At 47.6% G+C, this 121,896-nt stretch overlaps 5 protein-coding genes across 15 annotated transcripts; 2 read left to right on the forward strand and 3 right to left on the reverse strand.

The window, feature by feature from the left end:
- Positions 1-22,632: 22,632 nt before the first annotated feature.
- Positions 22,633-33,919, forward strand: LOC118830863 (zinc finger protein 260-like). Its single transcript, XM_036737907.1, has 7 exons — positions 22,633-22,718; positions 24,182-24,277; positions 30,366-31,360; positions 31,583-32,143; positions 32,564-32,714; positions 32,853-33,007; positions 33,587-33,919. The coding sequence occupies exons 1-7, from the start codon at positions 22,685-22,687 to the stop codon at positions 33,917-33,919; spliced, it is 2,325 nt and encodes a 774-aa protein (XP_036593802.1). The 5' UTR covers positions 22,633-22,684.
- A 28,506-nt stretch (positions 33,920-62,425) lies between these two features.
- On the reverse strand, positions 62,426-77,235 carry LOC118842962 (zinc finger protein 300-like). The gene is made up of 5 exons (XM_036750314.1): positions 77,034-77,235; positions 75,718-75,950; positions 71,350-71,476; positions 69,797-69,892; positions 62,426-64,605 (listed from the first exon to the last, which is right to left on the reverse strand). Exons 2-5 carry the CDS (start codon positions 75,748-75,750, stop codon positions 64,244-64,246), a joined length of 618 nt encoding a protein of 205 aa, XP_036606209.1. The 5' UTR covers positions 75,751-75,950; positions 77,034-77,235; the 3' UTR covers positions 62,426-64,243.
- Positions 77,236-83,280: 6,045 nt separating this feature from the next.
- On the forward strand, positions 83,281-88,162 carry DERL3 (derlin 3). 8 transcript variants are annotated; one of them, XR_005010354.1, is made up of 9 exons: positions 83,281-83,422; positions 83,654-83,719; positions 83,834-83,907; positions 84,067-84,160; positions 84,682-84,877; positions 85,127-85,217; positions 85,318-85,438; positions 86,783-86,864; positions 87,439-88,162. XR_005010354.1 is itself a non-coding variant. In XM_036758327.1 (8 exons), exons 1-7 carry the CDS (start codon positions 83,330-83,332, stop codon positions 85,409-85,411), a joined length of 708 nt encoding a protein of 235 aa, XP_036614222.1. In that variant the 5' UTR covers positions 83,281-83,329; the 3' UTR covers positions 85,412-85,438; positions 87,439-88,162. The 8 variants fall into 8 exon arrangements, 4 of the variants coding, with proteins under 4 accessions (XP_036614222.1, XP_036614223.1, XP_036614224.1 ...); XR_005010360.1 differs by lacking the exon at positions 86,783-86,864 and having other exon boundaries at positions 87,439-87,550; positions 87,655-88,162; XR_005010366.1 differs by lacking the exon at positions 86,783-86,864 and having other exon boundaries at positions 87,439-87,550; positions 87,803-88,162.
- On the reverse strand, positions 87,606-100,515 carry SMARCB1 (SWI/SNF related, matrix associated, actin dependent regulator of chromatin, subfamily b, member 1). 2 transcript variants are annotated; one of them, XM_036758325.1, is made up of 9 exons: positions 100,215-100,515; positions 98,346-98,457; positions 97,604-97,733; positions 96,790-96,927; positions 95,050-95,177; positions 92,503-92,669; positions 91,723-91,913; positions 88,157-88,288; positions 87,606-87,867 (listed from the first exon to the last, which is right to left on the reverse strand). In XM_036758325.1, the coding sequence occupies exons 1-9, from the start codon at positions 100,305-100,307 to the stop codon at positions 87,828-87,830; spliced, it is 1,131 nt and encodes a 376-aa protein (XP_036614220.1). In that variant the 5' UTR covers positions 100,308-100,515; the 3' UTR covers positions 87,606-87,827. The 2 variants fall into 2 exon arrangements, with proteins under 2 accessions (XP_036614220.1, XP_036614219.1); XM_036758324.1 differs by having other exon boundaries at positions 98,319-98,457; positions 100,215-100,435.
- Positions 100,516-101,071: 556 nt separating this feature from the next.
- On the reverse strand, positions 101,072-110,619 carry MMP11 (matrix metallopeptidase 11). Of its 3 annotated transcripts, none has more exons than XM_036736972.1 (8): positions 110,442-110,619; positions 107,284-107,504; positions 106,339-106,482; positions 105,696-105,829; positions 105,225-105,520; positions 104,924-105,128; positions 103,093-103,350; positions 101,072-102,842 (listed from the first exon to the last, which is right to left on the reverse strand). In XM_036736972.1, the coding sequence occupies exons 1-8, from the start codon at positions 110,562-110,564 to the stop codon at positions 102,697-102,699; spliced, it is 1,527 nt and encodes a 508-aa protein (XP_036592867.1). In that variant the 5' UTR covers positions 110,565-110,619; the 3' UTR covers positions 101,072-102,696. The 3 variants fall into 3 exon arrangements, with proteins under 3 accessions (XP_036592867.1, XP_036592876.1, XP_036592882.1); XM_036736981.1 differs by having other exon boundaries at positions 102,696-102,842; positions 103,093-103,205; positions 110,442-110,584; XM_036736987.1 differs by lacking the exon at positions 101,072-102,842 and adding an exon at positions 103,804-103,948 and having other exon boundaries at positions 103,269-103,350; positions 110,442-110,584.
- Positions 110,620-121,896: the final 11,277 nt, after the last annotated feature.

The following is a 121,896-nucleotide window of genomic DNA, read 5'->3' on the forward strand; positions in this document are numbered from 1 at the left end:
AATGTCTTCCTTTTGAGTCCATTATTTAATTGGCCTGTTAAGCTCCTAGTGGGCAGCTGGGTGGCCTAGTGAAGAGAGTCCTAGGCCAAAAACTCTTGCAGAGTTCAGATGGGGCCTCAGGTACTTCCTAGCTGTGTGACCCGGCCCAAGTCACCCAACCTTGTTTGCCTCAGCTTTCTCATTTATAAAATGAGCTGGAGAAGGAAATGCAAATCATTCCAGTGTCCTTGCCAAGACAACCCCAAATGGGATCGGAAAGGAATGGACATGGCCAAAGCTACTGAACAACAAGCTCCCAGTCCTTGGAAGGCAGGGCTTGTGAAGGAGAGGTCCTGACCTGGGGTCAGATTGGAGGAAAGGTCTCATGCTGGGGCCTCTGAGGCTGGGCACTGGGGTCCTCTTGGGACTAGGAGGAGCCTCCCTAAGTGTGCCGAGTGGAAGCAGGAGCTGAGATCACTCTGCCTTCCCTGGAGGCGAGATCCTTCTGCCTTTTTCCCAAGAGCTGGGATCTCTCAGCCTTCCAGAAGCCAGTTCTGTGGGTGCAGGTCCCAGGTATGCCTGAGACAGGGTACTACAAAGGTCCTGGCCTCTGCTGGCTGCTTTTGCCACTGGGTCTCATCCTCCTCATCTGACCTTGTGGTAAGTGTCCTCCAGCTCCACCAGGACCATGCCTCTCTCATGGCCTGACTTCTGTTGGAACTCCCTGCCCCTAACTCTTTTCCAGACTCCAGATCATTTACAAATGTCTGGGTCACCCTCCCCAGATAGACTATTGGGTCACACTTTCCCCAACGTTAGTCTTGCCAGTAGGGACCCAGAATTCTTATTTTCAGCCTTCCCATTACGACACACATGTCCTGTCCATCTATGGCACCTGTAAGGAACCCCCAGTTGTCCCTGGCCTGATGACTTCACCTTGGACACAGTTACCAAAACTCTGTCCTGGTCCTCCTTGTGTGTGCCTGGGGTTCTGGGGCTGGTTCACTGTCAAATCCGAGGCTTGTGGCTCCCTGTCTTCCGTTTCTCTTTAGGGATTGCAAGCCTAAGCTTTCCCAGAGGATCCCAACAGTCCTCTCCAGATCCTAGTTAGACCCCAGGACACAGTCATCCTGCTTTTCCAGACTCTGTGTCCCTCTGCAGCCCTTCTGTCACTCCAGTATCCCTGATCTCCCTCCATGGACTGTTAGATTGTCTTGCCTCCCAGACCCCACCCCTGCTCCCCTTCCCCAGAACTCCTGGTTCTGGGCTTTATCTCAGGGGGCTTTATCTCAGCCTGGATTTTGTCTCCCAACCTCAGGCTTCATCTGGTCGTTCCCTAGTGGGTCCATTCAGGAGTCGAGTCTTCCCCCTCTTCAACCTTCCCTAACTTCCCTCTCTCCTAGATCAAGAAGTCAGTCTGTTGTCTAGTTAATGTGTCCATATGTTGGGGAGAGGACGAGTTGGAGGGAGAGCTCTGACTCATGAGTCATTGAGGCTATCACTGGTCTCACTCCACCTGGCATCCCAAACCACTGCTGCCTCTTGGGTCTCCATTGTTCATTTTTCTTCCCCTAAGAGGACCAAAGACCTGAAGAGGATGATATCCTGACTTGCAAGTGAATTGGATTTAAGTGGGGCAGAACTGTACAAAATCATCAGCTTCAGCATCTCCCACCATCCAGTAGCAAGATATAGGTGAGGACAACTGGCGATGGCCCCAAAGGCAGTGGGATACCTTGGTGTATCAACAATCCAGCTAGCAGCTTCTGTGGGGGTGTAAGATCCACCAACAACCAGCACCCAGAAAGCTGCCAACACAGGTCCTTTTGATCTGCTTCACTTAAGGAAAGCAACGTTAAGGGGTTAACAATCTTATTTAATCCACCATACAAATGTCATTTGCTTAGTTCAGGGGAAAAAACCAGCACCCTGAATTGCAGACGAAATACAATTCAACATCTGAGTGTACAGACGGGGAGCTCATAAAGGCTGGCCCAGAGCCACATGCCACTCCTGCTATGGCTCAGAGCTCTGAGGGTGAATGCTGGGAGAAGGCTTGGAGAAGTTCCCCACCCCCAATATCACATCAGATACAAATCAATGGCTTCCAATTGTCTCTGTGCTGAGAAAAACAAAAACATCCCACTTTATCTGCCCCATTCAAACAAAGGCCAGAATCATCAAAGGTCAACAGCAAAAAGTCCCACCTTAATTACTATTGCACTTGGTCTGTTCCAGGTCTCAGTTTGTCTGAGGCAATACCCATTCAGAGACTGAAGGCCAGGTAAGAATTGAGGCTAAAGATTTGCCTTCTCAAAAGAATCAATCTGGAAGGGGAAGACCCTCAGGGTTTCTGAGTAAAACAGAAAAAAAATTGCCATTTATACTCACTCTGAATCATCAACACCCAAACTGAGTAAGTGAGGCTTGGGCCAGACCTGTTAATGGCCAGTCAGTGAGAGCCAGAGTGGTTTGGGTGTGATGGCATCGTCATGTAGCTCCTTTTTAGTCCCAGGTGGCTTTAACAAAGCCTGGCTTGTCAGAGCTGGATGCCAAGAAATCGTAAATGAAGGGTACACGAGATGACAGTTAATTGTCCCAGTTTAAAAAATATCATACATAAGTAGGGAAGAAAAAAATCTTGTTGCCAAATCCAAGATATCTTGGGAGGTCTAAGCCATGGAAATATGCATTCCTTTGGACAGAACCCCGCCACGTGAGGGTATGACTCCTGTGGACCGGGAAGTTTGGTTCAAAGAGGCAAACAGGCTGGGTGGGATGTAAATTCATGTTGTGTATTCCCTTGAGCTAGCCAACACATATGTACATGGAATCAGAGCTTTCATTCTGACTGATTTAGGCAAAATGAGGAAGACCTAGATCTTCTTAGAGCAATCCCGACTCAGGCTGTCTGTGTCACTCAAAAAGTACAGCTTCCATAGGTTTTTAACCATAGCATGGGAAAGGAAGTTGCTTAGTCGAATAGATTGTAAATACAATAAGACAAGAGAATTGACAAATTGTCAGTTGAAACTACAGCCCCAGGATGTCTGTGTTCCCCTACATAGCATATGTCCACAGGATGCCAAGATAAGGAAAGTCCCACTATCCAAGTCAGTGACACAAACAAGAAGAATGCTCCTGCTCAGCCTCATCTGACCCTATAGTTGCTGACACAGGAAGGGGCATTTTTAGTTCACTCAGAGAGCAAAACAAAGCATGTCTGGTTGATTAGTTCTGGCTTTGGCCCTAACTGGGGTTGAAATGATCTTAAGTGATTATCATGTCCTGCTTTTGTTCAAAAGTAAGCTGAAGGCACCACGTGTAGACCAAGGAAGGTATGGAAAAACCTCACTCTTCCTCAGAGAATGGGAAGAGAAGTTCTAATAACCCTTCATTTGTTGACCACAGAGATGTACCCATCTCTGCTTCAGTAGTGGGTCCCAGAGATGGAGCGGAAATAGCCATGGACAGCATGACTTTGTTTTATGATATCATGGAACATATGTGGGTCAAAGTTCACCCTAGTCAGGCCCCCCTAGTAAGATAAGAGCAAGGATGGCCCACCAGGATGAATCGCAATTTCATAGTTACACTGGGTGAGGTCAAGGTTCCCTACAGGGGTTCCAGTGGAGTGGTTTGATAAGTAGCAGAAAGCAGCAGGAGTGACTGTGGAGGCCCAGGCTTCCTTTGCAAAGACAGGGCCCTGAGAACTATTGAAATCTAGGTGCATTCAGGTTTTTCCCAACCACTTCCAGAAGTGGGGAGCGGTGAGGAGCAGGTCGAATTCTTTCTCAGACAGAGCCTGGTCCACCTTGTGAATCACAAGCAGCCTTTCAGGATTTCCTTTTTCAGAGAATGTTAGGCCCTCAGTGGGTTCACCTTGGAAAATTAACTCAATGGACCCCCAGTTAGAGGCAAAGATAGGTTGTACTGAAGTGCGTCCCAGGGGGTTAATGCGCAACGAGCAGTTGGACAGGTTAAATAGCCTGACTGCCTCCTGGCCCAGCTTCCACATAGGGTGAGTGGGGAGACGGGAGAAGGAGTGGCTCTTCCCCTGTGGTTGGACATCTCCAGAGGTAGGCAGCCAATGCAAGGCAGTTGCAAACAAGCAGAAGGAGCAGGCTGCAAGGGGGATGAAGACGGGGTGAGTGAGGAGAGTAATGGGAACCAGTCTTGGGTGTATAAGGGGCTCATGTGGGGAGGGAGCTTTGCTTCCTGCAGGCCTGGTCTGGACTCTTGGGAAAGCTGTCTTACCTGATATCTTTTTCAGGTCCCTTTCAAACCAGAGGGCAAGGTCTCCTAAGGGCTCAGATGTCCACTCGGGAATCTTGAGATGTCACAGATGGATGCAGGAGTCCACATCACAAATTGGTAGCTATGGGAGCAGTCAGATAGACCTGACACGGGCTCCCAGAAGACATATAGGTTGATAATTGAGAGGAAACAGCACAACATAAGTCCTTGGCTAAAGGCACATAGGAATGGTTCAGTTTCCCTGCAATGCAGGCCTGGGTTCAAACAATACAAGTTTTTCTCACAATTCACAACATTGCATAATGACATTAAGCCAGGTACAGATTAAACTACTTAGATGGCTCACAATAGACTAGTTTCAAGAAGGGAGATTTACATGTCACCAAAATGGCCAAGAAAACTTAAACACCAACCATAGAAATCAATGCAACATTATTACCGATGCCAACCAACATCAAGTCTCCTTGTATCCCAATAACGCATTCCCCATGTCCTTTCAAGCAGCACGTTTTGAGTCCCAGATGTCTCGTGTAGTTATCTGGTCCCTAGACAGGCTTTCTTGGACAATAGGTTTTATTCTCAGGATAGTCTAAAAGGGAGATGTGCTTCTGTGAACCTTTCTTTACTTCTTCATTTTCCTTGCCTTACGGCCATAGCTAACATCTTCAGTACCAAATTGCACATTAGTGGTGATAATGGACAATGTCGCTTCACCCCGATCTTACTGGAAAGGCTGCTGGTTTATCCCCATTGTGGACAATGCTGCTCTTGGTTTTTGTTATTATTTGGTCATTTATGCTTACAGTTTTCCTAATGTAAAACGAGCCCTGCGTTCCAGGTATGGATCCAGCCTGGTCATACTTGTGATCTCTGTGATGTATTGCTGTAATCTCCTTGCTAATGTTGGATTTAAAAAGTGTATACATGGTGTAGAGCCGACTGGTGGAGAGACTGTTCTCTTGGTGGTGTTAGGCCAAAATTAACAAAAGCAGCAGAGGATCAGTCCATATACTTTGTTGTGTCTCAGAGGCTGCATTGAGTGCACAATCATTTGTGCCGTGGAAAGGAGTTGAAACCCAAAATGGAAATGGAGATCTCTAATTGTTTAGCCATAAAATGGACAAAAGACATTGGACACCATCTCATGGGGGTACATGGGTCAAATCAGAGTGTTTTAAGGATTAGAGGGAAATGATTTTATCTGTGGTTATATGGAAAGAGTCATCAGTGTGGGAGAGAGTAAAAACTGGTGAAAAAAAAGGTGATGGTAGAGGAGGAATATACGGAGGGAGATGAGGGGGCAGAGTAAGATCATTGGCACATGGAAGGGGATTTTCTTTAGCAAGCAGAAGGCTAATCTTTCCATGTGATATGGGGGTCAAAAAGGAGAAGAAGACATCGGATTTATGTGAGATGAGGAGGATAAGAAAGTCCTTGATAAATGACTAGTTTTTCTGAGTGGTTGGGAGGGGAGAGGTAGCAAGCCATGATGGAGGGTTGGGGATGAATGAAAAGATTTGGAAGAGATCCTGTGGGGAGCAGCACAGGGAGTCAGTGAGGGAGATGGCAAAGGATTGCCCTTCCCCAGTGAGGGCCCAGCTGAGATTACATAGCCTAAATTGGAGGTGGATCTGGCAGACTGGTTTCATGATTTTCTCTCTGTACATTTAGCAGCACCTGAGGAGGAGAGATGGCTGCTCCCTTATTCAGGAGTCTTCCAAGGCTAAACCTTGCATAAATCATCAGCCCAAATCCCTTTCATAATCTCTGTGGCTAATCTCTGTCCCCATTCTTGGAGAATCATTGGCCAGGTTCATGTAGGTGAGACCCAGAGGTGTCCTATAGCAGGAGACCCTTCAGGAGCCTAGAAAGAAGCCTCTGTAATTTTCAATATTGGTTCTGGTCTGATTCAGTCAGGGTTAGAACCTGACTCCGGGGACTACTTGGAGGAGATGGAGTACAAGAAAGGGACAGAAACTGGGCTGAGGCCTGAATGTGCATTCAGCAACTAGGGGAGAGACCAGAATGCAGGGAGTAAAATTAGAGGCTGGGACTGCTATCAGCCCTGCCCCAGGCAGGCAATCAATGAACACAGATTAAATGCTTTCTCTTATAGGCAATGTGCTAAGCCATGAGGTTACAAAGGAAGGCAAAAGACAGTGTCAGCTGTCACAGCTCAGGAATCTAGTTTACAAACTAATGCTGATACAAGGGAAAGTGAGTGTTTTGGACTGGAAATACATTTAGTTCCACAAGGACATAGGAGAATAAAGCCAGTGACAAGAATACAGGTTTAAGAAGGAGGGCAGAGGGGCAGCGAGGTGGCATAGTGAGTAGAGCACCAGTCCTGGAGTCAACAGGACCTGAGTTCAAATCCAGCCTCAGACACTTGACACATTTACTAGCTGTGTGACCTTGTCAAGTCACTTAACCCCAATTGCCCTTCCTTCCCCCTTCAAAAAAAAAGGAAAGGAAAAGAAAAAGAAAAGAGCAGAATTGGGGAGGAAACAGTCAAAATCAAATGAAAGTGTTAGCTAGCATTTATACAGCAGCTACTATGTGTCCTGCACTGTATAAATCTTGTCTCTTTTTGTGCTCGTAAGAGTCGTGGGAATAGATGCTATAAATATGCCCATTTAGCAGATAAAAAATCTGATGCAGACAGAGGTCTTCTGACTTCCCTAGGGTCACCCAACTGGCGAGTTTCTGAGGTGGCATTGGAACTCAGGTCTTCCTGATTCAAGGCTCAGCATTCTGTCCACTGCACCACCACTCGTATTCTCATTTTTTAAACACAATATGTTTAAAGTGCTCACTCATGGATGAGGTGCGAAACGGAAGGTGACCTTGACAAGCTCCTTCCACGCCTTAGAAATCCAATTTTTTAAACTCTCTAAGCACTCACAAGTCTTTGCTAATTACTGTTTTAAAATTGTGTTTCCCTATGGGCTCTTGGCGAGTACTGCATTAAATGACAAATATGGTCGAAGGTCAGTTGCAAGTATTGATTCGTTGTTTTTATTAAATTAGTGTTTCTATACAAAACAAACTTTGGAAGGATAGGATTTCCTCAGACATGACTTTGTTATTTCTACCACTGGTAAAGTGGCTACACATTCACTGAAAGTACTGCATGACTGATCCATGTTGCCAACCAAGACAATTGAGAAGCCGCCAGATAGAAGAAGAGTGACATGAATAGAGCAGAAGTTGAAATAAGAAAACAACCTTAGGGTTAGTGGCATTTTAAGGTCTGTTTTTGTAGCACTTTTGTGGTGGTCTGTGATGGTTTCATGATGGACTCTACTGTGCATGCCTGGTGATGATGGTTTTCCGATAGCCTGCTCTCACTGCTGCAAGAGTACAAACCCAAGTGAGATCTTGATCTGGTGATTTCAAGTTTGACGAGATATGGTTACAAGGTAGAACAAGAAGGAGAGAACTCCTCCAGTGCAGTGATATACAGCCACCGAGGGTCTTTAGATGCCAGTGACCATTTGCACTTGAATGTGTAACCTTCCTGGAAATTTGGAAACAATTTGATGTGAAGTTGAGAAACTAAAAGAACCTGTTGTACTTGGCCAGAAGCAATCAGAGTTTGAGGTATTCACTGCACGATCCCCAAAAGCTATGTATTCCTGATCATGATACTTTGGAATCACTGCAAAACTACACCTGTTAAGGTGGAAACATGCACATACTTCTTGTCTGACTAGATAAATACCTTTGTAAGCAAATTGGACAATTATTTACTGCTTACGGTGCCACTGACAAATTTTTATCTCAAAATCCTTGGACAATCTCCTCCATCTTTCAAGGGGTTTGTGAATATTTACAGGGGAAGGGGTGCAAGAAGACCAGTAGTGAGACATGCCATCCAATTCTGTACCAAAGGGTGATACACTCCAATTCCTGTATCAGAAACATATTTCAGACCTGGGCAATGCCATGAACTTTTTTTAGATATTGTGTTTTATGAAAGGCTTTTAATTTTGTTTTAGTGAGCAGAACCGTTTAAAGATAATCTTTAAAAAGAAATAAGTAATATCTGTCTCAAGAAATGGATGAGTCAGAACAAAACCCCTCATGCCTCAACTAAATACAGAAAAGTGTTAGTATTCTGTATGTGAACTCAGATAATCTATCAGAAAAAGTAAGATTCAATGTGATCCCCAGGGAGCTTAGGTTATGGTTACTGGTAGAATAGATCATGAAATAATTTGAATTTTTAGTACATGTGCTCCAAATGGCATCGTATCTATGAAGCAATGATTGAAAGTGCTGAGAGTGAAAGAGAAAGAGACAGAGAAGATCCAATCTAAGGGTTTGGATTCTAGTCCCAACTGCTGGGATTTGTGTCAAGTCACTCAGCCATTCTGAGCTCCTGATCTGAGCTGTGAATGTGATGAGAATGATGGCCCTGCCTGTGTCACAATGTTGTTGTGAGATCCACTGTCAGTTCATGCATGAAGCTCTTTGGAAAATCAGTCATCTTTGGGATGTGAGCTAAGGGCATTTTAAAATGACTGTTTCTTCCCTTTTGAGATGTTTGTCTTTACCTGGGAAATACAGAGTAACTGAGATTTTGTTCTGCCTATGGACTAAAGGGGATAGAAATATGTATGTTTGTAAGTATAGTGTCTGTTTTAGGGTTGGTTTGGTTTTTTTTTTTTTTAAGACAGAGACAGCCGCCTGTAAATGAAGGAAGCTGCTACAGAGCTAAGCCTTTCTGTGGCAGAAACTCCCAAGCAAAGATTCATGAGTGATGGTCCCTCTGCCTTCAATTGGAGAGAAGTCTGCAAAACACCTGAGCGTATCCAAACTGGAGAGAAACTGTATGAGTGTAATCTATGTAGAAAGACTTTTACATGTAAGCACAGTCCTGTTATGCATAGAAGAATCCTCCATGGAGAAAAATCTTATGAATGTAATCAATGTGAGAAGGCTTTTAGAGAGAAGGGATGTCTTATTGCACATCAGAGACTCCACACTGGAGAGAAACCTCATGAATATACTCAGTGTGGATAGGCTTTTAAACAGAAGTCCCCTTTTACTGAACATCAGAGAATCCACACTGGAGAGAGACCTTATGAATGTGCTTACTGGGACGTGCCTTTCTCTCGAACATGAAGGTCACAGGGGAAGGTGAAATTATATGTCTGAATATAACAGAAAGATGAGATAAGGAAAAAAATCCCTGCCGACCTTCCAGGTTGCACAACCAGAAAAGGAGGCAATTGTCGGATAAAGTGCAGAACTATGAGAAAGAATACATTTGGATGTTTTCATAACAAGGAAAAGACTTTGCGTCAATCTTTTGTCAACTGGCGAACAATCTTTGGTGAAGAGAAGAAATCAGATTTGTTTGATGAAGGATATTAGAACTGGAGCAGTTGAGGGGAATGTTGTGTTCTCCCACAGCCACCAGCATGCTTGTATTCAGAGTCAATCCAGGCCACTGCAGGTGAGAGTCAAGAAACTTCTCATTAAGTTGAGATCATTTCTGCCTCCTCACTGGGAAAGACCACAACGAGTAGCAGGAAATGGGGCAGCAATCACATTTTAAGAAGGCACAGAGACACGCTCTGAAGAATGTGGAGCGACAGAGTGGGAGAGGGCAGAGCTCTCAGCCTGGGAATGGGATGGGGAAGGGAGGCAGAATGAGGAAGAGAAGGGAGGGGGAGAAGCAGAAAACATCTGTCCCCCAACCATGGCTCAGACTTGGGATCCCTAGGCAGCTTGGCCTGGGGATGGTTGGGGATGCAGTGGATGACCTTGGCATCTTCCATGTCTGCCCAAGCTCCAAGTCCACCACAGAGCCTGCTTCAGCCACCTTCAGGGCTGTTGGTATAATCTGTTCTTATCTGCCCATTTCTGGGTGGGAGGGCATAGTTCTTCTGCTTGGGGTTGGCACTCCCTCGCTCACCCATAGGTTTGTGGACTTTCAGTAACCCTCAAACTGGCTTAGCCAGAGGCAGTTTAGCAAGGGTGGCTGCTAGGCATGCTGCAGCTTCTTGGGGCCACAGGGGAGAGTTGAGTGAGAGGTGGACACCCAAGAAGTGTGAAAAGGGCTCAGCCAGGAGTGTTGGTAAGTAAAATGGGCTCCTTAGCACTTAGTTCAACCAAATGCCCTTGAATAGTTTGGCTTTTGTTTGCTTTGAGTAATTCAGTGTATTTCATTGAGTCTTACTAAGTGCTAAGCCTCAGGCTCTAACCCCTATTAGGTGTTAAGCTAACCTATGTGGATGTGAACCTCCCAGGGTCCTAAGGGGAGGGGCTAACTCAAGAGCCAATCATAGCAGCCTAAGTTCTGGTCATTCAGATGACGTTTGATGACATCTGAAGCCCTATAAGAAGAGAGGACAGGGCCATTTGTGCAGGGCTCTCACTCGAGATGGTGTTGATGGGGAGACTCTGGGAAGCTGCAGCTAAGGGCCCTCCAGCTTGTAACCTGGATGCTGAGACTTTGTTAAACTCTGGTAACTGTGTATTGGGATTTGAATCAGACAAGGTCTGTCTGTTGATGTTTGTACTTTGTTTGTATTTGCTCTGAAGTTCAGTGTGCTGGCTTTTTCCCCTGAAGTAAGCGAATGATATTTGTATGCAGGGTTAAAGTAAGCTTGTCATCCCCTTTAACCTAGCTTTCCTTATTAAAGCAGATCAAAAGAACCTGTGCTTTTGCAGCCTGCTGGTAGCGTTCTTATTGTTGGTGTTGTGTTGGTCTTCCACCCCCACAGCAGCTGCTAGCTGGATAGTGGAAACACCAGGTCTCCCACCAGAGGAGCTAGTCCTCTTTGAACAGCCACATACCTGGAAAGCAAGAGGGGTGGGGCTAAAGACACCCTAGCAAGAGGGAGAGAACATTCCCAGCATGGGGGACAGGCATTGGAAAGGCAAAGTCAGGAGATCAGGTCTAGGTCAAACATGAGCCAGGAGAACCCGGATCCTGGGTCAGAGATCAGGAGGAGGAAGAACAGAGGAGTGAGATGTAAGAAGACTGGAAAGGGGGTGGGGCTGGTTATATGTACCTATTGTGTGCCACGCACCTTGTACATTCTGCTTCCAGGCTTCTCGGGGTCCTTGTTAGTGACATTCTGAATAAGGCATACAGAAGCACACATGAACAAAGAAACAAATACACGTGCACACACACTCACAAATATTTAATCAAAGGAATCAAAATTAGGGCACTTTAGGGAATTTTGTGTTCTCCCACAGGCCACCTACATGCATGTATTCAGACTGTGTCCAGGCCACGTCATGTGACAGTCAAGAAACTTCTCATTAATTTGAGATCATGGCTGCCTCCTGATGTTGGTGACCCAACGATCATGATGATGCGTCAGGGATTCCCCTGATGGACTTGAGGCAGAGCAGAACCATCATATGAACAAAGCAGCTGCTCCTAGGCTGGCAAGAGGCCTTGCAGTCTCTATCTGCAAAGCCTCCCATGGTTGTAGCTGCTCTGCCAGCCTGGAAAGGAAAGCTAAGGGAAGTCAGTTCCATATCAGAGGCATCTGGGCTGCTTGTCACCTGCACTGTACAAATCAATGAAGGGCTCTGGTCGTGATGACAGCACATTCATCAGAGTGATGCTTTTATGTTTTTTTAAATAATTTTTAATTATAATAAGTATTATGATAATTTTCATCATCAGTAATCATTCTATCAGATAAAGATCAATTCTTTCTTAGAAATAAGCTTCTAAACAATACCACCTCCTTGACTACTGAGTCACAATTGGATAGCCTTCTTTTAGCAAGTTCTTCTCCCAGACCTGATAAGATTTAATAATCTTTTCAATAGAGAGGGTCCCCAAGACCCAGTTAAGGCCCCAGAGGACTACCCAGAAAAGGGGAATTCACAAGGTCTTCTGTACTTTTCCCAAATAGTAATTTATCATTATTTGCTTTAAAACAAAGCATGCCCAATTAAATACTTGAGTTGTTAAGCATTGTTACCCACTGTGGAATAACTTAATTCAGTATTTCTCAATAAAAGTTAATTGGGTAAGAGTATAGTTGCATCACCCTCTAGAACTTACTTTTTTATTAGCAACATGCCATGCACAGTGCTTTCCCCAAAGTCCCAAAGAAGAAGGAATAGATGATAATGTGCATTTCAAATATGACATAGACTTTTTGACAGTCAAATGACATTGATTCAGTTGAATGTGTTTCCAAATTATGCTCCACATAAAATCACTTTATGCATCTACCGATTTACCACTGTGGAATAATTGCATTCATTGACCAGTGTAGCAGACTTGAGGTCCAATTTCACTTGTATTTCTTATGCTGACATTTCTAAATAGATCACCCTCATGAAATTTCATGCATAATTTAATTTGCATTCAGATCTGTCCTACCTTTTACAGGGTCAAATATCACAATTATCCTAATGGCAACACGCATGTAACTTTTTTTTGAGGGGGCAATGCAGGGCAATTGGGGTTAAGTGACTTCCCAAGGTCACAGAGCTAGTAAATGGGTCCAGTGTCTGAGGCTGGATTTGAACCCAGGTCCTCCTGACTCCAGGGGCAGTGCTCTATTCACTGAGCCACCTAGCTGCCCCTCACACTGTAACTTTAAATGGTACCACATAGTTTGGGACAAACTCAGTCCCATGAAATGTGGATTAAACTTATAAATGGTACGATGCAGAATTGCCTAAGAGTCATTTTCTGTCAGCACTTTCAATAATGGAGCCCATTGATTTCAGTTAGGGGCTGCCCAAGTTTTATCCTGGCTGTCTTTCAGCAATAAGGAGGAGGGTCCGAGGTTTAAAGCGGGAGGGGTAAGGGAGATGGTGGAGGGATAGGAGAGGCAGAGTTTTTGACGATGCCCAGGTTGGGGGTAGTGGCCTGTTCTTTTGATCTGCTTTACTAAGGAAAACAACGTTAAGGAGTTAACAATCTTACTTTAATCCATCACACACATATAAACTCACTTAGTTCAGGGGAAAAAGCCAGCACCCTGACCTGCAGAGTAAATACAAACAAATTACATACATACATTATAAACAGACCAAATGCAATTCATAGTTACCTAGAAACCATCAACGTCTGGGTTGGTGAGCCAGGGAGCTCATAATTACGGATGTCCCAAAGCCATCTGCCACTCCACCTGTGACTCAGAACCCCAAGGAAATTGTTCTCTCTTTTTATATACTCTTTTGTCTTCATCAAATGTTATCTGAGTGACCAGAACTTAGGCTCCTACTATTGGCTCTGGTCTTAGCAACTCCCCTTAGGACCCTGAGAGATTCATGTCCACATAAGCTTAGCACCTAGTAATTACGAGTTTGGGCCTGAGGCTTTGCATCTAGTAAGGCTCAAAGATACTTAACTAATTTATCATTGAAAACAGTATAAAAGTCCCAACTTAATTGATATTACATGGCTCAATTGAAATTAAAACCCCCGGATGGGGTTTGGAGGCGTGGGAGGAGTCTGTGCAGGAAGAAGTCTACAGTTTTCAGATAGAAGATCTAATAATTTTATGTACCAGAAAAAAAAAATTTTTTCAGAAGGTGAGCTGTTGGCTGAGAAGACTGAATCCAGGGGGCTGAGGTGATGAGAAAGAACATTGCAAGCATAGGAGGCTGCCATTGGAAGGACACAGTTTCAGAAGATGGAGGTTCTTGACCAAGGATGAGGCAGGAGGCCAGTGGCCCTGGGTCAGAGAGTAAGTGGAGAGGACTGAAGTATAAGAAGATGGGAAAGGGGGTTGGGACATTCCTTGTGATGGAGGGTAGGACTTGGGGAAGAGAGGCAGGCAGGGTCCTGAGGTCCTGAGGACCCAGTGAGCCATTGGAAAAAAGGGCTGAACCTGGGGTTCAGAGACTAGACAGGATTGGGTTCTTTAGCACTTGGAGGACCCATCCTCAGTAGGCTGGCTATAAACAGGAAACCTGGGAGCTGAGATCACTCTGCCTTCTGGAAGCCAGCTCTTCAGGAACAGATCCCAGGTTGGTCTGGGCCAGGATCCTACAAGGTGCCAGATTCCTCCTGGCTCCCCTTCCTTTGGGCCTCATTTCCCTCTTCTTACATCTTGCTGACCAGTCTCCATGGATGTCAGGAACATGCCTCTCTCCTAGGCCTAGCTACTGCCTGGGGACACTGTCCCTGAAACTTGACCAGACTCCCAACCACAACCCAATGCCCCAGGACACCCACCTTGACTTATCAGTGGCTCCCACTGTCTCAATCTTCAGACTTCTACTATAGGACCCCAGGTGTGTTCAACCCCTCCCAGCTCAAGGTAAGAGGTTCCCTTGTCCTGTCTTCATCCCAGGCCTCCTGTGAATGAATAGCTTATGAAAGAGGGGCAGGGTTACAAGGCACACCTTGCTCTTTGTGTATTCACTGGGAAAGGCTACAATGAGGAACAAGAAATGGGGCAGCAATCACCCTTTTCTGAATTTATCAATCGATTTTGAGTTTTCACCATTCACTTCCATAAGTTTTAAATTACCCTGCTCCCTCCCCGGTCCCGCCCAAAGACAGAGTGCAGTGTGATATAACTACTTGTACATTTCTATTAAATACATTTTCACATTAGTCATGTTGCACAGAAGAATTATAATGAATGGAAGAGAATGATGGTGTCCTTGGGTGCTTGTGCTTGAACCCCAATTCTATCATTTCTCCTCAGCCTCTGCTTAGGTGCCTGTGCCTGGACCCCAATTCCAAAATCACATTGAGTTCTAAAAATCACATCTAGCTTCAAAAAGTGGCCCTAGCAGTCCCTGTCCAGTTCAAGGGCAGCATGCCTTAGCAAAACACCTCTCTCCTCCTGATACTGCAGCCAGCTGCACCTATAGAATTTTATCGGTCCAACTCCCTGTGTAGTGCTAATTGGCTGTGCACTGGGACATAACAATATTTACTACTTACTGACCTTACTCATATGTATCCTAGACGTGGTCAAATGTATACTCCCTTACATCCATCTGGTCGAGCAAGACATTTGATGGAAGCCATCTGGATATTTCTAGTCAGCCCTGACCAATCGTTGACATAGTGATGTTTCACGGTCAAAACCACACTCCCAGATAGCTCCCCCTTGGGCTGTTTCCCAGTGAACTCTGGGTAAGATACCTGCCCAGTAGAAATGTAAAGTGCATGTTCCTTTAAGAACCGACCACCTCTTAAGCACTCCCTAATCCCACCCCAAAACACCTAATTGACTTGTTTCATCTCCACACCTCCTATTTAAACTTTCCCTGTGCCCTTGTAAGATTGCAGGTTCCCTAAGAACTCTTGCCCCCTGTAAAGCATAAGAAGTCTTTGTCACCTTGACTTAAAGAATGTTTGAGATCGTGAATTCATTCCAGATGGCCCCAACTCTCTGCAGTACTGGGTTCTTTGAGGGGCACTCCCCCTCAACGACCCCATCTGGGAACTGCAGTCTTGGAGTTCCTTAACCTCACCTCCCTCAACAAGACCATGAGAAAGAAAAAGTAAACAAAAAAGAAAAGAGTCTGCTTCTCTCTCTATTGAGATTCCATAATGCAGGTTAGGCACTGGAGCTCCCCCCTTCTGGATCAGGATCTGTGAGGATCCCTCCAGGTTCCAACACTCCCTATGTGCCCATTTCCCTTACCCAGAAGTTGCCACATGGTTGTTGACCAGGAGTTAACTCTGGCCAGTCAGAGCCAGTTTGCTGAGGCCTATAACTTTGGGGTTTGTGAGCTCCTTCCATGCATTGCAGTTACAACAATTTGGCTAGCAGCTGCTGTGGGGGTGAAAGACCAATGCAAGCCCAACATCAAGGACACTGCCAGCACAGGTTCTTTGATCTGCTTTACTGAGGAAAGTAATGTTAGGGGGTTAACAATCTTATTTCAATCCAACATATAAATATCATTCACTTAGTTCAGGGGAAAGAGCCAGCACCCTGAACTTCAGAGCAAACACAACCAAATTACAAACATCAACAGACAGACCTCATCTGATTCAAATCTCACTGCGCAGTTACCAGGGTTTAACAAAGTCCCATCATCTGGGTTTACAAGCTGGGGGGCTCTTAACAGCTGACCAGAGTCTCCTCCAGTCAAACACCACTCTTCCAATGAGTGAGAACCCCTGCAAGTAGGTCTGTTCTCTCTTTTTATACAGTCCAAAGACGTCATCAAACGTCATCTGAGTGACCAGAACTTTGGCTCCTACTGTTGGCTTTGGTCCAAGCAACTCCCTTTAGGACTCTGAGGGGTTCACACCCTCATTGGGCTTAGCACCTAGTAATTAGGGGTTTGGGCCTGGGGCTTTGCACCTAGTAAGTCTCAATCAAAGACACTTAATTAATTTATCATTCTAAAAGAGTTTTTACAAGGTCCCAACTTAATTGGTATGACAATTGTTCACTGGTCAAGCTTTGTATCTTATCTCAGCAAATTTTGAGTAGGTTGGGGCCTTATGGCCCCAACTGTGTGGAAACTGAATTTTACAGCATTGTCCACCTGGCACTGGCCAGTTGGTCCCCAGGGGGGCAGCTACCACTGCTTACAGAATGTTGCTCACCCTTGGTTCTCGATACAAGGAGGGCAGAGCACCAGGTGGAGGGGCAGCTCTGATGGGTCTCATCCCACCTGGGATCCCAAAGCCCCCTGTGCCACTTGGGTCTCCATTAGAAGGATGGGGAGGGGAGGCAGACAGAAGAGAAGGAGGGAAATAGTCTTCCTGTTCAGACCATCTTCATTTCCAAGCATGACACCCCTTCTGTGGGTCGGTGTATCACTTTCAGGTACTCTGATGCTAGTTCAATCCTGCCAGTCTTTCTGCTCAGGAGGAGGAGGGAAGGAGGAGGGGAGGAGGTGGAGACACTGGAGAGGAGGAGCTCTCAGAGATGGGCAGCCTGGTGGGTGGTGGCCCAGGTGGAGTTTGGGTGGAGGTCTGAGTGGAGATTGGAGGCCTGGGAGGAGTTTGGGGCTGAGGATGCAATCCTAGCACTGGAGAAGTCAATCCTTGTGATGGAGGGCAAGAGAGGCAGTCTGGGTCTAGCCCTGGGAGTGAATGGAGGAAAGAGCCCCGCCCTCCTGGGGGCCTCAGGGGCTGGACAGGGCGGTGCTATTGGAAAAAGGAAGACCTTCCCAGAGTGGGCAGGACAAGAAGCAGGAAGTCTTTGAGTCCAGACTGCTCTGGCTTCCGTCCACCTCAAATCTCTTCTTTCTTCACCTAGATCTGGGATTGCTCCACCGTCTGGACGCCAGCTCTGTGTTTGCAGGTCCCTGGGAGGTCTGAGTCGCAGCACTTCCCATCCCCCCATTTCCTGGTTCTGGTGGCTGCCCGGGCAATTCTGTCTCCTTCTCCTCCTCTGACCTCATGGTGAGTGTCCGCCAGGTCTGCCAGGAGCACACCTTCCTCCCCAGCCTGGCTGCTGGATGAGCTCCCTGCCCCTAGATCTTTTCCACGTACCCCAATCACTCCCTAAATTCCTGGCTCACCTTCCTCAGATTTATCACTGGATAACACTTTTCCAGACTTCAGACTTTGCCTCTAGGGTTGTGTTGCCTCCCAGACCTCACTCCTCCTCCCCTTCCCCAGGTCTCCTGCTCCCCTGCCTCAGGCCCCCTGCCAGGGGGCTTCATGAGAGACTAGATTTTGTCTCCCAGCCTCAGGCTTTCTAGGATCATTCCCTGGTGGCTCCATTCAAGAGCCCTCTCCCTCCTCAACCTTCTTTAGCTTCCCTCATAGATCCAGGAGTCAGTCTGTAGTCTATATAATATGTATGTGAGTCAGGGAGAGGGGATGTAGGGAGGGCAGAGGACAACTTCGAGGGAGGGATCTGACTGAGGTGTCCTTGATGAACCGAATGGGGTCCCAAGCCCCCTCTGCCTCTGGGGTATCTGTGGTAGAATGGGGGGAGGGGAGGGAAGAGAAGGAATAAGAAGGGGAAGAAGCAGTCTTACGGTTCGGGCCTTCTTCATTTCCAGCCTGACCCTCCCTGCTTCCTGCCTCCCTCTGTAGGGTGGAGTCTCTCACCTGAGGGCAGGGCCAGGGCCTTTGTGACTCCTGTGGGGCCTCACCCTGTAAATCCCCTTAGGCCAGCCTGCTGCCTGGGAAGAGAAGAGCAAGACCTCTCCCCCTCTGGGATCCTTCTCCCTGCCCAGCTCAGTCTGCAGAGGACCAAGGCCTGGCCCCAGCAGGGAGCCTGGAGCCAGAGGGAACGGCCCCTAGGAGCAGCAGCCCTCCTCTCCAGGTGAGTGCAGTCTGTGCACAGACATCAGCCAATGAGGCCATTGCCACAGACATAGAGGATGGTCTGTGGAGCCCTAAGTGTGGTCCTCGTGGAGCATTTCTTTACAAAAACAGGCATGCAATTGATTCAGGCAGTAACAACAGTGCCCCCTCTCACCTTCAAAGGCCCCTCCCCCTCACTTACTCTTCTGTGCTCTTCTCTTTTTGAGACCACAGAGGTGACCTCCATCCTCATTCTCCTTGACCTCTCTCCAGCCTCTGACCCTGGTGATCACTCTTTCCTCCATGATACTCTCTTCTCCCTGGCCTTTTAGGACCCCACTCTCTCCTGGTTTTCCTCTGACCTATCTGACTACTTGTCTCTCTTTTCTGGATCTTCCTGAGATCAAACCCTCTGACCATAGGTGTCCTTGGTCCCCTTCCCTTTTCCCTCTATAGTACTTTCCTTGGTGATTTCATCAGCTGCCATCCATGTCATCACTATCTCTGTGCTGATGGTTCTCAAAGGGACCCTTCCTGCCTCAGTCTCTCTGCTGACCTGCAGTCTTGTATGTCTAATTTCTTAAGAGATATCTCAAACTGCGTGACCAATAGACGTCTGAAATTCAATGTATCATAAAGAGAGCTTCTAATTTTTACCCCAGACATTTACACACACACACACACACACACACCTATGCACATACACACACAAAAACTCTCACAAAACCACACACTCCTGTTTCCCTATTCCCGCATTTAAGTTGGAGGCCTATTCTGGGGCCCTTCTATTGGAATCCATATGCCTCTGTGACTTGTACAAAGTATGCATTAATACATTGCTTATTCTTAGACCTGGTATTTGGGGACTGACTAGATGAATATACTAAAAGCATTACAATAATCATTACCCCTTATAAAATCCTAATGAACTGACTAATACTGTTTGAGTAGGGGTCCTCAATGAATGGTTTCTCTATATTCTCAAACCTGGCCAACCTCTCCTTTATATAGCCCATCAGTAGGCCTCTTACTCCTCCTCTTGACTCTTGTTCTACCAAGTTTCTGTAATTCTCCCTGGGTGAATTTTCTGATGAAATAGCTCAAGCAAATCCCAGGTTAATTGAATATTGCTTTTATTTTTAAACAATGAAGGAACCCCCCCCCCCTCTCCCCCCACTCCATCATTCTTGTTCACTCGTGTTCAGGACTTTATAAACTGTTTGGGATTTTTCTTGACAAAGATACTGGAGTGGTTTGCCTTTTCCTTCTCCAGTTCCTTTTGCAAATGAGGAAAGTGAGGCAAGCAGGGTTCAGTGACTTGTCCAGGGTCACACAGCTGGTAATTTCTTGGGCCAAATTTGAACTTATGAAGATGGTATCTTCCTGATGCCAAGCCCAGTGCTCTGTCCACTCTGCCATCTAGCTTGCCCTTCTCCATCATAGTTACTTTTATTTCTAGGTAATTAATTTTATAATTAAGGAATGTACATCATAGACAAATGAAAGCACTCAGAAAGGAAAGGCATGAGCTGTCTTGGCTATGACACATCATCTGTGGAGCACCCTGCAGCCCTCAGTGTAACAACACTGTCTGTTCCAGTGAATAGGTCTTTAGAATCCTCTTCCAGATCAGACTTTATTTCAGCCATTCAGGAAACAAAGTAGATCTTTTCTTTAACTTTGTTCTCTCTCAAGTGATCACATTAAATGCTTTCCCCCAGAATGCCATGCAACTGCCAGCTTCACACAGACTTTTCACTGAATTTTCTTTAGAACATATCACTTATTAACCAGAAATTATTAAGGAAAAGTGCCCTTTCAGTTCTAGAACAAGAGGGAAAGCAGAATAGAAAAACTTCTGCTGTTCACCACCTGAAAGAGATGCCAAGAGGAAAACTTACATGAATGTCATAGCCAAGTTTCAAAACCCCCAGGGTAAGGAGAAAATCTTGTAAACAACAAGAAAAATAAAGCATTTCAATAAAGTGGAAATCTAGTTAGGATTTCCCCAGAACTGGCAGATTCCACTCTCAAAGACTGAAGGCTTGGGGACATTAGATTTCAAAGAACAAAGGAGCTATGGTTGCACTCAAGAATAACTTACCCCGCAAAGTGAGTATGATCCTGAAAGGGAAAAAAATGACTGTTTGATGAATTGAGAGACTGTCAGGTTTGGAACAAGAAGAGCAAAACTCATTGGAAAATTTGATATAAAATATCCAGAAGAAATATCAGGAAATCATTAAAGCCTGATTATTAGGCCCCCATGAAGGTCAAACTGTTTTAGTATCATTTATATACGAAAAAGTTATCAGTATTCTTATAACTGTCATCATTCCTGAGGTAGTTTGAAAGACAGGTGGTGGCTGAGTTCTGTATGATGGGGTGATGATAAAAAACAAACCTGTGTAGGGAAAGTCAAAAGGGAAGAATGATACTGGAGAAAGGGAGAGTGAAAAAAGACCTTATAGAGAGGAAGCAAGTAGGGGTGGCAGGCTGCTAAGATTGGAACTAAGGTTCTCATCTGGGTTGAAAAAGAAGCATCATGTACATGGGAAAGGGTGTACAAGTCTTCTGAACATGTAGAGAGGTGAGAAAATTGGGGAACAGGATGGGGGAGGGACATTTCAGAGGGGTGTGTGGACTGGGATTTAGGAGGGTCAGGGAGAGGTGGGGGACTTTTGGAAATCTTGTGGGCTGAAATTGGGGGGAAGGAAATGGGTGACTCTTGGAGGTTTGGGGGAATTGGGGGGTAGGAAAGTGGGGGGAGAAGATAAAGTAAAGCAATAGGGTAAAAAGAGAGGGCAGAAAAGAAAATCATGAGTAAAAATGAGATGGAAAGAAATTCTCAGACAGCAATTGTGACTTTGAATGTGATTGAGATGTTGACAGCAACTTGCTTTGTGGTGACAAAGACCTGGAAAGTGCAGGGATCCCCATCATTACTGGAAAGGCTGAATGGGTTGTGGTGTGTGGTTGTGATGGAATGCTACTGTGCTGTAAGAAAGGATGAGCTCAGTGGTCTTAGAATGGCCTGGAAAGACTTGCACAAAGTGTCTACGAGCAAAGTGAGCAGAACCAAGAGAACATTGTATACAGTGACAGCAATATTGTGTTCAGAAGAGTTTGAGCACGAGTCGTTTTGACTATTCTAAGAACACAAATGAAAAATAAAAGGCGTGTAAAGAGTTTTGCTATCTGTATCCAGAGAAAGAACTGACAAACGGTGGTATGTATGGAATAATGTTCCATGTATATATGTGTGTGTGTGTGCATACACATTGTACCATCTCTAGGGTTGGGGTAAGGGCAGAGAGAAAGAAAAGAATTTTCCACGATAATTTTTGTACATTTCAAGGAATACCAAGTCATACATGGGAGATTTGCAGTTTTGTGAGCAATCATCTTTTTTATTGTACTCTTACAGAAATGCTTCTTCTGTTCCCTGAATTTTAAATAAATTTTTAAAAAAGGGGAAAATTGTGTTCCTCATGCTAAGGAGCTCACATTCTTGTGGAAGAGATAAAATGGAAATTATTTTGTTCATATAAGGTTTATTTGTTATATAAAATGTTGTCATACATTCATGTGCATGTGTGTTGATAGTCATATGTATATACATATAATATATTAATTTGGTCTGCGGTTTTCTTTCCTCTCATCCACAAGTTCTCTGCTTTGGTCTCTGTGTCCTTTGGATTTAAGTGAATCTTCCTACATCTCCATTCAACATGAAATGAAATAAATTCTACAGCTTACCATGGATATCCATATAAGAGATGAAAAAAAATAGTGTTTTAAAAAAATAATAAATCACATGTCAGTTCTGATGAGGAAGATATTACCCATCACCCCTCTCATGTTCCCCCACACATCCACCTTCTTCACTGATCAAACACAAACTCTCTCCCTGATTCCACAGGAAGATGCATTTCAGAAGAAAATATTCCTCAGTTTTATTCTAACTGATCATGGAAAATGCTTTTCTCAAAACTCAGTTGGGCTCTTAATGACTGTGGTTTTAGAAGTTGACTCTGATTCTCATAAAGGGTCTGACTTTTCAGCAAATTCCTTCTCTGGGCTTCAGTTTTGTTCTGTAAATTTAATGAGGGTTGGATTATTTAAATGTGAAGTTTCCTTCAGCTCTACATTCCATGACATTTAATGATTTAGGGATTGGTGACATTCAAGGATGTGGCTGTGGACTTCACCCAGGAGGAGTGGGGCCTCTTGGACCATCCTCAGAAGGAGTTGTACAAGGGGGTCATGCTGGAGAATGCCCAGAACCTGCTCTCCCTAGGTAAGGACACTTCCTCTAGTAATGCTGAGTCTGCACTCAAAGGAATATCTTCATCCCCTGGTGTGCAGGGTTTGGAGTACTGATCAGTTATTAGAGAGAGAAAAGCATTGGTCTCCTGTCCTGCTGCCTGGAGTTTCCTATAGAAAGTCTGTGCATTGTGTGACAGGAAGCTGAGGGTTTCCTTGTTGCTCCTGAAGCTGTCTCTCACCTCTTCTAGGCAGCTTCAAATTAGTGTGGAAGAATCTCAGACCTAGAACTAATGTCAGGGGATCATTTGGCCTAACCCCTACCTGGCCATGAAATCTGTCTGCCAAGGCTCTGAAAGCTGCTCAGGAGGCTTTTCCTTACAAGCCTGTCCTCTCTGGGATGGGTCTGGGATCTGGAATATTCTTCTTTTTAACAGCGGCGTTTTGTAGCTCCCAATTTCTACTCATCCCGTCGTATAGTGAGTTCGTCTTTAATCTTCCTTCCCATTGCCCTGAAATTCCAGCACAGATGGTAGGAAAGGAAAGGAAGGGAAGAAGCATTTATCCTCACTTAGTATTTGCCAGGTGCTGGGCCTGGGGCTTTCTTTACAATATTATGTCACTTTATCCTCACAATTGGGTGATACTATTCTCCCCATTTGACAGTTGTGGAAACTGAGGCACATGGAGTTTATGTGACTTGTCCTGTGGCACACAGCTAAGTAACTGTCTGAGGCTATATTCAGACCCTGGCATGCCTCACTCTAGGCCCTAGGGCTGTCTCCACAGCACCATCAGCTGCCTCTAATTTCTAGAGAATGGAAAGTGTGCAATGAGTCCATCCTTCTATGAAGAAGGTGCACCAAGACCAGATTTTCTGACCCCATCCTGGTTCCCTGATCTTCTCCCCAAAGCTCACAACAGAAATGGTATCAGACTACCCTCCAGGAGGCCTGGGAACCACCCTGGGGTCCTTGTTTACATGACCCTGGCATTGCCAGGAATAAGAGACTGGCCTAGAAATAGAATTTGGACCGACTAGGGTTTCTTGAGTGTGCCAACAGGAGACTCTCACCTGAAGAGGCAAAGATGCCCCAAATGAGCAGTACACAAGGCTTCTACAGGTTTCAGGGAGTGAGGAACAGGGGAGGGGTACAGTGCAGAAGGTGGGTGGTCAAGGATCCTCCTTCTGGCGCTTGAGGCTGGTCTTGCATAATAAGCCTTTGTAGCCTGCGTTGGATTTAGGAGTTTCTATGAGAATGGGACTCGACAGGATGGGGGCAGAGGTTTGGCTCTTTCTCACAGCAGGTTGTACAAAAGGATAATGGGGCACACCCTGCTTTGGGTTACCTGCATTGTAATCACTAATGGGTGAGAACAGGCTCGTGTGTGTAAATCTCACAGTGGAGCAGCTCTGGGTCTGAACACCTTTCCCTAAAGAGAACTAAAGGCCAAGTTTGTCTCCGTGCTCATCTCTATCTGACTCCCCATGCCCAGGGCTGCCAGTTCCCAGAGAAGACATGATCTCTTCCTTTGAGCAAAGGGAAGGCCCATGGATGCTGGAGCAAGAAAGCCTGAGGAGCTGCTGTCCAGGTGAGTGAGTGAAGGCAGATATATGAGAGGTGGGATTACAAGAGGCTGCTCTTAGTTCTCGTGGTGAAGCAAGTGGTAGATCTGGGGGAGTGAGGCCTGACTTGGAATTCCTTTTTCAGATATTTCTCAGCAGCAGCTTCATGGGTCAGTTACTGGACCACTGAGTCTCAGTTTCTCCAACAATAATAAGAGGGGTTTGGACTCCATGACCTTTCACCTTCCTTCCAGGGATAAATATATGATCCAAAAAAAGTCATTGTTTGGAATTTGGGGGCATGGAATTCTCCTGAGAGTAGTAAAGGGGATTAGGTTTTCTTCTATGAGCTCTTTCCTAGACCTTTTTTATGTCAACCAACTTCTTAAGTGCCTGCTCTGTTCCAGACCCTCTACAAAGGACTGAGTACATAAATCAATGCAAGAAATGTCCCCTTCTCCCATGGAGCTTACAGTCTGGTGCGGCAGAGAGCCTGCCAACAACTGTGTAGAAACCCACTATAGACAGGAGAAATGGGAGCTAGTCAAGAGAGGGAGGACCCTGAATTTAAGGGAAAGGCTTATGGGGGAGTTGGGCTCTAGCTGGGGTCAGGGAAGCCAGCAAGAACATTCTAAGCAACAGGGATGGCAAGAAAACCCCACAATGTCCGAGGGGGGAATCACATGTTCCCAGAACAGGAAGGAGGCCCAAACAAATGGGTTATAACATATATGGAGGAAGGCAGGGTGGGAGAAAGAAGACTGGAAATGCAAGTGAGGAATAGGAAATGAAGTGTTTCATAGCCCTAGACAGGGTTTTATATGTCATATTTTGCTGCAGAGCCACTGGAGGCTGTTGAATACATCATGACGTGGTCAGGTGAGGGCTGAAGGAAGATCAACTTGATAACTGGATGGAGGATTAGACTGGACTGAGGGGAGAATTGAGGCAGCTGGACCAACCAGCAGGCTGTGACACACTGTGAGGGATGGGGTGACAGGGGTCTGAACCAAGGTCATGACAATATGGAGATACAAAGGGGTCTATGGAATGATGTCACAAAGGTGGAATCAAGAGGACTCTACAAGGGATTGAACATGGGTGTCAGGAGTGTGAGTGTGTGTTCCAACAATCTGGCTAGCAGCTTCTGTGGGGGTGTAAGATCCACCCACAGGCAGCACCCAGAAAGCTGCCAACAGCACAGGTTCTTTTGATCTGCTTAACTAAGGAAAGCAAGGTGAAAGGGTTGACAAGCTTACTTTAATTCAGTATACAAATATCATTCACTTAGTTCAGAGGAAAAATCCAGCACCCTTAACTGCAGAACAAAATACAAACAAATTACAAACATCAACAGACAGACCTTGTCTGATTCAAATCCCAATACATCCTTACCAGAGTCCAACAAAGTCTCAGCATCAAGGTTTACAACCTGGTGGGCTCTTTAGCTATAGCTTCCCAGAGTCTCCTCATCAACACCATCTCAGGAGCCCTGCACAAATGGCTCTGTCTTCTCTTCTTATAGGGCCTCAGAAGTCATCAAACATCATGTGAATGACCAGAGCTTAGGCTCTGGTGATTGGTTCTTGAATAAGCCCCTCCCCTTAAGACCCTGGGAGGTTCACATCCATATAGATTAGATTAACACCTAATAGGGCATGGCTCTGGAGTTAGCACCTCCCCTTAGCCAGCCCTACCTTGGGCCCCACCCCAGTCACCAATGCACACCTACATAGGTTCCACACCTAATTGGGGTTTGGGCCTGGGGCTTAACCACTAGTAAGGCTAATGAAATACCCTGAATTACTCAAAGGAATCAAAAGCCAAACTCTTCAAGGGTACTAAGGGCTAAGGCGCCCATTTTGTTTAGCAACACAGTATGTGGGAGTTGATGTGGAGGACATGACATTCTATTTCTGAGCCTGGTCCGTTGGGAGGATGCCTTGGATAGCATTAGGAATGGAAGAAGATGGGAGGGTTGGAGGAAAATGACTGAGTTTCCTTTTGGATACGGTAGAACGAGAACCAGTGAGAGTAATGTTGCTAAAGTCTAGGGAGGGGAAGATCAGAAAGAACGGAGAGACTGAGAGTGTGGAAGCCTGCAGAGAAATCAAGAAGGATTAGGATTAAGAAATGGCGACTGGATTTTAGCAATTTTAGATTATTGGTAACTTTGGGAGATGTGTTTCAATTGAACAATACATTTCAGAGGTAGGTAGCTTCCAGAAAGTTGCATTTCTTTCTCTCTTTTTTGCTATTATAAATACCCAAATTAGGTATAAAGGACAAATGAAGAAAGACGGTACACATAGACAGAGAAAGAACTGATAGATAGAAATATGTCTAGAGTAATTTTACACAGATATACATATTTGTGTCTAAAAGTGACCATATCTTGGGTGGTGTCCAAGGTATAAAAAAAGAAAAGAGAGTTCCAAAGAAAGCCAGGGAAAGGAGTTGGAGACACAGAATGGAAATGGAGGTCACTAACTGCTTAGCCATAAAATGGACAAAAGATATTGGACACCATCTCATGGGGGTACATGGGTCACATAAGAGAGTTTTAAGGATTAGAGAGAAATGATTTTATTTGTGGTTTTACGGAAAGAGTCATCAGTGTGGGAGAGAGTGAAAATTGGTGACAAAAAAGGAGATCTTAGAGGAGGAATATATGGAGGGAGATGAGGGGGCAGAGTAGGATCATTGGCACACGGAAGGGGATTTTCTTTAGCAAGCAGAAGAATAATCTTTCCATGTGATATGGGGAGTCAAAAAGGAGAAGAAAACATCTGATTAATGTGAGATGAGGAGGATAAGAAAGTCCTTGATAAATGACTAGTTTTTTTGAGTGGTTGGGGGGGTGCGGAGTGGTAGCAAGCCATGATGGAGGGTTGGGGATGAACGAAGAGACATGGAAAAGCTGCTGTGGTGAGTGGCACAGGGAGTCAGTCAGGGAGATGGCAAAGGATGGCCCTTCCCCAGTGAGGGCGCAGCTGAGGTTACATAGCCTAAATTGGTGGTGAATCTGCAGCCTGGTTTCATGATTTTCTCTCTGTACATTAGCAGCACCTGAGGAGGAGAGATGACTGCTCCCTTATTCAGGAGTCTTCCAAGGCTAAACTTTGCATAAATCATCATGCCAAATCCCTTTCCTAATCTCTATGACTAATCTCTGTCCCCATTCTTGGAGAATCATTGACCAGGTTCATGTAGGTGAGCACCACATCAGTTGAGGGAGCTGGGCGTTAGAGACCGAGAGGCGTCCTATAGCAGGAGACCCTTCAGCAGCCTAGAAAGAAGACTCTGTAATTTTCAATATTGGCTCCGGTCTGATTAGGCAGGGTTATAACCTGACTAAGGGAACTACTTGGAGGTGATGGAGTACAAGAAAGGGACAGAAACTGGGCTGAGGCCTGAATATGCATTCAGCAACTAGGGGAGAGAACAGAGTGCAGGGAGTAAAAGTAGAGGCTGGGACTGTTATTAGCCCTGGCCCCAGGCAGACAATCAATGAACACAGATTAAATGCTTTCTCTTTTAGGCACTATGCTAAACCATGAGGTTACAAAGGAAGGCAAAAGGCAGTGTCTGTTGTCACAGAGCTCAGAATCTAGTTTACAAACTAATGCTGATACAAGGGAAAGTGAGTGTTTTGGAATGGAAATACATTTAGTTCCCCAAGGACATAGGAGAGTAAAGCCAGTGACAAGAATACAGGTTTAAGAAGGAGGGCAGAGGGGCAGCTAGGTGGCATAGTGAGTAGAGCACCAGCCCTGGAGTCAGGAGGACCTGAGTTCAAATCCAGCCTCAGACACTTGACACATTTACTAGCTGGGAGACCTTAGCAAGTCACTTAACCCCAATTGCCCTGCCTTTGCCCCTTCAAAAAAAAAGAAAAAGAAAAAGGAAAGAGCAGAATTGGGGAGGAAACAGTCAAAATCAAATGAAAGTGTTAGCTAGCATTTATACAGCAGCTACTATGTGTCCTGCACTGTATAAATCTTGTCTCTTTTTGTGCTTATAAGAGTCGTGGGAATAGATGCTATAATTATGCCCATTTGGCCGAGAAAAAATCTGATGCAGACAGAGGTCTTCTGACTTCCCTAGGGTCACCCAACTGGCGAGTTTCTGAGGTGGCATTGGAACTCAGGTCTTCCTGATTCAAGGCCCAGCATTCTGTCTACTGTACTACCATTTATATTTTCATTTTTTAAACATTATATGCTGAAAATGCTCACTCATGGATGAGATGCGAAATGGAAGGTGACTTTGACAAGCTCCCTCCAAGGCCTTGGAAATTCATTTTTTTAACTCTCACCACTCACAAGGAATTGCTAATTAGTATGTTAAAATTTTGTTTCCCTATGGGCTCTTGGCAAGTACTGCATTAAATGACAAATATGGTCGAAGGTCAGTTGCAAGTATTGCTTAGTAAATTAGTGTTTATATACAAAACAAACTTTGGAAGGATAGGATTTCCTCAGACATGACTCTGTTATTTCTACCACTGGTAAAGTGGCTACACATTCACTGAAATGAATGACCTATGTTGCTAACCAAGTCCATTGAGAAGCTGCCAGATAGAAGAAGAGTGACATGAATAGAGCAGAAGTTCAAATTAGAAAATAACCTTTGGCTTAGTGGCATTTTAAGGTCTGTTTTTGTAGCACTTTTGTGGTGGTCCGTGATGGTTTCGTGGTGGACTCTACTGTGCATGCCTGGTGATGATGGTTTTCCAATAGCCTGCTCTCACTGCTGCAAGAATACAAACCCAAGTGGGATCTTGATCTGATGATTTCAGGTTTGATGAGATGTGGTTACAAGGTAGAACAAGAAGGAGAGAACTCCTCCAGTGCAGTGATATACAGCCACTGAGGGTCTTTGCATGCCAGTGACCATTGACACATGAATGTGTAACCTTCCTAGAAATTTGGAAACAATTTGATGTCAAGTTGAGAAACTTAAAGTATATTTTGTACTTGTCAAGAAGTAGTCAGAGTTTGAGGTACTCACTGCATGATCCCCAAAAGCCATGTATTCCTGATCATGATAGTTTGGGATCACTGCAGAACTACACCTGTTAAGGTGGAAACATGCACATACTTCTTGTCCAAGTAGATAAATGTCTTTGTAACCAAATTGGACATTTATTTACCACTTAAGGTGCCACTGACAAATTTTTATCTCAAAACCCTTGGACAATCGCCTCCATCTTTCAAGGGGTTTGTGAACATTTAAAGGGGAAGGGGTGCAAGAAGACCAGTAGTGAAACATGCCATCCAATTCTGTACCGTAGGTTGATACACTCCAATTCCTGTATCAGACACATATTTCAGACATGGGCAATGCCATGCATTTTTTTCAAAATTGTGTTTTACGGAAGGCCTTTAAGTTTCTTTTAGTGAGCAGAGCCATTTAAAGATAATCTTTAAAAAGAAATAAGTAATATCTATCTCAAGAAATTGATGAGTCAGAACAAAACTTCTCATGCCTCAGCTAAATACAGAAAAGAGTTGGTATTCTGTATGTGAACTGAGATAATCTATCAGAAAAAATAAGATTCAAAGTGATGCCCAGGTAACTTAGGTTATGATGACTGGTAGAATAGATGAAGAAATAATTTGAATATTTACTACATGTGCTCCAAATGGCATCGCATCTATGAAGAAAGGATTGAAATCGCTGACGGTGAAAGAGTAAGAGAAAGATTGAAAGCGGAGATAATTTGTCAAGTACTGTGGACAGAGCAGACCAATCTCAGGGTTTGGATTCTAGTCCTAACTGCTGGGATTTGTGTCAAATCACTCAGCTGTTCTGAGCTAATGGTGTGGGTCTGAGTTGTGAATGTGATGAGAATGATGGCCCTGCCTGCGTGACAAAGTTTTTGTGAGATCCACTGTCAGTTCATGCATGAAGCTCTTTGGAAAATCAGTCATCTTTGGGATGTGAGCTAAGGGCATTTTAAAATGACCGTTTCTTCCCTTTTGAAATGTTTGTCTTAACCTGGGAAATAGAGAGTAACTGAGATTTTGTTCTGCCTATGGACCAAAGGGGATAGAAATATGTATGTTTGTAAGTATAGTGTCTGTTTTAGTGTTGGTTTTTTTTTTTAAGACGGAGAGATGAGCGTGGAAATGAAGGAAGCTGCTACAGAGCTAAGCCTTTCTGTGGCAGAAACTCCCAAGCAAAGATTCATGAGTGATGGTCCCTCTGCCTTCAATTGGAGAGAAGTCTGCAAAACGCCTGAGAGTATCCAAACTGGAGAGAAACCATATGACTGTAATCAATGTGAGAAGGCTTTTAGAGAGAAGGGATGTCTTATTGCACCTCAGAGAACACACATTGTAGAGAAACCTTATGAATGTAATCAGTGTGGAAAGACTTTTAGAGTGAAGGCTTATCTTATTAAACATCAGAGAACACACACTGGAGAGAAACCTTATGAATGTAATCGATGTGGAAAGACTTTTACATGGAAAATTAGTCTTGTTAAACATAGAAGAATCCACACTGGAGAGAAACCCTATGAATGTAATCAATGTGGAAAAGCTTTTAAATGCAGGGAGAGTCTTATTACACATCAGAGAATCCACAATGGAGAGAAACCTTATGAATGTAGTCAATGTGGAAAGACTTTTACATGGAAAATTAGTCTTGTTAAACATAGAAGAATCCACACTGGAGAGAAACCCTATGAATGTAATCAATGTGGAAAAACTCTTCAATGCAGGGAAAGTCTTATTACACATCAGAGAATCCACACTGGAGAGAAACCTTATGAATGTAATCAATGTGGAAAGGCTTTCAGAGGTAGGAAGTCTCTTGTTAAACATCAGAGATCACACACTGGAGAGAACCCTTATCAGTGTAATGAATGTGGAAAATCTTTTCAAAGCAGGGAAAGTCTTATTACACATCAGAGAATCCACACTGGAGAGAAACCTTATGAATGTAATGAATGTGGAAAGACTTTCAGAGATAGGAAGTCTCTTGGTAAACATCAGAGAACACACACTGGAGAGAAACCTTATGAATGTAATCAATGTGGAAAGACTTTTACATGGAAAATTAATCTTGTTATGCATAGCAGAATCCACACTGGAGAGAAACCTTATGAATGTAATCAATGTGGAAAGACTTTCAGATACAGGAAGTCTGTTGTTGAACATCAGAAGATGCACACTAGAGAGAAACCTTATGAATGTAATCAATGTGGAAAGACTTTCAGATATAGGAAGTCTGTTGTTGAACATCAGAAGATGCACACTGGAGAGAAACCATATGAATGTAATCAATGTGGAAAGACTTTTACTGATAAGTGGAGTCTTGTTAACCATGAAAGAATCCACACTGGAGAGAAACCTTATGAATGTAATCAATGTGGAAAGACTTTTAGAGTGAAGGCTTATCTTATTAAACATCAGAGAACACACACTGGAGAAAAACCTTATGAATGTAGTCAATGTGGAAAGACTTTAACTGATAAGCGGAGTCTTGTTAAACATAGAAGAATCCACACTGGAGAGAAACCTTATGAATGTAATCAATGTGGAAAAGCTTTTAAATGCAGGGAGAGTCTTATTACACATCAGAGAATACATAGTGGAGAGAAACCTTATGAATGTAATCACTGTGGAAAGACTTTTACATGGAAAATTAGTCTTGTTAAACATAGAAGAATCCACACTGGAGAGAACACTTATGAATGTAATCAATGTGGAAAGACTTTCAGATATAGGAAGTCTGTTGTTGGACATCAGAAGATGCACACTGGAGAGAAACTTTATGAATGTAATCAATGTGGAAAGATTTTTACTGATAAGCGGAATCTTGTTAAACATAGAAAAATCCACACTGGAGAGAAACCTTATGAATGTAAGCAATGTGGAAAGGCTTTTATATACAAATATGGTCTTGTTATACATGAAAGAATCCACACTGGAGAGAAACCTTATGAATGTAATCAATGTGGAAAGACTTTTACTGTTAAGCGAAGTCTTGTTAAACATCGAAGAATCCACACTGGAGAGAAACCTTGTGAATGTAAGCAATGTGGAAAGACTTTTATATGCAAATATGGTCTTGTTATACATGAAAGAATCCACACTGGAGAGAAACCTTATAATTGTAAGCAATGTGGAAAGACTTTTACATGGAAATCTGGTCTTGTTAAACATGAAAGAATCCACACCGGAGAGAAACCTTATGAATGTATGCAATGTGGAAAGTGTTTTGCACAGAAAGTCAGTCTTGTTAGCCATGAAAGAATCCACAGTGGAGAGAAACCTCATGAATGCAATCAATGTGGAAAGACTTTCACATGGCAATTTAGTCTTGTTAAACATAGAAGAATCCACACTGGAGAGAAACCTTATGAATGTAATCAATGCGGTAAAGCTTTTAAATGCAGGGAGAGTCTTATTACACATCAGAGAATCCACACTGGAGAGAAACCTTATGAAAGTAATCCATGAGGAAAGAGTTTTACATGGAAATGTGATATTGTTACACATGAAAGAATTCACGCTAGAGAGAAACCATAAGAATGTAGTCAATGTAGAAAGACTTTTACATGTAAGCGCTGTCTTGTTAAACATAGAGCAATTCACACTGGAGGGAACCCTTATGAATGTAATCAATGTGGAAAGACTTTCAGATATAGGAAGTCTGTTGGTGAACATCAGAAGATGCACACTGGAGAGAAACCTTATGAATGTAATCAATGTGGAAAGATTTTTACTGATAAGCGGAATCTTGTTAAACATAGAAAAATCCACACTGGAGAGAAACCTTATGAATGTAAGCAATGTGGAAAGGCTTTTATATACAAATATGGTCTTGTTATACATGAAAGAATCCACACTGGAGAGAAACCTTATGAATGTAATCAATGTGGAAAGACTTTTACTGTTAAGCGAAGTCTTGTTAAACATCGAAGAATCCACACTGGAGAGAAACCTTATGAATGTAAGCAATGTGGAAAGACTTTTATATGCAAATATGGTCTTGTTATACATGAAAGAATCCACACTGGAGAGAAACCTTATAATTGTAAGCAATGCAGAAAAGCTTTTCAATGCAGGGATGGTCTTATTACACATCAGAGAATCCACACTGGAGAGAAACCTTATGAATGTAATCCATGAGGAAAGAGTTTTACATGGAAATGTGATATTGTTACACATGAAAGAATTCACGCTAGAGAGAAACCATAAGAATGTAGTCAATGTAGAAAGACTTTTACATGTAAGCGCTGTCTTGTTAAACATAGAGCAATTCACACTGGATAGAAGCCTTATACATGTAATCAATGTGGAAACCCTTTTGCATTTAAGAATTGCCTTGTGAATCATGGGAGGATCCACACTAGAGAGAAACCTTTTGAATGTACTCAGTGTGGAAAGACTTTTACTCGGAAGGTCTCTCTTATTTTGCATCCAAGAATCCTCACTGGAGAGAAACCTTATAAATATACCCAATATGGAAAAGCTTTTACACAAAAGTCCTCTCTCACTAGACATAAAAGAGTCTACAATGAAGAGAAACCTTATGAATGTACCCAGTGCAGAAAGGCTTTTAAACAGAGGAACCATCTCAACTGGCATCAGAGCATTCACACTGGAGAGAAACCTTATGAATGTGATCATTGTGGTAGAACTTCAGGCTAAATTCAATCCTTGTGTACGTTCAGAGAATTCATGTGAGTTGTAGGACTCTTCTAACTGACCTGAATGAGGAAAGGCATGAAAATGGAGTGCATAGATTCATAGCAGAAAATTCACTCGGGGTACAAGTCATCTATGAACTCCCTATGGGAAGGCTTGCAACCAGAGATCATCTCTTGTCCTCTCATCAGAGGACTTATAATGAAAAGAAACCTCATGAATGTGCTTAGTGGAATGTGCCTTACTCTAGAACATGGAGGTCACAGGTGAAGATGAAATTTTGTGTCTGAATATAAGCAAGAGGGGTGGGACTAAAGACACCCTAGGAAGAGGGAGAGAATGTTCCCAGCATGGGGGACAGTCATTAGAAAGGCAAAGTCAGGAGATAAAGTCTTGGTCAAACATGAGCTAGGAGGACAGTGACCCTGGGTCAGAGAGCAGGAGGAGGAGGAAGAAAGGAGTGAAGTGTAAGAAGACTGGAAAGGGGTTGGAGCTGGTTATATGTACCTGCTATGGGCCAGGCACCTTGTCCATTTTAGCTCATTTGATTCTGCTGCCAGAATTCTCAGGGTCCTTGTTAGTGGCATTCTGAATAAGGCACGTGGAAACACACATGTACACAGAAACAAACACACATGCACACACACTCACAAATGCACACACCTAAACACATGTGTATATGCAAATATAGATTGAGATGTAGATTTTCCCCTCTTGAGGTCTGGGACTGGCCCAGAGACTGGGGTGTGAGAAAGTCCCTTAAGTAGAAAAAGGTAGAGAGAGGTGAATTTTTGAAAAAAGAGTTAAAGTATTAATGTGATGAATGGCCTTTAGTGTTTGCAATAAATCCAAGAAAACAATGTCTTCTTTTTGAGTTCGTTATTTAATTGGCCTGTTAAGCTCCTAGTGGGCAGCTGGGTGGCCTAGTGGAGAGAGTCCTGGGCCTAAAACTCTTGCAGAGTTCAGATGGGACCTCAGGTACTTCCTAGCTGTGTGACCCTGGCCAAGTCACCCAACCTTGTTTGCCTCAGCTTTCTTATTTATAAAATGAGTGGGAGAAGGAAATGCAAATCATTCCAGTGTCCTTGCCAAGAAAATCCCAAATGGAATCAGGAAGGACCGGAGAAGGCCAAAGCTACTGAACAACAAGCTCCGAGTCCTTGGATGAGATTGGAGGAAAGGGCTCACTTCCTGGGGGCCTCTGAGGCTGGTCACTGGGGGGCCTCTTGGGACTAGGAGAAGCCTCCCTAAGTGTGCTGGCTGGAAGCAGGAGCAGAGGTCACTCTGCCTTCCCTGGAGATCAGATCCTTCTGCTTTCTTCCCTAGACCTGGGATCTCTCAGCCTTCCAGAAGCCAGCTCTGTGGGTACAGGTCCCAGCCAGGGTCCTACAAGGTCTTGGCCTCTGCTGGCTGCCTTTGCCACTGGGTCTCATCCTCTTCATCTGACCTTGTGGTAAGTGTCCTCCAGCTCCACCAGGTCCATGCCTGTCTCCTGGCCTGACTTTCTGTTGGAACTCCCTCCCCCTAACTCTTCTCCAGACTCCAGATCATTTACAAATGTCTGAGTCACCCTCCCCAGATGGACTATTGGGTCACATTTTCTCCAACTTTAGTCTTGCCTACAGGGACCCAAAACTCTTATTTTCAGCCTTCCCATTAGGACCCACATGTCCTGTCTCCAGCTCCTGCCTTCAGATGGCCCCTGTAAGGATCCCCCAGTTCTGCCTGCCCTGATGACTCCACCTTGGACACAGTTACCAAAGCTCTCTCCTGGTCCCCCTTATCTGCACCCATGGCTCTGGGGCTGGTTTCCTGTCAATCCCAGGCCTGTGGCTCCCTGTCTCTACTTTCCCTTTAGGGATTCCAAGCCTAAGCTCTACCAGAGGATCCCAACAGTCCTCCCCAGGCCCTAGTTAGACCTCAGGACACAGTCATCCTGCTTCCCCAGGCTCAGAGTCCCCCTGGAGCCCTTCTGTCATTGTCTCTGACCTCCCCCCCATGAGCTATGTTAGATTGTCTTGCCTTCCAGACCCCACCCCTGCTCCCCTTCCCCAGGCTTCCTGCTCCCCTGCCTCAGGTCCCACGCCAGGGGGCTGAACCCAAGTCTGAATTTTGTCTCTCATTCTCAGGCTTCCCCTGATTATGCCCTGGTGGCTCCATTCAAGAGCCCTCCTCCTCCTCAAAATACCCTAGCTTGCCTCCTAGATCAAGAAGTCAATCTGTTGTCTAGATAATGTATGTGTGACTTAAGGAAAAGGAATTCAAGGCAGGTAAAAGACCATTTGGAGGGAGAGCTCTGACTCTCGGGTCATTGAGGCTATGACTGGTCTCACCCCACCTGGGATCCCAAACCCCTTCTGCCTCTTGGGTCTCCATTGTTCATTCTTCTTCCTCTAAAAGGGCTAGTAACATGAGGTAGCTGATGTCTTGATTTGTAAGTGAATTAGATTTGAGTGGGGCAGAACTGTAAAAAGTCATCAGCTTCACCCTCTCTCCCAGAGTCTTTCAGAGTCCAGTGGCAAGACATAGGTCAGGACCACTGGCGATGGCCCTGAAGACAGTGGGAGGCCTTGGGCTTTGTAGCTAAGGTTTCTTGAGGTCTGTTTGAGGCAATACCCATTCAGAGACTAAAGGCCAGGTAAGAAATGAGGCTAAAGATTTGACTTCTCAAAAGAATCAGTCTGGAAGGGAAGACCCTCAGGCCTTCTGACTAGAACAGAAACAATTAGTATTGTGAAGCAGCCAGGGGACTTCCCAAACCTTGAATCCCCCCTCCCCTTAGAAAGGCCTAAAACCTGGATTGGCCAGCCAAGGACCAGGCTCCTGGGAGCAGACACTGTTTTGAGTCAGGGCATCTGTCTTTCCTCATATATGTTATGTTATGTTGTGTTGTGTTATGTTGTATTATTTATGTTATGTTAGTTATGTCACGTCAGGTTTGTTATATCATGTCATGTTAATGAGAGAAAAGACATAGACATCCTGGAACTGTAATTTCAATTGACACTCTGACAATTATTGTATTTACAATCCAGCCTATCAAGAAATTCCTTCCTCATATTATGGTTCAAACCTCTGAAGACTGAGATTTTAGCTGACACGGCCATCCTGGGCCAGGAAGGGAGGGAGTGAGGGAGGAGAGGGAATTGTTCTGAAGACCTCAGGTCCCCACTGTCTGTCCTTTTTTTGGCTCATTTTTGTGATGATCTCCCATGTGCACCTCTATATGCGTGATCCACCAGCTTTGAGAGAAGTAACTGTGCACGTGCAGCCTGCTTTGGTTTGTCCTTCTGAGAACAAAGTCTTTTTAAAAGGTTGACACTATTTACACTCACTCTGAACTGTCAAAACCCAAAGAAGGAATAAGTGAGGCTTGGGCTGGCACCTGTTATTGGCCAGCCAGAGAGCCAGTGATTTGGGTTTAAAGGGATAGTCAAGTAGCTCCATTTGGATCCCAATGGACTTTAACAAAGCCTGCTTTTTCAGAGCTATATTTCAAGAAATCATAAATGAAGATTACGTGAGATGAGTGTTAATTGTCCCAGTTTTTTTTAAATGACAGAATAAATTAGAAGGAAAGAAAAAAATCCAGTTCCCAAAATTCAAGATCTTTGGAGATTTAAGAGATCAAAATTTATGCTCCTTTGGACAGAACTCCCACATGTAATGGTATAACTCCTTGTGACAGAGGAAGGGAGGAAGGGAGGGACAAAGGAAGAAGGGAAGGAAGGAAGTTAAGGTAGAAGAGGGAAGGGAAGAAGAAGAAGGGATGGAGAAAGGAAAGGAAAGATGGAGGGGGAGGGAGGTAACAGTAGCATTGTCCAACTGGAACTGGCCAGTTGGTCCCCTGCCTGGCAGCTACTATTACTTAAAATATGTTGTTCATCCTTGGTTCTCAGTCCAAGGAGGGCAGAGTACCAGTTGGAGGGACAGTGCTTACTCTGGGGCAACTGAGCCTCTGTATTATGAAGGCAGAATTTATGATTTCAAAGAGAATCATATATATGCCTGAAAGGTTCGGAACCACAGGATATAAGGAATTCTCTAGGTAGCAGGCAGAAGAATTAAAGCATGTATTTAAGCTCCACAGTAACAGACCCACGAACCAGCGTCCCCATTTTGATATTTTGATCAAAAGCTTTCAGGCCCAATAAGTCCGCCTCACAAGAGTAACCAGGAGGCCACAGAGAAGCATGATGGTATAAAGCAAAATCATATACATGCTTCCCCTCTACGGTAAGAAGATTACCCACTGGCCTCAAGTCCTTGCTCAGCACTCCTCGGTCCACACATGGGTCAGCTCTGCTACCGCCAGCTCTTGCTTCAGCTTCAGCTGTAGGCATCTCTGGCTCCTACGGAAAGAAGAAAAAGGGCTCTTCAAGCTGTCTTCTCTCCTCTTATAGAGTTTTTGACATCATCAAGCGCCACCTGAATGACCAGGGCCAATTGGTTCTTGAGTTGGCCCCTCCCCCTAGGACCCTGGGATAAGATAAGGGAGACCAGGAGAGTGTTTTGGTAACTGTGTCCAATCCTGGGTAGGCAGGTAGAAAGGTAGGATTCTGGGATCTCCAAAGGAGCTGGATCTGAAGACAAAACAAGGCAATTTTTAACCAGGAGGTTAGAGATTAGGGGACAGTGAGGCAGGACACTTGGGGCCTCATAGGAAGGCTGAAACCCTAGGGGCAAAGTCTGAAGTCTGGAAAAGTGTTATCCAGTGATAAATCTGGGGAAGGTAAGGCAGGAATTTAGGGAGTGATGGGGGTGTCTGGTGTTAAACATGAAAATTTGGTTGAAGGAAACAACAGAGCTAGGTGATAGAAAAATCCATGTTGTTTATTATTTTCCCTTAAAGCATAGCGAAGCTAGCTTACTTGTACGTACAAGGAGTCAGAGCATAGGCTCTGGCTGTCTGAAAAAAGCAATGAGAAAACTTATATACATTATTTTAGCAGACCCAGCAAGCCTGTATGACCTCATTTTTTATGACCCTCATGTATGTTTAACCATGATACAAGAAGAGGATTTTCCTTAATGGAATAGAGTTGTAAAGGATGTTGGCAAAAGTCAGTTGAAACTACAGCCCAGCGTCTCTGTGTCTCATTACATTCCGTAACATAGTATATACCTGTAGAATATTAAGCAAGGTAATCTCTCTTGGGGTTAGGGTAATGTCCTTAATGATCTGGCCCTGTTGACAGAGGTAAGGGTATTGCCTGAACAAACTTTTAGAGAGAACAAAAAAGCCCAGGTCCTGGATCTTCATCCAGTTACTCATTAATTCAGGCTCTGTGTCTGGGTGAGAATTAGAAATGATATAAAATAGTATAATATTTTCCACATTTCCTCCTTTTGGTCAAAGGTAAGCTGAAAGCTTCACCTGAAGACCAATTAAGGTATGGAAAAACCTCTATCTTCCTCAGGGGTGAAGTTCTAAAAATCCTTATCTAGGTGGATTCAGGTTTTTTTTTTTTCTTTCTGTAGTTGGACATCTCCAGAGATGGACATTAATTGTAAACTACTTGTGAACAAGCAGGGGAGCAAGTTGCAAGGGGGATCAGTAGGGAGCATAATGGGGAAACTGGAACACCTAAGTAAAATAAGCTAAAGACACCAAAGGTACAAGTAAACAGTCTTGGGAATGCAACGGACTCAGAAAGGGAAAGAGCAGTTCTTCGTTCAGGTTCTGGTCCCGGCTCTTGGGAAGGTTGCCTGTGTCCGATGCTGTCCCCTTCAGGCTCTTTGAAACCAGAGGGCAAGGTCTCCTATGGGCTCAGATGTCCACTCGGGATCAGGGGCAGATGTGACAGAAGGATCAAGGAGTCCATCCACAAGTTGGCAGCTGTAGAAGTAGTCAGATCTGACAGGAGCTCCCAGAACACGTTAGATAACCAAGAAAACTTAAACATGAACCATACAAAGTAATGCAATCATTATTAACAATGTCGAACATCATAAACTTCCTTGTATCCCAGTAACACAGTACATGTAACATCATAAATTTTTAGTCATGTCATGTCTCTTTGATGGCATTTACAAAATAAACCACAAACCATTCTTAACAAAGCCAAAAAATGTTTCTGTTTTAATTCCAGCAATTAATTGCACAATTGTTATACAAAGTAGCTTTAAATCCCAGTTATATATTTCCAATGTCCATTTAAGGCAGCACATTTTTTTTTCAGATGCCTGATTGTAGTTATCTGGTCCCTAGATAGTAAAAGAGAGTTCTGCTTCTCTGGTTCAGATCTAGAAATTCCCAGATAATACTTACTTAATATAACTTAATATAATACAATCACTTAAATTTGGTTCTCCTTTTTTAAACTTCCGAGTATTTTAGTTCATATATCATCTACTGTTTCTGTCCTTACCTAAATTTCATACCTGGTATAAGAATCCTTTAAAATATAAAGGTCCAACCATAAATTGAACTCATCTTCCTTTTAAAATCATCAGACAGATACTTTACAAAGGAGATATAATTTCACTTGTAACAATACCTTATACAATTTCCTCGTGCAAAAATCTGAATTTAAGATCTTATTACCAAAACACACTTATTAGCTTGAATTTCCATGACTGATAAATTTTGGAGCCAGTCATACACATCTGTATATAATTCTTAGAGGAATCAATTTGATCCTATTGCTTTTTCTCAAAATTTGCTATCCTATTTAATTAGACATTTATCACATTACATCTTTGCCTTATTACTTTGTCTAATCATTTCCTCCTTTTGGAGGATGTTATCTCTATATCCTTCTGATCTTTATTTGGTCATGAACATAGGTTAAAATCGTAAGCTATTCATTCCTGTATCCTATTATAATAACTCAGAGATATTCCAATATTCATCTATTACCTAATAGATTTAGCATTGTGCTTACAAAACTTCTTGAGAATATAAATTTGCTATGAAAGAAACGAGGGACAATTTCATATATCTTAACAGAAAGAAAGAACTTCCTTAGCTCTGTTTGATTCCAGGCACGAGTCATATCTGATAGCCAATCTTACAGTCACCAGGTGCCAAAAGCAGGGCTTAGGAGTAATCAGGTGGGGATTTCCTTTTCAGAAAGGAAATAGCAGAATTGGGAAGTAGAGTCAGGAAGATCCTACCTAGGTTGTGCCCAAGGTCGTCTTCAAGACTTTTTCCCAGGCATAGACATCCACCTTTAAGAATTCTCAGTCTGTAATGCCTGCCATTCCACTACTGGCTTCATGTGACCTATACCTGTAATCAGAGCTTAAAACAATATTAAATTGTAGTCCCATAAAATCTTAAATAGCAAATAAATATCCTTCAGATAGGACTGTCCCAAATTTCATTGAGCTAATAATTATCAAATCAAATCAAGCTGCATAAATTTCTGTCTTCTAAAATACTTTCTCACACTCTCAACTTAACTTAAACCATTTGAAACTAGTATTCCCTTGGGACAGGAGAGGCTTAGCTAACTCCCATTTGTCCCTAAACTTTCTTATCTGCCTTTCCTATTTTCCCTCAACCTTAATTTACCTTTCCAAGTCTTTCAAACCCATTACTCAGCCTTCATTTCAGCCATAAGACAAAACAACTCATAAGTTAGTACTTTCATTGTCATAACTGTGCATACTGGAATCCCATTCCAGCTTCTTAAACACACAAAGACACAAAAAAAAGAAAAAAAATTTGTTTTTCGTGATAACTCATTCTAAAAGAAAGGAACACTTATTAGAGAGATCTGCCATCTCATCTCCCCCTGAGGGTGGGTTCTTTTCCATCAGAAGGCAAGCTTCACTAATAAGAACTGTATCCTGAAGACCCACATCCTCCTCAAAACCCAATCTTATCCTAAAAACGCATCACTTTTGCTGACTTTAAAAAGCCAGGTTTTTTTAGGCTTCTGACCCCTACTGTTCTTTCTTTCAGTAAAAACTCAAATCCCAGTAATTCTTGCCCCTCCCCCTTCCTTCGTAAAGCAAAATAACCTTTAAACATTTGGATTCATTCACAAATTAGTCCATAAACCTCCAGATTAACATACATAAATACATCTTTAGATGATACAGGCTTGAAAATCATACCCCTATATTTTTCAAGGTATTATAACAACTCAATTCTTTGTTATTACAGAATTTCTAGAATCATTTCCCTTTCTTAAAAACAGTTTAAAATTTTTTATCCTGATGTTAAAAGGCATGCTTGCTAAACTTTCCTGAAGACAATTATTTAGAAGGTTTTAAAATGATAGACATCTCCTTCTTTTTCCTTAAAGCAAATTAACCCTTAAACACTGGAATTCATTAACTAAGTTGGTGCCAAATGTCCTCATTCTCAAATATTGCCCAGAATTCCTAGATATTACAAAGTTCCTTAGTCAAAAAGTGTTATAATGGGAGGACACTTAGTTTCTATAAATTACATACCCAATTAAATTTACCTTATCACAATAATAAGGTTTACCAGGACTTTGAAAACTTTTCCCATAGGAATTCCTCTACACAGAAAACCACACAAGATTGATAAGAATTGCTGACTAGATGGTTTCAAAAGTTCTTGTTTCAGTTAATAACCTCAATTTCTTAATTAACTACAATTCTTAATTTAACAACATCCAGCTTATAAGAGGAATTATTTTAATCACTAGTGGTAACATTTTAATTTCTAAGGCCCAATACTCTTAGCATTGTAAAAGATGACCACATTTTTCAATATTGCTGATACATCTGTTTGTCAAATTACACAATTTAGAAATGTAACAGTGCCCTAAACATAATTATGCATTTTAAAACTTGAAACAACCCTTTTATCAATTCAGGTGAACACATTTCTAAATCTCCTTGCGCAGAGAATCTTTCATCTCATCATTTGAAACTATAACTTTTAATCACCAGATATATTCTCATAATAGAAAACAGAAAGTCTGTTCTCACAGAACAGTCTGTTCTCATGGTTAAATATCAGTATTATTAATTATTTACTTGTTATAACCACATATAACAGTTCCAAATTTTATCACATCCCTTTGAAAACCCAATTCACATATATCAAAATCAGATTAAAATTGCTATAATATCATTTCTTACCACACAATGGTCTTCTCAAATTTCACAATCTAAGAGAATTTTGGGAACACAATGCAAGTTTAGAAATACAGAAACAATAATTTTCAGATGACATCTATTGTATTTCCAGGTTACCACATATAGAAATTATTCAGCTTATTACTTTTGGTATTTAAAAACCACTTCAAAAGTTAACAATTACGTTAAATCAGAGAGAGATAATAATAATAATGTTGTATCTATCATATACCAGACTTTATGTTAAGCATCTTACAATCATTATCATTTTGATCCCGTAACAACCATCATTATTATTTTCCCTTTACAAATCAGTAAACAGGTCAAACAGAGATTAAAATACAGTTTTGCAATTGGAACACAGAAGCGTAAAGTTACCTAGGGAAGTTACCTAGAGCAGAAGCTAGTATCCCAGTGGTGACAATTCTGGGAGGCAGAAACTCCAAATCCATAAAGATTTCAATGATTTTCTACCTCACCCTTCCCCCACAACTGCAGAAGTTACTGAGCCTAAAGCGGTTTTGCAGCTGCTAGGGAGAGTGGGCAGAATGCATAGGACCTGGGTGACATTTCCAAGCTTTGCCAAAAAGGATGAGCTACAAAGGTATCCAGGGGGCACAGGACTGTCAGAATACTGTCAGTCTGTGAATTTCTGTCCTTCTCCTCCTTTTGCCAGGTGGGGAAGGATGATTTAAGTTTTCCCTACAGTTCTCCTGCATTTTCTTCTCCTAATCTGATTTGGGAGGAAAGGAGCTTGTTTTAGCTGCTCTAACTTTTACTGCAGCTCTGGCTCTGTCAGAGACAAGACAACAATGGTGAAAGATCTCAATGATTGTAACTCAAGTAAACTTCACCTAAGTGATCAGCATTTGGAGGGTGTTTCAGCAAGAGTGAGCTCCTGGAGGGACTTTACAGTCTCAGGAGTTCTCTCCCAAAATTCCAACTAATCAATTTCCAAACTTTTAATGAATAATCAATCCCAGAATATGCTAAAATGTTTCAGCTCTTTTTTTCTTCAAGTCTAATTGGTCAGACCAGATATTGAAAAAGAAAATAGAGTCTCTGTTTCCCTAACTGCAGCCTTAGAATTCTCTGGCTACCTGCGTTTCAGATTTTACCCGGTATAGACATTTCACAGCACACGCTCTCACACAGACAGTTAACAGACAATCAACAAAACAAATACAGAACAAATACAGACTGAGCTCAGAGTTTAAACAACACAGAATTAGAAGCTTTCATGAGTTAGCTATTAGCACCCCGATGGTCTTTGGGGAAGCCTTGTCATTCCTGATTTTTCTGACTCTCCATATCCTATCCCTTAGGAAGGGGGAAAGGGGAGATGGAGAAGGACTAGGACAGGTAAAGGAAGGCGAGGAGTAAGGATAAAATGCATTTATCCTCCCCATAATCAGAGCCTTCAAGGGAAGGAAGCAGGAATAGGGCAGAAGGCAAAAACAGAGCCGTTAAGGGAAGGGGAAAAGGGGCAGGAAGGGAAGAGAGAGAGGAGGCAACGGTAGCAGAACAGAGTTACCTCCCTCAGGATCAGAGCCTTCCTGGGAGGCAGAAAGGGAGGGAAAAAGCAAAGTGCAGTTTTTCTCCCCAGGACCAGAGCCTCCAAGGGAAGGAAGGGAGGGAGTGGAGGAACGGTTGGACTTCTAATTCTAGTTTTTGACTGATCCATAGTTAATTTTCTAGATGAATCAGTGTTTCCAGGGGATCTATGTGCATTTGACCGCAGATCTGCGTTTTATCACAGATTTGATCCCTGCCCCCAGAGCTAGCTTAAAGGGAATTTCCAGACTTCAACCAATTTTGTGGGAGTTCTTTTTGGAAGCTGGGAATAGAGACAACTTACCCCCACCTTGTCAAGGCCAAAATTCCAGGAAAAATTAATCCTATGGCACCCAAAAGCATTGGCAAGGTTGGGCTGCATTGTCCTGTTTCCATGATTTCCATCCGAAAGTCACGGCACCGTAACTGTTAAACCTGAAAATTTGGTTGAAGGAAACAACAGAGCTAGGTGATAGAAAAATCCATGTTGTTTATTATTTTCCCTTAAAGCATAGCGGTGCTAGCTTACTTGTACGTACAAGGAGTCAGAGCTTAGGCTCTGGCTGTCTGAAAAAAGCAATGAGAAAGCTTATATACGTTATTTTAGCAGAGCTAGCAAGCCTGTATTACCTCATTTTTATGACTCCCATGTATGTTTAACCATGATACAAGAAGAGGATTTTCCTTAATGGAGTAGAGTTGTAAAGGATGTTGACAAAAGTCAGTTGAAACTACAGCCCAGCGTCTCTGTGTCTCATTACATTCCATAACATAGTATATACTTGTAGAATATTAAGCAAGGTAATCTCTCTTGGGGTTAGGGTAATGTCCTTAATGGCTAACAGGTAAGAATGTCTTGTTGACAGAGCTAAGGGTATTTCTTGAGCAAACTTTGAGAGAGAACAAAGAAGCCCAGGTCCTGGATCTTCATCCAGTTACTCATTCATTCAGGCTCTGGGTCTGGTTAGAATTAGAAATGATATAACATGGTATAATATTTTCCACAATGGAAAAGATCTAGGGGCAGGGAGCTCATCCGGCAGCCAGGCTAGAGAGGAAGGTGTGCTCCTGGCAGACCTGGCGGACACTCACCATGAGGTCAGATGTGGAGAAGGAGACCGAATTGCCCGGGCAGCCAGCAGAACCAGGAAATATGGCGGGGCTCTGGCTCAGACTTACAGGGGATCGCTAAGCATAGAGCTGGCGTCCACAAGGCAGAGCTATCTCGGCTCCAAAGGAAGGCAGAGCGATCTCGGCTCAGGGGAAGGCAGAGCGAGCTTGGTTCAGAGGGAAGGCAGAGAGATCTCAGATCTAGGGGAAGAAAAGAGAGATTTGAGATGAAGGTAAAACAGAGCAGTCTCAGCTCAAAGACCTCCAGCTTTTGTCCAGCCCACTCTGGGAGGGTTTTTCCTATTCGAATAGCACCACTCTGTCCAGCCCTCTGAGGTCTAGGAGAGCTGGGTCCTTTCCTCCATTCACACCAAGGGTTATGACTCAGAGACCCCAACCACCTCTCACCCCATCGCACCCCCCCCCCCCAGCCCTGCCCTCCATCTCATCACATGGAATTCCTTCTCCAGTGCTAGGATCCTCTCCTCTGCCTCCAAACTCCACCCGGGACACCACCCACCAGGATGCCCATCACTGAGAGCTCCTCCTCTCCAATGTCTCCACCCCCTCGCCTCTTCCCTCCCTCCCAGACTCACCCCCTCTTCGATCTGAGCAGAAAGCCTGCCAGGGTAAAAGTGTAGCAGCAGACTAAGTCAATGATGGACCGTATACTTTGAGGAGGGGGGCCACAAATAGGCCTTGGGAAAATTGGGATGCTATATACTGTTTGTAACTGTAAATCTAGATTGGATTGGACTGAGTTCTCCCCTGGTAACTATGATGTTTGACCTTCTACAAGGAGACCAGATGTTAAGGCAAAATAGACTTAAAATTGGGCCTTATTAGGAGCTGTAAGAATAAAAGATAATTAGTTCAGACTGACTCGATCTTATTGGGGGTGAGGTCTGTTCAGGGAAGAGGAGTACGTGCTGTATGGGGGCTGCTGAGCCCTTTTCAGGGCTGCTTTCCATCTTTGGTGTCCACCTGGTCCACCTAACTCACCTGTGGCTCCAAGAAGTTGTAGCAAGTGCACTGGCCACACCCCTGTAAACCATCTCAGCAGACGGGAGAAACCAGGTGGAGGTAAACTGAGGGGTCTCAAACCCATCAGTGAGTTATGTGGGTGTCTACCCCAGCCACATGAAGACTTCCCCAGTGCAATGGGTGGATGAGAACAATTTGTTCCAATGGACATTAAGGTGGCTGATGCAGGCTTGGTTAGACATAAAAGATGCCAAGGTCATCCACTGTATGTCCTCTTGATTCCATGTAACATCCATGGAAGAGAGAGTGAGGCCTACGACTTTGTATGGCTCAGCCTCACTTAAATCCAATTTGTGAGTGAGTCAAAAGACATCACCCACACCATTTTATCATTTTTACTTTTCTGTAAGTACTGTGGTGATAGGCAAGTGAGAAACCAGGAGGCCAGGATACACTGGGTGCTATAAGAAGGCACCTGCATGCAGGTGACCCAGGATATCTGGTCATCTTTTCACTGGAATCAGCTGTGGAATTTGGCAGCCACCTGGGTGTCTGAGGAACCTTTTAAGGACCTCACTCCTCACCTTTTGGTGTGATGAAGGGGCCAGAAAAGGTGCCCTAAAAATTGTCTGCTTACCCAACCCTGGCCTGATTACCGTAGCAGGTAGGGATCCCACCCTTCAGTCAAAACATAAAAAACAAAGGTACAAAAACTACAAAGATGATTCCACTCACGTATCAGTGTGTGGAATTTTGACACACTTATGGCAACACAAATTTCAGTAGACCTGAAAGTTGAACAGCTCTTGTTTCAAGAGGATTCAGCAGATATCACAACCAAACAGCAGCCCTGAGCGAAATGAAGCTGGCAAAGGAAGGCCAGTTTGCAGAAGCTGGAGCTGGATACGGGGTTTTCTGAAAATAAGGGGGAAATTCAGTGAACAGGAGCACCATGCAGCTGGTGTAGGTTTGCAATTGATACTAGTCAACAGGCTTGTATGCCCACCAAAGGGAATGAATGACAGGCTCATGACAATGTAATTGCCACTGGCAGGAAAACATCAGGCCACCAGCATCAGTGCCTATGCTCCCACCATGATGAACCTGGAAGAGGTGAAAGAAAAATTTTCAGAAGGCCTGGAGACACTCATCATCAATCTGCCAAAAGAAGACAAGCTGATATAATTCTGGATGACTTTAGTGCTAGAGTAAGCTGAGACTAATGGCAGAGAATCCTGGGGAGTAATGCTGGAAACAGCAACAGCAATGGTCACTTACCATTAAGACTTGTGCATCTCATGACCTTCCCAGCACCAAAACTTTCTTCCTTTTACCTAAACCCAATAAAACTTTGTGGATGCACCCTTGCAGCAAACATTGGCATCTAATACACTCTGTGATTGTAAGGAGAAGAGACAGACAAGATGTGACACTGACAAAGGCGATGTGTGGCACAGAGTGCTGGACCAATCATAGACTGATCATCTCCAAACTACATATTTGCCTCCAACAAAAGCATCAATCTCAGGGCAAAATGACTAGCAGAAGACTTATTGTCAACAGATTAGAGCTCTTCTCTGAGCAGGACCAGTTTGGTGGGAAAGTTGAGCATACACAGAGTTGGTAGCAATTGAACAGAATAGGAGTGGGAAGCTTTCAGAGAAGTGGTGCACAGCACTCCATTTACTCATGTGGATCAGAACAGGAACAAACATCAAGACCGGTTTGATGAAAATGATGGGGAAATTCAGAAGCTGCTAAATGAAAAACAAGATCTCCACAGGGGTTCCCAGAAGGGTACTTCATCCATCTCTAAGAATGCAACATTTGACTCCATCAAAGCAAAGTAAAAGTGGAGCTCAGAGAGATGCAGGATTCTTGGCTCATTCAGAAGGCACAGGAAATTCAGTTTGGCACTTACAGTAACACTATACAATGCTTTCATGATGCCCTGAAGGCTCTTTGTAGGCAAAAGATATATGCTGCAGCTCACCTATTCACTGCCACCTTAATTACTGATAGAGACAGGATCCTGGAGAGATGGGCCAAATGTTTCCATAGTGTTCTCAGGAGACTTTCCTCAATCAGAGGTATCAGTCCTTCTTGAACACATTTTACACCCTTAGGGTGTATGAATCAGAGAATGATAATCTAGGGAAAACAGAAAGAGGAGATGGACAATGAAAAGAGAGAGAGAAATCCCATGTTGGAATGGGAAAGAAAAAGGCATGGAATTCAAAAGCTACTGAACAGGACGAGCTGAATGGGAAGAGAGAAAGAGAAATCTATATGAGAAATTGAGAGGGAAAATAGAAGTAAGAAACGTAGAATGAGATGAAAGCAGGAAAAAGAAGCACATTTGTGGAGAAACTAGAGTTAAAAGATATGGCATCTTCTAAATGGGACCACGAAGGAATATGCCTATTTTTTTGCAACACATGAAACTTCTTTGAAAACCACCAGGGCACAGAGATGCTGCAAACAAATATAAACAGGCAGAAAAAAATCAACATATCCTTTCATTCCATAATGAAATAACGATGATAATTAGTTCAGGGACCACAAGCAAAAAAAATACAAACCCAAATGGTAGAATGGGAAAGTGGCGAATGTTAGAGAAAAGTGGAAAAATTGGGACACAAATACATTGTTGGTGGAATTGTAAAATGATCCAAACATTTTGGAGAGCCATCTGGAATTATGTGGGCATAGCAATACTTGGTCTATTTGTAAACATGATTAAGGAAAAAGGAAAAGAGCATACATGTTCTAAAATGTTTATAGGGGCTCTCTTTGTGTGGGCAAAGAACTGAAAACTTCAGAGATGCCCATCAATTTGGGAATGATTGAAGAAATTGTGGTATATGATTGTGATGGAACACTACTATGCTATAAAAAATAATGACCTCAAGATTTTAGAAAAACATGGGAAGATTTGCATGAGACACTGAAGTGGGAAATGGCAGAACCAAGAGAACATTCTATACAATAACAGAAATATTATTTTAAGAATGACTTTGAGTGAAGAAGTTATTTTGCGTATTACAAAAACCCAAATAAGCTATAAAGGACATATAAAGATAGATGGTATCTGCATCCAGAGAAAAGAACTGATAAATAGAAGTATGTAGGAAATAACTTACATACACACACCTATTTATGCCCAAGGGCAGCCATTTCTAGGGCGGCAGGGTTCGGAGAGGGAAGAATAAAAGAAAAAAACTACATCATAATTTTGTTGTACATTTCAAAGGAATAACAACTTGTGCACGGTGGATTTGCAGTTTCATGTAAATCACGCTTAGGCTTGGAATCCCTAGAGGGAAACTAGAGACAGGGAGCCACATGCCTGGGATCTGACAGGGATCCAGCCCCAGAGCCATGGCTGCAGATAAGGGGGACCAGGAGATACCTTTGGTTACTGCGTCCAAGCCTGGGTAGGCCAGTAGGAAGGCATGATTCTTGGATCTCCAAGGGGGCTGGATCTGAAGGCAAGATAAGGGAATTTCTAACCAGGAGGTTAGAGATTAGGGGTGTCAACCTGAAAGTTGGTTAAAATAGGCAAATAAGCTAGGTGATATGTAAATTCATATTGTTTATTCCCTTAAAGCTAGCGAATACGTACATGTATGGAGCCAGCCAGACAAAATCTGACTACCTGAACAGAAGAATGAGAAGGTTTATACACATTTTTAGAACAGTTGCAACTCAGCATACCTGGGTTACTCAATCTTATGATCCCCATCTATATTTAATAATGACAAAAGAAAAGGATTTTCCTTAATTGAGTAGGTAGTAAATACAATAAGATAAGAGAGTTGACAAAGGGTCCATTGAAATTATGACCCAGTGTTTCTGTGTTTAATTTACCATTGTTAACCCTGAAAATTTGGTTGAAAGAAACAACAGGGCTAGGTGATACGAAAATCCATGTTGTTTATTATTTTCCCTGAAAGCATCGCTTGGCTATCTTACTTGTATGTAAGAGGAGTCAGAGCATAAGCTCTGACTGTCTGAAGAAAGGAATGAGAAAACTTATATATGTTATTTTAGCAGACCCAGCACGCCAGTGTTACCTCATTTTTTATGACCTCCATGTATGTTTAACCATGATACAAGAGGAGGATTTTCCTTAATGGAATAGGGTTGTAAAGAATGTTGACAAAGGTCAGTTAATATTAAGCGAGGTAGTCTCTCTTGGGATTAGGGTCTCATCCTTTAATGACTAACAGGGGTGATAATGTCCTTAGGTCAGTCTGATCTAGCCTTGTTGACAGTGGTAAGGGTATTTCCTGAGCAAACTCTAGAGAACAAAGAAGCCCAGGTCCTGGATCTTCATCCAGTTACTCATTAATTCAGGCTCTGGGTCTAGTTGAAATTTAAAATGATGTAAAATAATATAATATTTTCCACATTTCCTCCTTTTGGTCAAAGGCAAACTGGAAGCTTCACCTGAAGACCAATTAAGGTATGGAAAAACCTCTATCTTCCTCAAGGGTAAAGTTCTAAAAATCCTTATCTAGGTGGATTCTGGTTTTTTTTTCTTTCTGTGGTTGGACATCCCCAGAGATTGACAGTAATTATAAACTAATTGTAAACAAGCAGAGGGAGTAAGTTGCACTGGGTATCAGGGTAGGGAACATAATGGGGAAACTAGAATAGCTAAGTAAAATAAGCTAAAGACACCAAAGGTACAGTTAAACAGTCTTGGGAATGCAAAGGACTCAGAAAGGGAGCTGTCCTTTGTACAGGTTCTGGTCCAGAGTCTTGGAAAGGTTGCCTGCATCTGATGCTGTCTCCTTCAGGCTCCTTTGAAACCAGAGGGCAAGGTTATGGGCTCAGATGTCCACTTGGGATCAGGGGCAATCCTCAGATGTGACAGAAGGATCAAAGAGTCCATATCCACAAGTTGGCAACTATAGGAGTAATTAGACCTAACAGGAGCTCCCAGAACACACATGATTTGAAAATTGAGAGAAAAACAGCACAACATAGGTCCCAGCCACACAGGGCTAAGTTCAAACAGTACAATAAATGGTTCAATATCCCAGCCACAAAGGGCTGAGTTTAACAAATACAATAAGGTTTTTCTCATAATTCACAAAACTTCACAATTACATTGAGTCAGGTACAGACCAAACCACTTAGATGGCTCACAATAGATTGGTATTGAGAGGGGGAAATTTACATGTCACATGTTTTACATTTACACATTAGATAACCAAGAAAACTTAAACGTGAACCATACAAAGTGATGCAGTCATTATTACACAGTACATATAGCATCATAAACTTTTAGCTATGCCATGTCTCTTTGATGGCATTTACAAAATAACCCACAAGCCATTCTTAACAAAACTTAAAATGTTTCTGCTTTAATTCCAGCAATTAATTGCACAATCTGTATACAAAGTAACTTTAAATCCCAGTTACATATTTGCAATGTCCATTTAAAGTGCCACTTTTTTTTTAATCCCAGATGCATGACTGTCATTATCTGGTCCTTAGATAGTAAAAGAGAGTTCTGCTTCTCTGGTTCAGAGCTAGAAATTCTCAGATAATTCTTACTTAATGTAACTTAGGACAATCACTTAAATTTGGCTCTCCTTTTTTAAACTTCAGAGTATTTCAGTTCATGTACCATCTGCTGTTTCTATCCTTACCTAAATTTTGTACCTGGTATACGAATTCTTTAAAATATGAAGGTCCAACCATAAATTGAATTCATCTTCCTTTTAAAATTATCAGACAGACACCTTAATAAAGAAGATATAATTTCACTTGTACTACTATCTTATACAACTTTGCACAAAAATCCACATTGAAGATCTTGTTACCGAAACACACTTATTAGCTTGAATTTCCATGACTGATAAATTTTGGAGCCAATCATACACATCTGTATGTAATTCTTAGGGGAATCAATCTGATCCTGTTGCCTTTTTCAAAATTTACTATCCCCTTTCTTTTTATTACACATTTATCACATTACATCTTTGTCTTATTACTTTATCTAATGATTTCCTCCTTTTGGAGGATGTTAACTCTATATTCTTTTAATTTTTATTTGGCCATGAACATAGATTAAAATTGTAAGCTATTCATTCCTGCATCCTATTATAATAACTCAGAGATATTCCAATATCCATATATTACCTAACAGATTCAGCATTGTGCTTACAGAACTTCTTGATAATATAAATTTGCTATGAAATAAAAGAGGGACAATGTCATATATCTTAACAGAAGGAAAGAACTTCCTTAGCTCTATTTGATTCCAGGCATGAGTCATATCTGATAGCCAATCATACAGTCACTAGGTGCTAAAAGCAGGGCTTAGGAGTAATTAGGTGGGGGATTTTCCTTTTCAGAAAGGAAATAGCAGAATTGGGAAGTAGAGTCAGGAAGATCCTACCTAGGCTGTGTCCAAGGTCATCTTCAAAACCGTTTCCCAGGCACAGACATCCACCTTTAAAGTTCTCAGCCTGTAATGCCTGCCATTCTACTATTGGCTTGCAGTCATGTGACCTATCCCTGTAATCAGAGCTTAAAACAATATTAAATTGTGGTCCCATAAAATCTTAAATAGCAAATAAATACCCTTCAGATAGGACTGTCCCAAATTTCATTGAGTTAATAATTATCAAATCAAGCTACATAACTTTGCTGTCTTCTAAAATACTTTCTCACACTCATTCTCAACTTACTTAAACCATATGAAACTAGTATTCTCTTGGGACAGGAGAGGCTTAGCTAACTCCCCTTTGTCCGCAAACTTTCCTATCTGCCTTTCGTATTTCCAATCAAACCTTTATTTACCTTTCCAATCTCTCAAACCCATTTTTCAGACTTCCTTTACGTTTCAACCATAAGACAAGACAGCTCATCAGTTAATACTTTTTACTGACATAACTGTCGATACTGGAATCCATTCCAGCTTAAACAAAGCAAAGAGGTTAATGACCAACCTCACGGACTGATGGATTTATGTTCCCTGTTTACTCATTCTGGAGGAAAGGGACACTTTAGGAATTAAATCATACACACATTGATAAGCTCTAACTCTTGCTCAGAATCACAAAAACATTTTAAAAAACATTTCTAGAATTATTTCTCTTCTTTAAAAACAATTTAAAATTTATCCTGATGTTAAAAGGAATACTCACTAAACTTTCCTGAAGAAAATTATTTAGAAGGTTTTAAAAATGATAGACATCTCCTTCTTTTTCCTTACAGCAAACAAACCCTTAGACACTGAAATTCATTAACTAAGTTGGTGGAAAATGTCCTCATTCTCAAATATTGCACAGAATTCCTAGATATTACAAGGTTCCTTAGTCAAATAGGTGTCATAATGTAGGGGACACTTAGTTTCTATACATTACATAACCAATTAAATTAGCTTTATCACAATAACAAAGTCTACCAGGACTTTACAAGCTTCGTCCATAGGAATCCCTCTGCCCTGAAAACTTTTACACAAGATTGAATATCCAAATGTCCTTGGTTCAGTTAACAACCTCAATTTCTTAATTAAGTACAATTCTTAATCTAACAACATCTAGATTACAAGAGGAATTATTTTAATCACTAGTGGTAACATTTTGATTTCTAAGGCCCAATACTCTTAGCATTGTAAAAGATTACCTAAACATAATTATGCATTTTAAAACTTGAAACAACCCATTTATCAATTTAGGTGAACATATTTCTAAACCTCCATGCACAGAGAATCTTTCATCTCATCATTTGAAACTATAACTTTAAACCACCAGATATATTCTCATAATAGAAAAGTTTTCACATGGAAAGTCTGTTCTCATGGTTAAATATCAGTATTATTAATTATTTCTTGTTATAACCAAATACAGTAGCTCCAAACTTTATCGCATCCCTTTAAAAACCCAATTCACATATATCAAAATCAGATTAAAATCGCTATAATATCATTTCTTACCACACAATGGTCTTCTCAAATTTCACAATCTAAGAGAATTTTAGAAACACAATGCAATTTTAGAAATACAGAAACAATAATTTTCAGATGACATCAATTGCATTTTCAGATTATCACATATAGGAATTATTCAGCTTATTACTTTTGGTATTTAAAAACCACTTCAAAAGTTAACAATTACATTAAATCAGAGAGAGATAATAATAATAATGTTGTGTCTAACATATACCAGACTTTATGTTCCGCATTTTACAATCATTATCATTTTGATCCCATAACAACCATCATTATTATTTTCCCTTTACAAATCAGGAAACAGGTCAAACAGATTAAAATACAGTTTTGCGATTGGAGCAAAGAAGTGTGAAGTTACCGAGAGCAGAAGCTAGTATCCCAGTGGTGACAATTCTGGGAGGCAGAAAGTCCAAATCCATCTACCTTGCCCTCCACCTCCCCCCCCCAACTGCAGAAGTTACTGAGCCTAGGGCAGTTTGAAGCTGCTGGGGACAGAGTGGGCAGAATGCTTAGGACCTGGGTGACATTTCCAAGCTTTGCCAAATAGGATGGGCTACAAAGGTACCCAGGGGCACAGGACTGTCAGGATTCCTTCAGTCTGTGAATTTCTGTCCTTCTCCTCTTTTTGCCAGGTGCGGAAGGGTGATTTAAGTTTTCCCTACAGTTCTCCTGCATTTTCTTCTCCTAATCTGATTTGGGACGAAAGGAGTTTGTTTTAGCTGCTCTAACTTTTACTGCAGCTCTGGCTTGGTCAGAGACAGGACAACAATGGGGAAAGATCTCAATGATTGTGACTCAATTAAACTTCACCTTTTGCTCACTCCTTAAAAACTTTTTGAACTTAAATCTAAGGGAAAAGATTCCATCTTAACTTTGGGGACGGAGTGGAGAATGATAAGTGATCAGTATTGGGAGGAGGTGTTTCAGCAAGAGTGAGCTCCAGGAGTGATTTTACAATCTCAGGAGTTCTATCCCAAAATCCAACCATGGCTCTGGGGCTGGTTCCCTGTCAGATCCCAGGCATGTGGCTCCCTGTCTCTAGTTTCCCTCTAGAGATTCCAAGCCTAAGCGTGATTTACATGAAACTGCAAATCCACCATGCACAGGTTGCTATTCCTTTCAAATGTACAACAAAATTATGATGTAGTTTTTTTCTTTTATTCTTCCCTCTCCAAAGCCTGCCGCCCTAGGTGTGTGTATGTAAGTTATTCCCTACATACTTCTATTTATCAGTTCTTTTCTCTGGATGCAGATAACATCTATCTTTATATGTCCATTATAGCTTATTTGGGTGTTCGCAATACACAAAATAACTTCTTCACTCAAAGTCATTCTTAAAATAATATTTCTGTTACTGTATAGAATATTCTCTTCATTCTGCAATTTTCTGCTTCAGTGTCTCATGCAAATCTTCCCACGTTTTCCTAAAATCTTGAGGTCATTATTTTTTATACCATGGTAGTGTTCCATCACAATGATATACCACAATTTCTTCAATTATTCCCAAAGTGATGGGCATCTCTGAAGTTTTCAGTTCTTTGTACACACAGAGAGAGCCCCTATAAACATTTTAGAACATGTATGCTCTTTTCCTTTTTCCTTAATCATGTTTACAAATAGACCAAGTATTGCTATGCCCGCATAATTCCTGATGTCTCTCCAAAATGTTTGGATCATTTTACAATTCCACCAACAATGTATTTGTGTCCCAATTTTTCCACTTTTCTCTAACATTCACCACTTTCCCATTCTACCATTTGGGTTTGTATTTTTTTTGCTTGTGGTCCCTGAACTAATTATCATCGTTATTTCATTATGGAATGAAAGGATATGTTGATTTTTTCTGCCTTCTTATATTTGTTTGCAGTATCTCTGTGCCCTGGTGGTTTTCAAAGAAGTTTCATGTGTTGCAAAAAAATAGGCATATTCCTTCGTGGTCCCATTTAGAAGATGCCATATCTTTTAACTCTAGTTTCTCCACAAATGTGCTTCTTTTTCCTGCTTTCATCTCATTCTATGTTTCTTACTTCTCATTTTCCCATACAGATTTCTCTTTCTCTCTTGCCATTCAACTCGTCCTGTTCAGTAGCTTTTGAATTCCATGCCTTTTTCTTTCCCATTCCAACATGGGATTTCTCTCTCTCTTTTCATTGTCCATCTCCTCTTTCTGTTTTCCCTAGATTATCATTCTCTGATTCATACACCCTAAGGGTGTAAAATGTGTTCAAGAAGGACTGATACCTCTGATTGGTGAAAGTCTCCTGAGAACACTATGGAAACATTTGGCCCATCTCTCCAGGATCCTGTCTTTATCAGTAATTAAGGTGGCAGTGAATAGGTGAGCTGCAGCATATATCTTTTGCCTACAAAGAGCCTTCAGGGCATCATGAAAGCATTGTATAGTGTTACTGTAAGTGCCAAACTGAATTTCCTGTGCCTTCTGAATGAGCCAAGAATCCTGCATCTCTCTGAGCTCCACTTTTACTTTGCTTTGATGGAGTCAAATGTTGCATTCTTAGAGATGGATGAAGTACACTTCTGGGAACCCCTGTGGAGATCTTGTTTTTCATTTAGCAGCTTCTGAATTTCCCCATCATTTTCATCAAACCGGTCTTGATGTTTGTTCCTGTTCTGATCCACATGAGTAAATGGAGTGCTGTGCACCACTTCTCTGAAAGCTTCCCACTCCTATTTTGTTCAATTGCTACCAACTCTGTGTTTGCTCAACTTTCCCACCAAACTGGTCCTGTTCAGAGAAGAGCTCTAATCTGTTGACAACAAGTCTTCTGCTAGTCATCTTGCCCTGGGATTGATGCTTTTGTTGGAGGCAAATATGTAGTTTGGAGAGGATCAGTCTATGATTGGTCCAGCACTCTGTGCCACACATCGCCTTTGTCAGTCTCACATCTTGTCTGTCTCTTCTCCTTACAATCACAGAGTGTATTAGATGCCAATGTTTGCTGCAAGGGTGCATCCACAAAGTTTTATTGGGTTTAGGTAAAAGGAAGAAAGTTTTGGTGCTGGGAAGGTCATGAGATGCACAAGTCTTAATGGTAAGTGACCATTGCTGTTGCTGTTTCCAGCATTACTCCCCAGGATTCTCTGCCATTAGTCTCAGCTTACTCTAGCATTAAAGTCATCCAGAATTATATCAGCTTGTCTTCTTCTGGCAGATTGATGATGAGTGTCTCCAGGCCTTCTGAAAATTTTTCTTTGACCTCTTCCAGGTTCATCATGGTGGGAGCATAGGCACTGATGCTGGTGGCCTGATGTTTTCCTGCCAGTGGCAATTACATTGTCATGAGCCTGTCATTCATTCCCTTTGGTGGGCATACAAGCCTGTTGACTAGATTAGTATCAATGGGAAACCTACACCAGCTGCACAGTTCTCCTGTTCACTGAATTTCCCCCTTATTTTCAGAAAACCCCGTATCCAGCTCCAGCTTCTGCAAACTGGCCTTCCTTTGCCAGCTTCATTTCGCTCAGGGCTGCTGTTTGGTTGTGATATCTGCTGAATCCTCTTGAAACAAGAGCTGTTCAACTTTCAGGTCTACTGAAATTTGTGTTGTACATAAGTGTTTGGAGCATTTCTTTACAACAACAGGCATGCAATTGAATCAGGTAGTAACAACACTGCCCTGTTCTCTGCTCCTCTGCCTTAAACTCATACCCTGGCTCTTTGGTATGTGAAGCACTAAGTCCTCATGCACGGTATTCTTAGCAAGGCCAGTGGAGTTGTTTGCCATTTCTTTCTATAGAGACCCAAGAGGCACAGGGGGCTTTGGAATCACAGGTGGGATGAGACCAGTCAGAGACTCAGTGGCCCCAAAGTCAGAGCTGTCCCTCCAACTGGTACTCTGCCCTCCTTGGACTCAAAACCAAGGATGAACAACATAATTTAAGTAATAGTAGCTGCCCTGCTGGGGACCAACTGGCCAGTTCCAATTAGACAATGCTGCTGTTGCCTCCCTCCCCCTCCATCTTTCCTTTCTCCATCCCCTCTTCTTCTTCCCCTCCCTCTTCCTTTTTCTTTCCCTCCTTCCTTCCTTCCTTCCTTCTTTCCTTCCTTCCTTCCTTCCTTCCTCTGCCTCCATCTTTCCTTTCTCCATCCCCTGTTTTTGCTCCCTTCCCTCTTCTACATTTTCTTCCTTCCTTCCCTCCTTCCTTTGTCCCTCCCTTCCTCCCTTCCTCTGTCACAAGTTGTTATACCATTTGTTAAACCTGAAAATTTGGTTGAAGGAAACAACAGAGCTAGGTGATAGAAAAATCCATGTTGTTTATTATTTTCCCTTAAAGCATAGCTAAGCTAGCTTACTTGTACATACAAGGAGTCAGAGTATAAAATCTGGCTGCCTGAACAAAGCAATATACATTATTTTAGCAGACCCAGCAAGCCTGTATGACCTCATTTTTTATGACCCCCATGTATGTTTAACCATGACACAAGAAGAGAATTTTCCTTAATGGAATAGAGTTGTAAAGGATGTTGACAAAAGTCAGTTGAAACTACAGCCCAGCGTCTCTGTGTCTCATTCCATTCCATAACATAGTATATACCTGTAGAATATTAAGCAAGGTAATCTCTCTCGGGGTTAGGGTAATGTCCTTAATGATCTGGCCTTGCTGACAGAGGTAAGGGTATTGCCTGAGCAAACTTTTAGAGAGAACAAAGAAGCCCAGGTCCTGGATCTTCACCCAGTTACTCATTAATTCAGGCCCTGGGTCTGGTTGAAATTAGAAAATGATATAAAATAGTATAATATTTTTCACACATTACATGTGGGAGTTCTGTCCAAAAGAGTATAAATTTTGATCTCTTAAATCTCCAAAGATCTTGAATTTTGGGAACTGGATTTTTTTCTTTCCTTCTAATTTATTCTGTCATTTAAAAAAAACTGGGACAATTAGCGGTCATCTCACGTAGTCTTCATTTATGATTTCTTGAAATATAGCTCTGAAAAACCAGGTTTTGTTAAAGTCCATTGGGATCCAAATGGAGCTACTCGACTATCCCTTTAAACCCAAATCACTGGCTCTCTGGCTGGCCAATAACAGGTCCCAGCCCAAGCCTCACTTATTCCTTCTTTGGGTTTTGACAGTTCAGAGGGAGTGAAAATAGTGTCAACCTTTAAAAAAGACTTTGTTCTGAGAAGGACAAACCAAAGCAGGCTGCGTGTGCACGGTTATTTCTCTCAAAGCTGGTGGATCACACACATATAGAGATGCACATGGGAGATCATCGCAAAAATGAGCCAGAAAAGGACAGAGAGTGGGGACCTGAGGTCTTCAGAACAATTCCCTCTCCTCCCTCACTTCCTCCCTTCCTGGCCCAGGATGCCTGTGTCAGCTAAAATCTCAGTCTTCAGACGTTTGAACCATAATAAGAGGAAGGAATTTCTTGATAGGCTGGATTGTAAATACAGTAATTGTCAGAGTGTCAATTGAAATTAGAGCTCCAGGATGTCTGTGTCTTTTCCCTCATTAACGTGACATGATATAACAAACCTGACATGACATAACTAACATAACGTAAATAATACAACATACCACAACACAACATAACATATATGAGGAAAGACAGATGCCCTTACTCAAAACAGTGTCTGCTCCCAGGACCCTGGTCCTTGGCTGGCATAAACAGAAGAATGCTCCTGCTCAGCCTCATCTGGCCTTGTAGTTGGTGACACAGGAAGGGGCATTTTGGGCTCACTCATAGAACAAAGCAAAGCATGTCTGTTATGCCAGAGCACCCAAAGCATTATAGTAGGTTAAACTCAGAGTGGGCCACCATGCCTCTCCTGACTGGCCAATCCAGGTTTTAGGCTTTTCTAAGGGGAGGGGGGATTCAAGGTTTGGGGAGGCCCCTGGCTGCTTCACAATAGTAATTGTTTCTGTTCTAGTCAGAAGGCCTGAGGGTCTTCCGTTCCAGATTGATTCTTTTGAGAAGTCAAATCTTTAGCCTCATTTCTTACCTGGCCTTTAGTCTCTGCATGGGTATTGCCTCAAACAGCCCTCAAGAGACCTTAGCTTACAAAGCCCAAGGTCTTCCACTGTCTTCAGGGCCATCGCCAGTGGTCCTGACCTATGTCTTGCCACTGGACTCTGAAAGACTCTGGGAGAGAGGGTGAAGCTGATGACTTTTTACAGTTCTGCCCCACTCAAATCTAATTCACTTGCAAATCAAGACATCAGCCTCCTCATGTTACTAGTCCTTTTAGAGGAAGAAGAATGAACAATGGAGACCCAAGAGGCAGAAGGGGTTTGGGATCCCAGGTGGGGTGAGACCAGTCACACCCTCAATGACCTGAGAGTCAGAGTTCTCCCTCCAAATGGTCTTTTGCCCGCCTTAAATTCCCTTTCCCTAAGTCACACATACATTATCTACACAACAGATTGACTTCTTGATCTAGGAGGCAAGCTAGGGAAGGTTGAGGAGGGGGAGGGCTCTTGAGTGGAGCCACCAGGGCATAATCAGGGGAAGCCTGAGAGTGGGAGACAAAATTCAATCTTGGGTTCAGCCCCCTGGCATGGGACCTGAGGCAGGGGAGCAGGAGGCCTGGGGAAGGGGTGCAGGGGTGGCGTCTGGAAGGCAAGACAATCTAACATAGCTCATGGGGGGAGGTCAGAGACACTGGAATGACAGAAGGGCTCCAGGGGGACTCTGAGCCTGGGGAAGCAGGATGACTGTATCCTGAGGTCTAACTAGGGGCTGGGGAGGACTGTTGTGATGCTCTGGTAGAGCTTAGGCTTGGAATCCCTAAAGGGAAAGTAGAGACAGGGAGCCACAGGCCTGGGATTGACAGGGAACCAGCCCCAGAACCATGGGTGCAGATAAGGGGGACCAGGAGAGACCTTTCGTAACTGTGCCCAAGGTGGAGTCATCAGGGCAGGCAAAACTGGGGGATCCTTACAGGGGCCATCTGAAGACAGGAGCTAGACACAGGGAGACAGGACATGTGGGTCCTAATGGGAAGGCTGAAAATAAGAGTTTTGGGTCCCTGTAGGCAAGACTAAAGTTGAAGAAAGTGTGACCAATAGTCCATCTGGGGAGGGTGACCCAGACATTTGTAAATGATCTGGAGTCTGGAAAAGGGTTAGGGGCAGGGAGTTCCAATAGAAGTCAGACCTTGAGAGGCATGGTCCTGGTGGAGCTGGAGGACATTTACCACAAGGTCAGATGAAGACAATGAGATCCAGTGGCAAAGGCAGCGAGCAGAGGCCAAGACTTTGTGGGACCCTGGCTTAGTCATAGGTGGGACCTGTACCCACAGAGCTGGCTTCTGGAAGGCTGAGAGATCCCAGGTCTAGGGAAGAAAGCAGAAGGATCTGATCTCCAGGGAAGGCAGAGTGACCTCAGCTCCTGCTTCCAGCCAGCACACTTAGGAAGGCTTCTCCTAGTCCCAAGAGGCACCCCAGTGATCAGCCTCAGAGACCCCCAGGATGTGAGCCCTTTCCTCCAATCTCATCCTAGGTCAGGACCTCAGGACCCAGTCTGCCTCCCCTTCACAAGCCCTGCCTTCCAAGGACTGGGAGCTTGTTGTTCAGTAGCTTTGGCCTTCTCCAGTCCTTCCTGACCCCATTTGGGGTTGTCTTGGCAAGGACACTAGAATGATTTGCATCTCCTTCTCCTGCTCATTTTATAAATAAGAAAGCTGAGGCAAACAAGGTTGGGTGACTTGGCCAGGGTCACACAGCTAGGAAGTACCTGAGGCCCCATCTGAACCCTGCAAGAGTTTTAGGCCCAGGACTCTATCCACTAGGCTACCCAGCTGCCCACTAGGAGCTTAACAGGCCAATTAAATAATGGACTCAAAAAGAAGACATTGTTTTCTTGGATTTATTGCAAACACTAAAGGCCATTTATCACATTAATACTTTAAACTCTTTTTTAAAAAATTCACCTCTCTCTACCTTTTTCTACCTAAGGGACTTACCTGATCACACCCCAATCTCTGGGCCAGTCCCAGACCTCAGGAGGGGAAAATCTACATCTAAATCTATATCTGCATGTGCACGTGTGTTTAGGTGTGTGCATTTGGGAGTACGTGTGCTCGTGTGTTGGTTTCTGTGTACATGTGTGTTTCCACGTGCCTTATTCAGAATGTCACTAACAAGGACCCTGACAATTCTGGCAGCAGAATCAAATGAGCTAAAATGGACAAGGTGCCTGGCCCACAGCAGGTACATATAACCAGCCCCACCCCCTTTCCAGTCTTCTTACACCTCACTCCTCTCTTCCTCCTCCTCCTCTCTGACCCAGGGTCACTGTCCTCGTGGCTCGTGTTTGACCAAGACCTGATCTCCTGACTTGGCCTTTCCAATGGCTGTTCCCCATGCTGGGAACATTCTCTCCCTCTTGCTAGGGTGTCTTTAGCCCCACCCCTCTTGCTTTCCAGGTACATGGCTGTTCAAGGAGGACTAGCCCCTCTGGTGGGAGGCCTGGCTGAGCCCTTTTCACACTCCTTGGAGGTCCACCTCTCACCCAACTCTCCCCTGTGGCCCCAAGAAGCTGTAGCATGCCCAGCAGCCACCCTTGCTAATCTGCCTCTGGCTAAGCCAGCTTGAAGGTTACTGAAAGGCCACAAACCTATGGGTGAGGGAGGGGGTGCTAACCCCAAGCACAAGAATAATGCCCTCCCACCCAGGAATGGGCAGATGAGAACAATTTCTTCCAACAATCATGAAGGTGGCTGAAGCAGGCTTTGTGGAGGGCTTCAAGCTCGGGCAGACATGGAAGATGCCAAGGTCATCCACTGCATCCCCAACCATCCCTAGTCCAAGCTGTCTAGGGATCCCAACTCTAAGCCATAGTTGGGGGAGAGATGTTTTCTGCTTCTCCCCCTCCCTTCTCTTCCTCATTCTGCCTCCCTTCCCCACCCCATTCCAAGGCTTAGAGCTCTGCCCTCTCCCACTCTGTTGCTCCACACTCTTCAGAGCGTTTCTCTGTGCCTTCTTAAAATGTGATTGCTGTCCCATTTCCTGCTGCTCATTGTGGTCTTTCCCAGTGAGGAGGCAGAAATGATCTCAACTTAATGAGAAGTTTCTTGACTCTCACCTGCAGTAGCCTGGATGGACTCTGAATACAAGCATGCAGGTGGCTGTGGGAGAACACAATATTCCCTTCAACTGCTCCAGTTCTAATATCCTTCATCAAACAAATCTGATTTCTTCCCTTCACCAAAGATTGTTCCCCAGTTGACAAAAGATTGGCACAAAGTCTTTTCCTTGTTATGAAAACATCCAGATGTATTCTTTCACAGAGTTCTGCAATTTATCCGACAATTGCCTCCTTTTCTGGTTGTGCAACCTGGAAGGTCCGCATGAATTATTTTCCTTATCTCATCTTTCTGTTATATTCAGACACAAAATTTCATCTTCACCTGTGACCTCCATGTTCTAGAGTAAGGCACATTCCACTAAGCACATTCATGAGGTTTCTTTTCATTATAAATCCTCTGATGAGAGGATAAGAGAGGATCTCTGGTTGCAAGCCTTCCCATAGGGAGTTCATACATGGCTTGTATCCTGAGTGAATTTTCTGCTATGAATCTCTGTACTCCGTTTTCATGCCCTTCCTCATTCAGGTCAGTTAGAAGAGTCCTACGTCTCACATGAATTCTCTGAAGGTACAAGGATTGACTTTAGCCTGAAGTTCTACCACAATGATCACATTCATGTGGTTTCTCTCCAGTGTGGATCCTCCCATGATTCACAAGGCAATTCTTAAATGCAAAAGGTTTTCCACATTGATTACATATATAAGGCTTCTCTCCAGTGTGTGTTCTCTGAGGTGCAATAAGACATCCCTTCTCTCTAAAAGCCTTCTCACATTGATTACCTTCATATGGTTTCTCTCCAGTTTGGATACTCTCAGGTGTTATGCAGACTTCTCTCCAATTGAAGGCAGAGGGACCATCACTCATGAATCTTTGCTTGGGAGTTTCTGCCACAGAAAGGCTTAGCTCTGTAGCAGCTTCCTTCATTTCCACGCTCATCTCTCCATCTTAAAAAAAAAAAAACCAACACTAAAACAGACACTATACTTACAAACATACATATTTATATCCCCTTTGGTCCATAGGCAGAACAAAATCTCAGTTACTCTGTATTTCCCAGGTAAAGACAAACATCTCAAAAGGGAAGAAACGGTCATTTTAAAATGCCCTTAGCTCACATCCCAAAGATGACTGATTTTCCAAAGAGCTTCATGCAAGAATTGACAGTGGATCTCACAAAAACCTTGTCACACAGTCAGGGCCATCATTCTCATCACATTCACAATTCAGACCCACACCATGAGCTCAGAATAGCTGAGTGATTTGACACAAAGCCCAGCAGTTAGCACTAGAATCCAAACCCTGAGATTGGTCTGCTCTGTCCACAGTACTTGACAAATTATCTCCACTTTCAATCTTTCTCTTACTCTTTCACCGTCAGCAATTTCAATCCTTTCTTCATAGATGCGATGCCATTTGGAGCACATGTGCTAAATATTCAAATTATTTCTTCATCTATTCTACCAGTCATCATAACCTAAGTTACCTGGGCATCAATTTGAATCTTATTTTTTCTGATAGATTATCTCAGTTCACATACAGAATACCAACTCTTTTCTGTATTTAGCTGAGGCATGAGAGGTTTTGTTCTGACTCATCAATTACTTGAGATAGCCATTACTTATTTCTTTTTAAAGATTATCTTTAAACGGTTCTGCTCACTGAAACAAACTTAAAGGCCTTCCATAAAACACAATTTTTAGAAACATGCATGGCATTGCCCATGTCTGAAATATGTGTCTGTTACAGGAATTGGAGTGTATCAACTTACGGTACAGAATTGGATGGCATGTTTCACTACTGGTCTTCTTGCACCCCTTCCTCTTTAAATGTTCACAAATGCCTTGAAAGATGGAGGCGATTGTCCAAGGGATTTGAGCTAAAAAGTTGTCAGTGGCACCTTAAGTGGTAAATAATTGTCCAGTTTGGTTACAAAGATATTTATCTACTTGGACAAGAAGTATGTGCATGTTTCCACCTTAACAGGTGTAGTTCTGCAGTGATCCCAAACTATCATGATCAGGAATACATGGCTTTTGGGGCTCATGCAGTGAGTACCTCAAACTCTGACTACTTCTGGCCAAGTACAAAATATACTTTAAGTTTCTCAACTTGACATCAAATTGTTTCCAAATTTCTAGGAACGTTACACATTCATATGCAAATGGTCACTGGCATGCAAAGACCCTCGGTGGCTGTATATCACTGCACTGGTGGAGTTCTTTCCTTCTTTTTCTACCTAGTAACCACATCTCATCAAACCTGAAATCACCAGATCAAGATCTCACTTGGGTTTGTATTCTTGCAGCAGTGAGAGCAGGCTATTGGAAAACCATCATCACCAGGCATGCACAGTAGAGTCCACCACGAAACCATCACGGACCACCACAAAAGTGCTACAAAAACAGACCTTAAAATGCCACTAAGCCAAAGGTTATTTTCTAATTTGAACTTCTGCTCTATTCATGTCACTCTTCTTCTATCTGGAAGTTTCTCAAAGGACTTGGTTGGCAACATAGGTCATTCATTTCAGTGAATGTGTAGCCACTTTACCAGTGGTAGAAATAACAGAGTCATGTCTGAGGAAATCCTATCCTTCCAAAGTTTGTTTTGTATATAAACAGTAATTTAATAACAACAACAAAGCAATACTTGCAACTGACCTTCGACCATATTTGTCATTTAATGCAGTACTTGCCAAGAGCCCATAGGAAAACAAAATTTTAAAATAGTAATTAGAAATTCCTTGTGAGTGGTTAGAGTTAAAAAAATGAATTTCCAAGGCCTGGAAGGAGCTTGTCAAAGTCACCTTGCATTTCGCACCTCATCCATGAGTGAGCATTTTCAACATATATTGTTTAAAAAATGAGAATATAAATGGTAGTACAATAGACAGAATGCTGGGCCTTGAATCAGGAAGACCTGAGTTCCAATGCCACCTCAGCAACTTGCCAGTTGGGTGACCCTAGAGAAGTCAGAAGACCTCCGTTTGCATCAGATTTTTTATCTGCAAAATGGGCATAATTTTAGCATCTATTCCCACGACTCTTATGAATACAAAAAGAGACAAGATTTATACAGTGCAGGACACATAGTAGCTGCTATATAAATGCTAGCTACTACTTTCATTTGATTTTGACTGTTTCCTCCCCAATTCTGCTCTTTTCTTTTTCTTTTTTTTTTCTTTTGTTTTTTGAAGGGGGAAGGCAGGGCAATTGGGGTTAAGTGACTTGCCAAGGTCACACAGCTGGTAGATGTGTCAAGTGTCTGAGGTCAGATTTGAACTCAGGTCCTCCTGACTCCAGGACTGGTTCTCTACTCACTATGCCACCTCGCTGCCCCTCTGCCCTCCTTCTTAAACCTGTATTCTTGTCACTCATTTTATTCTCTTATGTCCTTGTGGAACTAAATGTATTTCCAACCAAAACACTCACTTGCCCTTGTATCAGCATTAGCTTGTAAACTAGATCCTGAGCTCTGTGACAGCAGACACTGTCTTTTACCTTCCTTTGTAACCTCATAGTTTAGCATAGTGCCTAAAAGAAAAAGCTTTTAATCTGTGTTCATTGATTGCCTGCCTGGAGCCAGGGCTGTAAGCAGTCCCAGCCTCTACCTCCCTGCACTCTGTTCTCTCCCCTAGTTGCTGAATGCACATTCAGGCCTCAGCCCAGTTTCTGTCCCTTTCTTGTACTCCATCTCCTCCAAGTAGTCCCCTTAGTCAGGTTCTAACCGTGCCTAATCAGACCAGAGCCAACACTGAAAATTACAGAGGCTTCTTTCTAGGCTCCTGAAGGGTCTCCTGCTATAGGACACCTCTGGGTCTCTAATGCCCAGCTCCCTCAACTGACATGGTGCTCACCTACATGAACCCGGCCAATGATTCTCCAAGAATGCGGACAGAGATTAGTCATAGAGATTAGGAAAGGAACTTAGCGTGATGATTTATGCAAAGTTTAGCCTTGGAAGAGTCCTGAATAAGGGAGCAGTCATCTCTCCACCTCAGGTGCTGCTAAAGTACGGAGAGAAAATCATGAAACCAGGCTGCCAGATCCACCACCAATTTCGGCTATGTAATCTCAGCTGGGCCCTCACTGGGGAAGGGCACTCCTTTGCCATCTCCCTGACTGACTCCCTGTGCCACTCACCACAGCAGCTCTTCCATGTATCTTCATTCATCCCCAACCCTCCATCATGGCTTGCTACCACTCCCCCCCCCCAACCACTCAAGGGCTTTCTTATCCTCCTCATCTCACATATATCAGATGTTTTCTTCTCCTTTTTGACTCCCCATATCACACGGAAAGATTATTCTTCTGCTTGCTAAAGAAAATCCCCTTACATGTGCCAATGATCCTACTCTGCCCCCTCATCTCCCTTCATATATTCCTCCTCTAAGATCTCCTTTTTTGTCACCAATTTTCACTCTCTCCCACACTGATGACTCTTTCCCTATAACCACAAATAAAATCATTTCTCTCTAATCCTTAAACCTCTCTTATGTGACCCATGTACCCCCATGAGATGGTGTCCAATATCTTTTGTCCATTTTATGGCTAAACAGTTAGAGACCTCCATTTCCATTTTGTGTCTCCAACTCCTTTCCCTGGGTTTCTCTGGAAATCTCTTTTCTTTTTTTATATCTTGGACACCACTCAAGACATGGTTACTTTTAGACACAAATACATATATCTGTGATGAGACTCCGGGCAGCTGTAGCTAAAGAGCCCTCCAGCTTGTAAACCTGGATGCTAAGACTTTGTTGGACTCTGGTAACTATGTATTGGAATTCGAATCAGACAAGGTCTATCTGTTGATGTTTGTAATTTGTTTGTATTTTCCTCTGAAGTTCAGGATACTGGCTTTTTCCTCTGAACTAAGTGAATGATATTTGTATGCTGAATTAAAGTAAGCTTCTCAACCCCTTCACCTTGCTTTCCTTAGTTAAGCAGATCAAAAGAACCTGTGCTGTTGGCAGCTTTCTGGGTGCTGCCTGTGGTGGATCTTACACCCCCACAAAAGCTGCTAGCCTGATTGTTGAAACACACACTCACACTCCTGACACCCATGTTCAATCCCTTGTAGAGTCCTCTTGATTCCACCTTTGTGACATCATTCCATAGACCCCTTTCTATCTCCATATTGTCATGTCCTTGGTTCAGACCCCTGTCACCCCATCCCTCACAGTGTGTCACAGCCTGCTGGTTGGTCCAGCTGCCTCAATTCTCCCCTCAGTCCAGTCTAATCCTCCATCCAGTTATCAAGTTCATCTTCCATCAGCCCTTACCTGACCATGTCATGATGTATTCAAAAGCCTCCAGTGGCTCCCCAGCAAAATATGAAATATAAAACCCTGTCTAGGGCTCTGAAAGCACTTCATTTCCTAATCCTCACCTACATTTCCAGTCTTCTTTCTCCCACCCTTCGCTCCTCCATATATGTTATAACCCATTTGTTTGGACCTCCTTCCCGTTCTGGGGACAGGTGGTTCCCCCTACAGACTCTGGGGTTTTGCTGCCATCCCTGTTACCTAGAATGTTCTTGCTGGCTTCGCTGAATCACCAGCTAGAGCTCAACTCCCCCCATAAGCCTTTTCCTTAAATTCAGTGTCCTCCCTCTCTTGACTTGCTCCCATTTCTCCTGTCCATAGTGGGTTTCTACACAGTTATTGGCATGCTCTCTGCCCCACCAGACTGTAAGCTCCATGGGAGCAGGGGACATTTCTTGCATTGATTTATGTACTCAGTCCTTTGTACAGGGTCTGGAACAGAGCAGACACTTAGAAGTTGGTTGACGTGAAGAACGCCTAAGAAAGAGCTCATAGAAGAAAACCTAATCCCCTTTACTACTCTCAGGAGAATTCCATGCCCCCAAATTCCAAACAATGACTTTTTTTGGATCATATATTTATCCCTGGAAGGAAGGTGAAAGGTCATGGAATCCAAACCCCTCTTATTACTGTTGGAGAAACTGAGACTCAGTGGTTCAGTGACTGACCCATGAAGCTGCTGCTGAGAAATATCTGAAAAAGAATTCCAAGTCAGGCCTTCCTGCCCCGAGATCTAGCACTTGCTTCACCACAAGAACAAAGAGTGGCCTCTTGTAATCCCACCTCTCATATATCTGCCTTCACTCACTCACCTGGACAGCAGCTCCTCAGGCCTTCTGGCTCCAGCATCCATGGGCCTTCCCTTTGCTCAAAGGAAGAGATCATGTCTTCTCTGGGAACTGGCAGCCCTGGGCATGGGGAGTCAGATAGAGATGAGCATGGAGACAAACTTGGCCTTTAGTTCTCTTTAGGGAAATGTGTTCAGACCCACAGCTGCTCCACTGTGAGATTTACACACATGAGCCTGTTCTCACCCATCAGTGATTGCAATGCAGGTAACCCAAAGCAGGGTGTGCCCCATTATCCTTTTATACAACCTGCTGTGAGAAAGAGCCAAACCTCTGCCCCCATCCTGTCGAGTCCCATTCTCATGGAAACTCCTAATGCAGGCTACAAAGGCTTATTATGCAAGACCAGCCTCAAGCGCCAGAAGGAGGATCCTTGACCACCCACCTTCTGCACTGTACCCCTCCCCTGTTCCTCACTCCCTGAAACCTGTAGAAGCCTTGTGTACTGCTCATTTGGGGCATCTTTGCCTCTTCAGGTGAGAGTCTCCTGTTGGCAAACTCAAGAAACCCTAGTTGGTCCAAATTCTATTTCTAGGCCAGTCTCTTATTCCTGGCAATGCCAGGGTCATGTAAACAAGGACCCCAGGGTGGTTCCCAGGCCTCCTGGAGGGTAGTCTGATACCATTTCTTTTGTGAGCTTTGGGGAGAAGTGAGGGAGAAGATCAGGGAACCAGGTTGGAGTCATAAAATCTATTCTTGGTGCACCTTCTTCATAGAAGGATGGACTCATTGCACACTTTCCATTCTCTAGAAATTAGAGGCAGCTGATGGTGCTGTGGAGACAGCCCTGGGCCTAGAGTGAGGCATGCCAGGGTCTGAATCCAGCCTCAGACAGTTACTTAGCTGTGTGCCACAGGACAATTCACATAAACTCCATTTGCCTCAGTTTCCACAACTGTCAAATGGGGAGAACAGTATCACCCAATTGTGAGGATAAAGTGACATAATATTGTAAAGAAAGCCCCAGACCCAGCACCTGGCATATACTAAGTGAGAATAAATGCTTCTTCCCTTCCCTTCCTTTCCCAACATCTGTGCTGGAATTTGAGGGCAATAGGAAGGAAGATTAAGGACAAACTCACTACAGAGGGATGAGTAGAAATTGGGAGCCACAAAATGCTGCTGTTAAAAAGAAGAATATTCCAGATCCCAGACCCATCCAAGAGAGGACAGGCTTGTAAGGAAAAGCCTCCTGAGCAGCTTTCAGAGCCTTGGCAGACACAATTCATGGCCAGGTGGGGGTTAGGCCAAATGACCCCTGACATTAGTTCCAGGTCTGAGATTCTTCCACACTAATTTGAAGCTGCCTACAAGAGGTGAGAGACAGCCTCAGGAGCAACAAGGAAACCCTCAGGTTCCTGTCACACAATGCACAGACTTTCTATAGGAAACTCCAGGCAGCAGGACAGGAGAGCAATGCTTTTCTCTCTCTAATCAGTGCTCCTAACCCTGCACACGAGGGGATGAAGATATTCCTTTGACTGCAGATTCAGCATTACTAGAGGACGGGTCCTTACCCAGGGAGAGCAGGTTCCGGGCATTCTCCAGCATGACCCCCTTGTACAACTCCTTCTGAGGATGGTCCAAGAGGCCCCACTCCTCCTGGGTGAAGTCCACAGCCACATCCTTGAATGTCACCAACCCCTAAATCATTAAAAGTCATGGAATGTAGAGCTGAAGGACACTTCACATTTAAATAATCCAACCCTCATTAAATTTACAGAACAAAACTGAAGCCCAGGGAACGGATTTGCTGAAAAGTCAGACCCTTTATGAGAATCAGAGTCAACTTCTAAAACCACAGTCATTGAGAGCCCAACTGAGTTTTGAGAAAAGCATTTTCCATGATCAGTTGGAATAAAACTGATGAGTATTTTCCTCTGAAATGCATCTTCCTGTGGAATCAGGGAGAGAGTTTATGTTTGATCAGTGAAGAAGGTGGATGTGTGGGGGAACATGAGAGAGGGTGATGGGTAATATCTTCCTCATCAGAACTGACATGTGATTTATTATTTTTTTAAAACACTATTTTTTTAATCTCTTATATGCATATCCATCGTAAACTCTAGAATTTATTTCATTTCATGTTGAATGGAGATGTAGGAAGATTTACTTAAATCCAAATGACACAGAGACCAAAGCAGAGAACTTGTGGATCAGAGGAAGGGAAACCGTAGACCAAATTAATATATGTATATACATATGACAATCAACACACATGCACATGAATGTATGACAACACTTTATATAACAAACAAACCTCATATATACAAAATAATTTCCATTTTCTCTCTTCCACAAGAATGTGAGCTCCTTAGCATGAGGAACACAATTTCCCCCTTTTTTTATTTATTTAAAATTCAGGGAACAGAAGAAGCACTTCTGTAAGAGTACAATAAAAAAGATGATTGCTCACGAAACTGCAAATCTCCCATGTATGACGTGGTATTCCTTGAAATGCACAAAAGTTATCGTGGAAAATTCTTTTCTTTCTCTCTGCCCTTACCCCAACCCTAGAGATGGCTACAATGTGAATGCACACACACACACACACACACACATATATGATTTATATGTCTCTGGGTATATGCATACGCACACACATATATACATGGAATATTATTCCACACATACCACCGTTTGTCAGTCCTTTCTCTGGATACAGATAGCATCACTCTTTACACGCCCTTTATTTTTCATTTGTGTCCTTAGAATACTCAAAATGACTCATGTGCTCAAACTCTTCTGAACACAATATTGCTGTCACTGTATACAATGTTCTCTTGGTTCTGCTCACTTTGCTCTTAGTCACTTTGTGCAAGTCTTTCCAGGCTGTTCTAAGACCACTGAGCTCATCCTTTCTTACAGCACAGTAGCATTCCATCACAACCACGCACCACAACCCACTCAGCCTTTCCACTAATGATGGGGACCCCTGCACTTTCCAGGTCTTTGTCACCACAAAGCAAGTTGCTGTCAACATCTCAATCACATTCAAAGTCACAATTGCTATCTGTGAATTCCTTTCCATCTCATTTTTACTCATGATTCTCTTTTCTGCCCTCTCTTTTTACCCTATTGCTTTTACATTATCTTCTCCCCCCACCCTCCTACCCCCAAATTCACCCAAACCTCCAAGAGTCACCCATTTCCTTCCCCCCAATTTCAGCCCACAGTCTCCAAAACTCCCCCACTTCTCCCTGACCCTCCTAAATCCCAGTCCACACACCTTCGGAAAAGTCCCTCCCCCATCCTGTTCCCCAATTTTCTCACCTCTCTACATGTTCAGAAGATTTGTACACCCTTTCACATGTACATGAGGCTTCTTTTTCAACCCAGATGAGGGTATGGTTCCAACCTTAGCAGCCCTCCACCCCTACTTGCTTCCTCTCTATAAGGTCTTTTTTTCACTCTCCCTTTTTCCAATATCATTTTTCCCTTTCGACTATCCCTACACAGGTTTTTTTTTTTTATCATCACCCCATCATACACAACTCAGTCTTTCAAACTACCTCAGGAATGATGACAGTTATAAGAATACTGATGACTTTTTCATATATGATACTAAAACAGTTTGACCTTCATGGGGGCCTGATAATCAGGCTCTAATGATTTCCTGATATTTCTTCTGGATATTTCATATCAAATTTTCCAATGAGTTTTGCTCTTCTTGTTCCAAACCTGACAGTCTCTCAATTCATCAAACAGTCATTTTTTTCCCATTCAGGATCATACACAGTTTGCTGGCTAAGTTATTCTTGAGTGCAACCATAGCTCCTTTGTTCTTTGAAATCTAATGTCCCCAAGCCTTCAGTCTTTGAGAGTGGAATCTGCCAGTTCTGGGGAAATCCTAACTAGATTTCCACTTTATTGAAATGCTTTCTTTTTCTTGTTGTTTACAAGATTTCCTCCTTACCCTGGGAGTTTTGAAACTTGGCTATGACATTCATGTAAGTTTTCCTCTTGGCACCTCTTTCAGGTGGTGAACAGTAGAAGTTTTTCTATTCTGCTTTCCCTCTTGTTCTAGAACTGAAAGGGCACTTTCCTTAATAATTTCTGGTTAATAAGTGATATGTTCTAAAGAAAATTCTGTGAAAAGTCTGTGTCAGCCTGGCAGTTGCACAGCATTCTGGGGGAAAGCATTTAATGTGATCACTTGAGACAGAACAAAGTTAAAGCAAAGATCTAGTTTGGTTCCTGAATGGCTGAAATAAATAAAGTCTGATCTGGAAGAGGATTCTAAAGACCTATTCACTAGAATCACTGATTTGTAAGAGCCAGCCCCCAGCCAATGTTGTAACACTGAGGGCTGCAGGGTGCTCCACAGATGATGTGTCATAGCCAAGACAGCTCATGCCTTTCCTTACTGAGTGCTTTCATTTGTCTATGATGTACATTCCTTAATTATAAAATTAATTACCTAGAAATAAAAGTAACTATGATGGAGAAGGGCAAGCTAGGTGGCAGAGTGGACAGAGCACCGGGCTTGGCATCAGGAAGATATCATCTTCATAAGTTCGAATCTGGCCCAAGAAATTACCAGCTGTGTGACCCTGGACAAGTCACTGAACCCTGCTTGCCTCACTTTCCTCATCTGCAAAAGGAACTGGAGAAGGAAAAGGCAAACCACTCCAGTATCTTTGTCAAGAAAAATCCCAAACAGTTTATAAAGTCCTGAACACGAGTGAACAAAAATGATGGAATGTGTGTGTGTGTGGGGGGGGGGCGTCCTTCATTGGTCAAAAGTGAAAGCAATATTCAATTAACCTGGGATTTGCTTGAGCTATTTTATCAGAAAATACACTCAGGGAGAATAACAGAAACTTGGCAGAACAAGAGTCAAGAGGAGGAGTAAGAGGCCTATTGATGGGCCATATAAAGGAGAGGCTGGCCAGGTTTGAGAATATAGAGAAACCATTCACTGAGGACCCCTACTCAAACAGCATTAGTCAGTTCATTAGGATTTTATAAAGGGTAATGATTATTGTAATACTTTTAGTATATTCATGTAGTCAGTCCCCAAATACCAGGTGTAAGAATAAGCAATGTATTAATCCATACTTTGCATAAGTCACAGAGGAATATGGATTCCAATAGAAGGGCCCCAGAATAGGCCTCCAACTTAAATGCGGGAATAGGGAAACAGGAGTGTGTGGTTGTGTGACAGTTTTTGTGTGTGTATGTGCATAGGTGTGTGTGTGTGTGTGTCTGTGTGTGTATGTGTGTGCGTGTGTGTAAATGTCTGAGGTAAAAATTAGAAGCTCTCTTTATGATACATTGAATTTCAGACGTCTATTGGTCACGCAGTTTGAGATATCTCTTAAGAAATTAGACATACAAGACTGCAGGTCAGCAGAGAGACTGAGGCAGGAAGGGTCCCTTTGAGAACCATCAGCACAGAGATAGTGATGACATGGATGGCAGCTGATGAAATCACCAAGGAAAGTAGTATAGAGGGAAAAGGGAAGAGGACCAAGGACACCTATGGTCAGAGGGTTTGATCTCAGGAAGATCCAGAAAAGAGAGACAAGTAGTCAGATAGGTCAGAGGAAAACCAGGAGGGAGTGGGGTCCTAAAAGGCCAGGGAGAAGAGAGTATCATGGAGGAAAGAGTGATCACCAGGGTCAGAGGCTGGAGAGAGGTCAAGGAGAATGAGGATGGAGGTCACCTCTGTGGTCTCAAAAAGAGAAGAGCACAGAAGAGTAGGTGAGGGGGAGGGGCCTTTGAAGGTGAGAGGGGGCACTGTTGTTACTGCCTGAATCAATTGCATGCCTGTTTTTGTAAAGAAATGCTCCACGAGGACCACACTCAGGGCTTCACAGACCATCCTCTGTGTCTGTGGCAATGGCCTCATTGGCTGATGTCTGTGCACAGACTGCACTCACCTGGGGAGGGGGGCTGCTGCTCCCAGGGGCCATTCCCTCTGGCTCCAGGCTCCCTGCTGGGGCCAGGCCTTGGTCCTCTGCAGACTGAGCTGGGCAGGGAGAAGGATCCCAGAGGGGGAGAGGTCTTGCTCTTCTCTTCCTAGGCAGCAGGCTGGCATACAGGGATTTACAAGGGTGAGGACCCACAGGAGTCACAAAGGCCCAGGCCCTGCCCTCAGGTGAGAGACTCCACCCTACAGAGGGAGGCAGGAAGCAGGGAGGGTCAGGCTGGAAATGAAGAAGGTCTGAACAGTAAGACTACTTCCTCCCCTTCTTATTCTTTCTCTTCCCTTCCCTCCCCCCATCCTCCCACAGAGACCCAAGAGGCACAGGGGGCTTGGGACCCCATTCCGAGCCTCAAGGCCTCCTCAGTCAGATCTCTCCCTCCAAGTGGTCCTCTGCCCTCCCAACATCCCCTCTCCCTGACTCACATACACATTGTATAGACTACAGACTGACTCCTGGATCTACAAGGGAAGCTAAAGAAGGTTGAGGAGGGAGAGGGCTCTTGAATGGAGCCACCAGGGAATGATCAGGGGAAGCCTGAGGCTGGGAGACAAAATCCAGTCTCGCATGAAGCCCCCTGGCAGGGGGCATGAGCAGTGGAGCAGGAGGCCTGGGGAAGGGGAGGAGGGGTGAGGTCTGGGAGGCAAGACAATCTCACAAAACTTATGGAGGAAGATCAGGGACACTGGAGCGACTGAAGGGCTCCAGGGGGACACTGAGCCTGGGGAGGCAGGATGACTGTGTCCTGAGGTCTAACTAGGTGCTGGGGAGGATTGTTGGGACCTTCTTGGAGAGCTTAGGCTTGGAATCCCTAAAGGGAAAGTGGGGACAGGGAGCCACATGCCTGGGATCTGACAAGGAATTAGCCCCAGAAACTGGGGTGCAGATAAGGGGGACCAGGAGAGTGCTTTGGTAACTGTGTCCAAGCCTGGGTGGGCAGGTAGAAAGGTGGGATTCTGGGATCTCCAAAGGAGCTGGATCTGAAGACAAAACAAGGGAATTTCTAACCAGGAGGTTACAGACTAGGGGACAGGGAGGCAGGACACGTGTGGCCTCATAGGAAGGCTGAAATCAGGACTCCAGGAACCCTAGGGGCAAAGTCTGAAGTCTGGAAAAGTGTTATCCAGTGATAAATCTGTGGAAGGTGAGCCAGGAATTTAGGGAGTGATGGGGGGGGGGGGCGGTGTGGAAAAGATCTAGGGGCAGGGAGCTCATCCGGCAGCCAGGCTGGGGAGGAAGGTGTGCTCCTGGCAGACCTGGAGGACACTCACCATGTGGTCAGAGAGGGAGAAGGAGACTGAATTGCCGGGCATCCAGCAGAACCAGGAAATGGGGGAAGGGGAAGTGCTGCGACTCAGACCTCCCAGGGACCTGCAAAAACAGAGCTGATGTCCAGAAGGTGGAACGATCCCAGATCTAGGGGAAGAAAAAAGAGATTTGAGGTGGACGGAAACCAGAGCAGTCTGGACTCAAAGACTTCCTGCTTCTTGTCCTGCCCACTCTGGGAAGGTCTTCCTTTTTCCAATAGCACTGCCCTGTCCAGCCCCTGAGGCCCCCAGGAGGGCGGGCCTCTTTCCTCCAATCAATCCCGGGGCTAGACCCAGACTGCCTCTCTTGCCCTCCAAAAAGTGGAAAGCCTTCTCCAGTGCTAGGATTGCCTCCTCAGCCCTAAACTCCTCCCAGGCCTCCAATCTCCACCCAGACCTCCACTCAAACTCCACTTGGGCCACCACCCACCAGGCTGCCCATCTCTGAGAGCTCCTCCTGTCCAGTGTCTCCACCTCCTCCCCTCCTCCGTCCCTCCTATCAGAGCCTCAGTGACCCAAAGTTTGAGTTGCCCCTTCACCTGGTGCTCTGCCCTCCTTGTATTGAGAACCAAGTGTGAGCAACATTCTGTAAGCAGTAGTAGCTGCCCCCCTGGGGACCAACTGGCCAGTGCCAGGTGGACAATGCTGTAAAATTCAGTTTCCACCCAGTTGGGGCTCAAAAGTTGCTGAGATAAGATACAAAGCTTGACCAGTGAACAATGGACATACCAATTAAGTTGGGACCTTTTAAAAACTCTTTTAGAATGATAAATTAATTAAGTGTCTTTCAGCCTTACTAGGTGCAAAGTCCCAGGCCCAAATCCCTATCTACTAGGTGCTAAGCCTTTGTGGGTCCTAAAGGGAGTTGCTGAGACCAGAGCCAATACTAGGAGCCTAAGTTCCGGTCGGTCAGACGATGTTTGATGATGTCCAAAGACTGTATAAAAAGAGAGAACAGATCTACTTGCAGGGGCTCTCACTCATTTGAAGAGTGGCGTTTGACTGGAGGAGACTCTGGGCAGCTGTAAAGAGCCCCCCAGATTGTAAACCTGGATGTTGGGACTTTGTTAAACCCTGGTAACTGCGCAGTGAGATTTGAATCAGACCAGGTCTGTGTGTTGGTGTTTGTAATTTGTTTGTGTTTGCTCTGAAGTTCACGGTGCTGGCTCTCTCCCCTGAACTAAGTGAATGATATTTATATGTTGGATTGAAATAAGATTGTTAACCCCCTAACATTACTTTCCTCAGTAAAGCAGATTAAAGAACCTGTGCTGGCAGTGTCCTTGATGTTGGGCTTGCGTTGGTCTTTCACCCCCACAACAGCTGCCAGCCAAATTGTTGTAACTGCAATGTATGGAAGGAGCTCACAAACCCCAAAGTTACAGGCCCCAGGCAAACTGGCTCTGACTGGCCAGAGTTAACTCCTGGTCAACAACCATGTGGCAACTTCTGGGTAAGGGAAATGGGCACATAGGGAGTGTTGGAACCTGGAGGGATCCTCACAGATCATGATCCAGAAGGGGGGAGCTCCAGTGCCTAACCTGCATTATGGAGTCTCAATAGAGAGAGAAGCAGACTCTTTTCTTTTTTGTTTACTTTTTCTTTCTCATGGTCTTGTTGAGGGAGGTGAGGTCCAGGAACCCAGATGGGGTTGTTGAGGGGGAGTGCCCCTCAAGGAACCCAGTACTGCAGAGAGTTGGGGCCATCTGGAATGAATTCATGATCTGAAACATTCTTTAAGTCAAGGTGACAAAGATTTGTTAGGGTTTACAGGGGGCAAGAGTTCTTAGGGAACCTGCAACCTTACAAGGGCACAGGGAAAGTTTAAATAGGAGGTGTGGAGATGAAACAAGTCAATTAGGTGTTTTGGGGTGGGATTAGGGAGTGCTTAAGAGGTGGTAGGTTCTTAAAGGAACATGCACTTTATGTTTCTACTGGGCAGGTATCTTACCCAGAGTTCACTGGGAAATAGCCCAAGGGGGAGCTATCTGGGAGTGTGGTTTTGACCACTAAGTCAACCATTGGTCAGGGCTGACTAGAAATATCCAGATGGCTTCCATCAAATGTCTTGCTCGACCACATGGATGTAAGGGAGTATACATTTGACCACATCTAGGATACATATGAGTAAGGTCAGTAAGTAGTAAATATTGTTATGTCCCAGTGCACATCCAATTAGCACTACACAGGGAGTTGGACCAATAACATTCTATAGGTGCAGCTGGCCGCAGTATCAGGAAGAGAGAGGAGTGTTTTGCTAAGGCATGCTGCCATTGAACTGGACAGGGACTGCTAGGGCCAATTTTTTAAAGCTAAGGAGACATGTGATCTTTAGAACTCGATGTGATTTTGGAATTGGGGTCCAGGCACAGGCACCTAAGCAGAGGCTAAGGAGAAATGATAGAATTTGGGGTCCTATAGGAGAAGTCTGAAGATTGAGATAGTGGGAGTCACTGATAAAGTCAAGGTTGGTGTCCTGGGGCATTTGGGTTGAGGTTGGGAGTCTGGTCAAATTTCAGGGACAGGTTCCCCAGGCAGTAGCTAGGCCTAGGAGAGAGGCATGTTCCTGACATCCATGGAGACAAGTCAGCAAGATGTAAGCAGAGGGCAATGAGGCCCAAAGGAAGGGGAGTCAGGAGGAATCTGGCACCTTGTAGGATCCTGGCCCAGACCAACCTGGGATCTGCTCATGAAGAGCTGGCTTCCATAAGGCAGAGTGATCTCAGCTCCCAGATTTCCTGTTTATTGCCAGCCTACTGAGGATGGGTCATCCAAGTGCTAAAGAACCCAATCCTGTCTAGTCTCTGAACCCCAGGATCAGCCCTTTCTTCCAATGGCTCACTGGGTCCTCAGGACCTCAGGACCTTGCCTGCCTCTCCTCCCCAAGCCCTACCCTCCATCACAAGGAATGTCCCAACCCCCTTTCCCATCTTCTTATACTTCACTCCTCTCCACTTACTCTCTGACCCAGGGCCACTGGCCTCCTGCCTCATCCTTGGTCAAGAACCTCCATCTTCTGAAACTGTGTCCTTCCAATGGCAGCCTCCTACGCTTACAATGTTCTTTCCCATCACCTCAGCCCCCTGGACTCAGTCTTCTCGGCCAACAGCTCACCTTCTGAAAAAAATTTGTTTTTTTTTTCTGGTACCTAAAACTATTAGAGCTTCTCTCTGAAAACCGTGCACTTCTTCCTGCACAGACTCCTCCCAGGCCTCCAAACCCCACCCCAGGGTTTTAATTTCACTTGAGCCATGTAATATTAATTAAGTGCTGACAGCAAATGACTATTAGGCAATTCTGTATTGTACCATTTATAAGTTTGAGTCCAGATTTCATGGGACTGACTTTGTCCCAAACTATGTGGTACCTTTTAAAGTTACAGTGTGAGGGGCAGCTAGGTGGCACAGTGAATAGAGCACTGCCCCTGGAGTCAGGAGGACCTGGGTTCAAATCCAGCCTCAGACACTGGACCCATTTACTAGCTCTGTGACCCTGGGAAGCCACTGAACCCCAATTGCCCTGCATTGCCCCCTCAAAAAAAGGCTACATGTGTGTTGCCATTGGGATAATTGTGATATTTGACCCTGTAAAAGGTAGACAGACCTGAATGCAAATTAAATTATGCATGAAATTTCATGAGGGTGATCTATTTAGACATGTCAGCATAAGAAATACAAGTGAAATTGGACCTCAAGTCTGCTACACTGGTCAATGAATGCAATTATTCCACAGTGGTAAATCGGTAGATGCATAAAGTGATTTTATGTGGAGCATAATTTGGAAACACATTCAACTGAATCAATGTCATTTGACTGTCAAAAAGTCTATGTCATATTTGAAATGCACATTATCATCTATTCCTTCTTCTTTGGGACTTTGGGGAAAGCACTGTGCATGGCATGTTGCTAATAAAAAAGTAAGTTCTAGAGGGTGATGCAACTATACTCTTACCCAATTAACTTTTATTGAGAAATACTGAATTAAGTTATTCCACAGTGGGTAACAATGCTTAACAACTCAAGTATTTAATTGGGCATGCTTTGTTTTAAAGCAAATAATGATAAATTACTATTTGGGAAAAGTACAGAAGACCTTGTGAATTCTCCTTTTCTGGGTAGTCCTTTGGGGCCTTAACTGGGTCTTGGGGACCCTCTCTATTGAAAAGATTATTAAATCTTATCAGGTCTGGGAGAAGAACTTGCTAAAAGAAGGCTATCCAATTGTGACTCAGTAGTCAAGGAGGTGGTATTGTTTAGAAGCTTATTTCTAAGAAAGAATTGATCTTTATCTGATAGATTGACTACTGATGATGAAAATCATTATACTTGTCAATATAATTAAAAAATTATTTAAAAAAGTATAAAAGCATCACTCTGATGAATGTGCTGTCATCTGGACCAGAGCCCTTCACTGATTTGTACAGTGCAGGTGACAAGCAGCCCAGATGCCTCTGATATGGAACTGACTTCTCTTAGCTTTCCTTTCCAGGCTCTCAGAGCAGGAGGAACCATGGGAAGCTTTGTAGATAGAGGTTGCAAGGCCTCTTGCCTGCCTAGGAGCAGTCACTTTGTTCATATGATGGTTCTGCTCTGCCTCAAGTCCATCAGGGGAATCCCTGCCTCATCATCATAATCGTTGGGTCACCAACATCAGGAGGCAGCCATGATCTCAAATTAATGAGAAGTTTCTTGACTGTCGCATGAAGTAGCCTGGACACAGTCTGAATACATGCATGTAGGTGGCCTGTGGGAGAACACAAAATTCCCTAAAGTGCCCTAATTTTGATACCTTTGATTAAACAAATCTGAATCCTTCCCTTCACCAAAGACTGTTCACGAGTTGCCGTGATACTGACACAAGGGCTTTCCTTTATTCTGAAGACATCCTGTTTCTGAGAACATCCAGATGGATTCTCTCCCATAGTTCTACTGATTATCAGCCTATGGACTTCTTTTCTGCTTTTTAAACCCGGAGGGGCAGGACGAATTATTTTCCTTCTCTCTCTTTTCTGTCATAGACACAAAATTTAACCTTCACCCGTGACCTCCATGTTCATGTTCCCACAGAGCGCATTCATAAGGTTTCTTTTCATTATAAATCCTCTGATGAGAAGATAAGAGATGATCTCTGGCTGAAAGCCTTCCCACAGGGAGTCCATAAACGGCTTGTACCCTGAGTGATTTTTCTGCTAAGAAGCTCTGTACTCCGTTTTAATGCCTTTCTTCATTCAGGTCAGTTAGAAGATCCACCTCCAGAGCCCAGGACCCTGGGGCATGAGATCACTGCTGCAGATCGAAACAGCTACTCCACAAGCTTGCAATGGTCCAGCCTCAGGCTCCGAGGCGAGCATGTGCTGCTGCAGCATAGGCATCCGCAGGAGGACTGGGGAGGGAGAATAAGGATGGCGCGTTGGGGGGCGGGGGGTGGCGCAGAGGCAAGGCCCATCCCACGTGACCTCATTGACCACAGCCTCCCTGTGGCTGCCCCCTCACCACTGGCCTTCTTGGCGCTGGGCCCTACCCTTTGGGAGAAGGGGTCTTTCCTATCCCTCACGTCGCGAGCTTTCCCACGCAAGAGGTGTTCATTGGGTGGACTCTACCCCACGTTCCTCCCTCTAGGTTCCTTCCTGGCCCACCCCCTCCTCGTGTTTTCATCACCACGTGAGTCTCTCACATTGGTCAGCCGAGTCATGACGTTCGTCTTCCAGGAGCCCTCCCCGGGCTCCAGTTCCACGCGACCTACTTTCATTGGTCCGTTCAACTGCCGGTCGCCCAACCTCTTTACGCTCCCTGCTCTTATTGGTTCATTTTTCCAAGAGTCCGCCCTACGCCACCTGTTGATTGGCCACTCCATCCTCGATTCATACCTTTCCATCCCCAGTCACTAGATTCACTCAAGTCACTCTACCCGCCTTTGATTGGGCCTGGCCTCCCGGGAATCACCCCCTTAATCTATTTCGCTCTGTGATTGGCTACCAGGATCCTTCCGTGAGAAAGTACTCCTTGCGGCTTTGGAATGCCCAAAGAGCGCGTCACGCAAGGGGCGGGTCGTCCCGTGCCTAGCTTCTTCGGATTGGTCCATTTTTGCCCGGGGAGGGATGAGATCCACGCCCCTCGTGACCATCGGCCAATCCCCGCCAGGGCGTGTTCCCTTCTCCTTCGTGGATTGGCCAACTGGCGAGGGCCTGGGAGGGGCGCGAGGATCCCTCAAAGGTACAGGAGGCGGCAGGACCCGCGGCGGCAGCGGCGGCGCGGGCGGAGATGGCGCAGCGGGGCATGGCCGCCGAGTTCTGGCAGGTGCCGGCTGTCACGCGTGCCTACACGGCGGCCTGCGTGCTAACCACCGCGGCCGTGGTGAGGGCCCGCCCCGGGCGTCCCCCACCGTGCCAGCCCCGCGTTTCCCTCAGCCTGCGGCTCTCAGCATTCCCTGCCCCCGGCCCCCCGGCCCCTCGTGTCCCCTCCCCCACGGCCGCCCCCTCGTGTCCCCTCCCCCACGGCCCAGGGGTGCCCCGCGAAGCCCCTGCCCATCCCCCCCCCAGCCTCGCCGGCCCGTCCCCACCGGGGTCTTTGTCATGCCCCCCACAGCAGCTGGAGCTCATCACCCCCTTCCAGCTGTACTTCAACCCGGACCTCATCTTCCGGAAGTTCCAGGTGACTGGCCGGGACAAAGGCCAGGGTCAAGGTCGAGGTCGGGGGAGAGGGGTCAGGGAGCGGCCCCCGCCCTGCGCCTCCCCCCAGCCCGCGCTCCTCCTCTTCCCCCGGCAGGTGTGGAGGCTCATCACCAGCTTCCTCTTCTTCGGGCCCCTGGGATTCAGCTTCTTCTTCAACATGCTTTTCCTGTATCCTTGGAAGGGCCCCGAGCCGGGCCGGGCCTGGACTCGCGTGGGGGGGGGGGGGGAGTTGGGGCGGGGGGATCCTCGGGACGGGGGCGGGGCAGGGGATCCTGGGGCGGGCTGGAGCCGGACCCTGCGCTCCGCGTGTTTCCGATAGCGCCCCAGCTACAGGTACTGCCGCATGCTGGAGGAAGGCTCCTTCCGGGGGCGGACGGCCGACTTCGTCTTCATGTTTCTCTTCGGGGGAGTCCTTATGACAGTATCCTTCCTGCTCCAGGCTGAAGTGGCCCAGCCAGCCAAGGGGGGGCGGAGCCCCGCAGAGCCCAGCACCAGGGCGCCGGAGTCCCACAGTAGTCACGATCCGAGCGGGAGGAAGGGGTGACGGAGGGGCCAGCCCTCAGGGAAGGGTCAGTCGGGCTGAAAGGTCAGCCATGCCAGGTGAGGTGTGGCAGGGGGCACGTGCTGCATGAGGTATGCCAAGGCACAGGATGGGTGGACTTTCAATCCTCCCAGCCGCATCCCGCAGCCCCTTAGAAACCCTCTAGGCGAACCCACGTAGCGGACAGATGAAGAAACTGAGGCCGAGGCAGCGGGTGTACAGCACTGTGCAAAGATCATCGTTAGCGCTGGGGAAGCTGAGGCAGGCTGCATTTGAACCCAAGCCCAGTGTTCTCTGCATTCAGCACAACCGGGAGATTCCAGGTCCTTGGTTCCCTCACTTGTGAAATGGGGAGGCGCCCTCACACCCCCCCACCCCCACCTTGACTCAAGAGCTCCCAGCTCTTTGGGCTTCTGGCCAGCCTCTTCTTCCTGGGCCAGGCCTTCACCATCATGCTGGTGTACGTGTGGAGCCGGCGGAACCCATACCTCCGGATGAACTTCTTTGGCCTCCTCAACTTCCAGGCACCCTTCCTGCCCTGGGTGCTGATGGCCTTCTCTCTGCTTCTGGGCAACTCAGTCCTAGTGGACCTACTGGGTGAGCAAGCACTCATGGCAGGACCCCAAGGCGCTAGGGGAGGGGGTCCCTGGTCATGGAGGGACACCTCTGCTGGGGGCAGGTGCCTTAGGTTCCTTGCACCCTATTTGACTTTGCCCAGACTGGGCATCCATCCCCAGGTCTATGCCTCCAGGTGCCCATGCCTGCCAGACTTGTCTTGAGCCTTCTCTTTGCTGGTCCCCTCCCCTGGGGGGCCACTTAGTGAGTCTGCTCTCTCCTCCTGCTCAGGGATTGCTGTAGGTCACATCTATTACTTCCTTGAAGATGTCTTCCCCAACCAGCCTGGGGGCAAGAAGCTCCTGCTAACCCCAGGCTTCCTGTGAGTATGGGGGACTTGGGCCACAATTCCCTCCCCTCAGTCCCAACCTGTGGGGGCCTTCCCAAGACCAGATGTCCCTTCTCATCTCCTGGCCTTCCAGGAAGCAGCTCTTCAATGCCCCTGAAGTGGACCCAAATTACATGCCCCTTCCTGAGGAGCAGCTGGGCCAGGATCCTGTGGACCACCAACAGTAACTACTTCTTTCTTCCAAGCTGGAAAAGGTGGGCCTCCAGCTCTGACCAGAAGGCCTCCCTCCCCTCCCCTGTGTATCCCACATATCTCCCTGGGAGCTCAAGTGCAGTGGCTCAGCACTCAGGGGTTCCCCGCCCCCATCTTGAGTGGCCCTGGCCCCTCTCCCCAACTCCAGGAAAAGAGAGCAAAGGGATGGCCCACAGATGAATCTAATAAAGACTTGGCAGCCTCTGTGCAAGCCTTGGCTTACTGGTGCCTTCTTGCATGAGGCTGGGGGCTGAGGGTCATGCGGGCCTGACCCCACCAGGGGCTTCCTTGGGCATCGATTACTGGACCAAGGGCCCCAAATGGAGCTTTCCTCACACATCTCAGAGCGCAAAGGGCTGTGGCCGTTTGTATGCATAGACCTCCCGGGCAAGAGAATCCACCACCTCCCAAGGATGATTGCTGTCCTCCTGGATGGGGCTGTGTGGCCTGACTTCAGACTTAAGGAGTCTCTGAAGCTTCTCCCTGGAAAACCGATCTGCTCTTTCAGTCTTAGGGGCGATCTCTTTCCCCTACTTGGTGCTGCACTGGTAGTGGGTCAGCCCTCTCCCAGAGCTGGCCTTGGGGAACCTTTAATGGGGGAGGGCCCACAAGGTTCAAAGCCAGAGTCCCTATGGGAAGGAAGCCCAAGGGGACTCCCTGAACATATGGAGGGTCTGTTACTAAAGTGCTGGGAGCAGTGAGAACAAAATGTGCTCTCCCTGGCCTGGGGCAGGACCACCCAGCTGAGCCCTGGAGGTGGCAGGGGATGGTAGCGAACAGGAGGCAGTGCCTTGATTTCCTTGTCTGCTGCAAGATGGCACTAGGGGAGTGCAGGTAGGGGGAACCTCCCGGGCCTAAACTGAGCTGCTCCTCTCATCCCCAAGGCTTCCAATGCCTTTTCTGGACCCACTACTTCAAGCATCCCACACTCCTGCTTCCCCTTACCCCCTACTCCAAGTCTCCCCCTTCTCTTCCCTTCATTCATTCCCTGGAACAGGATGAAATCACCCGGGTGGACCACGGTGCTTGGATGGGGCGGGGTGACCTGTTCAAGACCCCAGTCACTATTCTAACAATGAAGCTTTTAAGGGCCATCCTTGGCTTTTGTACTTGCATCCCAACAGTGCCTGATGCAGTAAATGCTTTTTCATTAATTGATTCTACAACTTTGAAAGGGGTGGTCTGGACCAGCCTCCTACATAGTGGGCATGATGCTAGGCAGTCATGACAGGTCTTGTAAGACAGAGTTGCCCTTGGCTACCCAGGCATGGGGGACTTCTGTTCCTCCCCCACTGGCAGAGAATTAGGGTTGGTCCCAGGGACTGGCACTTGCTGGGTTTTTGCAGGTCTCCATGACCACAGCTACCTCCGTCCTCTGGTTCCTGGCTGCAGATCTTCCCCTTTTCTCAAGGAAAGGCTTGGGATGTGGTGAGAGATCAGCGGGGCTTAGCACCCTCCACACCCACAGGTTGGGGGCTGACCTGTGTCTACCCGTCATCGTTAGCACCACCCTAGCTAGTGATGACAAGTACAGGATTCAAAGCCTGGCCAGCATGGCCACCAGGGATCGGAGGTGGGATGAGAGGATGATCCAGGCACTCTTGACAGCAGTCTCTCTGAGGGGACCCCTGGCCATGACCCCAGCTAGATCCCAACCATTCCCTTTTCAAAGCAGGCAGCAATGGACCATCCCCATCCACTCCCGAGGGGGTTAGCTGAGGTAGGGCACACCTGGGGTGCATCAGAGGCCTGGTGACTCCCTCCCAGCTCGTGTTCTAAGGAGGCCACTCTGGACATGGAGCTGGGCAGAGGCAGGCTTCCTCCATGCTCTCATGGTCAAGGGCTGAAAGCCCCAAGTTCAGATCCAGCCTCAGAGATGAGCTGTTTGCCTGTCTCCTCAATGGAGATCACACCAGCACCTACCTTGCCAGATGTGCGAAGCACTTAGCCCAGGGCCTGGCACACAGTAGGCACTGAATAACTCATCCCCTTCCCTCCCTAGTCTCCTCCCGTCGGATCAAGAACCCAGGGTCAAGAAGGGTTTGAGAAGCTGATGGGTGATGGGCTGGCCAGGCTCCACCCCAGACCTGAGGTACCCTCTCTCCCCACATCAGGTAACTGAGAGGCAGCAAAGGGCCCACCCCCAGTGCCCCTGATCCCAGCCTTAGCTAAGGAAGTGAACACCCCACATTCTCTTTATTAAAAAAAATCTTCCTAGCTGTGCCATGGACACCTGTACACATGGAACAAACCCCATCAGCCCAGAAAAGCCCTTCTGCACCTCCCCTGACCCCGGGCCAGGGACGGCATCCACCCCTCCCCCCAGCCTCTTCTACTGAGAGGAAAAGGAGGGCCTCATCTTCCAGAGACCTCACCGCCAAGGCCAGCAGGCTACCAGGCTGGGGCCGTGTTGGCCAAACGTCGCATCCGCCTGTGGGAGCACAAGACACGAGGTTAAAGAAGGGAGGAGGCCGGAGCCAGTCTCACCCCCCTCCAACTACAGCCTGCCCTCTGGCATCAGCTGACCGATGGTCCCTGGGAAGGGCTGGGGCAAGGCCAGAGCTTGACTGACATGGGGAGGAAGCCCTGGCTAACTGGGGGCAGGCCTTCCTTCGGGCTGAGAAGTCAGGACAGACCTGTGTTCAAGTTGGGTGAACCTGTGAGATGGGCGCCCTGACAGGGTTGCTGTAAAGATGCCCCAGAGCACATGACAAAGGCACCTGGTATTCCTGTCCTGGTCTCGAATCTTCTTCTCCATTTCGGCATCTGTCAAGGTCTCCAGGAGGGGGCACCACTGGTCAGCATCACCCGTGTTCCGAATCGCAATCTCCACTGTGGGCAGAGGGTTCTCACTGAGGGAAGGGACAGACATGCGTGTGGGGAGAGATGCTCCAGATCCCCGGCTCCTTTCCCTGCCCCATGCGGGCTTGTCTTCAAAGGACAGCCGCTGTCCTCCCCTGGAGAGGAGCATGCCCGTGCCCGCCTATGTCTGAGAGTGAAAGGGGGGCAGCAACAGCCCCCACTGGGGTGCCCCAAATTCACGAGAGGTCTGCTGTGCCCCGCTCCAGGCTCAGTACTATACACGCAAAGCCTCACAGACCCCATGCAGGGCCCACCCTGCCACTCTCTGAGACAGGCAGCACCACGTCCAAGGTACGGCATCCCCGGCCCCTTTCAATGTTCAGCCCAAATAGCACATCAAGGACTCCATCCTCAGCAGCCCTCTGCCCCCAGGCCTTGTATTTCTTCTGGACATGTTTGATAAGTGTGTCCAGCTAGATCAGAAGCTTCTCGAGGGCAGGGGCCGAGCGTCCTCATCTTGGCAGCCCCGGCCCTCCACCGACTTAGGTTCTCCTGAGGAATCCACACATGCACGGTGATGAGACACAATCCATACAAAAACAAGGGGGTCACTGAGCCAAGATTACAGGAGGGGGAGATGAGGAGGGAGAAGATTCCACACGTGGAGACAGTGAGGACTGAGGCCCCAAGATGCCATTTTGGCTAGAATAGAGAGTAGGAGAGGGAGTCACATGAGCTCAGCCACAGGACTGGGCCATGGGACCAAATCACAGCCATAGGGACCGAGCCACGGGGGCTGGGCCGCGCCACAGCAACAGAATCGACGGCAATGGGGAGGAGGCAATGCCAAGAAGGGCCCCTGCAGGGTTATCCAGACAGAGAACAGCAGGCAGTCTGAGATATGGGACTGGAGCTCAGGAGAAAGGTAAGGGCTGGAGAGCAAAGACTTGGGTCCGAGGTCCATGCCGACACATCTGGCTGTGTGACACTAGGGCAAATGGCTGAGCCTGTCTATCCCGGGCAGCTTCTTAGTGTCAAAAGTCATGGAGCAGCCCTCCAAATGTGCTCTGGCCTGCCCTGGGAGGCTCCTGGGCAGAAGTCTCCAAGCAGCATTGCTATGTGGGGGGTGGGAGGTGCTGCATGCCACTGAGGTAACTTCATGTCCCCTGGGCTGCTGGGAGCTGCAGCCACAAAAGGAGCTTCTGCACTAGGAATTCCCTCTACTGATCCAAGGGCAGATGTGGGCCTCAATCACACCCCTAAGGGAAATCCTAACCCGTGCTTTCAATGCCAAGGCAACCAAGCTGACTCAGAGGCGACTGGTGGCACAGGAGGTGTAGGCCCAAGTTCAACAGCATCCCCTGATGCTGGCATTGTGGCCCTGGGCAAATCACCTTACCTATTTGTCTCAGTTTCCTCAGCTGCTAAACTAAGAGAAGCTATGCTGTGTGAAGACTAAGCCCTCAGGACCACGCCTGGCATACAGCAGGCACTATGGAAGTACTTCGACCCTTCCTTCTGCCTCACCCAAACCCTGACCCTGCCAGGCAAAACTGATCTGCCCTCCCCTGACCTGTGAGTGACAGACAAGCCAAACTAACATGTCTGTGCCCGCATCCTGCCCCGCTAGATGGAAAACATCTCCCCTACCCAACCCCTAGCCCTTCGCTCTGCATAGAAACTGGCCTGACCTGAAGCAAAGCTGATGACCCTCACCTCTGGCCAAGGGCCAGGCAGAAGGGGCCTGGGAAGGGGATCTAGAGGAAGGGATCCAGCTGGGCCCTGCCTGGTGATGGCGCTCTCAGGATGGAAGGGCTTGGCACTGATTATGCCGATTCGGCCCACCCCACCCCCAGATGATTAAGAGGCAGATGGCTAGGACTGCTGACAGAAGGCTGTGCCCACGACAATGTGGCACTGCTCGCTGCCAGCAACCCCCCCCCCCCCAGCTGGGTTTGGGGCTTTGGGAACTAAGTGAGCACCAGCCCAAAGCACATGAATCATGGTTGGGGGGAGGTAGGTACTGAGCCAGCCCCTCCTAGAACAGACACACACCTGGTTCTAAATTGACACCAGCCGGGCCCTTGGGCTCCCAAGATCCCACTTCACAGTACAAAACAAATCGCTAAGTCCAAAGCCAAGCCAGCTTGTTGGATGATGCATCTGCAAGACCCTCAGGCCTGGCAGGGGCCTCGAGCAGGGCCTGGAAGTGGGAGGCAAGGAGTCAAGGAGGCCTGGGGAGGACTTCTGGACCAACGCAGGCCTCCAGCAGCCTCTGCAGGAGGGGCAGAGCCCAGCCACCCTGCCCTCAGGCCTCCTTGCACTGCTCCTGAAGGCAGGCAGCCTGAGCCCCTGGATGTCCCAACCATGGAGCCTGTGGCGCTCACTGTCCCTCCCCAGCATGGGGGCGGGAGGCCACTCCATGCCTTCCATTCCCATCTCTGAGATTACCCTTCTGCCTCAGTTCGGCTCAAGCCCAGAGACACACCTGCTTTTTCTGCTCCCCACCCCCCCAGGTCCCGTGGTTTGGGACAGTGCGGAAAACTGTCCTGCTACCTGCTCTCCTGGCCAAGGGCGGGCTCTAGAAAGATGACACTGCACAGAAGGCCCCTGGGCCAAGACCCATACTGACCAAAACTAGGCGAGGGAGGCTGGGCCAGGAAAGAGATGCCTTCCCTCCCTTCCATCCTCTCTGGGCCTCAGCTTCCCAGCGCCAGCCCCAACCTCCTCCTCTGCCCACCTCTTACTACACCAAGCAGCCCAGGACAAGACACCAGATTCAGCCCCTGAGCTCGGCTGCCCTCACCAAGCCCCTGCCCCAGGAACTGCTCTGGAAGGAGTCACATACAGGGACTTTTCTGGGCAGCTCCAGGCAGGCTTGGCCACCTCCAGTGCCCAGTAGGCAACAGGGAACCCACCAGGTTGACGCCCCAGAGAAACTAGAATTCCTCCCATAAATCTACCAGGAGCCTCATGCCAGGCTGTCAAGAGGTCACAGTGGGGCCAGAGCAAGCGAGAGCCTGTCACCAACAAGCCATGGCCTTCAGCTTCCTGGTCCCCGGGCTCCCGCCCCACAGCACTGTCTGGCTGGTGGACAGGCCCAGCCCGGAGCAGGCCAACCATAGATAGAGGCTGACTTCAGGCCCTGGGCGGGGCACTCAATACAACACAGCATCATGGATGTGGGGCCTACCCCACCAGGCCACAAGCAGTGCCCCTCACGGCAGAAAGGAGCGTCTCCACAGCAAGCTGCCGGATGAGACAAAGGGAGGCTTCCTGTCAGCCCACTGAACGCACACACACAGGCACGCACACGTGACAGGGTGGTGGGCTACCCCCCACCAGCAATCTCCCAGATGACAGATGGATGGATACTGCCCCTGCCCACCTGGACTCCATTTTCCTCGCCCCCATGGGGTGGGGTCCCACAGCAAAGGTGAAAGAGACAAATGTGAGGCCCACCTCCACCCGCTATAACCCCTACCTGAAAGCATAGGTCTTCTGATGCCAGCTGAGCTGGCCCCGAATGCTGTAGGCGATGGTGGTGACGAATTCCCCCCCAAGGCCGAGCTCCGAGCACAGCTTCAGAGCAAACTTCTCTGGGGAATTCTCCTTCTCAGACATGTCCCACTCAAACTGGTCGACCAGAGAGATGTTTCCCACGTGGATATTCAACTGGACGTGGGGATCCGAGAGAGAAGGAGGAAGGGCATCGATGCAGGCCCACCCCCCGGGACCCCCCAGAGGCCCCCCAAGGTAAGGCAGCAGCAGGGCCAGGATGAGAGCCCAGCTCTTCTTACCACTCTCCACCCCCTCCCAGGACACTCACAGAAAGGGGTGCTCCCCATCTCAGAGCATCTGCTAGAGAAAGAGGGGGGTGGGCCCATGGCCTGTAACCCACCCTTGTCTGGGGGTCACGTCAGACAGAAGGAGCAGACCCGGGGATCTGTCATGACCATAATGTACTCTATGTCAGGTGTTCTAAGCTGGTGAGAGCCACTCCCCCCAGCCTTGGCCCTGGCAGTCCAACTAGCCCCGAAAGTGACTGAGGGCCCTGGGGAGAGAGCAGTGGGCACGCTGGCCACGGACAAGGCAGGAATCAGACCTTCCCGTCCCAGAGCCCAGCTCAGGAGGTGGGGGCCCAAGTCCAAGGGAGCTCCCAGAGGCTGAGGGCTGAGAGTCCCTCCCAACTTCAATGGGTCTTTCTACCCCACCCAAGGCCTGGGCCTGGGTCTGCGGCGGGCCAGGAATGCCTCACCCCTACCTTGATGATGACTCGCTGGTCCGACTGGTCCTCCAGTAGGCTGTCAGTGGGATAGGACTCGATCTGCTGCCGAATGGCCGAAGCAATGGCAGGGACAAAGGTCAGAGGGTTCAGATCGAGGTCGTCGCAGAGGATTTCTGAGAACATTTCCGGGGTCATCAGCTTCTCTGAGATCAGAGACAAGAGGCAGCCAATGAGTGTCCAAGCAAGGCAAGAGGCCCCCTCCTCCCAGGGGCCCTGCTGGGGAAACTGAGGCCTGGCACGCTCACTATGCAGCTGACGATGACCCTTTTGGGTGCTGAGACCCAGGCCCCAGAGCCCAGAAGCTCCGAGCTGCAGGAGGCTCCACAATGGGAGCCATGTCCTAAGCCCAATTCTTTCAAAGGCATTCGTGCTACCCTCCGGCAGCCCTTGGCTGGTGTGCCCCAGCAGGAGACTGAGGCACAGCACCCCAATGGCCCCAGGCTAGCAACTGGGAACTCTCTGCCCAGTTATCCCCAGGCCCCATCACATCACTTGTCGGCTCTTCCATTAAAACGTCAGCTACTTGCAAGGAAGCAGACAAGGAGGGAATGAGCGAGGAAGGCCTGGAGTCTAGACCTCTCTGATCTCAGAGCAGGCTCTTGGTGGTCAGAGAGCAGGGCCTGAAGTCAGGAAGACCCGAGTTCAAATCTGGCCTCGGACACTCACTACCTGGGAAACCACTGAACCACTAGCTGTGAAATGGGGATCATAACAGCCCTTGCCTCCGAGGGCTGCTGGGAGTCTATTAGCACAGTTCCTGACACACAACAGTAGTCTATAAATCCTCGTTCCTTGGAGAGGCAGACTGATGCTCGTCTCAGGCTCATGCCTGGCCCTCACCTGTCCCGTTCCCTCTCCTCCTCCTCCTCCTCCCCCCAATCACTTGCAGGTGGGCCTTCAGAACCGCCACCTTGAGCCAGGCCATGGGACCTTTCTACCCTTTGTCACCACCTCAGGGTGGAGTTTGGCAATATGGCGGATGGCTGGCCTCTCTAAAGACGAGGCAGTGGGGAGCGCAAGACCCACTCTTCATTCCACCGGTCAATCCAGATGGCCGCCACAGCCACGAGGGGCTGGTTCACTTCTTAGCCACAGCGCCACGTCAGATGACACTTCTTCAGTGAGGACCCCAGAGGACACCCTCTTTCAAGACGCAAGGCTCTGCTGTCCTGCCCCCATCCTAAGGGAAGCCCCTTAACAAACACTCATCAGCTTGGTTGCCTTCTCCCAAATGTCCCAGCGATGGGCAGATGGACAGATGGAGGAATAATGGATGGATAGATGGACAAACAGATGCATGGTTGGATGGATGACAAATGGATGGGTGGATAAAAGACAGATGGACAGATGGATGCATGGTCAATGAATGGACAGATGGATGATGGATGACTGGATAGATGACGGACAGACGGATGGATGATGGGCAGTTGGCTAAGTGATGGTTTCCCCTCGCCGGGCCCTGCCTCTTCTAGGTCCAGGATTTCCTCAGGTGAGTCGAGCTTCATCCAGAACGTGCAATCACTCTTCTGTAACTTCTGGGGAAGGTGCACACCCCCACAAGCCCAGCCCAGCACTGCGGGAGCACCATCCTGCCGAGCTTCAGCCACACGTCTGTCCTCTGCGTCCCTCGCTCCTCAAGCAGACACCTACATCACCCTAAGGTCAGTCTCCAGGCAGGCTCTCCCTGACACTGCTGCCCACCACAGGCTTCTCCTGGGATCTGGCCGTCTTCCCTGCAGCCCAGCAGCTCCTCTCTCAGAGGAAGCACCTGGACACATGCTTCACAGCCTTCCCGGGCTTTCCCTTCCCAAGAGCACCATTCCTGCCTTCTCCCAAAGCATGGCAGCTGTGAGAGGAGCCTGCAGCACTTACCTTGGAGTGGCCAGCAGGCTGCAACCCTCCCCTTGAGGAGATTGCGATGGGTCCCTGCACCGTCTGCCTGCCCCAGGCTGGCTAATGCTTGCCTGCCTGCCTGCCCTTCCCACTGGCTCCCTAGGCAAAGGTGACACAAGCAGGGCTGTGAGCTTGTTCTCCCAAGGGGCTCACACCACCCTCGGCAGGCTCTGGCTCCACTTCTCAGGCACCTAGCTTTTCTGGTCAGGCCCCACCTTAGCCCTACATGGCCTGTTTGATGACGGTGTCCAGAAGAGGCCAACCAGGCTGTTGAGGGGGTCTGAGACTCTGGCCACATACAGAATAAGCTAAATGTAGGAAGGAAGGTGAAGATGGGGTGAAGCTGACAGCCAGCCGTGCCCAGGTAAGACCATGCGCTCCAGCCCAAGGCGGTCTGTTCTAAAATTCAGAGCTACGAGGCAGGTGCAGAGTCTGTGCCTCTAGACCAAAGACTACCTCAATCATCCAACAACTGCCTTCAGAGGCACTCTGTTCGACGTACACACCTGAAAGTACGGCTCTGAGAAGGGTCCCTGGGCTTAATCCCAAAGGGCTCAGGACTCAAGGGAGGCCCACACACCTGGCCTGCGGCCAGAAGCAGCCGAGGACAAAAGCCCACCCCCCACATACCGTTCATGTTCCACGTGAAAGCATCTCTCAATTTCTGCCCATCTATCTCCATATCCAGCCTGATAGGGACCAGAACCTCAGGCTGGGACGCGTTTTCATGAATCACTGCAGGGTCGTGGTCATCAAAGCTGAGAAGGAAGAGTAAAGGGTTCAGTAGCAGGTCGCAAAGCGTACGCTGGGCAGATGCTGCCCCTGGTCAGAGATCCCGCCCAGGCACACATCCACAAGAGGCCACCAGCTGGCAGGAGCCTGCACACCCTCACCCGGGCCGAGCCTCAGGCTCCCCAGCTACACAATAACCATCACAACTCCCGAGTTACTCCTTCCCTCCTGGGCCTCCTTATTACCACAGCCAGTCTTGGTCAAGACCAAGTAAGATAATACATTGAGGGCTCCAGGCCTTATAATAGCAATTTAGATTTGAAGATCTTTCCCACCCAATGATAGGCCATGTGACCTGCTTACATCGCAGGTGGGAGGAGCTTGCTGACAGGAAATGCTGAGAGCAGTGTGTTGGTAATCCAAATGGGCTCCTTAGCGCTTCATTCAACAAGTGCCCTTGAAGAGTTTGGCCTTTGTTTCCTTTGATTAATTCAGTGTCTTTGATTGAGCCTTCCTAGGTGCTAAGCCCCAGGCCCAAACCCCTATTAGATATAAAACCTCAGTGGGTGTGGATTGGCAACTAAGGTGGGGCCCAAGGTGGGGCTAACTCCAGGGAGGGCCTGGTTTACATGTCTGGGAGAGCAGAGGCTTTTAGACAATGTGGGTTTAAGTCCGCTTCTCTGTGATGATTCTAGGTCATGTGGGTGAGTCGCATGTGTGACTCACCCCTGACACTGAAAAAGATATAAAAACCAGGAGTTGGCTGTTTGTTCCTAGGAGCTCTCTTACCCACAGCAGTGGTGGCACTCATGACTCTGGGCCAGCCCTTGTTCTGAGCTCACAGGCTGAACCTAGATGTTGGTAACTATGAATTGTATTGGGTCTGTCTGTTGATGTTTATAATTCGTTTGTATTTTGTTCTGAAGTTCAGGGTGCTGGCATTTTCCCCTGAACTAAATGAATGATATTTGTGTGCTGAATTAAAGTAAGCCTGCCAACCCCTTCACCTTGCTTTCCTTGGTTTAGCAGATCAAAAGAACCTGTGCTGTTGCGGCATTCTTGTTGTTGGGCTTGTGTTGGTCTTTCACTCCCATAACAGCTGCTAGCCGGATTGTTGCAACAAGCAGTTATGACAGAGCTGAGAGAAAGAACAGACCTGTGGTGGCTGTGAATGGGTGTGTTTGTGGGAAGGCCCCAGCAGCGGGGTGGAAGGTTTTGGGATGGCCAGGCTCCATACTGTCATGTTGTGCATTGAATTCTTTGCTGCGTCGGGGGACTGGGCAGATGGCTCGTGGGATCTGGTTCTCTGGCGTCTGAAGAAATGACTTACTTCTCCCTTCTATGTGGAGAGTCTCATATAATTTGACAATGATCATCTATATATAGGCAGCAGCTAGGGAATCAGGAACCCAATCCCGAATCCAGCCTCAGACATTCACTAGCCATGTCACCTGGGCAGTCTACCTCAGTTTCCTCACCTATACCATGGGGATCACAACAGTTGTGGTGAGGACCCCACGAGACGGAAGCGGCACTCGGTGCACCTTCAGGTGCTAGAAAAACCCGAATCGCTGCAGCTACCGTCATCACTGTCACCACACCCCCCAGCCGCTGCCGCCGCCGTGACCCGAGGCTCACCAGAGGGGAAACGTCCTCTTCTTATCTCTGCCCATGCGGTTCCTATTGATGGTGGTGGAACAGGGCACGGCGTCCAGATGGTGGGAGCTGTTTGGCAACGTCGGCACCCACTGGTTGTTCCTCTTGGCCTTCTGTTCTCTAGAGGAGGGGGGAGGGGGAAGGCAAAGAGCAGCAGGTGGGGGCCCTGGTGTCTCGAGGCACATGCGCCCGCGCCCCTCCCCACCCCACCTCCGCTGAATGGTAGGGCCCACGCTGGAAGTAGAGGTGGGGAGGGAGGACCCAGGAATGTGCACCTGGCAGGCCTAGGATTCGGCGTCACCAAGGGCACAGCCCCACCAGGGAGCCCCGAGGTCAGTTAGAGCAGAGTCTCGGTCCGATCAGGCTCCAAACACCACGTCTTTGGCCTCGGAGGGGCTGGGCGCCCTCTCGGCTGACCACCGTGAATACGTTCAAAGAAAAGCAGGGAAACGAGGAGAGAGGGACTGGCCCTGCACCCTCTCCCTGAACTGCCCGGGACACCCTCACTCCCCAAAAGGCCCGGCTGCCCGCCTCCGTGCACTCGTCTGTCAGACCACGACCGCCCACAGAGAACGGAGCTCGAGGAGCACAGCCGCTACCACGGCGGGAGCTCCCACCCAGGTCTCTGACACGCAGGAGTAAACGTGGAGGGTCCTCTCGGCACCCTCTTCCCTCGCACACGCAGGGGGGTCCGGTGACCTGGCACTCGCGCCAGCCCCGGCAGGTGCCCCGCTGCTGGCACTGTGGCACTGCCCGCAAGGCTCTGGGCAGCCCACCTCCCTCCCCACCCCCTTACCTGAGATAGGTGGGAGGTTCTGTGCTGATGGACACGGCCTTGTACTTCTCGTCATTCCCGTCTAATATCTCCTCGACCTCAGAGGCTTTTAACAGGGTCACGCTGGTGGCCAGAGTGGTGTAGCCGTGATCTAGACCCAAAGAGGCGCGGCTGCCGTCACGCAGGACATCACGGCAGGGGGCCGAGAAGGCGCGTGCGGGGCAGGGGGCATGCACGCCACAGGCCGGACGGGGCTGGTCCGAAGGGCTCTCACGCACCAACGAGGCCGCGCGGGGTCTGGGAGAAGCGAGCTCGCCGCCGCGGCCTCCGAGCGCCCCCACCCGCCACCCCCCAGGCGGGCCCCCGAAGCGCCACGGACAGGACCACAGACAAAGACACGGTCTCCGGACAGACGGACGAGGCCACGAAGCGACAAGGACACCCCCGACCCCCTGAGCACAGGCATGCCATGCCACTGACATGCGTCCGAGCCCGGCGCGGTTGGCGACTCGAGCCTCCCCAAACGCGCCATGGGCCGCATCCGGTCCCCGGGTACGTCGACATGCCCACAGCCACACGGGAAAGCCTCTGAGCTCTCCTAAAACGCTTTACGGACCCAGGCATCTTCCCGGTCCCGGCCCCGCCTCCCCCGCCCCCCAGCCCGGGTCCGAAAGCGCTTTATCATCTCTCTCGAGGCACGTTGGAAACAGGCGTACAAACCCTTGTGAAGACGCACCCTTAGCGCTAGGTTTGGATTTTTTACCATGTGACGACGCCACAATTTTCTTCCTCTCCTCCACCGTGGCGAGGCGCCTCCACAGGGAGGGGTACCTCTTGTACAGGGACCCCCGGAACATGCGCAGGTAGTTCCCCACCTGCCGGAGACAGAGAGAGACGGGGAGAGACGGGGATGGAGGGAGAGACAGAGATGGGGAGAGACCAGAGATGGGGATGGAGAGAGAGACAGAGACGGGGATGGAGGGAGAGACAGAGAGAGACAGGGAGAGACCAGAGACAAGGATGGAGAGAGAGACAGAGACGGGGATGGAGGGAGAGACAGAGAGAGACGGGGAGAGACAGGGATGGAGGGAGAGACAGAGACGGGGATGGAGGGAGAGACAGAGACAGACGGGGAGAGACAGGGATGGAGGGAGAGACAGAGAGAGACGGGGAGAGACAGGGAGAGACGAGAGACGGGGATGGAGAGAGAGACAGAGACGGGGAGAGACCAGAGACGGGGATGGAGAGAGAGACGGGGATGGAGGGAGAGACAGAGACGGGGAGAGACCAGAGACGGGGATGGAGAGAGAGACAGAGACGGGGAGAGACCAGAGACGGGGATGGAGAGAGAGACAGAGACGGGGAGAGACCAGAGACGGGGATGGAGAGAGAGACAGAGACGGGGATGGAGGGAGAGACAGAGAGAGACAGGGAGAGACAAGAGAAGGGATGGAGAGAGAGACAGAGAAAGACGGGGAGAGACAGGGATGGAGGGAGAGACAGAGACGGGGAGAGATGGGGATGGAGGGAGAGACAGAGAGAGACGGGGAGAGACAGGGATGGAGGGAGAGACAGAGATGGGGATGGAGGGAGAGACAGAGAGAGACGGGGAGAGACAGGGATGGAGAGAGAGACAGAGACGGGGATGGAGGGAGAGACAGAGAGAGACAGGGAGAGACCAGAGACAAGGATGGAGAGAGAGACAGAGACGGGGATGGAGGGAGAGACAGAGAGAGACGGGGAGAGACAGGGATGGAGGGAGAGACAGAGACGGGGAGAGATGGGGATGGAGGGAGAGACAGAGAGAGACGGGGAGAGACAGGGATGGAGGGAGAGACAGAGATGGGGATGGAGGGAGAGACAGAGAGAGACGGGGAGAGACAGGGAGAGACGAGAGACGGGGATGGAGAGAGAGACAGAGACGGGGAAAGACCAGAGATGGGGATGGAGAGAGAGACGGGGATGGAGGGAGAGACAGAGACGGGGAGAGACCAGAGACGGGGATGGAGAGAGAGACAGAGACGGGGAGAGACCAGAGACGGGGATGGAGAGAGAGACAGAGACGGGGAGAGACCAGAGACGGGGATGGAGAGAGAGACAGAGACGGGGAGAGACCAGAGACGGGGATGGAGAGAGAGACAGAGACGGGGATGGAGGGAGAGACAGAGAGAGACAGGGAGAGACAAGAGAAGGGATGGAGAGAGAGACAGAGAAAGACGGGGAGAGACAGGGATGGAGGGAGAGACAGAGAGAGACGGGGAGAGACAGGGAGAGACGAGAGACGGGGATGGAGGGGGGACCAGAGGGGGAGACGAGGTGGGGGAGGGGCCTCGGGGGTCAAGGACCCGGTGGGGACCCGTCGCCAGGCAGGGGCGGGGCTCGGACGCCACCCCCTACCCCCCCCCCCCCACGCGAGCACTGATTAAGTGCCTACTGTATGCCGGGATCAGGGGCCGTTTCCAGGCCGGTCTACCCTCCCCCCCACTCCTCTCGCATCCCCCCTCCCTTCGTCCCCGGGGGCCTCCCAGATAGTCGGGCTCGTCTCCTCCACCACCCCGCCTCAGAGTCGACCAAGCGGACCTCTTCACACACCCCCCCCGGGTCCCACTGGGACCGCGGGGCTCATCCTCACCTCGGACCCGATCATGTAGAACTCCCCGTCCTCCTCCAGCTGGAACTTCACCGGCTTCTGGCCGAACGTCTTGCTCAGAGCCATCATCATCATCGCGCCGAGGCCCGGTCCCCACGGACCCAGGCCGCCCAGCTGCCCACAGCCGCCCGCTCGGACCCCAGCCGCCTCGGCCACCGCCCACACCCGCCAGGCCGCGCCGCTCACTGCGCAAGCGCGCGTGGGGCCCGCGGCGGCAGCGGCAAGGAAGCGTGCGTGCGCGCGCCTCTCCGCGGGCCTCCGGCGCCTGCGCGCTGCCTCGCTGCGTGCCGCGTCCGTGCGTGCTGACGTAGACGCGCACCGCCCCGGCTCAGACAAAGAGCGGGCCCGGCCCCCCTGCCCCCCGCCCCCAGTCCCCGTCCCTCCCCCGGCCTCCCTCCCGTACTTGGACAAAAGAACCGGGCGTGGCCCCCTCGCCCCGCCCCCGACCACGCCCCCTGCCTCGAGCGGGACCAAGCTTAGACCCCGCCCCCTGTGGCCCTCCCCCGCCAGCCCAGGGCAAGAACAAAACAACTGGGCGTGGCCCCGCCGCAGCACTCGTGTGGGGGCTCTAAGGGCTTTAGGTCCCTTCCCCGCAGGGTCCTTCCAACTAGGCGCACTTATTAGGCCCTGACTGTGTACACGCGCCTTCCTTCCCGCAGTGGTGTTTGGGACCCCAACCCCACAGCCCCCACCTGCTCTCACTGGAGGCGGAGCGGGGGGAGGAGAGGGGGAGAGGGAGGGGGAAAAGGAGAAAGGAGCAGGTTGTGTGACCCGGGGCCATCCTTTGTGCTCTGCTTCCGGGTCATCAGTAAGATCCACCAGAAAGGAAGGCCAGGGCATTTCCACCAGAAAACAGGCCGTGTTTAATCAAATGGACAGCCCACCGATACAAAAGACACCATCCACACTGTGCACAGTTACATGTCTTTGGCAGGAGGCCCGCCCCCAAAGGGGAAGGCCCTGGGGCCAAGATCGGAGCCTGTATCCAGGCCTGGGGAGCAAAATCAGGTTTCCCCTGGAGGCCCCCTCTTAAGGGCGAGGCCCAAGCCCGGGTGAGCGTGTGGAGAACTCGAGAGAACTCTTGTGAGCCTGGGGGCCAGCTGTACCAGACTGGGCCCAGGCGAGCCCACAAGGACCAGCCCTGGCATGAGGAGGCGGCCTGCTTTGAGCTCGGCCTCTGGGGCCTGCTGCCCCTTGGAGCCCATGGCTCAAACAGGCCCGAGGGCACGAGGTGGGGGTGGGGCCCTCAGGCCAGCCAAGCGGTACATGCATGCAGGGGGTTGGATGAAATCACAGGGACCAGCCTTCTCCAGACTGGACACAAGGGCTGCCCTTTCTGAGGATGGGGACCTGAAGGGGAGCCGAACTGGAGCCGAAACACAAGGGAGGCATTCCCGAGCTGGGGGCCTGGCTAGGCATCTCTCCTACCACGAAAAGGGCAAGCCCAGTGTCCTGGGAAGTGGGGCACACCGGTGAGACCTGGGGTTTCCAGGAAGGTCGGGACACGGAGCAGGAGGAAAAGGAGGAATCAGGCAGGCTGGATGGTGGTGGCAACCCCCTGCTAAGGGGGCCTGATGGACAGCAGAATGCCAAAAGGCCCACCGTCTGCCTGAGTGTGTCCCCAGGATTGGCCAGGAACCTCCCAAGATGCCTGGGATGCCAGGAGGGGCTAGAAAGTACAGCCAACGGTCAGGCGTCCTGGTTGGCAGGAGGGCCTACTGTAAGGCCCAAAGGTGGGTAGCAAGCAAGAGCAAGGGGATAGCCCAAGAGGGGCCACATCCCACTTCCTGAGATCACTAAGTGGATAGGATGAGCCCACCTCAACGGGGATCCATGGCTTAGGATGGACATGCCCTATTCAGAAAGAAACCGCTTAGGGGAAGAAGGAAGGCTTTGGGTGTAGATGGAGGGGAAAAAAGGAGGGTAGCATTATATATTCAACACTCCCTGGAAGAGTGGGTGTCAAAGGACTCTGGCAGGAAGGTAAGCTGCTTCCGTGGCATTCCATCATATCCCCCTGGGGACAGCAGTCAGCCCAGGGGGAGAGGCAGCTCTCCAGTGTGGAGTGGACTCTGAAGATCCAAAGAGAACCAGCACTTCTGAGAAGTCCCCAGGTGAGCCAGGTGTCCCGGCGGTGAGATTCTGAAAGGATGTACCCAGACAATGACAAGAGAAGGCAGAGTACAGAGCTGACAGTGTAGGCCACAACCAGCATGGCCTGGAGTCTCTCTGCCTCCAAACACATGGGCTCTCAGGCTACAGGACTCCATAGGCCTGCATGGAAGCCCAGCTGGCAGCCCGCTGCCTCCAGTGGAGGGCATTCGGGAGCCTGAGCCCAGCCAGCTCATCCCAGGGGCTTCATTTCCATCCCGGAATAAATAGTGCTGTCTGGTTCAGTGTCATCCCCACGGGAGGCCAGCTCCCAAAGAAGGCTGGGGGAATGCAGGGCCTCCAAGGCCAGTGCTTAGAGGAAGGCATTGGAGGGAAGGGTGGTGGGTCCAGCGCAGCTGAAGAAGTCCTGGCCAATGAGGCGTGGGAAGCCCTCCAAGACTCTCACCTTTACTGGGTCAAACTTCCAGTATTGGCGACCATGGAGGAAGTAGGCATAACCTGGAGGGAAAGGTGAGGGAGGGGTCAGTGAGAGGGATGGGCCCCTGGCACCCCAAGGGGCACTTAGCTTGCTCCTCCCAGGCTTGCAACTGGCACAATCTAGCTTCATCAAAGGCTCAAAGGGGTCATGAGAGCTGTTTGTTCATGTATGAATCACGGGCTGCCATGTGCAGTGGGGCGGGAAGAGCGATGACTTTGAAGGACCCTGCCCAGCCCAGCAGGCCCCTCCCTCCCCATAGCCCAAACCCACCATGGCTGTCTTGGAAGGCAGCACTGATCTCAGAGGGTACTCCTCGCCAGTCAGTGGTCCTTCTCGGGTAAAGGCCATCAACTCTCCGAGTGCTGGTGTGGAAACGCCAGTAACTGCCCCCATGGAAGAAGTAGATTTTGTTCCTTCCCGTCCCCCATACCAGTGCTGCATGGATGCCTGAGCTTGTTAGACCTAGGTTAGAGAGTGGTGCCGGGCCCAGCACACGCTGCTCTCCAGCATACACCCAATATTGAGAGCCTGAGCAAAGGACACCAGAGGGGAAATATTCAGGGAAGGGGACACAGTGACAGAGGGAGGGGGCTCTGGGAGCATCTCCCTTCAGAGAGGCTGTGGGCACCACCCTTAAACAGGGCAGGGGGCACAGAGACAGAGGGAGGGGGCTCTGGGAGCATCTCCCTTCAGAGAGGCTGTGGGCACCACCCTTAAACAGGGCAGGGGGCACAGGGACAGAGGGAGGGGGCTCTGGGAGCATCTTCTTTCAGAGAGGCTGTGGGCACCACCCTAAGGCAGGGCAGGGGACACAGTGACAGAGGGAGGGGGTGCTGGAAGCATCTCCCTTCAGAGAGGCTGTGGACACCACCCTTAAACAGGGCAGGGGGCACAGGGACAGAGGGAGGGGGCGCTGGGAGCATCTCCCTTCAGAGAGGCTGTGGGCACCACCCTAAGGCAGGGCAGGCCCCCAAATAATACCTCTATAGGAAAGGGCAGAGGGAGATGAGCCTGGGAAGTGAAAGGCTTGAGATACTGAAGCAGATGGAGATAGGGAGAGGCATGCTGGGAGCAAGAACTGGGCATCTGCCTGAGAGACTGGGAGGAGAAGGTCCCTTTCCTTGCCCTGTGATGAACAAGAGGAGGAGCTTCTACTCTCCAGACACTTGGGCTGGATGTAGGTGGCCCCATCCCAAGGGGATACAGTGAGCATGAGCGTAGCAGTAGAAGGCAGGAAGGCAGGCAGGAAGGAAGGAAGAAAGAAAGAAAGAAAGAAAGAAAGAAAGAAAGAAAGAAAGAAAGAAAGAAAGAAAGAAAAGAAAGGAAGGAAGGAGAAGAGGAAGGAAGGAAGGGAGAGAGGAAGGAGGGAGAAGGAGGGAGGAAGGAAGGAGAAGGAGGGAGGAAGGCAAGAGGGAGGGAAGAAGGAAGGAAGAAGGAAAAGAAGGAGAGGAGGAGGAAGGAAAGAAGGGAGGGAAGAAGGAAAGAGAGGGAGGAAGGGAGGAAAGAAGGAAGAAAGAAAGGAAAGAGAGAGGGAGGAAGGAGGGAGAAGGGAGAGAGGGAAGGAGGAAGGAAGGAGAGGGGAGGGAAGGAGGGGAGGGATGGAGGGAAAGGAGGGGAGGGGAGGGAGGAAGAAAGAAAGGAAGGAGAGGAGGAAGGAAAGAAGGAGAGAAGGGAGGGGAGGGAAGGAAGGATGGGGGAGGGAAGGAAGAAAGGGGGGAGGGAAGGAAGATAGGAGGGGAGGGAAGGAGGAGGGACACTAGGTTATCATTCTCATCTTACAGCTCAGGACACAGAAGCACAGAGCTGAAGTGGACAGGGCCCCTGGCTCCCACAATCAGGACTTGAACTCAGGTCTCGACTCCAGGCTCAGGCCAGGAGCAGCTTTCAGCCTCTGGCCATTCTCTCCTCTTCCTGTCTCTAATCTCCTGGATCTTCCCTGCTGTCCCTCTCACCCACTCTCACTGTCTCAGTCCCCAGCCCCTGGCCTCCCACCTCTCACTGGGCCTGGGAGCTCTCAGGGGAAGCTGCCTGATCATGGGCCCCACCCTCAGGCCCCAGGCCCTGTTTTCAGCCCCTTCCTGCACACTCTCCTGGGCCTCACCCTGGAAAAACCAAATGTTGCCCTGTGGATCCTCGAAGGCAGCGTCGAGGCTGGTGGGCAGGCCTTGCCAGTGGCGAGAAGCCAGGGCCGGGTAGCCAGGCTGTAGCCGCCCAGCCCTCAGCCTCCAGACAAAGCCCGACTTGAAAAAGAAGAGTTCTCCTCGGATGGTGGCCGCAGCATCAAAGTCTGTGTCACAGGCGTCTGGCTGCATGGGGGACATGTTGGCAGGATGGGGAGAGGCATTAGAACTGGTGGGCGGTGCAGGGGGGGGCGGGGCTGGCAGGTGGCCCTGGGGCCTCACCTCTAAGGAGATCTCATTGGTGTCTATGTTGCCTGGCTGGGGAGGGGGAGGCACTTTGGAGTGGGGCCAGGTGGGCCCCGGGGCTGGAGGGGCCTGGTCCAGATGGGGCTCTGGGCTGGGCTGAGGTCCAAGCCGCCGTCCATAGAGGTGCTGGATCCCCTGCTGGTCGTCTGGGCTCAGGCTCAGAGGGTAGCGGAAAGTGTAGAAGGGGGACATCAGAGCTTTGGCTTCGGTTGAGTGCTGTAGGCCCAGCACGTGGCCGAACTCATGAGCAGCCACCTGGAGCAGGTCTGTGCCTGGGAGGGATGGACAGGAGGAGGCACGGGAGCCTTGACACCCCAGGAGAGGCCAGAGGCAGGGATCCCCATCCGGGGACAGCCAGCTGTCCTGTGTCAGTTCCCCCAGGCCTACCCGCCACCCAGCCTCACCATCTACCTTGTCTCAATTTCCCCCAGCCCAAGGCTCTCATACCCAGGTTGTTCCCAATGGTCCAGGACTCATCATAGTCAAAGTGCACATCCCCCTCCCGGTGGGTCTTGGGAAAGAAGGCATGAGCCAAAATGCCTCCAGGGCCATCGAAAGGCAGATTGTCTCCATGCCAGTACCTGAGGAAAGGCTGAGGTCAGGAGGTTCTGCCCAGCTGCCCCTGGCCTGGGACACTGCCAGGGGATTCATTTCTGCAGTCTAACCAGGGACCAGGGACCCCTACCACTGGGGGTGGGGCAGAAGGGAGACCTCTGGCCTCAAAGCCCAGTTCTTGGCTTCTAGTCCACCCAGGTGTGTGACCTTGGACAGGTCTTTAGTCCTGTGAGAGTGGGATTCTTCTCCTACCCTGCCTCAGAGCTGTCATTGTGACTAGGCTCAGTGACTTAGACTTGTTTCTCTGTTCAGTGCCAGGGCCAACCCTCAGAGCCCCAGGGAGCTTCAGTGACTCACCTGAACTTCTCCTGGGCACATTCAAGACCTAGTAGCCATTGGAACCCAGGCATCCTGGTCTTGATTTCCAGGACAGGCCTTTGGGATTTTCAGCACAGGCATGACATGGAACCAGCCTAAGGCTAGGGGCAGTGCCAGGGGAAGAGCCAGATGGCCCTGCTCCTACACTGGCGCTTACCTAGTGAAGTCAATCATGATGTCCGCCCTGCCTTCTTGCACCTCCGTGAAGGTAAGTGGGGTCACATCGCTCCATACCCGTAAGGCCTCAGCCATCATCTGCTGGACTTGCTCCTTGACCAGCTGCCAGGGGAACCGCATGATTCTGGATAATGTTGGAAAAGATGTTGGAGCTGGGCCATGAGTCAGACCCCCCAACTCCAACCATGGCCAGGTAGGAAGGCAGGAAGGGAGAGAGGAGGGAGGGAGGAAGGAAAGAAGGAAAGAAGGAAGGAGGGAGGAAGGAAAGGAGGAAGGGAGGGAAGGAGGGAAGGAGGAAGAGAGGGAGGAAGGAAAGAAGGAAAGAAGGAAGGAGGGAGGAAGGAAAGGAGGAAGGGAGGGAGGAAGGAAAGAAGGAAAGAAGGAAGGAGGGAGGAAGGAAAGGAGGAAGGGAGGGAGGGAGGGAAGGAAGAAGAGAGGGAGGGAGGGAAGGAGGAAGGAAACGAGCATTTATTAAGTATTAACTATGCACCAGCCTCTATGCTGAGCTTTTACAAACATCTCATTTGAGCATCACAACAGCACTTTGAGGCAGGGGCCATTGTGAGTCCCATTTTACAGTTGAGGAAACTGAGGCAGGTGGAGGTTAAGTGACTTGGCCAGCACCACTCAGCTAATAAGTGTCTGAGGCTAGACTTGAACTCAGGGCTTTCTGACTGCAGTTCAGGTACTCTGTGCCTATGGCGGGCTTGCAGCCTTGTCTAAATGTCTGCACAGAAAGGCTGTGTGTGAGGGGAGCATGAGTGCCAGTGAAGGCCGGGCCTCCCCCCTGCCCTCTCTTCCTTGTCTGCAGCTCCTGGAAGGGGAGACTGATCTCCTCCCCTGCCCTCCCCAGCCTCATCTAGAGGAGTGTGGAGGAATGTCTGCCATCCCACTAATGGGGCCTCTGGAGTCATGGCCTCCCTACCTGTAGGTGAGGTTGACCTTCTCCCAGCGCCCACCAGACAGCACAAAGCGTTTTTGCCGGTTCTGGAGGTGTGATCCACGAGGCACGTTGGGCACACCACAGCGGGGACGGCCCTGAGCCATGGCCCACTGAGGGGCAGCTTGCATGGAGAAGACTGCAGCAGAGGCTGTGGCCTTGGGGACACCCTCAAGCCAAGGTCCATCCTCTTTGAGTGCTGAGTCCTGCATAGAAAGCAGAGATGCCTCAGGAACTGCCCCCCCAAAGCTGAGTGCTCCCCACCCCCAGCTGCCCTGGGTTGAATCTCAATTGCAGCTCTGACTAGCAGGGAAACCACCCTCTCCCCACTCACCAGCTCTGAACCTCCCTCCTCAGTTCTGTTCAACCCAACAAACCCTAATCCCTCCCTGCTGTGGGCAGGGCTCAGTACTCAGTACCTGGGCTACAGAGATGAAAGTCAGCCAAGACCTGCCCTCAAGGAGCTTCCATTCCACCAGAGGTCAGGACAGGGCCCAGATATGGAAGTTCTCAGATGTCACACCTGCCTCAGTCACCCTCTCACAGAGTAGCTATCACTACCTTATAATTAAAAGGCTATCATAGTATTTTGAGAGATTGTCTGGCTAACGAGATACCACTGCCTATCAGAGTGAAAGAAAGACTGAGCAAGAAACAGAGAGAAAGAGGAGGCAGGTAACTTTCCTGAGAGTGCATCTTGTGAGCAAAGATTCTAAGAGAATCCTTGGGAGGCTTTGGTGGCTTTCCCAAGAAGGCTGAGAGAAGTAACTATGTTCCACAAGGCAAATATGAGTGGTTCAGTGTTGGGTCCAGGCCCTTTCTCCCAGTTGAAATGTTGTAAACCATCATTTACAGTTTTCTTTCACTACTTGTTACATTGTTAATAAATTATAGCATCAGTAACTTTGATGGTTAATTTAAGCCTAGCAGAGGAGATAGACTAAAGAGAATATAGACATAGAGTAATTGTATACTTTAAGGGAAAGAAGCTTCTCCATTTAAAAAAAAATAAGTAATCTTTAATAAACTGGGACTGGGGGCTCAGAGCTAATTGTTTAATGAAAAAGTTGATGTTGTCATTTTAGTAACCAATAATAACATACCTGTGGATCACCTTAGGACTCAAGCTGATGGCAGTGAATGTAGTTTGCCCTAAACCTGCCACACAGAAGAGAGGACACAAAAGCAGAGACAGCGAGAGCTCTCTCCCCAAAGGAAACAGACTGCCTTCCCTAAGAGGTGGGCTCCTCTCACTGAGGCTGGAGAGCCACATGCCAGAAAAGTTGTTGAGGTGATACCTGTGAGCGGAGGAGTTGGAACAGATGCTTTCGAGGTCCCTATCAATTCTGATAATCAGAAATTCAAGTATAAATTTGTGTATAAAAAAGCCCTAAGAAAGCAACCACACATAATTGGGGTGAGGAAATCCTGAAAGACTTCTTGGAGGAGGCTCCAAGGAGCCTGGACCCAACCAAACATGAATGAGGCAGGAGGGTGGAGATGGGTAGAGGCATTCTAGGTGAAGGCCAATCTGTGGTGGCTGGAGAGTACACGATAAAGATGGGGGTGCTATGGCCAGAAGGAGAGAGAGCCTTATGTCTGTTACATCTATTTGTCTAAGTGAGAGCACCATGTAACCATCTAATTTGACCTACAGGAGTCATTCTTTATTGCCATGGCTGGAGGGTACCCCAGAGGTACTCAAGTACAACTCCCTCTTTTTATAGGAGAGGAAACAGTCCCAGAAGGAGACGGGACCTGCCCAGAGGTACACAGTGGTAAAGCTGGGATTCAGAGCCTTAACCTCAAGCCTGATGTTCTCTGCAGCCCAGCCTAGCCCCTCCCTCCCTCCTCTGCCCCAGGGTCTGCCTGCCTGCTCACCTGCCAGGCACCAGCCCTCACTTTCCGCTTACCACCTACACCACTCAGGCTTCTGTCACACTACTGCAGAAGCCCCCAGAGGGCCAAACCAGTGTTTGCTGCCCATCTACCTGTACCCTACACTCAATGCCAGGGGGCCTGAATATTAGATGGCCACATGGACCCAGAGCAGGATACCACCCCTCCTTTAGCTCCAGTCCGTGGCTCAGTCTCCCCTGGCCTGGGGTTTCCTGTTGTAGCTGAGTGGGACCACTCTATGGTTCAGCCTTCCTGCCTGAAGGGAGGAGACCAGGTCCGTTGGTCAGACAGGCAGCATGGCTGTGGTATGGGAGCATATTCAGGGGCCAGGATGCAAGCCCCAGGACTCTCTTTGTCTCCTCCAGGCCCTCTGCCCTGCCTCCAGCCCTCACACAGTCTTCCAGAGGGAGCTGCTGGAGCAGGGCCAGGCCAGCCTCCCCAGGGGACTCAGCTGGGCCCCAGGACATGTGGGCAGGCTCCCAGAGTTCATTTGGGTGCAGTCAGAGCTGTGGATGCTTCTCTGGGGCCTCCTCTCTCAGGAGTCAGGGTTCTTTCCAGGCATCCTCAATGGCACTTTTCCTCCAAACCAGCCAGTGGATACACACCAGGAACACACACAGTACCCACTGTGGGCACTCACCCTCACCCAGAGCCAGGGCAAGCACACAGTGGTGGGCTCCATGGGCATGGTCACAGGAGCACAGACACCTGTTATAGGTCGTGTGGCCCTGACCGGCCCCCAGCCCACAGCTCTTGACCACAGTCTGCCTCAGTGAGACACTGATGCTGTGAAGGCCCTAGAGGGAGAGGAGGAGGGAGAGAAAGCCACAGCCCCAGCAGAGTGCCAGCGCAGGCTTGGGGGGTGGGGTGGCAAAGGTAGCCCCAAGTCTCCCCCTCCTGCTCCCCAGAGCCCCCAGGAAAGGGGAAGGGCGCTAAGGGACCGGGGAGGCAAGGCTGCGGGAGAAGAGAGGAGGAGCGGAAGGACGGAGGAGGGGGAAGGGGAGGAGCAGGGGACCAGGCCAGATCTAGGTAGGGAGGACACCCACAAGGGCACAGGTCAGTGAGCCCGGGAGCAGAACTTGGGGCCCCCGCCATGGCTGGGGGATCTGCGTGGCCACCCCCAAACGCTTGCGCCGCCTGGAGGAGGGCTCCCATCTCACCCCTAGCCTCTCTCCCGCACGGGGACCTGGTGGCACTGCCGAGGGGGGGCTGCGGGGGCGGAATGGGGCCGGCCTGAGACTCACGGGCAGTGGCGGGGGCGGCCGAGCCAGGACCCGGTGCGGGGGCGGGAGCAGCAGCGGGAGCAGCAGCAGGAGAGCTCCAGGGAGCCGGAGAAGGCGGCGGCTGTGGGCCAGGGCTGGGGCCATCCCGGGGCGGGCGCCAGGGGCCTGCGGGGCGGGCCCGGAGCCGGGGTGACTGCAGCCCTTTATAGGCTCAGCCTGGCCCGCCCCTCCCATCTCCCCCTTCCTCCCTCCCCCCCCCCGAGGTCTGAAGGCTCCCCCTCCCCCTCCCTGCTGCTGGGGCCTGGAGGCCCCCCTCTCCCCTGGCTCTGCCCCCCTCCCCGCCTCCCCGGTCCGGGCCTGGCCCTGCCCCCCTCCATCAGCACCCAGCCTGCCTTTTGTTCTCTCTCCCTCTCTTCCCACCCCCGCTCTGGGCAAGGAGCGGGGAGCCATCGGTGGCCTGCCTCTACCCTCCTCCCCCCCACATCTGGAGGGGACCCTGCTGCAGCCCTAATCATTAACAGACAGCACCCCACCACCACCACCACCACCACCACGACTGGTTGTGCCCCGAGGAGTGCAGATGAGGAGTCGGATGGCCCAGAGCCCTAGTGGGGAGAGCCAAGCTAGGGGCACAGAGCTGAGGAGGTCAAAGGCAGGGCTGAAGGGGCTAGGGAGGGGTGGGACCCAGCACTAGACAACCTTGCCCCCCAGGGAGGTAGGCTGGGGAGTGGGCTCAACTTAACATCATTATGGCCACAGAAGACCCCATGTCAGAGGATGCTGGGCAGTGTGTGGCCAGTCCAGAGTAGACCTGACCTGGCTAGAGGCCTCCCCCCACCCCAGGCACTCACACACACAAGGAACTAGGCCTGGAGCTAGACCAGAGGGAGCCTCCAGTATATGGCCTTTGAGAAACCCAGCTACCATGGCTGGGATCCCAAACCGCCCCCTGACTGGCCTGTCTGCCACCCTCTGAGTCACAGCTCCTGGGCTCTCCTGTTCTGCTCTGGCCTTTGGCGTCTGGCCACCTTGTCCAGTCTCCTCCAGCCTCTGCCCCTTGCTGCTACTTCTACTCCTCAGCTCTGACTCCACTGGCCTCTTCTCTCCTCCATGGACCTCAGCTCTATTCACCACCCTTCTCTAGCCTGTTGCCTAGGGTTCCCACTGGCTTCTGGCCTCTTCTTCTGTCTGATACCCTCTGCCTATGACCTCTGATTGCCCCCTTTCCCCTTCGGCCTCCCGTCTGGCTTCTTCCTCTGGCTTCCTTCTCTGGCCTCCTCTTCCCATCCCTGGCCTCCTCTTCTCACCTCTCACCTCTGGCTTCCTCTTCCCACCTCTGGCCTCCTTCTCTGGCCTCCTCTTTCCATCTCTGGCCTCCTCTTCCCACCTCTTGCCTCTGGCCTCCTTCTCTGGCTGCTGTATGGCAGACTTCCAGAGATCTCCACAAAACGTAACTGAGGGATAACTCACATGGCTAACTAAGGTAAGAGACATCTCACTCCAGTTTCTGTAACTCTCAAAGGTGCACCCATTGTCTCTTCAGCTCTTCCATGTGGCACAGGCTCTCCACTCCTACACTTGGTGACCCCTCCAGGTCTCTAAGAACTTTCTCTTCCTCCCTGGGATTCCAGGTCAAGTTCTCCTCCAGAGCCTCTGGACTCTCCCCAGCATTCCAGGTCCTCCCTCTGGGGCTAGTTCCATTCTTCAGGGACTAGTGGACAGGCTGCTTGTCTGCATCCATCCTTCCCCCCATCAACCTGTCTCCCTGGGAGGTGCTGAGGTCCAGGGGAAGTGTGTGGGACGAGTGAAGACCTCTCATAAAAGGGAACAAATTAAATAAATAGAAATAAGTAGGATAGTGAGTCCCATTTCTCTACTTAGATATTTTCCCCTCCACAAGCTTAGCTAGTGACCGTAAAGCCCCCGAGGTTAAGAACAGGTCCTGTGTATTTACCTAATGGCGAGAGGCCTGGAAGAAAGAAGGGTTGAGGTGAATAAGTCAGCAACCATAAAATTCTCTGAGGATAAGGATAAGACACAGGATACTCACCCCCTGTACATTGACCCCAAGATAAGAGAACCTCTGTTTGGGGAAGAATGGATGGAAAGCCGAAAAGCCAGGTGCAATATAGATGTGCAGGATTAGGTAACTAACAACTAATTCCTGCCTGTCACCGATAACCGAACTGTTTGTTTAATCGTCATTGTCATTTAAGACAGATTTACTACCTTGAGATTGATAGTAGAATGAAACAAGGATGGTGGGAAGTTTATGACTGTCTCCTGCTTGTAAAAATAACCATACTGTTTGTTCCTTGCCATTATCCCTGGGTAGATTTATCGCGTCTAGATTGTACCCTCAAAGCTTACGTCTGCAAGCTGAGAGGAAGAAGGTTGGGAGGGGGAATTGCGGTTAGGGACCTATATAAACACCCCAATTTTCTGTGTCCAGTGCGCTCTGACACTGAGAGACCTTCGGTGTCCGAGTGGCCCTTTCCCGGGATCGTAATAAATATTCCTTTCTACTTTCACCTTGAGATGCCTCTGTTGTTAATTTTTGGATTCGTAAAATCCATCCCACACAGAAGTATGCTGGCTCTGCCGGCAGAGTACGTGACTATGGGCCAAGTCCATTGCCCACCAAAAGAGAGTGGTCTCCCACATGACCTCATTGCCAGGCCCTTCCAGCCCTGAATCTTCTGTTTCCTCAACGATGTCCCTTCTGGTTTGCACATTGCTTTTGCCAGCTCTTCACAAGTGACTTGGGTCCACAGCACCTCTGTTGTCCTATGGATCACCTGCGTCCTGGACTCCTCAGAGACTGTGGCACTCAGAGTTCCAGCTGCACTGCCTCAGGAGCCCTCCCCAGCAGGGCATGTGCCGAAGGAGATGAAGCGCTTTCAACAGAAGAATTCCAAAAGACACAGTCTCCAAAAGGCCAGTAGCTGGAGAAATACGCAAGCAAGCCTGAGGATTTACCTCCCTCTCTGCAGACTGGCAAAGATGGCGGACAGTAGTCTAACACAGCCCAGGAGGCCGGGCCACAGCCCCCATTCCCTCTGTGTTCTGGGCATATGCACAAAGATGGCAGACGGTGGGCTGACATGCCCCAGGAGTCTAGGCCACAGCCACCACTCCCTCTGTGGTCTGGGCCCATGCACAAAGATGGTGGATAGTGGGCTGACATGCCCCAAGAGTCCAGGCCACAGCCACCACTCCCTCTGTGGTCTGGGCCCATGCACAAAGATGGCGGGTGGTGGGCTGGGCTGATGTGCCCCAAGAGTCCAGGCCACAGCTGCCACTCCCTCCGTGGTCTGGGCCCATGCACAAAGATGGCGGACGGTGGGCTGACGTGCCCCAAGAGTCCGGGCCACAGCCACCGCTCCCTCTGTGGTCTGGGCCCATGCACAAAGATGGCGGATGGTGGGCTGGGCTGATGTGCCCCAAGAGTCCAGGCCACAGCTGCCACTCCCTCTGTGGTCTGGGCCCATGCACAAAGATGGCGGACGGTGGGCTGACGTGCCCCACTCCCTCTGTGGTCTGAGCCCCTGCACAAAGATGGCGGACAGAGGCCAGGTCACAGCCCCCACCCCTTTCTTGCTCACTGCCCATGGTGGGGGGGCTTAGTCTCCAGGGCACTAACCCACCCTAGCCCCCGGGGACCAGTTATCCAAAGCTTCGATGGCACCTCTTTCCCGCAGGACCTTTTTCATAATAATAGCTGGTCGTTGACAAAGCATTTGGGGATTTCATTTGATCCTCACCACACCCTGGGAGGCAGGGACTTTGGTTGTTACCATTTTATAGGTGAGCAAGCTGAGGCAAGCAAGGCCAAGTGACTTGCTCAGGGTCCCAAAGCTAGTAAGTGTCTGAGGTCCGATTCGAACTCAGATCTTCCTGACTCCACGCTCCATACTCTGTGTGCTGTGGTGCCACCCAGCTTCCTTGTATGATATGAATGTGAATGGCACAACTATTTATTTCCTTTACAGAAGAGAAATGCTAAAGCACAGGAGACTCCCAGGATACATTGGAGGCAGCTGGGTGGCTCAGTGGTTAGAGCACTGGGCCTGGGATCAGAAAGACCTGAGCTCAGATACAGCCTCAGACATTTGCTAGCTGGGTGTGGGCGACTCACTTCACCCTGCTTGCCTCAGTTTCTTCATCTGTCAAATGAGCCAGAGAAGAAAATGGCCAAGGCCAAGACCAATGGCCAAGGAAATCACCGCCAAAAAAACCCCAAATAGGATCGAAAAGAGGCAGACACAACTGAAAATGACTTGAACGACAGAGGATGCATTGATGGAAACCCTTGAAAACAGGATTCAGTGGCTTAACTCACTCTTCTCTGCTGGGAAACTGACATAAAACCCAGTCAGAACATGAAGCAGTTTGCCATCTTTACACTTCACCTCGGCTCTGCACTGTCTCCTCAAAGTCTGTGTCTTTTGGTAAGCCAGACCAGGAGCTGGGGCTCTTCCTCTGACAGCTGGTCAACTTCCCTGATGCAGAACCTTCCCTTTCTGCCAGGCAGCTCCATTCATTGACCCTGCAATCTCTGGACCTCTCGAGAATGAGCTGGCCGTGGTTTTTTTCTTTTTAAATGGTACAACTCCTTTCTCCACTGTTGTCCTCGTGGAGTGGAAGGAGGACAGAAGGACACCTTCCCCCACCCCCACCCCCCCTACCCCCTCCGCCTCCCAAGATCTTCCATGCCATAACAAATACCAAGTCCATTCAGTGCTTGGCCACCACATGGCTCAAAGTAGCCTGGGAGTCTGTCATTTCTAACATATCCAAGAGGTAAGCTGAGTCACATGTGTGCTTGGCAGGGAACATCTGCACATGCTCTGTACACCCCTTGTGTAATAGTAATTAAGGTGGAACTTTTTTTTTACTGTTTTAGAATGCTAAATTAACTAAGTGTCTTTGATTGAGCCTTACTAGGTGCAAAGCCCCAGGCCCAAATGCCTATCTACCAGGTGCTAAGCCTATGTGGGCATGAAGCCCCCAGGGTCCTAAGGGGAGTTGCTAAGACCAGAGGCAATAGTAGGAACCAAAGTTCTGGTCGCTCAGATAACGTTTGATCATGTCTGAGGACTGTATAAAAAGAGAACAGAACTGTTTGTTTGAGGCTCTCACTTCTGGAGGAGTATTGGCATGGGACTCTGGGCAGCCATTCTAAGAGCCTCCTGGCTCCTCAACCCAGATGCTAATGGTTTCTTAGTAACTATAAATTGTAATCTGGTCTGTTTATATTGTGTATGTTTGTAACTTGTTTGTATTTGCTCTGAAGTTCAGGTTGCTGGCTTTTCTTCCTGAACTAAGTGAGTTTATATGTATATGTTGGATTAAAGTAATATTGTTAACCCCTTAATATTACTTTCCTTAGTAGAGCAGATCAAAAGAACCTGTGCTGGCAGCATCCTTGTTGTTGGGCTTGTGCTGGTCTTTCACCCCAGCAGCTGCTAGCTCAATTGTTGCCGCGCCATGCTTCAGTAGGAACTGCCAGTGTTGGAAGGGCTGTAGGCATACAGATATGATGGTCCACTGTGGACAGAGTGGGATCGAGGCCCTGGACTTCTCAATCGGTAACTGTGGCAGAAATGCTCCGAACCCTAACCCACGGTTTTGTGCTGTGAGCTCACTCAGGGCATTCCTTCCCAGCATGCATTCCAAGGAAGGGAGAAGCTGAAAGAGAAGCCCCATGTACACTCAGCTCTCCCAGTAGGGTCACGTATGTAAAGCACTCTATACATGCTATAGAAGCTACCAACGCCGCCAAGCTGGATCCAGAAAAGAAAAGAGGGTGCTCATCAATTGGGGAAAGGCTCTCATGGAGGAACGTGAAAGAATAATATTGTGGTGTGGCAGGAGCTTAGGCATATGAGGAATTCTGAGGAACTGGAGATAATTTGGGTAAACTGAGGCAGGGAGAAAGACCAAGAGAGCAATATACATCCTCCATGTCCTGCTGTGCCTGTCCCTTGAGGGAAGAGAAAAGTTGGTGGAGGCTGAGACATCTTTCTCCTTCTGAAAAGGTTTGACTTCCATCTCCTGCTGTGCCCTTTTCCTTCCTAATCTGCAGCCTTTGGAGGGAAGAGGGGCCATGAACAGAGACCTATGTCCGATCATCTGCCCATAGGCTTTCCATCTCATACCATACTTGCCTCCAGCTTCCTTTTGGAAGAGGAGTGGCATTCTCACATCTCACATAGCCTTCACATCCTAGTGACTCTGAACTCCTCTAGAACCTCTTCAAACCTCACTCAACACCCACCTCCTGATTCCTCATTCCCATCATCTTTGAAGCATGAAGTGAATAGCACCCAGCCCTCCCACTGTGCCCTCTGGAATGCCTGTTCTCTAGGCAACAAGCTTCCTTTCATCTTCAATCTTTTCCTCTCCCACTCCTTCCATCTAACAGCTCTTACCGAAACCTGAATATACTCAATGATACAGCCTCCCTGGCCTCCCTTTCCAGTACTGGCCGAACCTTCACTAATTCTTCTCTGCTCACTGGTTGAAGGAGGGTAAGTGGAATATTCATTGATCCCCATGGCCACATCCAGGTTCTCCCCCTTCCTCCTATACTCAGAAACCCCTCTTCCTTTGAGATTCATGCTATTCATATCTACGACCCAATTATAATCCTGGGAGCTGGGCCCTCACTGCTGCCCGGCAATGCTACTATATATCCCTTAAAAACTTACTCCGCCACTCTCCCCAATGGCTATTCCAAACCTCACCCCTCCTCAAGCAACCTATGGCTCTCCCTCCCTCCCACTCTGTCAGCTGAGAACTTTGCCTCCTATTTTACAGGAAAAAAAATGAGGCCATTAGCCCTGTGCACCCTCTCCTTCCCTGGCCCTCATCTTCTATCACTGGCACCTTCAGCTACTCTCTCCTCCTTCATCCCTGTCTCCTGACCAAGGCTCACCTCTCTACTTGTTCAAGTGATCTCATTCCATCCCATCTCCAGCAGGTTTCCCCTTCCCCATCTCTCTTATCTTCAATCTCTCCTCCTCTACTGGCTGCTTCCCCACTACCTACAAACCTTCTCGTGTCTCCCCCATCATCAGAACCCCTCACTGGATCCTTCCATCCATTATTCCATTGAAACTGCTCTGTCCAAAGTGCCAGGTTACAAGTGGCCTCTTCGTGCCAAGGCCAACAGCCTTTTCTGCATCCCCATTCTCTTTGAGATCTCAGCAGCCTTGTGCACTGTCGATCACTCTCTCCTCCTTGATCCTCTTTCCTCTCCAGGTTTTCAGAACATGCCCACTCTCGTCTCCCTCCTGGTTCTCCTACTGCCTCTCTGGCCACTCCTCTGTCTCTTTGGCTGGATCCTCTTTGAGATCACACCCTCTAACCATAGGTGTCCTGCACCAACCTCTCTGCTGGCTGCCAATCTTGCATCTCCAACTGCCTTTCAGATGTCTCAAACTGGATGTCCAATACACATCTGAAATGTGCAAAGCAAAACTCATGATCTTATCCCCCTAAACCTTCCCCCGAGCTCCCTGTTACTGTGGAGGGTACTCCCATCCCCCCAGTCCCTCAGGCTCCCACCCTAGGAGTCGTCCTGGATTCTTCACTATTTCTCAACCCCCATATCCGATCTGTTGCTGAGGCCACATGCCCTCATGTCTCCTCTGACCATGCCCCTGCCCTGGTGCAGACCCTCCTCACCTCACCTCACCTCACCTATGGCAGCAGCTACCGGGGGTCTGTCTGCCTTGGATCTCTCCCCACTCCAGTCCATGGGGGTCTGCCTGCCCCAGTCTCTCCCCACTCCAGTCTATTCTCATTCAGTCACTAAAGTGATTTTCCTAAATCAAACATCTGACCATGTCACCTCCTGACTCTCTATTGTCTCCAGGATGAAATACAAACCCTCTGTTTGGCATTCAGAGCCCCTTGTAGCCTAGCCCCCTCCTCCCCTTCCCGTCTTCTTACACCTGACTCCCTGACATATCCGGGCCTCCCAGCTGTCCCACCACAAAGCCGCATCTCTGGGCATCCTCCCTGGCTGTCCCCCACGCTTGGAAGGCCCTCCCTCCTCCACTCCTACCGCTGACCTTCCGGGCTTCCTTAACCCAACTAAAATCTCATCATCTACAGGAAGTCTTCTCCAACCCACAGTTCTGATTTGCTGTGTTAAAGATTTCCTGTTTATCCTGCAGAGTACTTGTTTGTACAGACTTGTTTGCTTGTTGTCTCTTCTATTAGCGTGAGCCCCTTGGAAGCAGGGACTGTCTTTTTACAATTTTTGTATCTCCCAGGCTTAGCACAGTGCCTGACACATGGTGGATGCTTAGTAACTGTAGGGTGATTGATTGAAATTCGGAGGCTACAGTGATGGAAGATGAGTTCTGAGCAATTGAAACCCCAATAATGTCACTAGAAGACAGATAATAAAACACCTGGTCATCCCTGCCCTCTCCCACCCCAACCCCCAGCCTCTGAAGACAAGGCAGTCTTATCTCCCTGGTACCTTACCCCTCTCTCCAATATCCATTCTCTCCTTATCCACTGGCTCCTTCCCTACTACTTACAAGTTTCCCACATTTCCACATTGTTTTTTGCTTTATGCCTTTTGTTGTCTTCAGTTAACAAGTATTCATTTTCTCTCCTCATCTCCCTTCACAATAGAAAAAAGAAAGAAAAACAAACAAAATCCTTGTAAGAAACAGGCAGATCCCCACATTGGCCATGTCGAAAAATATAGGTATCCTTCTGGCCCCGGAGCCCACCACCTGCCTTATCATGAGTCCTTTGGAATTATAGTGGGTCATTGCATTGATCTGAGTTCTTCAGTCTTTCCAAGTGTTTGTCTTTATGATGTTGCTGTTGTTGTATCCGTCGTTCTCCTGGTTCTGCTCACTTCACTCCGTACGAGTCTTCCCCCATCTCTCTGAAAGTTCCTTTCATCATTTCTTATAACACAATAATAATCCATAACTCATATACCATAAAATTGTTTGGCCATTCCCTAATTGATGACCTCTGCTTAATTTCCAGGATTGTTTTCCCATCACAAAAAAGAGATAGTATAAATATTTTTGTACACATATGTCCCTTTCCTCTTTCTTTGGTGTCTTTGGGTAGAAAGTTTAGTGGGTAGAGTTCCAAATTGCTTTTCAGACTAACTAGATCAGCTTACACGTCCACCAAGCACATATTAATGTGCCTGTTTTCCCACAGCTCCTCCAACATTTGTCATTTTCCTTTTTCATCAACTTTGCCAATCTGAGGGGTGTGAGGTAGAACCTTAGAGTTGCTTTAATTTTCATTTCTCTAAATGTCAGTGATGTGGAGAGCTTTTTCACATGCTGATTGCTGGCTTGTTGTTTTTTCTTAGAAAACTGCCTGGTCATAAGCTCTGATTCTTTAGAAACTTGAATCAATTCTTAATATGTCTTGAAAACCAGGCCTTTATCAGAGAAACTTGATGCAAAGCTTTCCCTACCCCAGTCAACCATTTCCCTTCTAGTCTGCATCCAATCTAAACTTTCATTTTCAAAGTTAATTTTGTTTCTTCAATGGACAAAAATCTACCTTCTCTTCCTCCCAATTCACAATTGAAAAAAGAAAGGAAAGAGGATGGCAAGTTTGGGGAAAGAGAAAGTGAGGAGGGTTTTCTTAACAGTAGTGGGGAGTTCCTTTTTAACAAGCAGCTTGAGTCTATAGGCATCCCACAGTTTCATAGTCCAGTTGGTTCACCACTTAAATCAATACAGGCCACATTAACACCTTCTGCTATGAAATCTTCCCCCCCCCAGATTCCCCATAAAACATACAGCAGCATTCTGAAACATCTGAACAAAAAGACTCAGCAGACAGTTTTTTTTGTATTCATGAAATGTGTTTTGTCTTTTTCATTAGTAGTGTAAGTTGAATCAGATGGTGTCATTTTAGTATGGATTTCATTAGTTCTTGGTTTTTAAAATCCAGAATTACTTTCTATGCATGAAATAGTTTTCATTTTAAACTGGCATGTCGTTTGCACACAAAATTAAAGAATAGAGCAAAATGATGCCACGCAGGAGAAGACCAAAGAGATGCACTAAGCCAAGTGAAACATTCTCTCGGTAAAACGGTTATCTTGCCTTGAAATTCACGCAGTGAGACTGTCCATAGTTGCATGAAAATAGCTATTTTTTTCCTAAACCATTTTTCATTCATGAGCGTTTTCAAGTTTTTCATACTGTACACATGATACCGGCAGCAACTGCAAATGAATGCCGAATTTGGTACACACGTGTCATCTACCTCAAGGTAACAAAAGTATGTGGCAAAACATGTGCCACCCACAGTGCTTCACACAATATGCACTTCTATTTAGCCAGCGTTATTATAGTAACTTCTTAATAAGAATCATTCACTGTTTATAAGTGTTCTGGTGTGCATTCTTTCTAGTGAAGTGTTAATACACCACATCTTATTTATTTTAGCAAATCAGTATATTTTCTGTATTTAGTTATAGAAAGTTAACTTAGTTTTTTTTGAAATTTATTCGCAAATAAAGTTTTTCCATTTGGCACTATGGTTTGTTGCCTACCTAGCTGAATATTATAATGTCAGCTTGTTCTGAGGCTGTCCACATACTCAATTTACTTAAGTGTTCATTTTAAGTAAAGCGCTCACTGTGTATAGGGATTTGTATTTTGGAGGTGCTTGATCTATCTACAAAGAAAAATTAGGGATCACTTTATTATAAAATGCTCCTAGAAGTCTTAATTGTGTTTATTTTTTTAAAAATTGTAATGTTAGACTTGTGTGCATGGACGTAATTAAGGTACATCATTACTGTAGGTTAAAAGTTGTATATGGTAAGACATATTTTGTTTCTACTGTATGTTTTTACTGAATGATCTATTCCCCATCCCAAAGCAAGCCTGAATAAAATTAGGTTAAATGTAAAAAAAAGAAAAAGAAAAAGAAAGGAAAAAACGCCTCTCAATGAACCTGCATAGTTAAATAAAACAAATCCCAGAGTTGTCAAGAAAGGGGTGCCTCATTCCTCTGCCTCCTGGGCCAGGAAGTGCATGCTACTGCATCTCCAGTCCTCTGGCCTCAAGCCTGCTCCTCCTGGGGAGGAGTCCTCCACCTCCTCCTTAGAAATGCCGGAGCTGAAAGAGGAGGATGGGGAGCTAGCTCCTTGCTCCCTCATCCAGAGTTCGGGGCCCATTCCTTGGCTGCCCTTCCCTTTCACTTCTTCTTCCCTAACGACAGCCCACCCTCCATGGTGGAGGTTTGCTTTTAGTGCAAGATGAATCTCTCCCTCATTGGCCCCTCCCTCAAATGCTCCCTTTCCTCTTTTCTGCCTGTTTCCCTGTTGAGTGAAATGTATTTGGCAATTCAACCGCATTCAAGCCTGCGTGTGTGTGTGCACATATGTGTACATGTGTGTTCTTCCTTCTTTTGGCCAATTCAGATGCAAGTGAGGTTCAGGATTTGCCCCCTCCTTCTT

Source organism: Trichosurus vulpecula, chromosome 1 (genome assembly GCF_011100635.1).
Source record: "Trichosurus vulpecula isolate mTriVul1 chromosome 1, mTriVul1.pri, whole genome shotgun sequence".
NCBI classification, from domain to species: Eukaryota; Metazoa; Chordata; class Mammalia; order Diprotodontia; family Phalangeridae; genus Trichosurus; species Trichosurus vulpecula.

Coding starts and splice junctions, on each gene's coding strand:
- LOC118830863 (XM_036737907.1), top strand. CDS start 22,685: ATGCTGGAGAATGCCCAGAACCTGCTCTCCCTAG. Junction 22,719..24,181: donor CCAGAACCTGCTCTCCCTAG/GTAAGGACACTT, acceptor CCCCATGCCCAG/GGCTGCCAGTTCCCAGAGAA. Junction 31,361..31,582: donor GAATCCACACTGGAGAGAAA/CCTTATGAATGT, acceptor TGGAGTCTTGTT/AACCATGAAAGAATCCACAC.
- LOC118842962 (XM_036750314.1), bottom strand. CDS start 75,750: ATGGCCCCTGGGAGCAGCAGCCCCCCTCCCCAG. Junction 69,893..71,349: donor CCGGAACCTGCTCTCCCTGG/GTAAGGACCCGT, acceptor CCCCATGCCCAG/GGCTGCCAGTTCCCAGAGAA. Junction 64,606..69,796: donor CCTGAGGAGCTGCTGTCCAG/GTGAGTGAGTGA, acceptor TTTTTTTTTAAG/ATGGAGAGATGAGCGTGGAA.
- DERL3 (XM_036758327.1), top strand. CDS start 83,330: ATGGCGCAGCGGGGCATGGCCGCCGAGTTCTGGCAGGTGCCGGCTGTC. Junction 83,423..83,653: donor TGCTAACCACCGCGGCCGTG/GTGAGGGCCCGC, acceptor TGCCCCCCACAG/CAGCTGGAGCTCATCACCCC. Junction 83,720..83,833: donor TCATCTTCCGGAAGTTCCAG/GTGACTGGCCGG, acceptor TTCCCCCGGCAG/GTGTGGAGGCTCATCACCAG.
- SMARCB1 (XM_036758324.1), bottom strand. CDS start 100,307: ATGATGATGATGGCTCTGAGCAAGACGTTCGGCCAGAAGCCGGTGAAG. Junction 97,734..98,318: donor ATCCAAACCTAGCGCTAAGG/GTGCGTCTTCAC, acceptor CTTTGGGTCTAG/ATCACGGCTACACCACTCTG. Junction 96,928..97,603: donor GAACCTCCCACCTATCTCAG/GTAAGGGGGTGG, acceptor CCCCTCCTCTAG/AGAACAGAAGGCCAAGAGGA.
- MMP11 (XM_036736972.1), bottom strand. CDS start 110,564: ATGGCCCCAGCCCTGGCCCACAGCCGCCGCCTTCTCCGGCTCCCTGGA. Junction 106,483..107,283: donor AAGGTCAACCTCACCTACAG/GTAGGGAGGCCA, acceptor AACATTATCCAG/AATCATGCGGTTCCCCTGGC. Junction 105,129..105,224: donor CCAATGAGATCTCCTTAGAG/GTGAGGCCCCAG, acceptor TCCCCCATGCAG/CCAGACGCCTGTGACACAGA.